The sequence below is a fragment of the Neomonachus schauinslandi genome, chromosome 5, assembly GCF_002201575.2.
Source record: "Neomonachus schauinslandi chromosome 5, ASM220157v2, whole genome shotgun sequence".
In the NCBI taxonomy this organism is placed as follows: Eukaryota; Metazoa; Chordata; class Mammalia; order Carnivora; family Phocidae; genus Neomonachus; species Neomonachus schauinslandi.
This window is the reverse complement of record NC_058407.1, coordinates 154,991,042-155,101,700: the sequence shown is the minus strand read 5'-3', so window position 1 is coordinate 155,101,700 and position 110,659 is coordinate 154,991,042. Positions and strand designations below refer to the sequence as shown.

General features: G+C 47.6%; 4 protein-coding genes across 6 annotated transcripts in view; 3 read left to right on the top strand and 1 right to left on the bottom strand.

Annotated features, from left to right (window-relative positions):
- Positions 1-6,684: 6,684 nt before the first annotated feature.
- UBFD1 (ubiquitin family domain containing 1) lies at positions 6,685-21,786 on the bottom strand. 3 transcript variants are annotated; one of them, XM_021686851.1, is made up of 7 exons: positions 21,645-21,786; positions 21,130-21,459; positions 20,012-20,220; positions 17,302-17,367; positions 17,038-17,143; positions 13,076-13,158; positions 6,685-10,611 (listed from the first exon to the last, which is right to left on the bottom strand). In XM_021686851.1, exons 1-7 carry the CDS (start codon positions 21,667-21,669, stop codon positions 10,501-10,503), a joined length of 930 nt encoding a protein of 309 aa, XP_021542526.1. In that variant the 5' UTR covers positions 21,670-21,786; the 3' UTR covers positions 6,685-10,500. The 3 variants fall into 3 exon arrangements, with proteins under 3 accessions (XP_021542526.1, XP_021542525.1, XP_021542527.1); XM_021686850.1 differs by having other exon boundaries at positions 7,801-8,220; XM_021686852.1 differs by lacking the exon at positions 6,685-10,611 and adding an exon at positions 15,695-15,745 and having other exon boundaries at positions 13,130-13,158.
- Positions 21,787-22,069: 283 nt separating this feature from the next.
- On the top strand, positions 22,070-42,276 carry EARS2 (glutamyl-tRNA synthetase 2, mitochondrial). Its single transcript, XM_021686849.2, has 9 exons — positions 22,070-22,208; positions 24,736-24,891; positions 28,572-28,761; positions 31,752-32,224; positions 33,805-33,913; positions 36,653-36,806; positions 36,919-37,049; positions 41,453-41,588; positions 42,050-42,276. Exons 1-9 carry the CDS (start codon positions 22,070-22,072, stop codon positions 42,131-42,133), a joined length of 1,572 nt encoding a protein of 523 aa, XP_021542524.1. The 3' UTR covers positions 42,134-42,276.
- Positions 42,277-51,746: 9,470 nt separating this feature from the next.
- GGA2 (golgi associated, gamma adaptin ear containing, ARF binding protein 2) lies at positions 51,747-82,308 on the top strand. Its single transcript, XM_044915088.1, has 17 exons — positions 51,747-51,876; positions 59,518-59,602; positions 60,398-60,473; positions 61,351-61,449; positions 63,637-63,760; positions 65,385-65,488; positions 66,837-66,917; positions 67,427-67,564; positions 70,881-70,962; positions 72,949-73,074; positions 73,819-73,941; positions 74,662-74,690; positions 75,067-75,200; positions 76,780-76,937; positions 79,310-79,479; positions 80,453-80,563; positions 81,065-82,308. Exons 1-17 carry the CDS (start codon positions 51,780-51,782, stop codon positions 81,173-81,175), a joined length of 1,848 nt encoding a protein of 615 aa, XP_044771023.1. The 5' UTR covers positions 51,747-51,779; the 3' UTR covers positions 81,176-82,308.
- Positions 82,309-93,023: 10,715 nt separating this feature from the next.
- COG7 (component of oligomeric golgi complex 7) overlaps positions 93,024-110,659 on the top strand; it is a 73,296-nt gene continuing 55,660 nt past the window's right edge. Inside the window, exons 1-4 of the mRNA XM_021686846.1 lie at positions 93,024-93,202; positions 97,852-98,000; positions 98,169-98,285; positions 100,329-100,497. Coding sequence (XP_021542521.1) covers positions 93,034-93,202; positions 97,852-98,000; positions 98,169-98,285; positions 100,329-100,497 — 604 coding nt within the window. The 5' untranslated portion in view covers positions 93,024-93,033. The remainder of the gene's footprint in view (positions 93,203-97,851; positions 98,001-98,168; positions 98,286-100,328; positions 100,498-110,659) is intronic.

Genomic DNA, 110,659 nt, shown 5'->3' with positions numbered 1-110,659 from the left:
CATTGGTATTTATGCATATAAAAAATGACTTGTCTAGCAGTGTATCTGAAATAAGTTCCTCTCCCATTGCCTTCAGTGTGAGGAATGAGTATTAGTGAAAAAAGGACTTTTTGCCTGAAAAATGTTTTTTATCTTAAGTTTAGCAGATGTATTAGCTGACACCAGCATATATGACTGATTTTTCCTCCCTGTCCTATGGATCTTTCCAAATTAATAGAATTTAATACTTTTGGAGGATAGAAAGCTCTCTTTGCTCCTGGAAGGTCACCTACATCGGTAAGTAGCAGCGCTGCTGCTTTTATTCTTAGCACCGTGTGAGGTCGTGTGTGAGGGCTGAAGCAGGCAGTTACCTGCTCCCGATGAGACTTCATTCGAGATAGTTGCTCTACTTTTACCGAAACTTCTGGTCTGTAGGAGGGAGGGAGTCCAGGGCTTATGGTACATAGGAAGTAGTGACACAGAAGCGCAGGGACTGTGAGGGGCCCTCAGCTGGCAGAGACTCTCGGGGCTGCGGGGGGAGGCGGTGGAAGGGCTTGACTGCTCCCGCCGGGCCTGGGGTCCGTCCTGGGGCCACCCAACGCTGCCAGTTCCTGCTGTGTCACTCCAGGCACAGGAGACAGACATGCCTCCTTTTCCAGCAACAGGAAGCACCTTATATAGATGTTTTAATACTTTACGAGTTCCTGGAAGATGCCAGATTGGCGCGTAAGGAGCACCCTTACTCTCGGACAGCAGCATCTAATCCGCAAATAGCCTGAGTGCCTCCTGGGCGCTGGAGAGCTGCGAGGGGACAAAACAGGCCTTGGCTCCTTACATGGGGATGGACCACAGTTTAATATCTGCGGTCAACTGGTCTTCTGGTTCTACAACCCCTTGGCAGCTGCACATTTTGCCAAAAAATGCCCCCGTGGTGGTTTCCGCTGAAGGTCCCACAGCTCTGGGGTGCTCGCGCTGAACTGACCACTTGGCTGCCGTCTTAACCACACACCTGCAGAGGGACCCGTTCACATCCTGCAGCTGTGGGAAGTCTCAAAGGAGCCAGAGTTAGGGAAAAAGTCACTGAGTACGCACAGATAATTGGCTGGTGATGCTACTTTAGGACCTGGATGTTAAGCAACTGCAAAGATCTTTCTACTCTAAGAACTTGCTGGAAAAATCTTTGACAGACTCGTGTGCCACCACAGGTAGGCCGTGAACTGGCCCAATGTAGCATTCCAAAGGGTGTGTGAATTACAACAGAATAAATGAGATTGTGTGCATTTTTTATTTTTTGGTATGATTTTATTTGAGAGCGAGCACAAGTGGGGGGAGAGGGAGAAGCAGACTCTGCACTGAGCGCAGGACCCAACACAGGGCTCGATCCCAGGACCCTGGGATCATGACCTGAGCCGAAGGCAGACGCTAAACTGACTGAGCCACCCAGGTGCTCCTGTGCGTTTGGTTTAATGGCCTCCTACAAATGCCTTTGAGGATCTGTGGTAGGCCGTTTCCTTGGTGCCACGGTGGCTATGAGGCCAGTCATGACCGGCTTCCTGTCCCGTCTCCAGTTTTGCCACATCACTCTTGGCTCTTCTGTGTCCCCTCAACAGCAAGCGCACTCATTCACTCTGTGAAACCATTCCACGCCCACCATGGACCGGGCACACCACCAGGCAGGGCCTGAGCACACGTCTCCGCTGAGAGCTCACCGTGTGTAAGGGAGACTTAAAATCCGGGTGATGCATCCTACTCAGCTTCAGCAGGAATGCAACAAGCACCGCTGCTCCCGATCTGATGGGCCGAGACGGACGTCACCTCCAGGTTTGGCTGGAATCATTTAACCTGAATCTGATCATGAGGAAATGAATCCAGAAGGTGGGACTTTAAAAACATCTGTGCCATGGGGAAAAAAGGACAGGGCAACTATTCTAAATTAAAAGGGACCAGAGATATGTCAACTTCATGGTATGTGAAAGGACTGGCGGAAAAGAATGTTTTGAGAACTGGACTGTATATAGGTGATAAAAGTTGGATTTCTCAGGTCTAATAACAGCATTATGGAGCAGACCTTATTCTCAGGATAGAGACACCCTGACATTTTGGAGTAAAGCATCAAGATGTCTCCAGCTAACTTAACTTTCAGATGGTTCAGCAAAAGAAAAAAGTGAAAACAGCACAATGTTAACAGCTGGCAGCCAGGTGACAGGCATGTGCGTGCATATGTCTCTTCAGTGAACTGTTCCGTTTGGTTTGAAAGCTGTCAGACTAAAAAGGGATAAGCTTCATGGTACATGTGACAAAGAGTATACTGATGGCATATAGGTGGGTAGCCAACCATATGAGATTTTACACAGTGACATGGAAAGATGAGTGTTTTAAATAAAAACATTATAAATAGCATGATCCCATTTCTATAAAACACACACCAAATGTTAGTAATGAATGCCATGATATGGTAGAAATACACTGGCTTAGTTTTGTTAATCAGTACTCTTAAATAACGGGGCACCTGGGTGGCTCAGTTGGTTAAGCAGCTGACCTTTGATTTTGGCTCAGGTCATGATCTCAGGGTCCTGGGGTCAAGCCCCAGGTGGGGTTCTATGCTCAGCAGGGAGTATGCTTGACATTCTCTCTCTTCTCCCTCTGCCCTTCCCCACTGAACTCTCTAAAATAAATCTTCAAAAAAAATTATACAGGGGCACCTGGGTGGCTCAGTCTTTAAGCGTCTGCCTTCGGCTCAGGTCATGATCCCGAAGTCCTGGGATCGAGCCCCACATCGGGCTCCCTGCTTGGCGGGAAGCCTGCTTCTCCCTCTCCTGCTCCCCCTTGCTTGTGCGCACACGGTCTTGGTGCGTGCTCTAATAAAATCTTAAAAAATTTTTTTAATTAAAAAAAATAAAAGTACGTGAAAACTGAGCAGAGGCGCTGATGTGTGGGAGAGCCACCAGCAGGCAGTGAGGCCTGAGCAGAGTTCCTAAGGTTCTGTAGGAGCTAGCCAGGCAGGCAGGAGAGCAGCGTACACCAAGACAGGAGGTGGGTCGTCAGTTCGCTCAGTCTGGGCACTGCTACAGCATGAACTCATGGGCAGAGTCGCCTGTGACTCCCTACTGTGGATGGGATCAGGTCACAAAGGAGGGCTTCAGTTTGATTAAAGAACATGTCAGCAGCAGGTGCTGACAGGATCTTCTGCAGGGGAGACAGTCAGATATACTTGGCCTCAGATGCTGGTAGCTATGCAAAGAGTGGGCTGAGGGCATGGAAAAGCCCATGAGAAAAACGTGGATTTTGGGGTTGGGATGACAAGGGATGGACTGGAAAGATATTCTGGGAATAAAAATGGCAGCACTTGGTCAGATGAAAAAGGCAGCGAGCCTAGGATCTCCCGTGTATGGCTTGGGTGCTGCCCGAGCTGCTGTCTGAAATAGGGAATGGAGGAGGATCAGATTGAAGGGCGAGAGAATTTCAGGGGGACTGTGCTGGATTTGTTTGCGGGATACCCAAGCAAGTGACGGATAACCAGCAAGAGCTCAAGAAAAACTCTGGACTGGAGCCACGGGGCTGGAGTCTGAATGTTTGCCAGGCGCTTCCCCGGGGCTGGTTCCCTCCAGCTGCGAAGTCCCCATTGAGTTAAGCTCTCAGCCTTAAGGACTTGAAGTGAGAATGACTGACCCTCAGTTCCTGGGATGGATCCTTACATGTATGAATTTTACCTCCTTCAAGGATGGATCAGAGCTGACAACTGAGAGGATTACCTACCACTTAAAATTTTTTTAGCAAGTACATGTATTACTGTTTTCATTTTTAACATGGTAGCCAATTAATAAACAAATGTGAGGGTTCAAAGTTTAAAAATAGGACTTACAAACACAAGTTAGTGCCCTTAACACACCTATAGCTAAACCAGGGAAAGAAGAAATCTACAAAAGAAAAAGCCGAGTTCTCTCCTTGGTTCTCAACCATAAGGTGCTATTAGCTACAGGCGAAACCGAAACCGGGTTCTGAATGGTGGCCTCTGGCAGGCACACAACCTGGCTCAGCCACGTGGCTTCTCTGTGCCCGTCTCCTTTAATAGGTAAAGCGCGGGTTACCAGGGATGTGGCAAAGGGCTGGCGACAACGCATGTGCATCATCTGACCCAGCGCCTGGCACACGGTTAAGACTCGATGAAGGAACTGATGTCACAGGACCTGAAGGCAGCATGTGCAAGTCCCTTACCAAGTAGCACTGGCTTGGCATGTGGCAAGAGGTCGAAAGCCTGCTAGGTGGTCTGCCAAAGCTGCTCTGTTTTCTAGTCTGGAGTGTCTGAAAGCCCCAGACTCAACAATGAATGGAGATCAATTAGGACATGCTTTAGATGCTAAGGTTACCATGTCTGTGTGTTTGCGGAGGGCAGGGGCAACAAGCCAATTAAGGGCTCTAGGTGGCAAAGCAGAGTTGGGAGTTAGCGGGTCAGGCGCCTGACAACCTGACTCGAGCGCCTGCACCGGGCTAGGTCTGAGACTCTGGATTTTCTGGTTACACGAGCCAAATCACTTTGCCTACGTCATGTGAATCAAGATTGTCACCAAAAACCAAGAGTTCGGAGTCCTGGAGCGCTGGAGTCTGTAAGTCCTAGACTTAGATGTGGGAGGGAAGCCAGAGTGATCAGCGGATGAGAGGATTCTGCCCCATGAGGTGCTAGTTCCCTGACTATGGTTCCTCTAGAACCACGGCTCGGACCAACCATGACAAACTCACGACATAAAAAAGAGCAAGACAGGACAGAAGGGAAGAAGAGATCTGGGGGTCACAGTGTAAATTAAGATGAAAGAAATATATGGGGGAAATTACTTTCAGGTGAGAGAGAAAAACCAAGATTAGCAACAGAAAAGCTAAAACGGTATTGAAAAAAACCACAAGATTGGGATAACGATTTAAAAACGGAAGCCTGGTGGGCTCAGTTGGTTAGGCACCCAACTCCTGATTTTGGCTCAGGTCATGATCTCAGGGTTCTAGGATCAAGCCCCATATTGGGCTCCCCACTCAGCAGGGAGTCTGCTTAAGAATCTTCCTCTCCCCCCAGCTCATCCTCCCTCTCTCTCGCAAATCAATCAATCAGTCTTTCAAAACATAAGGACTATGAGTTGGGAAACACTAGCTCTAGAAGATACTTTGGTGTGTCTATCAGGTATTACTGAATCGACAGGAGTTTTCCCGGGCAAGACAATGCTGTTGTGGTAAGGTCTGACAGTGTCATTCTGAGAGGAGTGCTCAATGCCACGACGTCTGCATGTCTGTCAAACGTTCCAGTAAAATAAAGTGCACGTGTGTCTGGGGAAGCAAGCAAGCATGCGTGGTTAGTATTTTAACAACTGGTGAAAGCCAGGTGAAAAGTAAGAGGTGGTCACTGTAGCATATTCAACTTTCTGTAGATTTGAAAATGTCCAAAGCAAAACAACAACAAAAAAAGGGAAAACAGCAAGGAATTAAAATTAGATAAGGGGGAGAGGGGTAAAACAGAAGCAAGAAACTTGAGAATTTCGGAGTTATAAAATGGGGTGAACAGTAGGAAAGGTTCTATCAGGAGAGTAAGACTAACAAGGCTTCAGATCAAAATTAGCCTTGATAAACTAGGGAAAGCCAGAGGGGCTAATCCTGGCTCAAAGGGGCCACGTAGTGTGGCAGAGAGCTCGTGGGTGGGAAGCATGTCATGCTCCCATAGCATGGATGGGCTGACCAGAGCCCCTCTTGAGCAAGAGTAGGAAGAAGTCCATTGCCTCTTGCCCTGTCTGATTCGTGGGGTGCCTACCACAGAAAGGGTTCTGTCAGTTACTACTGTTGACAGAATGTCACACACCTCCCCAGAAGGTACGGTAAGGTATTTAGGCTGGAGTTTATCTCATTCTCCATCTGAGGGGTTGATCATCCTGTTAGTTTGAAGGGGCCTGAGAGAACTCTTCAAAACTGGGATAAAATCCAGCAGCACCCTCTGTACAGACAGAAGATTCTCCAGGTGGCCATCAACCAACGTATAGCACATGGCACAGTCCACCCCTCTCTCCCACAGAGCAGATCCTTAAGGACCTGACAGCATTGCTTTGGGATTGAGATACTGGGAAGATGGGGGGAGGGGCAAGGAGACCAGAACCTTCAGGAACATTTACAAAGTGGGCAGAGAAGAAGAGAGGGCCCCGTGGGTGGTACTGGGTCAAAACCAGTTGTGACAAACTATAATGACTCTTCATGCCAAGGACTGTTTTTGTCCTGTTTTGGGAAATAGATCTCCCCCCTGCCCCCTGCCCTGGTCTTCGCAGCTTGCCGCAAGAGCTGTAGCTCCATCCCAGTGATTTATTAAACACGTCCTCAAAGGCTGAGTGGCCAGGTGAAGTCACGCACGGCACTAGTCAGAAGGCTTAAGGACAGGGAGGCAGCTTCCCTGACGCCTGGAGGCCGGAGCACGGAAGGAGGGCTGCCCTACCCCGAGTGTGTCCGACCAGTTGGTCATTCTGGCTAACAAAGGAAATAAACCCAAATCGCTGTATCGCCTGTTTTGCACAGGAACAATTTTGGGTACACTTAGAGCCAAATACATAAAACAGTACTATAGCAGACCACAGCAGCAATAAAAACAGGCCCGGGCCCAGTCCCAAATATCGGGCAATGCCCAGTACGGATCAGGCGCATGAAAAACTGGAAGGAAAAGGAGACGCAATTAATTATCAAACTTTAATTGATAGACTAATCTTACAGGATAAACAATAAGACAGCTAGTCAAGGTTACACTTTAAAAAAAAAAATCCAGCAGCGCAGATCTAATAGACTAAATACGTTCATCTCCTCCCAAACAGGCATTTGATTTAAAAACAGAAACCAGGACAGAGCGCACACCACAAGAAAACATGGTACTTACGTATATTGTCAAATAATTCTGCAGAACTCTTTTAAGAAAGAAAAGGAAAGAGGTTTCCAGAAATTGAGAGAGCAGTAGAACCACCCAGCCTGGCCGGTCGAGGTGCCAGATATTCTGCACTTCGGAGGGCTCCTGACCACCTGTAACTTCGGAGAGGCCGTGCGGCCCTATTAGCAAACAGGTGTCCCTCCTCCCTGGAGAGGACTTCCTCACAAAGCCTTCAGACAAAGGGACCATCCTTTTCCAAGACAACAGGCATGAAGAGAGCAACAAGGAGCAAGAGAAAGGTCTCCCTCATAAGAAGATGAGGTGGAAAGCAAGCCTGCCCTTGCACGGCCCTGGCACACGGAGTCTATCCATTCCCCTTCGCTGCCCCAGCAAAGAAAGGGTGGGCCAAGTGCAAGAGCCCAGGATGGCTCCTCCAGGCATATGGTTAAAGTAAGGAAAAAAGGAAAGCAAGTCCCTTTCAGCTGAAATATGGCAACTTTTCTGAGACGTGGCAAAGTGGCAGAGTTGGTCTCTTTGGCCCTTTTAAGACAGAGCAGCAACTAAGAAGCCTACTGAGGCCTCACTGGCCCCCACCGTGTCCAAGAGACATCCTTAGCTCAGTTCAATAGCATCTAAAAAGAGCGAACACTACTTGCAAAAGGCCCTGCTTCAGTGAAAATACTCCATACCGGAGAGTTCCGGCAGCTCGCGACTCGGCTTTTCAGAGGACTGGACTGACAGAACCAGAGCTGTGCGGGCCTGGGGCCTGGCCGGGGTGACCTGGTCATCGCTCTGCCAAGTGGTCTCTGGGAGGGAAGAAAGGCCTGCCGTCTATGAGCAAAGCCCCGCAGGATGACCGCCAGCACAAACCCTGGGGGAGGAAGCAGCCCCTTGGACAGCGTGGAGAAGCGCCCCGCAGGGAAGAGAGGACGAGCCTGGCTCCCCACGCGCTGAGCCCCTCCTGGGGACCAGCTCGTCCTGATGCATGTCCTCTGCCACGGTGAGGGAGGGCACGGCCCCAGCGAAGGGACCGCACGGAAACAATCCTGAGGACAAATTAACACTGTGATGCCACCGAGGGGGATGAGGACTTCAATTTGCTAACACAGATTTAGTCAGAACATTCTGGACCGTAAACAAGGTTAGGAAGAGACCGCTCACGGGACCGAGGGAAAAACCGTGAATACTGCTGTGACCCAGACATGGATCTAAGTCCAATATTTCTCCCAGTGGCTTCTGGTGCTGTCCACCTCTGCTCTCCCGAGGGCTCCCAGCAAGGTCTCCATGCAGACAGGGTCAGGAGCCAGAGCTCGAGATCGTTCTAGCAAATTTACTGAGCTCTGTAAAACAATACTCCAACGGCTCTGCACGAAAAGATGTCGTTGACATTATTATTTATATATAGTATCTTGAAGTAAGGAAAAAAAGCACCATTTTACGTAAAATAAAAAGGCTCACGCAGGCTTTGGTCCTGTCTAGAAATGACAGCAGCCTGAGTGAGAAGCGGTTTGGCCCTTGGGGAGCAGGCAGACAGGGGACACATACACTCTCACTGGAGGGGGCTGGGGGTGGGGTGGGGTGGCAAGACGGCACAGGCAGCCACGGAACAGGGCAAGCGAGGAGACCTGGTGGGAAGGGCCTCTGAGAGCAGCACTGTGAGGCCAGTCTGGGGACAGAGACACCTGCTTCGCGAGAACAAAGGTGGGCGTGTGGCACTGTCAGGACACGTCTCCAGGACTGCCCTTTTTGGCCAACAAAAAGGGCAGTGTTCAGACCGAGAGGACCCTCTGCTTGCTACAACATCGTTTCCTCCGCAGACCTGTCCGCTGCAGAGGAGGCTCTGACAAGTAGCACAGCAGCTCTTCTTCTCCAGAAACTGCAGGCCAACGGGGACAGAAAAGCCGCAGTGACTGCTCCTTCTTCAAGGGGTGACAAGCAGGCGGTTTCTTGGATGCTACACTTCACATAGGTACGTATGCCCCCACAAAAACAAGAGTAGAGTTCCCTGCCCAGATGCGTAACCGGGCAAGGGCTACACCGTGAAAAGCACGAGTCTGTCTACATGGGCTGGATTCCCGAACTACAGCTTGGAAGGGAAGGGCGTAGAGTATCATCGTTAACTGGCTCACAAGGAATAGTCATCTTAGGCGAACACATGCTAATTACATTTCACAGGATGAGGGGAAACAGCCTAGAATCCAGAGTGTGAAGTTTGGAAAATCTCTCGCCAAACCTTACTATGAGAGCCTGCAGCCAGGGAGAGGAGAATTGCAAAGACAGCCAGCAGAGAAACAGCAAAGAGCACAAAGGGTATCATTCACCAAGAGACTCGCCCTCGTGTCCGAGTCGATCGAGCCATAAGGAGACAACAGAAGCTCACGTGTACCAAGAACATAAGGGCTAAAACCAGAAGAGGGTGAGCTAATCACGAAAGCAATTTATCCCATTTTCGATGTTTAAGTACATTGGCCAACCCACTAGGTCAACAGATCTTTTATTGAGAAAGGCAGCATCTCTGAACCTGGGATGAAGGACACTTGAACATAATGCATGAGCAGAAGGACCAAATGGAGAAGCAGTAATTGAAATAATCGTTGGACTGCTTAAGAATTTCTCGGAATTTCAAAAGAAAGAAGGATCTGGGCCTGAGGCTATATGGCCATAGAAACGTTCTTCCATCCAGCTCCTCGTTGAAGAGGCCTTTGTCGGCCCGGGAGCAGTGGCTTTTGGGCAGCGCAGCCCAGACACACCCATGCCAGGCTAGGCCTCAGAGCCAAATCAGGGAGGGCACCACACAACCAGGACACCAGCAGGTGGAACTCCCCAGAGACCGCGGCCCAAGGGGCAAGCCGTTTGGACGGGAGTCACTGTGAGATACTCCGCTGCTCGACACCCAGCACAACAGGCGCGAGAGCTCCCTGCCCTAGACCCAACAGCTCTTCCTCTCCCACCGTGCGTTCTCGAGCAGCAACACAGTGGGAGGGAGGCCAGGAGAGGAAGCATCGATGAGGTACAAAACCGGGAACTGACATCTTTGGGTTTTTAAAACAAAAATTCAAATCTAAGAAGTGAGAACATACAAAAGGGAAAAAAATCAAATCTGAATCCATGGACAGAAAAATATGGCTTACTAACCCCCCCCATTTTGCATACAATTTTATATGAGAAAAAACAAAACCAAAACCCAATTCATCACAACGCAGTCCAAATGTTTGCAACCGAGGATTTATGAAAATATTTCAGTTGAAATCGCCTTAAAAAAAATAAAAATAAAAAAGGAAACCAGCAAGCTTTTGATCATTACTTTCTAAACAAAACTGGTAGATCTACTCTCAAACGCACTGAAGAGTATTCCACACAACGTGCTCGGAACTCAGATTTATTGATTTCCACCATACGGACTTTAAAAATGGTATGAAGCTGACTGCCAGAAAAGGGAACCGGTGATTTTAAGTTAAAATTAAGCTAATGGTGAAAGTACATCACCTCTGGCTTCAGTCACCACATCGCCTTAGAGTGGATATAGGTTTTTTGTTTGTTTTTGAACAAAGTCCCAGAACTCTGAAATCCAGGGATGCTGCAGGCCTCTCCCAGCAATGTCCTTCACTTTGGGTCAGTCTCCTGGGCCAGAGGTGAAAGTGCTTTCAAAAATACTGCCACTTCCCCAGCACAGTGTCTTTGATTGCATCCACATATTGAGTTGGGACCCAGTACACCCAGTAGTAAGAGGCTTCCGTGGGGCCCAACTGAAACGCCTGGAAGGGAAAAAGGAAAACCAAGCGGTACTTCAGAGGTCGGGAGACTGAGCAGGCAGCACGACAAACACGGGGAGGGCAGAAAAGTGAATTAATGAAGGGAAGGGGGAAACACTGTGCACAAAGGGAGCATTCTCCTGTCCCCCCTTCCCCCCAAAAGGGTGGTGGCAGAGTTAAGCATAGCCGACCCTAAAGCAGTGGCTCCCAAACTTGCGTGTGCATCAGAACCATCTGGAAGGCTTGTTAGAACAGACTGGTTGGGCTCCACCCCCTAGAGCGTCTGATTTGGGAGGTCTGGGGCCTGAGAATCTGTGTTTCTAACAAGATCCCAGGTGACGTGGTACTACTGATACAGAGACCAGTTTGAGAACCACTGCCCCAGAAACACTGTCACCCATGCACAAAGAAATCTGAATGTTCACAGCAGCACCGTCACAACTGGTTAACAACCTGGAAACAACCTACATATCCATCAGTAAGGGAACGCAAAATTAAAAGTGACGTGGCCTATTTGTATGAATGCGGGATTATTTTTCAAAGGTATGAACTGGATCTACAGTTAATACGGACAGATCACAATGTCGAACCAAAAACAGCAGGTTGCAGAACGATACATACCATGATACCATTTATGAAAACTGAAAAAACACAAAACAGTACTGTATCTTGTTCATGGATTTATACGAAAACAAAAGCAGAGAGCTGGGAAGGATCCACATGAGAAATCATGCTCATGGTAATGGGGGAGGGGAAGACAATGGGGACATATTCGCCGTTGGTAGGTTTTCTTTTATTAAAAAAAAAAAACGGTTTAAAGCAATTCACGAAATATTTACAACAATCATTTCTTGGTGATGGATATATGGGTTTGTTACAGTCTTCTCTGTTCTCTTCTGCATTTTTAAACACTTCCCTAAGAATGAAAAGCACAGCCATCCCTCTCCGATGTGAACTATGACACCATTAATCTAGCTATTGAAATGGCATCTGCAAAATGAGCAAAGTTACTTTCATTTAGACAGAGGTCAAGGTGCCACTTCATGGCCTTTAGTAAAGAGAAGGGACTATCAGCACTCCTCTCTGCCAGAAATGAACCGATAGAGAAACAAGCACTTGAACTGAATATTAAAGCATCAACCATCCAAACTGATTTCTTTAAGGATGTCTGAAATGGTCCCCTCAACTTGCTGGGAATCCCACTCACCAGGCTGCTTGAAAAGTGGGGCTGCGAATGCCACAGGCAACATGGGTAAGATGAATGTTTCAAAAGGGAGTGAAGGGGCCTGGCTGAAAACATCGAGAAGCCGACTTCGTAAACGGGAAAAATAACTGAGTAGGCAGAACAAATCCGTCTGCGATCCTTTTTAAGGATGAGGGGTGGGAGGGCCGCCAGAGGGCCTGCAAGCAGCCCCAGTGACATCGTCACTCCCAGGACACCCGGGACTGCAACCCTAACCGTGGCCTGGCTTCAGCGCCTCTGAGCGGACAGACACCAACAGGGCAAGAGAGGGGACCTGCCATCTGCCCAGAGAGAACTTCCGTAACACCAGACCCCCTTTTCCCTGGGACTTTCCAACACCTCCCTCTGCGGGGGACCTTTTACCCCCGATGCAGAGTTCAAGCCACCGGCTGCTCCTCATCCCTGGAACGGGGCTGACACAGCTACAGCGCTGTTGGCTGCACACTAAAAACCCTGCCTCCTCGGGAGGGAGAATGGCAGGCAGTCCTGCCCCCACCCCACTCCTGGCTCAGGTCAGGCCCCTGTCAGAGTAACTTCAGAGTTGAGGTAACTAAACTTCACTTCTAAAGTGGCCCCTCCTAACCGTGCTGGGAAAACTCGGGTTTGCCTGAGCAGTGCACGTTCTCTGTGCCCTGCATCACTGAATTCTTGGCTTTGTTCTGCACAAACTCGGGGAATGCCTCCAAACATTGTATCTCGGGAAAGAACAGCCTGCTCTCTTTAGAATAAACCTCCATGAGGAATGACGACCACAGACTCCGTCCTCACCACGGTGTCCTTAGCCACCTGATGGCTGCGCCTGAGAAGAGCACCACCACACCACAGAAGCGGACCGCCTGTATCCTCACAAATGCCAAGGCTGGTGGGAGATTTTGTTTTATACACAGGACAAAAGTTAAAATGAAAACCCACAAGCCAATCCTCCTCCTTGTATTTATTTTCCTGATCTAACGACAAAAATATTACAAATGAGAAGAAAGTAAAGATATAAAAAACATATCCCCTTTAAACTGATGGGGGGTGGGTGGGCGTTGCAAAAATAAATTTAGGAATAGGTCATGGATTGAGTTCTAAGGAGATGAAGAAAACGTGAGGGTCTTAAAACCACGTGTCTTCTGAATATTGAGTTTCTTCGTCCGTTAAGAAAGCTCAGTTAAAACTCTGTTCCCTGCTAGATGAGAAGCGGGAGTGCAGTGAGAGGCTAAACCACGCCGGGCTACTTACCATCATGTGGTAGTCTTCATGTCCTTCGATAGGTTCACTGACCACATTTTTAATGGAGCCCATGGGCAATTTCTCAGTCCGCTCTAGTTGAGAGGGATTACAGTGATTACTCAAAGGCCCCCCTGTCCACTCCTGTGACTCAGCAGTCCCTCATCAGGTTTGGTGGCTCTGGGATCTACTGTAATCCCAAGTCTCCCACGTGCTCTAAGGATGATGGGACAGGGTCGTCTGACCAGTGCACCCAGAGCTCTGCTTGGCAGTTGGGAACTTCTTGGGAGCAAATGGGGAACAGAACTTGCCATGGCATATATTAAAGGTCTCTGAGAGCAGAGAGAGCGCTTTCCTGGTGTTATTTTTTTTAAAGTTTGGCAATTTATAAACACCCAAGGATTCCCACTGCAGCCTTCTTGCCTGAGCCCAGCACTGGCTAAGGTCTTTGGCGCCGGGGGGAGTGGCAGTCAAGAGGACCAAGAGCAGAGGCAACAGCATGCCCCTGTGGCTAGCACAGGCAGGGAGTGCGTGGGGCTTTCAACTCATTTCTATTCCACCCTCCTCCTCACTTGCCCTCCCCCACACCTTCCCCTCTCCCGGCCCCCCAACCCTCCATATACACACACCTGAGGAAGTGCTCTTAAAACATTTACAACCTCTTGTGATCAGCCCTCAAAGTATCACTTATCACAGGGGGGTCAGAAGACATTTTGCAGCAAGTTCAAGGGTGGCAGGTAAGAAAGAGGCAGCAGTGAGGGATGGCAGGAGTGAGAGGAGCCTGCAGGAAGTGAGGCCAGTGCCGCAGGGCAGGGCATGAAGGCGGGAGGGGGCGCAGTGCCTGCGCAACAAGAACCCCCTCTCCCCAGGGAGCAGCAGACACAGCAGGGATGGGGAAGTTCTCAGCAAAGTTAAGCCAAGTCGGAAAAAAACCCAGGACAGCCTTTGCAGAAAGAAAATTCTGGAAAAGCAAAAATCTGCCAATGGATGAGTTGACCAAACAGACCCGGAATTTAGAGGCCTGGGCTCTAGTCTAGCTGCTGACTGGAGACATTTTACTTCCATTCCATGAGCCTTGGTGCCTGGAAAATGAGGGGTGGGCAGAATGGATGTGAAGGTGTCCATTCGGGTTGTGACTTTCAGTGGCTCTAAAACAGTAACCCACAGGCAGGACCCGACCGGCAGCTGTTTTTAAGATTGAAACTTTTTAAAACACCAGCCACCTTGAAATGTCCTGAGATTTCACACAAAAAGATACATTTCTGGCTTCTCTTGAAAACTCGATCCTGGGCCCACATTCCTGAGTGACAGCGATGAGCTTGATCAGGCTGGCTGCCCCTCCACACAGGGTGCATGCCCCCCCCCGGCCCCCCGGCTTGGCCCATCCACGTGTCCTGCCTGAAACTGGTTCTGCTCGCTGCCGGGCCTTACTCTCACTACCAGGGACAGAGCTGAAGCTGCAAGTAGGAGCCTTGAGTGTCACTCCGTGCAACACCCCACTTGCAAGAAAGAGTGGTCTTGCAAGTGGGATGGTCGTCCCGCAGTAGCTTCTCGCCAGCGGAAAGATGAAGCCGGTGGCTGGTGGCCAACTCCCAGAACAGGCTGTCCTGCTGGGAGGGGTGCTCAGGACACTCAGAGGACAAGACTCCTGGGCCAGCGAGAACACTGCATGACACACATCGCTACGGTGGTTTGCGTGAGAGCGAAAATCCCGGCCCTGTCACCCGTGAAGACAGCACTCTTGGCCGTGCTCTTTCATCGGGCTGGTGAGGAAGGAGACTTTCGATAGCTCTGAAACCCCAACCCGTCACAATTCTTTCAAGTGCTGCCTTCGTGCCAAAGCGGGAAAGCAGCAACTTCTCTGAGCTGAGAGAACACCTCCACCCCAGGTACGGGAGGTTCCACTTCGGGCCTGCAGTGAGGACGTGCTTCCTACACAGTCTCCTACCACGGAAACGTTCCCCGAGGAACCAACGAGCACTTACAGCCGGAGTCCTCACCGGCCTCCCCAGCCCACACCTAGCCTCGCGGCCCGCAGGTGACGTCCTGCATCCGCCTCAGCAGTGGCCTTCCAGTAGACTGCCCGGAAGAGAAAGCGGAAGTGGGGGAAGAGGCAGGAATTGGGCAAGTCAGCGCAACGACGGAGAACTAAGCAAAATCGCCCGCAAAATCGTGGCCGAGGAAGGGGCCAACAGAGGCAGGGCAGCTCACGTTGGATGAGCATGGACCGCGGGACCCAGGAAAGGGTCTGAAGGCCCGTGGGAAGACCGGGGAAGCCCTTACACGTTCTGCAACACTTGCTCTGACCATGCAGTTAGAGTCGAGGGTGAAAGGGAGGAGATACAACAAGTTACCATAGAATCGTGAGAACACTCCTGTGCTTTTGGCATTCAGGTCTTTGTTCACTTTACGGACCAGCACAGAGCGACAGACAAGAACGCCTGTGTCAGCATTCGGAATGAGAAAACGCCTCATGCCTGCCCCATCGCCCCGCTCACTACTTCCCGTAAGTCTGTGGTCCCGCTCAAAGCGGAGTCATACCGAATGGCCTGTCCCTGAAACCAGTCAACCTCATGTGCTGTGACCCCCTGTACTTCTCTTTAGCATTTACCTCGAACACTGAATACCTACAGTGCTGGCCAGAACGAGGTGAATTAGGCATGTTCGGTTCCCTCCGGGAATCTAACAGGGGGACAGACAAGTCAGAAAGTAATGAGTGCTCTGGGGATGTAAACGGAGCGCTCTATGAACAGAAGCGGCAGCAATTCATTTGGAGGGTGGGGGAGGCGTTGGGGAAGGCTTCGTTAGGAAAGGACATTAAAGTAGGGCCTCCGGAGATTTTATTAACAATGAGGAATGGGGAGAAAGCATTCCAGGTAAGGGCCCAGCAGGAGCAAAGACGTGGGGCTGTGCAGAGCACGGTGGAAATTGCAGGCTAGTGCAGCTGAAGCCCACAGCGTGTAACGGGGCAAGCGGGGCAGGAGTCTAGGTCCAAAATCGGTCAACACTGGACACTATGTTTAGGCATTTGAACTTGGTTCTTCCAGGCCAAAGGTAGCTGAGCATGGGAACCAGGGAGGAAGATGAGTAGGACACAACAGAACACAAACAGGGCAGGGAAATAGGTTAACTTGCTTTAACAAACCAAGTTTAAAGATGCTAAGAGTCTTAAATGGCACAACAGAGTGGCAAAAAAAAAAAAAGGGACACAGATAATTCTGGAGCGTAACTGACAAGACTTTGAACCACCTGAGGGAATAGAGGGGGAAGAGAGTCAGAGACAATTCCCAGCCAACAGCAAGCAGCAAGCCCGCCCCACCAGGCACAGGCAGGCGTAGGTGGGGGCAGGCAGAGCACATACAGGTAGGGAGGGAGGGGCGGGTCCACGGTACTAGGAAAATGCACCCAGTACAGGGACAAACTCTGACCTCCAGGGGCCAGGCAGGTAACATTACATGAACAAAGCTGGCTCCATATGAGGTACACGGACAGTGAGGACTGTGGCATGGCTCATCTGAACCTACTACTTGGCTCCAGCTGATCGCTGCCATGTGAGAATGCAGGTCCAGAATCCCTGCATCTTTTGATTTTTTTTTTTTTTTTTTTCAAGAGAAGCCCAAAAACCCCCACATCAGATCAAGTGAAATCTCTTTGATTTTAACAGAATGTGGGTAAATCCAAAAAACCCTGGTCTGGGGGCCACACCTGGCCCTCAGGCTACACATCTGGGACCTCTGGTTTTGGGTACAAGTGAAGAGCCACTGTTGATGGACTGGCCCTGACATAAGACTGAAAGGAATGAGGGGAAAAGGGTCCAGACAGAAGGTGAGCATCTAAAAGCAAAGACAAAAAGCCAGGGGCACGCAAAGCACAGTGAAGAGAGAGACCTCAGGAGAAGCAGAGTTGCACCCAAGCCCGAGTGCTGCTGGGTGCCCGAGGCAGCGAGCTGGGAAGGGCCGGGAGTGGGAGCCTACCTTTAGTGCCGATCCACAGCTGGTCTTGTTCCAGCTTGAAGGTGAGTCTCACTTTGCCTCCGGATTTGTTGTACATGCCGGATAAGGGTACCGTTGGCAGGCGCTCCTGGAGGCATGGGAGCGCAGTGAGAGACACGCATCAGAAACAAAGACACACAAGGAAGGACGAGGGACAGGATGTGAGGACGTGATCACAGGAACCTCAGGAAGTCAGAAGGTGGGCCTGGCGTGTTTTCGCAACGCTCACAAAGGAGTCTGGCTTACCTGGGCACCCTTAACAGATGGCATCACATCTTCGGGTTTTCCTTTATCCAACACTTTCCTGTGTTGCTGGAACATAAGTCAGAAGAGATAATAAATGAAACAGCTGACTGCATTTTAGTCATGTTACTACGTTTCTGAAAAAGAGGGAAAAAAGCCTTCACGTTTCGGGTCAAAAGCTTTCATTGTGTACAGATTACAGGTCCTCTGACATGAGAGAGCAGCGCTGTCCGGTGGTGAGGTCTCTGATGCTAGACATGTCCTACATCCATGCTGTCTCAGACAGTAGCCACGAAACCCTCAGGTCTAGGAAGCACGTGAAAGGTGGCTAACATAACCGAGGGACTAAATTCTCAACGTTACTGAATTTTACTACGCTTTGCGTGGCTGTTGTGTTCGACGTCAAAGTTCTAGAGCAACTAAGGCTTCCGGATGCTAATTCAAATAAACTATCCCCTCCTCTGATCCCCCCCCAAAAAAACACTGCCACTGAAAGGGATAAAATCGTGCTAAAGAGAACCGCAAAGGGTGTTCTCCTGGTAAGTACAAAATGACAGCCATCCCTGCCAACTTCAACTCCCAAAGAAACAGTGCTGATGATCAGCCTAACTGCCTACAAGGGGCATTTCTTCAACAAATGGAAACTCAGACTACTGTAGAAATCTTCCCCACTACCCCACCCTCAACCCCAGCTACACAAAAGGCCACGAGAGACATATTTCTGAGACAAATGCCGATTCCTCTACAGACTGATGCTAACAAGTCTCTGATCCTGCCCCTGCCCCCCAGGGTTTGAGGCAGCTTGTTAAGGGTTCTGATTAGGCTCATGGCTCCCTAAAACAGATCTTGAGCAGCCCAAATGCCTGAGCTTGTCTCCTCTCCACCGACGGCTTTATAGGTCACTGTCTGGTCACTATTTGGTAAAGCTGAAACTATGGCAAAGCAAGCGGGTGAAAGGGAACAACTCCACCAAATGGAAGCACCACGTGGTCATGAGCCACTTCCAACGCTCCCTGGCACAGCAGAGACCCTCTGGCAGGGATAAACTCAATACTGCCAGACTGCTAGCAAAGGGTCCTGATAAGGAGCAGCCCCAGATTCCTGAGCAAGCTGACAAAAAGCCAGGAGAACGGGTCCTTCTCATTAGGCCGTGTTAACTCCTCCTAACTAGCGTCAATGAAACAGAGCAGCAGATATTAACAGCTTAATTTGACTCATACCTCGCAAAGATCTTTTAGAAGAATTTTCCCTGTACTGTGGAAAACAGCTTTAAGGATGTTAAGCTACCATTAGTAACTCAAAACCTATGTTTAAGAAGCATATAAAGCTCCAAGGGTGTGACCGGGTGGGAACACGCACTCACTTCTGACATGCTCACATTTGACAATTTCATGTATGTGGCAGAGGAAACAAGTAAGTGGAAAAGAAGTCAATTGGTTACATTTTGACCCCATATTCAGGGGTGAAAGGGTCCAAATAAATACCTTTTAGATGTTAATATAGGTTTACAACTCCTCATCTAAAACCCTGTAAGTAGATGTTTTAGAGTTTTATAAAACCCAAGTCTTATGGACTTTATAAAAGCAATACGGTTTAAAAACATGTTACAAGTTATCCTCTGCAGGATCTGGGGCAGTACCTTGTCATTCGAACATATTAATGTTTTTGTAGCAAAACATGGATATTCACAGTAATTCTGGTCAAGTTTTGATGCCTGGTCAGGTTTTGGAAGCACACATAGAGGGTCATGGGCCTGTAATACAAAACTGTATCTTTCTCATACTATTAGCCATATGCCTTGGTGCCTAGAGTCACTAAAATCAATCTTGGTTCAAATTGGTCTACTCTAAAAACACAAAACTAAAAAAACAAGAAAAACAACACAACAAACAAAAACCCCCAAATTGATCTACGCTACTCGGGACACAGGTTAAGTTGAGAATATCTGTTTTCCTGGAAAGCTGCTAGTTGTGGCCAAGAGGCTCCATGACAATGAGTGGGCTCTCTGGGTGGTAAGGTTGCAAGTGATGGTTCTTCCAACCAGTTCCCTCTGTAGTGAAATAACTCTCACTTTTCCTAATTACGAAAAGGAATTTTAATCGCTACAATGAGCACAAGACAAGGCTGGATCTCTTCCATCCAAAATGAGCAACAGAATATAAAAAATCAGGTCTCCATTTCATGGACTAGAAGGAAAAAAAAACAAAAAACAAAGGCAGTGTAGTTATGTTCCTAGTCAGCTTCATTTGGCTTCCTGAAAAAGTCAGTTTTAGAGGAACCTCTGAAAGCTGCGGAGTTCTATGGCTATCCAGAAATGGTTTGACTTGGGGAAAGCCACAAACCAAAAAACAAATGTAAGCACTTGTACAAAATGGGGGGGGGGGGTTCATTCTGTTGGTGGCATTTTTCTCTGGCACTAAAGAGAAACGCACATCTGATTCCTTTCAATACTTGTCTGAAGCCTGCCTTTACAAAGGCCTTATCCTAAAGTAAAGAGACTTGAGACACACTGACCCGCCAGATGAGACAAAGTTGCAAATCTCAGGTAGTTGTCACCTCCACTCAACAGTCAGCCGCACCCAACTGCTGCCATAAATTTCCATCATGGGCCCTGTCCGAAAAGGAGCTTATTCTAGGGAGAATATAACCAGCCAAGGCTCCAGAGGACAAAGCCCCAAACTTCCCAGGACTACCAATCACATGACAAACTCACTTTCTGCCTGCAGAGTGGTTCCTTCTTGTTCTCTTCGGCCTTTGCATCCTGCTGGGCAGCATCTTTGGGTGTGTTTACGGCTAAAACATCATTTATCGTGGAGCCAACCACCATGATCTTGGCTCCGCTGGCCACTTTTATTTCTCTCAACGTCTTATCCTCAGGGACGAGTCCCTTATACATGACTTTCTGCATGGCAGGAGGGAGACCTTGGGAAAAGGAGACAGTGAAAGAAAGGGATGAAAAATGTACCTGGACAAGTGCCATTTGGCAAAAGACCTGGAAATGAATACTGCTCCAGCACCTTTGTGCGCTCAGGCAACTGACAACCTCTGAGCCTGTTTCCAAAATTTTATAATTGTGACAGCAGCATTTCCTTCTGCGTAGACTTCTTTTAAGGATTGAAACAGACATTTAGTGCAGCGTCTGGCATTAAGTAATCGTTCAATAATGTTAGCTGTCATTCATTCTGAGTCGTTCCTCAATCCTCTGATCACGCAAATACTGAAAATCCACAGGCCTCAGCGATACAGAAACCAATAAGGATAAAGTTCTTGTTTTTACCCTGTGCTCACAGGCTACATGGAGAAAGCTTAAAAAAGAAATCATTTCAGTTGGTGAATTACTGTTAACAAAACAAGACTAAAAATTAAATATGAGGATCTGTGAAGGGGCCAGCATGATAATCAACAGCAATGTTTCCTAAATTTCTCTTATGAGAATTACCCAAGATATTTGCTAAAAATTAATTCCTGGCCACATTCCAGAGCCACTGAATCAAACTCTCCAGGGAAAAGGGCTTAGGAGCTGTAAATTTAACATGCGCTTCAGATTTTCATGAGAGATGTGTGGAGCAGCACTGATTAGAAGCCTGGGCCTAAGAGTCAGACCTGGGCCTGAATCTCGGCTCAGCCACTTTCCAGCTCTATCATCTTGGGTCTCATTTTCCCCACCTGAATAATGGGTATACCAGTACTTACTCCGGAGAACTATTCCAAGCATTGAGGGAGCGGATGCAAAGAGTGGCCCGCGTGGTGCCTAACACAGTGCGAGCACTAGGAATCGGCAGGCGGGGTGGGTAAGGCTGCCTTGTCCCCTGACAGTACCACTGCGATTACCTGTAATCGAGTGAATCTTCTGTTTTAGTTCGGAGCCTGTGCTATCCAGGGGAAACTTCACGTCGTGCTTAGTCTTATTCCAGATGATCTTCAAGTCCACCAGCTCCCTGCCCGCGCCGCCGCCCGCGTCCTCGCCGTTGCTGACCGATGTCTGGGCCGCAGGGTCCCCAGGGGGCTGGGCCGGCGCCGGCTGCAGGCTACCTCGCGCCGCGCAAGAGTCCTCGGCCGCCGCCCCCGCCGCGGTTTCGGCCTCCACGCAGTTCAGGGGCCGCGCGGGGGCCTCGGTCGCCACCGTCTCGGCCTCCGTGTCCATGCCAGGTTCCTCCATGCCTGCAAGGGGGTTGGGGGGGGGTGGGCGCTCGCCGCAGGCTGGGCCTGGGACCGAACCCCGCTCGGGCGCCGCCGGACCTCCGCTCCCGAGCCTGGCTACTCCCCACCAGGCCGGGCCGCATCCCTCCCCGAAGCCCGCTTCACCTGGGCCCAACTCGGGCACTCGCCATCCCCGCCACACTCACCATCCGGGGCTCCGGCCGCCGCCATGATGATTGTGTACAACACCCACCACTCCCGCAGAGGCCGCTGGGAAAAAGCGAGCTAGCTGAGATTGGCCCCCGCAGTAGCCCCTAATCTCGCACAGCCTGGCCGGAAACAGGTGGACGTTTCTATGGAGACCCGCCTCCTCCGCTTTCCCGGCCCGGCCCCTGCCACGCTTTAGCTTTCGGGAGCCGAGGGGGGCGGGTCCGGGAAATCTCCCGCTCAAAGGGCTCTGCCCTCTAGAGGCCTAGTGGGGCCGCAGCCGCGCTGGGGGGCGTGGGCTTGCAAGCTAGGAGGCCTGCGCCTTTAAGGGGCGGGGTTGCGCTCTCTGTGGCTGAAGCGGACTGGCTGGGAGAGGCCCCGGAAGTGATGCACGAGGAAGCCCACGTGTGCGTTTCTATTCCACATGGCGGTGCTCCTGAAGAGGCTGCTGCAGTCGGTGAGGCCCCCAGCGGCCTTGGGCCGGCCCATGGGACCGCGCGAGGCCAGCCTGGGCACTGATCCCGGGGCTGCGGTGCGAGTGCGGTTCGCCCCCAGTCCCACAGGTAACCTTGGCGGACGTGACGCTGCAGGTCGCTGTCCACCGTCCCGTGCCCGCCCCCCGAATGTTCCCGAAAGAATCCCTTCCGGTGGAGTCAGACTGGGCGGGCAGCGCGACCCCATTTTACAGAGGCAGAAACAGGTCTACGAGCGGAAATTATTCACGTAGCCAGGAAGTTCTTTGCGTAACGTCTCTTTAGGTCTCTTATTCGTGTATTCAATAAATGTGTACCGAATACAAACTGTGTACTACGTACTGTTTAGGCATTGGATACGGTGGTCATCGGGAACGTATGGCTCCTGTTCTCAAGAAGCCTACGTTGTAGTGACCGCGACAAACAACGTGTAAAAATAACTACTTTTAGATAGTCACAGGTGCCACGAGAGAAACGAATTAGGGTAGGGAGCTGGGGGTTAGGTAGGAAGCTCAAGAAGGCCTCGTTGAGGACGTATCATTTGAGCTGAGAACCAAAACAAGAAGCTAACTACCCTTAAGCCTATAGGAGGAACCTTTGGGCAGAGGAAATTGCAGGTACAAAGGCCCTGTGGTTAGAAAGGGAGGCAGGGGCTCATTGTTTACCCTAGTGGAGATCTTGTCGGGGCCTCCCCACTCGTTCCCCCGGTTTTTTTCTCAGGGAGCCCACCTTCTGCCCTCTCCCCACCGAGCTTGTCTCTCTCATTCTGAACCTTAGGATCCACACGTAAGGCTTCCTTTGTGGCAGGATCCCAGCTGCACAGAGTGACAGGATCTTTCCTGGCAGGCAGTAGAATGCAGAGTGGGCTTCTCAAACCGTTGTGACAGGACTGGTTTTTAATTCCCAACTGATTGTGAATCAATATTTTTATAGAACCAAGATAAATGAGTTAGTAAAAAGAAAAATTTTAAAAGCATACAAAATGTGAGCCTATTGTTACTAGATTCACCAGATATAAAATTACTCTGTCACATTATTAAGTTTCTAAACATTTATTCTCAATTTCTGTACTTCGTTGTGAACTGGCAACAGTTTGCAGACCAGCACTGGTCTGCGCCTTGCTTTGCAGAGCACTCATAGTAGTTGGGTGCCAAGGCCTGAGATTGGCTGGGTCCAGATTGCTGGCTTTGCCACTTCTCAGCTGTGTGACATGGGCAAATTACATAACCTTTCTGAGCTTCTGAGTTTTACCCTCTGTCAGGTCGAGTGATGGTACCTGCCTCATGGGTTTGAACTAATGCAGCTGAGGCACTTAGCAAGGTCTGGTGTTCCTAGAGCTTAATAAACAGTATTCTCTATTATGATTATAGTTCTCATTTTCCTTGCTAATTTGCAGGAAAAGCCCATACAGAAAAGGCTGTTGACTACAGACAGATAAAAGAATTATCAAGCAACCGAGATCACTAATTACTAAAATTAATGGAAAGCTGTACTTTGATCAACATTTAGGTCTCACAACAACTGTGTAAGGGAGGTTTCCATTTTTTGTTTTTAATCTCTAACAGATGAAGCCTGAAGCTCAGACAAGTGAAGTAGAGTGCCCACGGGATAGCAACCAGTAAATGGATGCAGAATTTAAGTCCAGGTTTATTTGATTTAAGGGGTCTTGCTTTCAATTACTGGACCCCCGTCTTCCATCTTGGGGACCACTGATTTTGTGGTGGCCTTGCGATAACCAGCAGAAAGTCACACATAATCAGTGTTGAGCGGGAGTCTGCCTTTCGTGTCCTTTGCTGCCTCCTGTTTCTGTAGATGCAGAGAAGCTCATCGTGGAGACAGGGCCGTGGCCTGGACCGAAGAAGACAGGACAAGGGGAAATGGGAAAATGCTTAATTTTAAGCTTTCAGTCAGGAATGATAGAAAAGTAAAATCTTAGGAGTTTGAACTCAGGTGAAGAGAAATATAGTGGAATCAAGTATTACTTTTGGTGTTCAAAGCCAGAACTTCAGGTGAAAATTGGAGAATCTATGCAAAATATAATTGTATGGTATCTCCAGTTTGTAATTAATTTTTTTTTTTACCCAAGCACATCACTGAATTTGCTTCCATGGATAATCCTCTGCCTTCAGCTCAGGTCATGACCCCAGGGTCCTGGGATCGAGCCCCGTGTCGGGCTCCCTGCCCAGCGGGAGGCCTGCTTCTCCCTCTCCCACTCTCCCTGCTTGTGTTCCCTCTCTCGCTGTGTCTCTCTGTCAAATAAATAAAATCTTAAAAAAAAAAGAGAGAAAAAAACAAAACAAAAAAACTTGGCTTTGAGGCACATCTCAAAATAGAAGAGTGGGTGCAGCTGGGGAGAGTTGGAGTCTTTACAACATTACACGCTCTAAGACGTGGGTGGTCTTCTGCTTCCGGGATGAGGGGCTAAATGAGTGGACCACTCCCATCCTCTGTGGCCGTCTGTCTGGGTCCTGGCTAGAAAGATGGGACGGGGTAGCAGTTTTTTGAGCTTTGATACTCAGTGGGACATCCTATTACAAGCAGGGCTTGCTTGCCTCTTGGCTGAGGCGTGTCAGTTAATCTTCCCTGTCTTGTCTGAGCTGTTCTCTTTTTTCCCCAGGCTTCTTGCACCTGGGCGGCCTCCGCACTGCCTTGTACAACTATATCTTTGCCAAGAAGCACCAGGGGAGCTTCATCCTTAGGCTGGAGGACACAGATCAGACCCGCCTTGTGCCTGGGGCAGCGGAGAATATTGAAGACATGCTGGAGTGGGCAGGTGAGGCAGGCTGGGGAAGGACCCTTCTCCAAGAGGGAAGAGGGAGCAGGGGAAGGAGCCTGTAGGTCTCCTCACGGGGACCAAGATGGAGAACAAGGACTTCTTAGAGAGATGGGTACATTTGTGCTGCCTCGGGTGGCACGTGCCTCCCCAAAACATGCTGAAGCTCCCTGAGGAAAAGCTCCGAGGCTGTTTTGAGGTTCCTGTTCTCACCTCAGGATCTCAGGCCAAGCATAGGATGGAGCTGGAGAAGCGAGGCCTGTAGTGAGCAGGAGAAAGCTCCAGCCCCTTGTTCCCATGTGGGAGTGCTGGCCCAACTTGTTCAATCTTCTTACTTCCCAGAGGAGCCAGAAATCAGGTTTTTATTACTGTTTTTTTTTTTTTAATGAATACTTCCCATTGTTAAACTTGAGCCCAGATTTTTTTTTTTTTTTTAAAAACCACATTGTGTGAACCAAACAAAATATGTGCAGCCTCTAAAGTCAGTCTTGTGGGATGTTTAATCCAGAGGCCTCCTAAACTCCAGGAAGACAAGAAAGAGTGTATGCTCCCTGGGTCAACAGTTGCCTACCTGTCAGGGCAGGTATAACCAGTTAAGCTCGCCAAGGAAAAATATCAAAAATACCAAGACTTTTATGAGACGTGTATCTTAATCTCAGGTAAATTATTAACGAGACTTTGGGTTCCCAAAGGACAAAAACCAATTTCATTTGTACCTTCTGTCATAGAATGTTATAGCAGATGCTTAGTTAAGATTAGTTGAATAAGGGTCGCCTGGGTGGCTCAGTCGTTAAGCATCTGCCTTCAGCTCAGTTCATGATCCCAGGTTCCTGGGATTGAGCCCTACATCGGGCTCCCTGCTTGGCAGGAAGCCTGCTTCTCCCTCTCCCACTCCCCCTGCTTGTGTTCCCTCTCTCACTGTCTCTCTCTCTGTCAAATAAATAAAATCTTTAAAAAAAAAAAAAAAAAAAGATGAGTTGAATAAAGGAATTCATTCACAAAGATCACTTACTGTAATGATGTTCCTGTTCCAGCACTGAACAGAGACCCAGGGCCCAATAAGTAGGGGAGGACAGATGAACAGATTAATTCATCCTCACTGTGACGTTAAAGTGTTGATGAGTGCGGTGGAGACAAGGGTGACAAGTTAAGGAACTGGCAGGGAGGGATCCTCTCAGATAGGGTGGTCTTCTAGGGGGAGGTGACCCGAAAGCAGAGATTGCACAGTGAAGGGCCAGCCCTGTGGTTGCCCGGGCGAAGACTATTCAAAGCAGAGGGAAGAGCAGATGGGAAGGCCCTGCTGCAGGAAAGCGTAGGGTGTGTTAGAGGAACAGCGAAGAGGCCGGCGTGGCCCAAGCACAGTGAGCAAAGCAGAAGGACTGCAGATGTGAAGACAGGTTGGCCGGAGCTGAACCACATAGCGCCAGGCAGACCAGGATGAGAACTTGGATTTCAGGGAGCGCCTGCTACCTGTCAGGCACTGTACTAGGCACGAGTGGTACAGTGACAAACAAGTCCCACCCTCGGAGCTCCTGGTACAGCACGATTGCGTGAGTGTGGCCTGTGGCCCCTCAGCAGAGCTCCCCCACCACCAGCCTTGTGGTGAGGCAGAGCGGTGGCTGACTTCTGTAGCTTCCTGCTCCAGGAGTCATCCTGTGTTACTGTTGTTGTAACTGACATATAATTGACCGGATATGAAATTCACCATTTCAAAGTGTACAAGTGAGTGTTTTTTTAGTATATTCACTATGTTATACCAGCCGTCACCACCATCCAGTTTCAGAACATTTCCATCCTCCGAAAACAAAATCCTGTACCTATTAGCAGTCGCTCCCTATTCCTGCTTCCTCCCAGCCCGGCAATCACTAATCTACTTTCTGTCTGTGCGGTTTGCCGCTTGCGGACATCTCAGATAAATGGACTCGAACAACATGTACCTTTAGTGACTGGCTCTTACTTAGCGGAGGGGTTCTGTGTTGTAGCACATGTCAATCCTTCATTCCTCTTTGTGACCAAATAATATTCCTTGTATGGAAATACCACCTTCTGTTCATCACTGGATGGGCATTTGGATTATTTCCACTTTTTTGACTCTTTTTTTAAGATTTAGTTATTTTAGAGAGAGAGCGCATGGGGGATGGGCAGAGGGAGAGAGAGAATCTCAAGCAGACTCCCCACTGAGCACGGAGTCCGACTCTGGGCTCTCATCTCACGACCCTGAGATCACGACCTGAGCCGAAATCAAGAGTTGGACGCGTCACCGAGCTACCCGGGCGCCCCACTTTTTTAACTCCATTGAATGGAACTGCTGTATTTACATACTAGTCTTTATATGAGCATACATTTTCAGTTCCCCTAGTGGAATCACTCTTAAGCCCTGGGGCGATCCAAGTACCAAACATGTTAAGGTTAGGTCAGGAAGGGACTCCCAAATGTACTTAAGTCACTGTCTTTTCTGACAAATGAAGAAATAGAGGCCCAGCAGGAGAGGGAGCTGAATGATCATGATCACAGCCCAAACTGACTGACTGCTTAGCACTTAGGTAACAAGGCACTGAGCACTTCATGTGTGTTGGCTCGTGCTAACAACCTGGTGATGCCCAGGAGAGTTATTATTCGTAACGAGGAAATGGAGGCTCTGAAGGGTGACTTGCTCAAGGCCCCAGAGCAGGCCAGTGTGTTTGAACCCAGGCCTGTGTGCCTGCAGAATCTGTGTTAATGTTGGGTATGCAGGATTAATCATGTCCTCACTTTCCGAACTCACTGGAAAGCCATTTGAGGGCAGAAACACCACCGTCCGGCTCTCCTGTGTCCCTTCTATCTCTACGGGAAGTGTTTATTGGTTAAATCTCTCCTTTGTGACCTGAGGAAACTGGATCTTGGGTTGGGGCTGTGGCTTAAAACAGGTCCCATTTCATTTCACCGCACACAGTGTGGCAGCTCTGCAGGTGAGCCTCGGGCTGAGCGCTGTGTAAGTGCTGATGCGTCCCGTTTTTGCTGCCACTCCGCACGGTAGACCATCCGCTCTGCTTTGCGGGGAAGGCTGCTGAGGTTAAAAGCATGGATTCTGGGGCCTGCTCGTCTGGGTTCCCATGCAGTTGCACCCCTTGTCCTTGGCCAAGTGAGGGAACAGAGCCCGTCTGTGCCTCAGTGTCCCTACTGAAGGGCATCAGGATGGCATCTACGTGGCAGGGCGGTTCTGAGGCTTTAGTGGAGATCATAGAACATAAAAGCAGCCTGGCAGGTGCGTGGCCCTGCACTCTCACACATCTTCAGGGTCCCTTGTCCCAGCTTCTGAGGCGCAGGACCAGGGGTCCAGCCAGGGCCTGCCGGGCTGTGCCCTGACCCATGCCTCGTTCTCCTGAGCTAGCTGTTCCAGGCCTGGGCTGCTCTCCCGCCCCACGGGGAAGGGATGGGAGGAGAGGAAGTGCCGTCGGGAGCATGGACTGTGGAGGCAGCACACCTCTGTGACTCCTTATGCGGCAGGCCCCACGACCTTGAGCCCTTAGCCTCTTTTATCTCTCAATTTCTCATCTGTACAAGGGAAATCGAAACAGTAATGACCTTGAGGATTGTTGTGAGGATTAGGAGCTTTACTGTTTGCCTACAGCACAGAGAACAGTGCCCAGGAACCAGTGCTGCGAGCATCTTGGTGATCATGGTCTCTTGCTGTGTCGCAGGCATCCCGCCTGACGAGAGCCCCCGCCGGGGAGGTCCTGCCGGGCCCTACCAGCAATCCCAGCGGCTCGAGCTGTACGCCCAGGCCACGGAAACGCTGCTGGAGTCTGGCGCCGCTTACCCCTGCTTCTGCTCACCGCAGCGGCTGGAGCTCCTGAAGAAGGAGGCCCTGAGGAACCATCAGACGCCCCGGTGAGAGCCCCAGCCTCTCGAGGCTGCTTCCCCGAAGTTGCGTATGTCCCTGGGCTGTTGCTGCGGAACAGATCGTCCCCAGACTGTGGTCCCTGCGCGGCCTCTGTGGGTCGGGAGCCTGGGCACAGCCTAGCTGGCTCCCTCGGTTCAGGGTCTCTCGGAAAACTCCAGTCAAGGTTTTGGCCAGGTTTGCGGTTTTCTCAAGGCTTGGCTGGCGGAGGATCTTCTTCCATTTCTCTCATGAGGCTGTTGGCAGACCTTGGGCCGCACTGGCTGTTGTCCGGAGACTCGAGCTCCTTGCCATGCGGGCCTGGGCACAGGGCAGCTCCCCGCACAGCAGCTGGCTTTGCTGAGAGTGAGCCAGACCGAAAGCAAGAGAGAGCAAGCAAGACAGAAGCTCGGGTCTTTTCGTAACCGAATCCAGGAAGGGACATCTCACCACTTCTGCTGCATTCTGTTCATAAGAAAGAAGCCACTAGGTCCAGCCCATGCTCCAGGGAGGGGATGCCACAGGGGCAGAAACCCCGGAGGCGGGGATCACTGGGGCCATGTCAGAGCTGCCTGCCACATTGGCTCTCGGGCAGCCCTAACGTGTCATTTCAGTTATTGGTTGTTCTGAGGAAGTAAAATGTTTTCAGGTCCAGAGAGCTATATGTGCAAAGATCTTTCCTAACCCTGACTCTGGCCGCTCCGTTTCCCTCGCCATAGACAAATGCCGTTAGAGTCTTCTTAGGTCTCCTCCAGAGACACTGGGTGCAGACCCCGAGAAATGCGTATTGTTTCTCTTCTCTCCGATTTCAGCGGCAGCACACAATATGCGGACTGTGCAACTTAACTGTTCCCACTTACCATCTTGAGGAGACCCAGTCTGTACTGGCCCGTAGATTTTTGTTTGGCTTGTGCAGTATTCTGCCGTACAGGTGTACCAGCCCTTAACCAGTTTCTTACTATTGAAGCTTTCTGCCATTTCTAATCTGTAGTTAAAACAGAAGAGCTGGGGTGGATCATGGTGGCATACATCATTGTACACATGTGCAGGGCGTTTGTTGGAGACCCTCCTAGATGTGGGGATCCAGGGCCAGTTTGGAGCTTTGATAGACACTGCCCTGTGGCCCTTGACCACCTTACTTCCCATCAGCAGTGGCATCGGGACATCTGAGTTCCAGTTGTTTATTTATTTATTTTTAAAGAATTTTATTTTTTTGTTATTTTTTTTTGAGAGAAGGTGCATGTGTGTGAACACGGGGGAGCTGGGTGGAGGGGCAAAGGGAGAGAGAGAATCTCAAACAGGCTCCACACTGTGCACGGAGCCCAATGTGGGGCTCAATTTCATGACCCTGAGGTCACAACCTGAGCCGAAATCCAGAGACGCTTAACCAACTGATCCGCACAGGAGCCCCTATTTTTAAAGAATTTTAAAAACTTTTTTTAAGTTTATTTAAATAATCTGTACACCCAGTGTGGGGCTTGAACTCACAACCTTGAGATCAAGAGTCAGATGGTCTTCTGCCTGAGCCAGCCAGGCGCCACCCCCCTTCCTTTTTCTTTTTTTAAGGTAGGCTCCACACCGAATGTGGGGCTTGAACTCACAACCCTGAGATCAAGAGTTGCAAGGTCTACCGACTGAGCCAGCCAAGTGCCGCTCGGAGTTCCAATTTAAATGAACTGTTTGGGCAAGGGCTGGATGTTTCTATGAGGTCATGACATTCATTGCAGCATTGCTCTTTTATTATAAACAGTCCACTTGTCCGTTGGCAGAAGGTTCTTTTTTTAAAATTATGGTCAAGTTCTCTTGTGGAATCCACACAGCTGTTTACTAATTGAACACTTAACTCTGTGTTAAGGAGTATGTTTTCAAGCCTTACATTTGTGTATCAGGATGCTTTGGGGAGCAAGTAATGGAATGCCCTGTGGAAAAGGGACAAACCAGGGGACCAGGCTGGCTTAGTCAGTGGAGCACGCGACTCTTGATCTCAGGGTCATGAGTTTAAGCCCCATGTTGGGGGTAGAGTTTACTAAAAGAAATAAAGAATTAAAAAAAAAAAAAAGGGACAAGCCAAAGCTTCCCGTACTTTCATGTGCAGATGGCTCACCTGGGGATCTAGTTAACACGCAGATTCAGATCCACCAGGTCTGGGGTGCGGCCCGAGATGCCACATTTCGGACTGGCTCCCAGGTGGGGCTGCTGCTGGGGGTCCACAGAACATACTTGGAGTAGCCAGGGCATAACCCACACAGACATTTACCACTTACTCTGCAGACGTCTGGAGGTGAGGCAGCAGCTCTTTCTGCCCATGGGTCCCGTCCCCATGCTTTAGTAAAACCACCTTTTTGCCCCCCCAAAAAAAAAAGTCTGGAGGTGAGAGACTCAAGGATAAAACCAGCAGCTTCAAGACATCAGGGCTCTGTTTTGGATCCTCCCTGCCTCCCCTGCCCCACCCCCATCCGTTGCGAATGGCTGCAGTGGCTGAAGTGGCTCCAAGCGTTCTGACCTCATAGGACAGCAGCTGAAGAGCGCAGAAGGAGAAGGCAGGGAGTAAAAAAGGGGATTTTCCTCTTGTGGCTCTTTCACTCTCGAGTGGAGAGAAAATCTTTCCCAGGACCCTAACCCTCCCCTGCCTGCCCCCAAGCAGACTTTTCTTTGAGTCTCAGTGAGTAGAGTGGTCCTACCTGGACCAGTCGCTGGCATAGGGGAAAGAGATTGCATGATCGGCTACACCAGCCATGATTCAACGCCGGGGACTCGGCATTTTGCCACTTCCTCGCTAACGAAGAAGAAGAGGGACAGGCTGACAGGTAGGTGTGTCTGTCATGCTGTTATCTCACTTGGTTTTCCAATATATTCCTCTTCTTCTTGTCACTGTTGGAGACCGGAAAAAGAGCTAGAGAAGTACATGACTTACCTAGGTCATCCAACTATCAGAGACGAAGATAGAACTCACGTCTGTTTTTGGTGCCCCTAGCTACCGTGCTGCTCTGTTCTCCGATAGGTATGACAATCGGTGCCGGAACCTGAGCCAGGGGCAGGTGGCCCAGAAGCTAGCCCAAGGCCCCAAACCTGCGATCCGCTTCCGCCTGGAGGGGGAAGCGCCAGCCTTCCAGGACCTGGTGTATGGCTGGAATCGGCATGAGGTGGCGCATGTGGAGGGGGACCCGGTCATCCTGAAGAGCGATGGCTTCCCCACATACCACCTGGCCTGCGTGGTGGACGACCACCACATGGGCATCAGCCACGTGCTGCGTGGCTCCGAGTGGCTGGTCTCCACCTCCAAGCATCTGCTCCTCTACCAGGCTCTGGGCTGGCAGCCACCTCGCTTTGCCCACCTGCCCCTGCTCCTCAACAGGGATGGCAGCAAGTTGTCCAAGAGGCAAGGGGACATTTTCGTGGAGCATTTTGTGGCTGCTGACTTCCTGCCGGATGCCTTGCTTGATATCATCACCAACTGTGGCTCAGGGTTTGCAGGTACCCACCCACCTGGGAGGTCCCCATGGGACCATAGCAGTGAGGAGCTGGGGCTTTGGTTCAGGCCCACCTGGTCTTCAGCCCCAGCTATGCCACCTGCAGTCTTGCCAAAGTTTATTCTTGTGTTTATTGAGACAGAAATGGTGTTAAGTGCTGGGGCTACAACAGTGAACGAGATAGATGTAACCCCTGCCCTTAAGGACCTTATGGTCTTTGAGCCTCACCTGCTTCATCTATAAAATGGGGATAAGCATCTTCCTCATAGGGTTAGGATGCACTGAGCTCATGAGTATGAGGCATCCAGGAAAGTATCCGCCATGTAAAAAGCACGGAAATTACAGATCTTTTTTTTAAAGATTTTATTTATTTATTTGAGAGAGAGAGAGAGCACGAGCAGGGAGAAGGGGTAGAGGGAGAGGGAGAAGCAGACTCCCCACTGAGCAGGGAGCCCCATGCAGGACTCGATCCCAGGACCCTGAGATCATGACATGAGCCAAAGGCAGCTGCTCAACCGACTGAGCCACCCAGGAGCCCCGAAAATTACAGATTCTAGGATTATGACCATTATATTACTATCTCTGTGGCAAGTATGGGTTTCAGCAGTGTTACTAAGATTACTGTGACCCTAGTTTATTTCAGTTGAGCATTTACCCTTGGCCCAAGACTTAGAGCCCAAAGGTTAAAGAAGCACCAAATTAGGATGACCTCTTTGTGGAGGGGATTTCTGAAAATGTGGCAGCGATAGTCTGCTTACTGTTTATTCTCCTCTTATCTGGCTTACTCCTTGAAATATCCTTGAGAGAGAGATATTTATTATCCCTGCTGTTTTTTTTTTTTTGAAGATTTTATTTATTTTGACAGAGAGAGACAGCAAGAGAGGGAACACAAGTGGTGGGGGGGGGCGGTGGGGGTGGGAAAGGGAGAAGCAGGCTTCCCACAGAGCAGGGAGCCTGATGTGGGGCTCGATCCCAGGACCCTGGGATCATGACCTAAGCCAAAGGCAGACGCTTAACGACTGAGCCACCCAGGTGCCCCATCCCTGTTGTTTCTAAGAGGATTGAGAGGCTCGGAGAGGTTTGAGTGACTTACCAAAGTCACACAGCCTGTAAGGGACATGGCAGAGACTCCCTTGAGGCCCAGGCCTGACTATGATGCCCACTGATTGTATGGGGCGGAGCTGCTGCTCAGGAGGAGGGACTCCTAACATGGCGATTCTCAACGTTGCCTGCACTTGGGAATCACCCGGGAGGCTTGTAAAACATACTGATGCTCAGACCGCATCCCAACCCAGTGGAATCAGAATCTCTGGGTACAGCCAGGCCATGAGCATGCTGTTCCTGCAGCTCGCATCTTTGGGGGCAGTGAGGGTCGTTTAGCCTGATTGTTTTCAAACTTGTTTTTTCTGAGGGACAGAATCCTTTCTGTACATAAAAGCTCATTCGGATCCTTGATCTATAAAAGAGGTAGAAGTTGAATCCCTTTGGTCAGAATGCAATGGGGAACCCAGAACATGCTCACCCAGCCTCCCTTGTGATTGAAAGGAGAGGCAGGGGGCTGAGGCTGGGCGTGCCTACTTACAGAGAACCAGATGGGCAGGACCTTGCCAGAATTGATAACACAGTTTGACCTGACCCGGATCACCTGCCACTCAGCCCTGTTGGACCTGGAGAAGCTCCCAGAATTCAACAGGTGAGTGGGGATCCTTGGCGGGGGCGGGGGGGAATGCTGGTAGAAAAGGACTTTCTTGCTAATGATGGGTCTCCAGGGCAGAGGGTATAGTGGGCTTTGGAGTCACACGGACCTGATTTTGATTGTGGGCTCAGGTGTCTACCGTTCTGTGACCTGACACAGAGCATGTAAGTCACCTAATCTCCTGGATCCTCTGTTTCCTCTTCTCGAACATGGGACTGATAACAGTACCCACCTTGTGCAGTTGTCGTAAGAGTTCAGTTAAACGTTGTGTCAAAGTACTTTGCACAGCCCCTGGCACATAGAAAGTGTTCAGTAAATAGTAGGTGCTGTTTTTGTCATTACCATTGTCCCAGCCATCCCTGGCATGGATTCTGTTAACCATGGCCTGGAGAAGGGGCATCTTCATCTCAGAATCACCCCCCAGCTCCCGCAGCCAGCAGTGAATGAGCATTGTCTCATGGCACCTGTTGTACATTTCACGTAGTTCTTCACTCACACTTCTAAATCCAGTTACGGTTCAGGTCACTGTTGACATATCCATCTAAGGGTCTCAGTGGTAAAGCCAGTGGACAGATGTGTACTTAAGGGACAAGGGACTCATTGATGCCCTGTCCTGAGCACCGGTTTGGGGACACGCTCTCCTTAGTGCTTTACTTGCGTGAGCCCAGAGAGTTCACATTGACTGCAGGTGTTTTAAGGATGTTACTTCATTTATTTCTCCCATTAGACCTCTGAGGTCAGTTGCCTGACTCTGCTCTATTTTGCATACGCAGAAACCGAGACCTAGGGCAGTTCCATAACTAGCCCAAGTTCACACAGTAAATAGCAGGCATCTCTCGAATGGGGCATTCAAGAGCGAATGCAACTTGTACCCTACTTTACTGATTGTAGGGAAAGCAGCATCTCAGGGAAATGGGGACAGAATGGGGGAGATACCTGGTGACCCATTCTAGTCCCCCCGAAGCGTGAGGGCAGCCAGAGGAAGGTAGAGGTGGGCTTTGCTCAGCGTGAATCAGGGAGGAGGTGCAGTGTTGGAACTGACGCTCATGAAGTTAATGCAGCCAAAGCTGTCACGTTTAGATGTTTCTGGCATCAAGCCACTGCTGTGATTATTTCCGTGCTGGTAGTAAAGGTAGTAATAGTAGTTGTCAGAGCAATACTAGAGGTGTGGTGGGAGTAGTAACAGTAATGACCGTCGGTCTAGCACTTACCGCCTCCCAGGCCCTGGCCCTGACGCGTGTTATCTCAAGCTTGGCCACTAGGGTCTCTTGATTGCTTTCTTTCTACTGTCTCATCTCGCTGCTGAGGCGGTCTTAGGAACAGTTTCAGCATGTGGTATTAATTCCTTTTTAAGAAAATCATTATGGGGGCGCCTGGGTGGCTCGGTCGTTAAGCGTCTGCCTTTGGCTCATCATCGGGCTCTGCGGGAAGCCTGCTTCTCCCTCTCCCACTCCCCCCTGCTTGTGTTCCCTCTCTCGCTGTGTCTCTTTCTGTCAAATACAATCTTAAAAAAAAAAAGAACTATTAAAAAAACAATCATTATGTTTTTTAGATAGTTGTGCGCTCTAGATAGCTTCCCAGAGGGTCTCCTCCTTCCACCGCTGATGTGCGGGAGCCTCTGTTCTGACTCCCTGCCCATCTTCAGCTCTGTGCTTTACAGATGGTCCCTCATTTAATCTGCACAGTGCCCTGTGACAGAGCCCTCCCTCCCCCCGTCATCCCCACATGATTGTGAGCATCCTGAGGCTCTAAATGTTCCTGTAACTTGCAGCAGACATCTCACAGGGCTGGTCTGATCCGCAGGCCTGTCCGGTTCCAGAGCCCAGGACATAACTCACCCACCACTGCCGCCTGCCTTCCATGCCAAGGACAAGGGCCAAGCTCCTGCAGATTGGTCCTCAGCCCTGTACCTCTCCTTCTCGGGTCCCTCCGACATTGCTGGGGACACGGTGAGGGCAGCCTAAGGAGGGGACTGAGGACTGACAGGGCCTGCTTAGAGGCTTTGCTGCTTCCAAAGAGAGGGAACAAGGCAGTTAGAAGAATTCTGGAAAAGAGAACATTCGAACTGACAAGAAAACCTGAACTTTTTAACTGTGAGCCCTGGATTGAAGGAACTCTGTCCTCTGAACTGTCCCCTGGCTTCGAATCCTAGAAATCTGTATTCTTGACCTCTGCCTCTTTGTGCCAGAGCCCCATGCTTTAAGCTGTGCCAGGAGGCAGACACTTGCAGAGTCTGCCTTGTAAACTCGGGTGCCTGTAGAGACCAGGCCGGTGGCACAGGGGCAGGTGGCCGGCCGGGAGAGGCACTGGGGAGCAGAGGGCCTGGCAAACTGGAGCATGCTGTGCCTGTGAGCCAGGCAGCCTCCACTCTGCACTAGCCACTGAAGCTTGGGAAATTCGGGCCCTTTGCAGCCAGATCTTTGGATTTCCTGAGAGAGATGACAGAAATCTCTATTTTTATGTGATCTCTTCCTAGTTTAAAGTGTTAGCTCCTATTTTAGAAACACTGAAAACAGGATATCCTTCTGGGTTGCTTGGGGCTCTCAGGCTGCTGCAGACCTTGGCCAGATCCCTTTCCTGTATATATTCAGTTTCTAGGCTGTGGGAGGGGCAGCTCACATCATGTGTCATTCTTCCAACCCGCCTCCCCCCCCCCAGCCCTGCTCCCCTGGGGAGAGAGGGTTTGGGCGGGCTGGCGATGCCAGTGTCAGGACGGTCCCTCGGCTTCTCTTATAGGCTGCACCTCTGTCGGCTGGTGAGCAACGAGACCCAGAGGTGCCAGCTGGTGGGGAAGCTGCAAGCCCTGGTGGAGGAGACGTTCGGGAGCCAGCTGCAAGACAGGGAGGTCCTGGACCCGGCCTACGTGGAGAGGATCATCCTGCTGAGACAGGTGTGGTGTCGGGGAGCTCCGGGAGACTGAAGGAGTGGGTGGCACCCCCATTGTGTCCGAGTGTGTCCGAGCCCTGTCCACAGCACATCCAACGACTGCCTCTTCCCCCTAGGGTCACATTTGCCGTCTGCAGGATCTGGTCTCCCCGGCACACTCCTACCTGTGGACTCGGCCTGCTGTGGGCCTAGTGCAACTGGGCACCATTTCGGAGAAAGTGGACGTGATTGCCAAACGCGTGCTGGGGTGAGTTCCTACAGGCCAAGCTCAAGGCTCCGCACCTGACTTCCCTTTCCCTGGGCCCCCTTCCTCCAGGGCTGGCTGTGGGGCCCCCATACCACCCCATGGCTGGCAAGAGGGTTTGGACAAGATGATCGCTGACTGGCTCTGTTTGGCAGGGGAGCTTCCCCAGAAGAACCCAGACCCTCCCCGGAAGGGGCGGCGTGTTTGGGCTTTAGGGTTGGGTCTCCCTGTGTTCCCTCCCAGTACCACCACTTACCCGGTTATTCTCCTGCCCACACGGCATCACTGTGGCCAACTTACTGCACCTCTTTAAGCTCCCATTTCCTCGTCTCCAGGGTAGAGATGACACCATAGTTCTTACCTGTGAACAGGAACAGAAATACAACCAAAGCTGGCTTAAGCCCAGTCTCATGCAGGGGCCAAAAATATGTCACCAAGACCTACTTTTTCTCTCTGTCCCTTTGGTTTTCTGCTCTGTACTTCTTCGTACTGGCTCCTTTTTCTGCAAGGACTCTGCTTTGGGTGGGTGAAGGGTAGGACTTTCTACCAGACAACAGAAACGATAGTGCTTACCCCATATGGAAGTGGCCATCCAGGGCTGAAGAGCTTTTCCCAGGTCTCCAGGGTCCTGCTGTCCCTAGATTTTGCTCTTGTCCATGTGGTGCATGGTGGCTCACAGATCATCCACAGTTCAGCCAGAAGAGGAAGGAGGAAAAAGGGAAGGACAGGACGCTCCTTCCCCTTACGGACCTGACTTAAGAGTTACACATTCATTTCCACTCGTATCCTGCTGGCTAGAACGCCTGTCTTGGTGGCCACACCAAGCCACACACATGGAAAATATAGATTTTTTAACTTGGCAGCCATGAGGCTGGCTAAAAATTTTATCACTGCGTACGAAAGGGAGAAAGGATAGAAGGGACCACTGGCAGCCTCTCTCCTATCTGCACTCTGGCTGTAAGACCGCACCAACACTGCAAAGCCTCAGCTGTGTCTTGAGATGGACGCTGACAAGAGTCCGGGTAGCCTCGTTTTCCTGTCCCCGAACCAGTCATCAAAGCCTGGAGAGTGTGACGTGCCAATCAGCGTAGGTTAGCTCATCATCTCCTGGGCTCTAAATGGACCCCCAGTCAGGGCACATGGGCTGAGAATGGGAGCCAGGTGATTCCCCAAGGAGATTTGGGGTATCAGGAGAAAGGCAGATGGATGCTGGGCAGCAAAACCCACAGTGTCCTTTTTACTTACCTTCTCCCACCTTTATTGTGAAGGTTATTTTTTTTTTTTAAAGATTCTATTTATTTATTTGACAGAGACACAGCGAGAGAGTGAAGGTTAAAGTAGGTAATAAGTGTTTGCTTATGTACATGCCTGTAGCAGGCTATTATATATATTCTATACATTAGGTACATATACATATGTATACGTGAGGGGTGTGTGTGTTTGTGTGTACTTCACAGCAACTAATGAAGTCTAAGGTTAAAACGTTATTTCCATTTTATAGATGAGAAAATTGAAACACAGAGAGGCTAAGTAACTTGTCTAAAATAATAATAAGTTGAAGGAGCAGGGATTCAAACCCAGGCAGGCTGGGACTACAAGGCCATATGTTTCTCTGTGCAAAGTACTTGGACAGTGCCTGATACCTGGAAACCTCAATATATTTTAATACATATTTGGAAGTGATAAGAAAACAAGCACATGGCAAAAAATACAGTAATGTACAAATGGTACAAGAAGGTCTATAGCAAAAAGTGTGTTTTCCGTCCTACTCCAGCTCGCAACAGAAATGCACCACACTTAGCAGTTTCCTTTGCATAATGTGAGAGTATTCAACAATATGTTTTTATAACTCCGTTCTTAGAAGTTCTTAAATTTTAAATTTAGTATTTTGATTATGAACACGTTCAAATCTCTCAAACCTGGTTTTAAAGCCTAGAAAGTATAAGAAAGGTAGATAATTGGGAAGCCCATTTCTATCCTTGTCCCCCATCCACCCAGTTTCCGAACCCTCTGTACGTTACTACTATTCCTAATTATATCTAAATGATCCTTCTTTTTTACACAAAAATACGGTAACACTGTTCTGTTCTGTGTCTTTGGTTTGTTTCACTTAAGATACTGTGGATCTGCCCAGTGCTTAGAGAGCATTCTCATTCTTTTCTACAGCTACACCTATCCCATTATGAAACCACTTTACCATAATTTATTTAACTCATTTCCTATTGATAGACATTTGGACTGCTTCCAGATTTTACCGTTATAAACAATGCTGCAATGAATAGCTGTGTATAGACATCATTAAGCAGGTTTGCAAGTATATCTCCAGGATAAATTCCCAAGAGCCATTATTGTTAATACTCCCTTAATTTATGGCATTCTACCATAGGGGCCCTTAGTTCTGATTCACCGGGACCATTGCCTTAACTCCCATCCCTGCCATGGGGTTAGATTTCAGAGACAGTCTGGTGCTCCCACTCAAGGCAGGAAAACCAATACTCAAGCATTCCAGAGCTGCCAGATTTCTCGAAGTCCCTTCTGTGCCCACGCCAAGCTCTGGGCCAGCTCTAACGTTTCCTGAGCTGCCATTGTTGGCCACCTGGGGCCTGTCCCTCTTTCACCAGCTCCTTGGCAGCCTGCTTCCCCACAGTGACGTGGAGGAGAGTACCTATTTTTTCCCACGTTACATTTTATATCTTCCGGATTTTGTCTCCTGGAGTTTGGAAATAACAGTCATCATGTGGCCCAGTTAACAATGTAGTAAGAATGCTTACTTTTGCCTCCCACTGAAACTCAGTTGCTCAAATGTGGAGTTAAGGAGGGAATCTATCAGTGCGAAGCGGCAGTCTCTTCGCGTTACTTCTGAACGTGGTTCCCCGGGGCCAGTAGCCCCCGCACAAAGCCCAGCCTTGGAAGGGGGCTCTCTGGACCCCAATGTGCACAGGCGGTATCACAGGCATCATGGATCGTCCGCACCGGCAAAGCTCTCCAGCTCCAGCTCCTGGGCAGCATTTCCAGTTGGAGTCTCCATAGTAGCTGAAGGGAACTGGCAGGGTGCCATCAAATAGACCCACCCCACCCTGCGTCTGTCTTATGCTCCAACTCAGAGTTGTTGTTGTTATTCTTTTTTGGCAAATCCAGCTCTAAGTGATTGGGGAGTCTCTTGAAACTCAAGCGCACTTGTGAGAGAGGATCCCAGCTGGCCTGCCAGGAGAGCAGAGAGCAGTGACTGGCCTATTGGATTTTAGGTCTTGAGTGCTTCAACTTGTAGGCAAAGAATGGTTGTAGCAAGTAGGGGGCACCAGGCCGGCTCATGCAGAGACCTGTGCTCTGGTGGCCCCGGGCAGCGGGCACCATGACCCTCTTCCACTTTGGGAACTGCTTCACCCTGGCCTACTTCCCCTACTTCATCATGTCCAGGTGCAGCAGTCTGCCGAGTACAAGGCCTTCTGGAAATGCATGCAGGCTGGGGTCACCTACCTCTTCATGCCACTGTGCAAGATGCTGTTCCTGGCCGCTGGGAAGGCGGCATCTGTGACTTCACTGGGCAGTTCATAAAGGCCAGCATGGATGTGCAGACCTGATAGGCCTGGGATCTCATTGTGTCCCAGAGTGGAGGCAAGGGAGAGTGCAAGAGCATGGTTGCTGCCCTAAAAATTAAAAAAAAAAGAAAGGATGTTTGTAGCAAGTTGGTGGCAGTGGTGTTATAGGAGCTGGGGTCTCCTGAAATCTTTCTTCCTGCCCTTCTGTGCTATACACTCCCCCAAAGAGCCTTCCCTCCACTGCATTTCAGGTAATTTCCCAGAGGGCTTCCTGTGAGGTGCAGACATTCTTACTATCCCCACTTTACAGATGAGAAAACTGAGGCATAGAGATCACATAATACTGAGGTAGAAATTAGTAAAACCTCTTATTATGGAGTTTTCCTATATTGTGCTTGGATTATCTGTGTATGTGGTCTCTTGGTGATTTTTCTTCCTCAACTTGGATGGGGGTGGGGGTAATACATCTTCCTTCCCTCCCTTCTCCCCCAAGCAGGCTTGAAGAGTCACAGCTGACTCTTCATCTTCTGAAATTCTCCCTTTCACCTGCTTGCCACTGGCCCCCATAGATTGGCTCTTTCCTAGGCTTTTGTTCAGTTTTTTTTAAGTTTATTTATTTATTTAATTGTTACTATTATTAAGTAGGCTCCATGCCCAGTGTAGAGCCCAGTGCGGGGCTTGAACTCACAATCTCCAATCAAGACCTGAGCTGACAAGAGTCAGATGTTTAACTGACTGAGCACCTAGTCGCCCCTGTTTATTTTTTTTAGTAATCTCTGCACACAACGTGCGGCTCGAACTCACAACCCTGAGATCAAGAGTCGCATGCTGTTCCAACTGAGCCAGCCAGGCATTCCTCTTTTCTAGGCTTTTGGAAGGACCCGGTACGAGCTTAACTCAGGACATGCTGAATAGCGAACTGAGGAAGGTATCCGAAGGCCTGGAAGGGACCAAACACAGTACTGTGATGCGGCTCCTCCGAGTGGCCCTCAGCGGACAGCTGGTAGGTGGGCAGATGGGCTGGACGGTTCCCTGGAGCCCCTCATTCATCCATTCAGCTGGCATTCACTGGCCGGCACTAAACTCTGGCTCAGGGATACAAAGACAAATGAAGCGGGATCGTTCCCTTCAGTCACTTAGCAGATAGTATTTATGGAGTACCTACTGTGTGCAAGCACCGTGCTGGGTGCAGTGGGTACAGCAGTTAATGAAACACACCTACTCCCTACCTGTATGGAGCTGGTGGTTGAACGGGGGCAGTAAACATATCAGCACAGGAATACAGGCTCCTGGGAGCCAGCCTCAGCCGCAGAAAGTAAAGACAATAGAAGGCTAACTGCCCCTTGGGGGGCGGGTGGCAGTACTGGGGTTGGCCTGGGGCAGAGCGCCTGCAGACCAAGACTGGGCGTTTGCTCTTTCAGCAGCTTAAGGCAATGAGGCAGTGTTTTCTTTTTTCGTTCTTAGCAAGGACCCCCTGTAGCCGAGATGATGGTGTCCTTGGGAGCGAAGGAAGTGCGGGAACGAATACAGAAGGTGCTTTCCAGCTAGAGAGCAGATGTGCAGGACAGTGGAGGTGGCCCTAGGAACCTGGATGGGCCTGGAAACCACCTTCAGAGGGAAGCGGAGGGGCCTGGAGCCCATCAGGAAGCTCGTGGAAGGAACCCCGAGAGGAAACAGTCTGCAGGTGCACACCAAGGGAAGCGGAGGGGCCTGGAGCCCAACGGGAAGCTCGTGGAAGGAACCCCGAAAGGAAACAGTCTGCGGGTGCTCACAGTGCATTTATGGATTCTTCTCACCTCGTGTCTGGTTCGGACAGCTTGTTATACGGCACAGGTTAGGGGCTGGTTCACATTCAGCTTAGGCTGCCAGACAGGTGGCTTGAACAACAGAAAATTATTTTCTCACAGTTCTGGAGTCTGGGAGTCCAAGCTCAAGGTGTCAGCAGTTGCGCCTTCCCAGAGGCCTCTCTCCTTGGCTTGCCCATGGCCACCTTCTCTCTGTGTCCTCACGTGGTCTTTCTTCAGGGCATGTCTTGGCATCTCTCCGGGTGTTCACATCTCCTCTTAGAAGGACATGGGTCAGGTTGGAGTAAGGCCCACCCTAATGGCCCAATTATAACTTAATCACCCCTTTAGGGATCCTGTCTCCACATCCAGTCACGTTCTGAGGTCCTGGGGGTTAGGGCTTCAGCATGAGTGTTGAGGGGATGCAGGTCAGCCCCTGACAGCGCGGCAGCTGCCTGGACACATGGGTCTCGGTTCTCGGACCCCGTTGGGATGTGGAGCAGGGAAGGATGGCTGGTGCATGCAGGGCTGAACTGGACGGCAGACCCTCTGGGGCTTGTAAAAGGAGAAGTGACCGTCTGCCAAGGGTGAGCACTGCGTTTTATACTGCTCTTGGTCCTTGCCCTTGGGGCATCCTGTGTCTCCTTCTCTAAAGGTCATCTCTTTCTCTTTTCCAGTTCTCCAGGCCTGGTCCTTGGACTGGACCTTCGCCCTGCCTGTTTTACACCTTTTTCTTCATATCCACCTCTTCCTTCTGCCCATTTTTGTAAGTCGTTGTCTACAGGTTTCTGAAATAAGATGTTCTTTTTATTTATTATTTTTTTATTTAAGTAATTTCTGTGCCCAAAATGGGGCTCAAATTCACAACCCCAAGATCAAGTCTCATGCTCTTCCAACTGAGCCAGCAGGGTGCTCCTGAAATAGATGTTCTTACTGGGGTAAATAGGAATGGCTAAAGTGGAAGGAAGATGATGACTGTCTATAAAGACCGTACTGGAAAAAGAATAAATAAAATAAAAATTTTGGGGGGAGGCACCTGGGTGGCTCAGTCATTAAGCATCTATCTGCCTTCAGCTTAGGTCATGATCCCAGAGTCCTGGGATTGAGTCCCGCATCAGGCTCCCTCCTCAGTGGGAAGCTTGCTTCTCCGCTTGTGTTGCCTCTCTCCCTGCCTCTCTGTCAAATAAATAAATAAAATCTTTAAAAAAATAAAATAAAAATTTTTTTTGAAAGATCCTGCTGGGGCTTCTAGACTTTCCCCATGTGGCAGCCAGCCTCCAAATGAGAAACACTGTAGCCCATCGCCATTCAATTTCCACAACCCCATGAGAGAGGTATTCTTATTTGTGTTTTAAGTGGGGAAACTGAGGCTCAGAAGAGTTCATGAACTGTCCCAAGGTTACAGTATGAGGCAAAGCAAGGATTTAAACTCAGGCTTATGACAACCCACAGTCCAAGCTCAAGTCTTAGCTACGGAGTGACATCGGGGCCTCTGCTTCTACGGCACAAGCACGGTTATGAGAAACCGGCTCATGAATTGATAAGCTGCTGCCGCTTTCTCAGTTAGAGGGAGCTGTCTAAAAAGCGGCATGTGTCTTCACACTGGGGTTTTGCTCAGTACCGTGGGTGTGGGTGAAGGGACTCCACACATTGGAAATAACCTCAAGTCCATTCCCCCAGGCTTCTGAGAGCATGGTGAAGTGGTAAAGGCCATGGAGGTCAACTACTAGACTCAAAAGCCAGTTCTACCATCTACTCACCATGTGACTTCTGGACCTCAGTTTCCTCATCTATAAAATGGGGCTGGCAAGTGTTCCTGTCTCAAAGAGTCGTAAGGATTAAAATAGATGTTATATGGAAAGTTCTTAAAACAGTGATTGGCACTTAACCGGTGTTATCTATTACCATCATCATCACCACCGGTATTTCCATTCTTAGAAAGGGTGATCTTGATTGTAAACCATAGAAACATTCAGACTAACTTTAAAAAAAAAAAAATTATTTATTTGACAGAGAAGGAGCAGGGGGAGGGGCAGTGGGAGAGGGAGAAGCAGACACCCCGCTGAGCGGGAAGCCCAACACGGCTCAATCCCAGGACCCAGAGATCACGACCTGAGCCTAAGGCAGACCCTTAACTGACCGAGCCACCCAGGCCACGCCCCACCCCCCACTCAGACTAACTTGAACTGCAAAAGGAATTTATCAGAGAGGTAGGACTCTCACAGATCAAACAGGAGGACTTCCAGCTGGACCTTTCGAGAGCCTGGAATCTGTACCTGCCAACCCACTGGGACTCAAGAACCCTCACTTTTGTCCCTCTGAGACCACAGTCTCTAACATTCAGCTGGGTCTGCTCCCCTCGTCTTCCTTCTGCAGGCCGGCTTTTTCTTTCTCTCTGTACTTGGCCAATAACTGCCCCAGCCCTAAAGCAGAATCCTCTCTCTTATCGTACACTACCAGTTAGATAACTAGTATTCCATGTCCAGATTCCCAGGAGGAATCTGATGGCCTCACTTGGGTCAGCTGTCTACTCATGGTCCAGTCAACTGTGGCCAGTGGGACAGAGTCACACAATAGGACCGTGGCTGCAGGGGGGCCCACTGTACTGAGTAGGGAGAGTGGTTCCTTCCCTCAGCACATTCTCTGTCAGTGTCCTCAGAGAGGATCTTTTCTAGAAAATTATTGTTCTGTAACCACATTTGGAATTTCATTTCCATTGCCTTTATCCTACTTTGTTTCTATGTAATACTTATTACTACATGAAAGTATATAGCATACTTGTACGTGTTTACTGCCTCCCTTACTCTAAAGAATGTAAGATTAAGAAAGGCAGGCAGTTTGTCTCATTCTTGGTTATAACCATGGTGCCTGGCCTATTGCCTGACACATAGTAGGGAATCAAGTGAGGATCTTATGGAAAAAATAAGGGCCCCATCAGTCAGACCAGTGTGTTTAGAAGTGGCAGTCTTCAGCTGGTCTAACTGCCAAATTTAATAGTTTCCCAGCATCGCTTTGCAAGATTTGCAGTTGTGGTTAGCAAGCTGGTCTGTGGCCTGTGATTTGCTTTGAATCCAACTATCTATGAGACATAGCATTTTTTTTTTTTAAGATTTTATTTCTAAGTTATCTCTACACCCCATGTAGGGCCTGAACCCACAACCCCAAGATTAAGAGTCACATGCTCTACTGACTGAGCCAGCCAGGCGTCCCTCTATGAGACAGACTTTGGACAAAGACTCTGAAGTGAAGGGTGGGGACAAATGGAAGTCATCTATTCAGTTAATATATTTGTCATATGACAAAATTCTTACCTTCCCAGGGACCAAGAGTGATGAATACTTAGAAAGTGAGGACCCTCTGGGTAATAGGAGGGTCCAGAGAGGGCGGCTTTTAATCTGTTCAGGGGTACTAGAAGGCTTTACAGATGAAGTGACCTTTGAACAGTGTTCTAAAGGATGAGTAGGAGTTTCCCAGGTCTGTGGGGGTTGGAAGGGTATTCCAAGTAGAAGGAGGAGAGGAGAACTTCACAAAGGTGAGCATGTAAGAGTAGGAGTTGAGGGGGTGTAGAAGTGGCTGAGAAACCAAGCAGAGGGAAATTCCAAATGGCCCTTTTTTTTTTTTTAAGATTTTTTTTTTAATTTATCTGACAGAGAAAGAGCAGGAGCAGGGGGAGGGCAGAGGGAGAAGCAGGCTCCCCGCTGAGCAGGGACCACCCCCCGCCAAAGTGGGGCTCAATCCCAGGCCCCTGGGATCATGACCTGAGCCGAAGGCAGACACTTAACCGACTGAGCCACCCAGGTGCCCCCCCAAATGGCCCTTCTTTGCCAGGTTAAGGGTATCAGGGTGCCATCTGATGCAAATAACAACAACAAAAAAAAACCCAGATTCAAACCAGCTTAAAATAAGATTTAGTATTTCATGTAACAGGAAGTTCAGGGGGTAAGGCAGGCTCTAGGGTTGGTTAATTAAACATCCAGTGACGTCAGTAAGGACCCCGGGTCTTTCCATTTCCATCTCTGCTGTATTGGCCCCAGCCAATAGCCTTGGGTTGGTTTCCTGTGCTGACAGTTGGCTTGCCTAAAATGGTTGGGCCTCTCTGCACTTCCTCCTTCATGTGCTGTCAGAGGTAGTGGCTTTCTGCCGCTCTCCCCCAAATGCAAAGAAAGTTTTCTCCAAGCACCCTTCCCTGCTTTACTTCCCCATTCTTGAACTTCTGGGAAAGTGGGGGAGGCATCCTTATAGGTCAGTCAGACCCAGAGTGGGGGCAGGGCCCACTCTTCCCTGAGGTCCACGGCTGGGTTGGGGAACCCTGGGCACTTTAACAAATTGTGGGTTCCGTTAGTGAAGAGATGGGTTAAGTCGTCAGGAGGTGGAAGGTGAGGAGCCATTGAAAGGTTTTGGGAAGCGACAGGATTGGATTTGTGGATTACTTGAAAGCTCCTCCTGGCAGCTTTGCTGCAGAGAGATTGGAGCAGAACCAGACCAGAAGCAGGGAGCCCTGATAGGAGAGGACTGGAAAATGAGGCAAGAAGGAGGACTGTTGTCCGGATGAAGCCGCGCTTCCTCATCACAGCCTGACCCTGGTCTGTCTCCCCAGCTGCACTTCACCCTTTACGGCCCCTCACGTGCCCTCTTGTCTGGCCTCCAACCACATATGCCTTCCCGAGGTCCCCAGGCACGTCTCTTTCCTGCCTTCGTACTACTGTTCTCCCCACTCTTCTCTGGTTTTGCCTGGTTGCCTCCTTCCTAGCCTCCAGATCTCAGCTCCGCTATCACATCAGGGAAGCCTCTGACTTCTTCCTGGGAGGTCTTCCTGTTGTCTTTCATCATCAGCACCCTCTTCTTTTCCAAAGCACACAATTGGAATTGATTGCATAACTAATTGTGTATGTAAGGAGTTCTGCGGTTGTTTGCTGGTGTCAGATAGTAAAGTCCAGGAGAACGGGGGCGTCCTGTCTTCATTGTACCCCTGGTGCTGAGAACAGCTGTGCTTCACGCAGTGGCTGCTCAGAGACACTGTGGAGTCAAAGACCAGATCCACCTCTGATCGGATCAGATGGTCAGGGTGAGCAGTCAAGAGCACAGGGGCTGACTTCGCCGAAGTCGCTACGTTTAGCGAGAATGCTGCTATGCAGTGTTCCAGGAACTTCACATCACTGGTGGTAACTATTGTCATTAGTGAATCACCGGATATGAATGTGTTTTTTTAATTTGGAAGTCAGTACAAGTTTGTTTTGGCACTCATGCTCATTATCACGGCCTGGGGGATCTTCAACTTATCCGTCATAGCCCTGCCAAATGTTAGGGTCACGGCCTTTCCCTCTAGGCCAGAGCCCCCCTCAGCTCCACCCCCACCCACCACTCTCCCGATCCTGATCGCAGTAGGACAGCCCAGCCAAGGAGGGGAAGCTGTCATCACCTGGAGAACCCCTCTAAACCGAGTCCATTCAATCCTGTCTGTATTCATTCATTTGACAAATACCTCTTGTGCCAGGCCCTCTGAGGCCTGGGGATGTGGAGAGGAATAATAAAGGCTCATTAATTACAGACATTCAGGGGCGCCTGGGTGGCTCAGTCAGTTAAGCGTCTGCCTTCGGTTCGCGTCATGATCCCAGGGTCCTGAGATCGAGTCCCGCATCGGGCTCCCTGCTCAGCAGGAGTCTGCTTCTCCCTCTCCCCCTCCCACCTTCTCAAAAGAGAAGGTCCCCCACCTCAAAGAGATGAGAGTCTCACATGAGACTAACAATTACCGTAATACAGGTGTGGAGCTGATGGTGGAGAGGCAATGGAATTGCTACAGGGATATGGAATCCCTGGGTGGGGGTGGGGGGTGTGGGGGGTGTGGGGGGCGGAAAGCCAGTCGGGGAACACTTCCTTTAGAAGGAGTTGGGTTTTGCCTTTTGATTTCAATTTCAGATAAATAGTAATTGTCTTAGTATAAGTATGTCCCAGGCAATATTTGGAACATACTTGTGCTAAAAAATTGTGTGTCTGAAATTCAGATTTAACTGGGCTTCCTCTATTTTTATTGGCTAAATCTGGCAGCTCCACGCTGACAGTTTGACAGCAGAGGGAGGTCTTTCCAGGCTGAAGGAACAGGACATACAAAAGAAAGGACTTCAGGTACAATTAGTTCACATCTGGTGCTTAGAGCTAGATAGGGAGAGCCAGAGGATTCCAGTTCCACCAATAATTATTTTGCATCTATAAAGTGCCAGAAGTTCGATGGTATGTAAACCCAACCACTGCCCTGAACTCCCAATCCACTTCCCTACTGCCCACTTACCTTTTATCTTTCTGTTGCAGTCCCTAGGCCAGCGGCATCAGCATCGCCTGGAGACTAATGAGAAAGACAGATTCTTGGGCTTCGTCCCAGACCTACTGAATTAGAAACTGTGTGGGTTGGGCCCTGCATGATGTGTTTTAACAAGCCCTCCAGGTTATTCTAACAAAGGCCAGTTGGAAAACTGATCCACTAGTCAAAATGTTGAATGAGTGTGGTTGCCTAAAATCACGTAAGTAACGTAAGCCAGGTGTAAGATATATCTAAGAAGTGATGAATGGTCCTTGGCCAGTGGAGAGTTCCTGCCCCTCTATGGGGCGCAGTCTCCAGTCATCTCCAGACATTTGTTGCAGTGAGGAAACCCAGCTCTAGCGTCGCCAGGTGTTTAGAATTTTCAAGAGATGAACATGTGTTAAAGATTTTATTTGACTCATTAGTGAAGACGCTGAGGAGATGTTACAACCAGTTCAAAGGAGAATCCACAGGACAAATTTATAGATCAGGAATATTGAAATGAATGTGCAGGTGGAGACAAACTGGTTTTTCCACGTAGAGCAGGTTGTATTTTCCCAGGACAATTCATTTGCAAGCCTATAGACAAGAATAATTTTTAATTGCTTTCAGTTATCTACAGTTTACAGAGATGTAACATAATTCCCAAAGAACCAAAAAGAACACAGAAGGGTACGCTATAGACAGTTCTTTGAAAAACAAAATTTCCGCTATATGAATAATGTTATAGGTGGAAGCTGTCCCCTGATAATTCATATGCTGAAGCTCTAAGCCCCTATATGTGATGGTATTTGGAGGTGGGACTTTAGGAGTTAATTAGGTTTAGATGTGGTCACAAAGGTGGAGCCCTCAGGAAGAGATTAGTATCTTTATAAGAGGAAGAGACCACAATGCATACTCTCTCTCTCACCCTCTCCCTCCACCTTGGAAGCACACAGCAAGATGGCAGCCCTCTGCAAACCAGGAAGTGGGGTCTTACCAGGGACCCAATCTGCAGCACCTTATCTTGGACTTTCCAGCCTCCAGACCTGTGAGAAAACGTCTTGTTTAGGCCGCTGAGTCTGGGGTATTCTGTTACAGCAGCGCGGGTTTATCAAGACCAGTAACAACTGTAAAAGGTTTAGCATAGAAGCTGGCAAACAGCACTTCCGTCTCTTGTCGTTCAGAGCTTTCATGACAGTTTCCATGTGGAAGGGTGCTATGGGCAGCAATCTGTCAGAGATGTGTGTGGCTAGACTTATTTTGAAACTGAGATAGCACAACGGTGGTTACCTCACTTAGATTGTGTATTTACTTGGGATAGGGATGTCCCTGGGCCGCAAGGCTGCAAGAGCCCGTGGCTCTGAGAGTCCCAAACAGATCAGGTTTGGTTCCTCACTACTGACAAAACCCAAAGGCAGAGAGACAGTGGTGGTGAAGCAAGAAAAGGATTTATTTCAATGAGGCCAGCGGGGAACAGAGCAGACTAACATCTCAAAGACGTCTCCAGAGTGCTGAAAATACTTGCAGGTTTATGTAAGGAACGTGCAGGACAAAGGTGGGCAGTGAAGTCAGGTCATCAATGTCTTTGGGTCAATCACAGGGCGGGGTCTTGCTGGCTCAGGGCCGTCCTTACTGCTTGAGGGGGTAGTTTTGGTTCCCATCACAGGATACTTTTCCTGTGGGGCCTTTGCCACAGTTAAGAGATAAGCTGGAAAGAACTTAATCAATTAGAAAGTACAGACTGAGGTCAAGATGGAAGTGGTTGAAGTCCTCATTCAGAGACGGAACCTAAAGTCCTATAGCTACCTCTTACTGCTTCTAGGGTTCATCTGGCCATTCAACAAATACTTGGTGGCACTAGCATGCCAGGCACTATTCTAGGTACTGGGGATATAGAAGTGTACAGAGCAAAATTTTTGCTTTTATCAGTGGGGTGAAACAGGCAATGGAGTATAGACAGCGTGCTTTGAAGGAAAATTATGTGTCGTCTAGGTAGCATGGCTTTTTATTGTCTCTCGGACCTCTTACAAGTGGTTACTCCTAGATGACTGATAGAAATGCAAATTATTCTGCAGGTTGGGTGGACAGCCCTCACTACTGATGGAAAAGCTAGTTTTGTGTCCATTTGTCCATGTGTTCCAACACTCCTTTATTCTGTATACATTTGCCTTTTTCTTTTTTTAAGATTTTAAATGATCTCTATACCCAATATGGGGCTTGAACTTCCAACACCAAGATCAAGGGTCTCCTGCTCTACTGACTGAGTCACCCAGGTGCCCCCAACCTTTTTTCTCTTTTTTTTTCCTAAAGATTTTATTTATTTGACAGAGACATAGCGAGAGAGGGAACACAAGCAGGGGGAGTGGGAGAGGGAGAAGCAGGCTTCCTGCCAGACGAGGGAGCTCGATCCCAGAACCCTGGGATCATGACCTGAGCGGAAGGCAGAGACTTAACGAATGAGCCACCCAGGCGCCCCCCTTTTTTTCTCTTTTGAATGAATTACAACACCACATCCGCTCAGTTCCCCTCATTTAATTAAAGTTAAAATATTTAACATGTATTTGTTTCAATATGTATGAGAATCATGACTTTTTTGGGGAAAAATTATCCTTTAACAAAATAGGCAGTATTTAGTAGATCGATGGTGTAATGTGTAAAGGAGAAAATAAGGCAGTATGATAGAAAGCCTGTGTGTCATTTCAGAGAAGGTGGTGTGGGGGAAGACCCTCCTGGATAAAAATACTCCCCCCCCCCAAAAAAAAAACCCCTATTCCTAGTTTATCTGAAATTCAAATTTAACTGGGCATCCTGCATTTCATCCGACAAGCCTACTCCAGAAGGACAAGAGCACGCAGGCCTCGCGAAGTTGGCTTGATAGGCCTTGACCCCGTCGTGGTCTAGAACTACACTGGGCAAACCCAGACTCCGCGGAGGGGAGGCATCTCTGCGAGGCAGCGCCCCCGGCCCCGGGCTCGCCCGGAGGCGGGGCTTGAGTGGTGGGCGGGGCCGCACCAGACCCCGCCTTGTCACGTGCCAACCCTCGCCTGCCGCGTCGGCAGCCCCGGAGCGCGCCGGACGGCGGCGGCGGCTAGAGGCCAGGGGTACCCGCAACTTGAGCAGCGGAGTCCGGCCCATGGCGGCGGCGGCGACAGTGGCAGCAGGGGCCGCGGCGGGGTCCGAGACGGCCGAGGGGCCCCCGGGGCCGGCGGCGGCGCTGGAGCTGTGGCTCAGTGAGTAGCGGGGCCGCCCCTCGGCGGGGGCCCAGCAACACACGTGAGGCCTGGCTTCCCGCCTCCCCAGGCCTTTCTTCTGACGCGGCGGCGGCGGGCAGGTGGCCGGGGGCTGGGTTGGGCGGGGCGTGGGTGCGGGGATCGCCCCGGGTTCCCCCGAGGAGCCTCAGGAGTCGGCCGGGCGGTGGAACCCGAGTCTGGGTACTCTGCTCCCCGCCACTGCCCACCTCTGTCGTCGCAGCACGCAAACACGATTCACCTAATGGCTAGCGTTTGTGGAGCTTTTCTTTTGTGTCAAGCAGTGTGCTAGAAGCATTTCAGCCATTGTTAATTCTCATTACGACCCCAAGAGGCAGCTTCTGTTATTAATCCCGTTTTGGAGAAGAGGACCTTTACACTGAAGGAGACTCGTGCAAGGCAGGCAGCCTCTTGCGGTCTCTCTCGAGCTGGTACAGATCTCTATCAGGCTGCTGTTGTTAATGTCAAAACAAGCCCTTTATACCTTTTGTGTACGTTTACTCTGGCCGGACTCCCCCTCACCGCAGTCCTGGCCGGTACAGGTAACCGATGAGGAATTGAAATTCAGGGAGGCTACAGACTATGCGTCTTGTATTGGGCTCTGCTAGGTGCTGGAAATCCTGAGGTGCGTAACACAGGGTCTTTGATTACAAAGACCTTGTTTAGTGGGTCCAAGTCCACAGTCAGGGCACCTTGCTATAATTACGGCAAATTGGGGTGCGGGCCGCTTTTGCTTTAACATGTGATGAGTTGATCGGTTTACCTGGGGATTGTCACAGCAGACATAGCATTTGAGTGGACAGTGGAGGTGACAACATCTCAGGCACTCCGGCACAGGAAACCATATGCAAAAAACTGGGGACGGGAGGGTGTGGGGCGTTTTGGGAACCAGTAGTGGGTACTGCTGGAGTGGAAAGCCTAAAGAACAAAGAGCCTGGAAAAGAGGCTGGGGGGGGGGGCTAATCAGGGCTTGGATGCTGCAGATCTTCGAGGGGTTTGGATACTGCAGGAAGGAATTTATATTTTATCCTGTGGCGGGGTGGGGGTGGAGTTTTCAGTGGGAGCGTCTGATCAAGTACACCTATTAAAAGCCTCATCTGCAGCCATGTGGAGCCAAATTGGCTAGGGAGGCGAGGCTAGGCAGGGAGAGTAAATAAAAAGCTGTTTTGGTAGTGCTTAGGGGCTGACAGTAGAAATAATTAGCAGGCACAATCAGCGGCCTTGATGCATTCAAATGGAGACTAGGAGGAACCTAGGATGGATCCCGGATTTCGGGCTCTGGGAACTGGTTAGTTAGAAATGCCTCACCTGGGCGCCTGGGTGGCTCAGTTGGTTAAGCGACTGCCTTCGGCTCAGGTCATGATCCCAGGGTCCTGGGATCGAGTCCCACATCAGGTTCCCGGCTTGGCGGGGAGCCTGCTTCTCCCTCTGACCCTCTCCTCTCTCATGCTGTTTCTCTCTCGCTCGGTCTCCAATAAATAAATAAATAAAATCTTTAAAAAAAAAAAAAATGCCTCACCTGTGAGGAAGACTCAGTTTAAGAAGGAAAAGATGGTTCCGTTGTGGAGTTTGAGGTACAGGTGGCATAGCCAAAAAGAGACCCTGTCCAGGCAGGTGATCAGCTGCAGAAAGGGTGGGAGCTGGAGGTCAGTGTGGGAATCTTCAGTTCACTGGCAGAGAGCTTGTCCAGGCAGGCGGTGGATATTAAGAAGAGCAGAGGTTTGCAGATAGAGCATGGAGAACCTCAGCGTTTAGGAAGCAGGTGGGAAAAGCAGCCTGACAGGGAAGGTGGCGCTGACACGGGCAGGAGAAAGCTGGGGGGGGGTGGGGAGCCACCCATCTCAAAGGAGGGGCGTAGTTGGTGGGCAGAAAGATGGAGTAGGGTGAGGCAGGAGAAGGGGGAACTTTGAATTTGGCAACTAAAAGGTTACTGATGAGTTATCTTTGAGTTAAGTGGTGGGGACTGAAGGTGGTTGATTAGGTAGTGGAGAATAGGCCTAGAGTGGAGTTGCCAAAAAGGGTCAGGTGGACTGGGTGAGAGGACGCTGTCAGCTGACACGGTGCAGGAGATAACAGGGAACCCGACTGCCCAAGGTGGGGGTTCTTCAGACCCTCTGTTTTAGGCGGATATGGTCCCAAAGGTGCTAGATCTTGCAGTTTTTCAGTTAGAGCTAGAACCTATAGTTTATGTGAAATCTCTTGAGTTTTGAAGAGTTGGCAACAGCTACTCTGCAATATGAAGTTTATCTGGTGTAGGGAGCGTGTAGCCCCTGGTCACCAGCCCTTTTTTCTTTTTTTTTTTTAAATGGTATTTGTGAAAGGAAGGAGGGAGCGTAGCCAGAGGGAATTTAGGTGTAAAGAAGATCTCAAAAGGAGAGGGGCACCTGTAAGCCCCTCTTTATGCTACTGTTCCTTTGGGGAACTATCCTTAAATCCCAAGTCCAATGCTGGAGCCATGGGTGAGGGCCTTGAAGATGCTGAAGGAGGTCAGAGCCAGAGCAGAAAGGGGTGACTTGGCTTCACAGAGAGGAAGGGCACCTTTTGTTTTTCTGAATGTTTGGGGAAGGAGATAAAGATGATTGCACATGCAAATAAGGTCCCGTGTGACCACCACCATTCCCTGCTGAGTGTCAGGGGCAGAGATGGAACAGGGGCCTTCAGGGAGGAGGTGGGGAAGTTTGGAAACAGCTGGTAAGGGAAACAAAAGGGTGCCCACCTGGATGCTTGAGAACAGGGTCTCTCAACCTTGACACTGTTGACATTGGGTCTGATAATTCTGTGTTGTGGGGGTCTGTCCTGTGCATTATAGGATGTTTAGTAGAGTTCCTGGCCTCAACCCACTAGATGCCAATAGCACACACCAAAATGCCACATAAAACCAAAAGCATCTCCAGATATTGCCAAATGTCCCCTCAGAGGAAAAGGGCAGGATCACCTTCCCACTTCATACTTGAGATCTTCTGAGTTTGGACTTCAGAGTGTTGATTGGACATCAGAAGTGTTTCTTGTAGTCTTCAGGGTTGTGTGATTCTCCACCCCTAGTAGGATCAGAGGAGGCGAGCTATGGTTTAAACTGGATTTGCTGGGATGTGGGGCACAGTGGAGTTGGTACAATGGAAGGCCAAGGAGGTAGAGGGGTTGATGGTGTGGCAAGGACAGGGGTGTAGCTGAAGAAATGCACTGAGTCTGGGCTGGATGGAGAAGGAAGTCCTTGTAGGTGGGGTCTGAGGACTGCCAGGCTCAGGTCACTAACAGACCTTGCGTCAGTCCAGCAGGGCAGCTGTGTCTTGAAGATAGAGATAGTAGATAGTAGTATTCTGACCTTAGAGTTGTTAATACATGTGTAGCACTTAGAACAGTGCCTGGCATGTAGTGTTAGATATTATCATTAGTGTTTTTAGTTGTGAGTGGCAAAAAACTCATATTGGCTTAGCAGGAGGGAAAAAAAGGAAAAACTTTGGAACTGGGGAGGAGTAGTTCCTCAAAGGAACATCAGGAAGCTGAAGTGATGAACCACTGAATTCTCCTGAAACCAATATTATGCTATATGTTAACTAACTAGAATTTAATGAAAATTAGGTGCGGGGGAGGAAGGTGTTACCAGAAATTCATGCTTTAAAAAATGTAAATAGCAGCTTCTGTGCATTCTGCAGCCCCTGACCCCCAAACTTAATTGATTTTGGTGGTGGTTCCCCAGGATTGCATAGAGAGCTGCCTCGTTCTTATTAGTGAGAGCCTACGTCCCAATAATTGATGTACCCAGTTCCCTGTTAGTGGACCTTTGAGGTTGTTGCCAGTCCTATGCTGTTAAAAGCTGTGCTGGGTCCCTTTGGTGTCTGGGACTGTAGCCATAGTGGTGCTGCCAGGGGCGCTGGGCCATCTTACATGCTTGGAGTGGGGTGCTCGGCAAAGCCGTGTTCCTTTCACCTGGACCTACTCCCAGGTGATATGTCCGGTCTTCTTCCAGCCCCACTTTTGTGCCTCTCTTGGGGATCGGGGGTGGTCAAATTGCAATCTATTTATACTCTCCCAGCTTCTTGAGGGCTGAGCTCATTCTTTATCTTGGAGCCTAGCACAGGACATTCCCATGGTGGGTCTTGGGTTTCCGTCGTGGGCTTAACTGAAGGACTCCTGGACTGTAGACTTCCTGAAGGATTGAACTCTAAGTGTTCCTTGAGGTCACTGCTTCCCCAAAGGCTCAGGGTTCCCCTGACCCGCATAGGCTGCTCCTGGCGCCGGAGTCAGGACTCTCGTGGTTCGTTGGCAGCTGTGTGAGATGATTTGGCTTCGGATTTAGTCACTCTTAGAGGAGCCATGTCACTCACTGCTGGAGGTCTCAGCTGTTTTCTTAATACCTCTCACCCTGTAGCGGGCTTGAAATGCATAGGAACACTGCTTTTATTAGGTAGATACATGGCACTAGTGTTCTTTGTCCTGCCCAAGTGCCAGCTAAAGAAACCACTTTAATGCCTGGGGTAGCCCCTGGTAGGGCTGTGGCAGTCTTGAGAAGTAGAGAAGGGGTTCTTTGAGTCTTTCCCTGGCTGTGCCCTGCTGGCCACCAGCCACTCCTTGGGGCACATGGGTGTCCTGCACCCTAGGGGTGCTACGGCCTGATCAGACCCAGTGGGTGGACCTGGGGGGGCCGGGGGGCCGTTTTCTCTGGAGCCGCAGGAAGCCTCTGAAACAGCCTTGCCGGCTGGCATTATATTATGGAAGACCCAGTTATTTCCGAACCGGGCTAGCCCTCCCCTGGAGTCAAAAACTGGTCCAGCCAACTGGCCAGGCTCTGCAGAGCAAAAGGTGAATCATTCATTCATTCAGTAGATAGTTGTGCCAATGACATTCTGGAGGATGTGAAGGTGAACGAGACCGGTCTTCCTGCTTTAGGAGTTGATAACTTAGTGGCAAGAAAGTTGAAACTAGTTCCCAAAGAGGCCTTGTCTCTGTCAAGGAACTGAGAGAAATGTTTGGGCCCTGGCTCGGGGCAGACCTGGGACTGCAGTTTTGTTGCCGTTTTCCAGCTTTGGTGGCTGGGCAGGTTTCTTTGCCTCTAAAATCATGAGAGAATAGTGGCGCTCTCCCTTCTTAACACTGGACGGGAGGGAGGCTTGGGAAACACTCAGCCTGGTGGCTGGTCATGGTAACTTCTTTACAAAAAAAAAAAAGGGCAGCTAATACTACTGTTGCTATTTGGGGGCTGGGATAAACTTTGAGGGAATCCTCATGATACAAATAAACTTACCCTTTATAGATCTTGCTGCTTTGCCTTGGTTAAGGGTTTGGAACATGACTCAACCTCATAGATGTGTCTTACTCCTTTCTTTGGAAAAGCTGGTGATTGTCTTACTCTTTTCACTTGGTGGCCGGGGAGGGGGTGAGGAGGAGGAAGGCTGGATTCTGCCGATCTCGGCTCTAGGTCCAGTCATGGGTCGAGTTTCTGAGTGCCCAGAGACATCAACCTTGACCTGGTAGTGAACTAAAACTTCAGGAAGCTAAAATCAGGCAGAATTATTTAAGATGAGTCAGATCTCTTTAATCAGAATCTCTGAGAATCACTGCTTTAAATAATTTATTTCATGAGTAATTATTTTGTGCCTTTGAGGAAGGTAATGTACTAAGCACTGCAGGGAATATATGGCTTTTGCCTTCGAGTTTTATTCCCTTTAGGTGCAATAAGTCACGTACGCATGTTTTTAAAGTAAAAGGCAGAGACTGTGCATTATAATGAACAATAAGATTTAGCTGTCCTTTATTGGTTACTTTAATATTTGCTGCTGTACCAGGCACTTTAGATACTACCTTATAAATCTCAGGAGTGTCCTTTGAGGAAGGTGCTGTTTTCCTTCATAGTGGAGGGAACTGAGGCCCTGAGAGCCCAAGAACAAGTAGCTAGTCAGAATTGGAGCTAGACATCTCCATCGTAAGAGGGGCAGGTAGAATGAGGGTCTTCTGAGAAGGAAGAGAGGCTTCTGTTTGGTGGGAGTGGGAGAGAGATCAAGGAAGTCTTTATGAAGAAGTGGCGTTTGAATTGGGGCTCAAAGGATGGATAGGATTTTTGAGATCCAGCATAGGAAGGGGCTTTGAGGGGGAACAGGTGAGGGAATGTGGGCAGTGACAGTCTGATTCCTTTGTTCTCCCTTGTCTTCTTTTTTCACTTAGAATGGAGTTGGCTTTTTGAATCTCACAGTTGAGCTGGGGAGACACATGACTTCCACATGACAGAAGTGTGACTGCGGTCAGGAAAAGTTAAACTCTGCTTGACCTTGGACTCTTCAGTAACCCGAAGGGAGGAGAATCACAGGGGCTGGAGCAGTGGGAGGAGGTTTTGGGGGAAGGTGGAAATTCAGATGGGCCTTGAAGAATGGGTAGGATTTTGAGAGGACCGAAGTAAATGTTCAGGCATAAGGAGTAATACCAGAAACAGGACCCTAGAATCAGCCTGTTACAGAGCCTGAAAGAGCTTCTCTGTCAAGAGACTTCAGCAGGGTCTTTCACTGGAGAGGTAGGTAGCCCCCCAGAAGTTGGACAGCAAGGAGTCGAGGGGTGGGGGTTAGGAAAGCATAGGACAGAGGCCTCCCAGCAGCTCCTGTGTGAGAGATCAAGGCCTGGTTTAGTCTGGGGCAGGACATGTGGGATGGACACCCTTCTTAGGAATTCTAGGCAGCAGCAGTGGGAGGAGAGAAGCTGTCGTTCAGCACCAGGAAGGTCGAAGATCACCCCTCCCCTCAGCGGACCCTGGTCTTCTGTTAGGCCTTCTGATAATCCCCCTTCTGTAGGTAGCTCAGGCTGTGCCGCCATCCTTTCAGTGCTTAGTGCCCTCAGATTTCGTCGAGGGATTGTAGCATGATTGGATCTGGGGTCCCGGGAATGTGCAAGTGTACAGAAGGGAACAGCATTTTGAGGAGTGAACGCAAGGAGGTCCTTTTGTTAGAGCGCACAAGCCACTGATACACGGAGAAGCTTCTTACATAGGACGGTCAGAGAGGATTTCAGTAAGCTAAGGGTTAGACTTAGGGTTTATTGTTTTTGAGGAGATGGTGAGATGACCAAGTGGAGCCACCCAGAGCCTTGTGGTATGTTCTAATCTTACCATCACATAGCTAAGAAAGTTACAAGTAGCCTCCCGCGGGGCGCCTGGGTGGTTCAGGCGGTTGATTGCCTTAAGCTCAGGTCGTGATCGCAGGGTCCTGGGATCGAGCCCCACATCAGGCTCCTTGTTCAGCGGGGAGTCTGCTTCTCCCTCTGCCCCGCCCCTCAAAAAAGAAGACGAAGGTGGGGGGGTAGCCTCCCGGATGCTGACCCTCGCTCATCCTCATTGCAGGGCCAGAGTGGGGAAGTCCTGACGGGGCATGAAGGAGGCGTACGCAGGCCATCCGCTGCGCTGGAAGGGGAGTCTCTTGCAGGACAAAAGCTTGCTTGTTCATTCAGTGAGCCAGTCTTCACTGAGGCCATATCATGTGCCAGACGCTGTGCCTGATGGTGGCCAACAGCATAGCCACGGTCCTGTCCCTTTCAGCTGTCTGATCCCCTAGAGGTGTGCTAGCACTGTCCTTGGCTGCCACTTCATTTGTGGAGGGGCGGGTGTATATTTCTCTTCATTCTTTATTTTTATTTCCTTGACAGATAAAGCCACAGATCCAAGCGTGTCAGAACAGGATTGGTCCGCTATCCAGAATTTCTGTGACCAGGTGAACACCGATCCCAATGGGTAAGGTGACCTTCACACACATACCTCAGACAAAGTGCATGCTTCGGTCTCTTGGGTCTGTTTTACCTAAGAGAAAGAAAGTGAGGCTTTCTTTCCTTTTTTACCCTCCATGATCTGAGAACATTATTTTTCTGGAAATAGCAAATGGGAAAAAAATTGCAGTGTTCTAAGTAACTAATGCTAAGGAGACCCCTGAATGTTAGGGATAGAATGTAGCTAGGTTACGTAGGAATGTGAAAGAGATCAGTATATTCTCCGTAATTTTAAATGTCCTCTTTCTTAAGAAAATGCAGGAAGAGGGTGAAATTTTGTTGGTTTCTGGTTTTGTTTTTGTTTTTAAATTTGGTTTCTGTTTCCAAAGCATCTGGATAGGAACTGAAGAATCGTGTCAGCCATACACATGTTTAATCTACATGATGCTGCATAGTCAGCATCTTGAAATGAGGGAAAAGTTTGATCACACTTTCTACTCCAGTGCTTACTGAGCATTTGTCATCCGATAGGGTCTATTGCTCATGACCTGGTTACACACAGGTCTGGCCTTGAGTGCTCAGCTTGGGAGTTCTAGGGGTGGGTTGGCTGCAGGGAGGAGGATGTCAGGTGCTGTCGCCGCACCAAGGGTGGGTGGGGGTTGGCCTCCTTCAGAGGCAGGTGTGTGGGCTGTGTGCCCGTCACTCCACCTCTGCTTTGGGACCCGTGCTTCTGGAAGAGAGGCGACTTGACGGAGTGTACTCAGCCATACCAGTTGGTTTCTTCCTCTCCACCCACAGCCCAGGTCTCTCTGTTTTCCCTTAGCCCAACCCACGCGCCCTGGCTACTGGCCCACAAGATCCAGTCTCCACAAGAGAAAGAAGCTCTTTACGCCTTAACGGTGAGTTTGGCTTGCCCCTGCGCTTATGCTTTCTTGCCGTGCAGCTAGAGAGCGCTGGACCCCAGGCCCATTTCACATGGTGGAGAGCGTCCCATAGCGAATTCTCTGCTTGGGTTGCCCCATCCTAGGTCTGTTTCGAGAGAGCAGCGTTGAGCCTGCTTTGGGGGAAGGAAAAGAAGGCTTTCTTTCCCTTAATCTTCCCCAGACCAGGGCTGGCGAGTTCAGGTGCCTCATGTAGCAGGGCCTGACTGGTCCCATAAACGAGCGAGCTGATGGGTGAGGATGGAAACCCTGGAGAGCGCGAGGCCGGTGTACAGAGGGCAGCTGTGGCACAGGACTGGCTGGCTCCTCCAGGCGTGCGGTTGGGACCTAGTGTTGCTGGAACTTTGTTTTCCAGGAGTCAGAGACCCAGAGTTTTATATCCATTCTCTGAGTTTATTGATGTTTGTGACTAATTTGAAATGTTAAACAATAGCACGAACCAAAGAAGATGTGTGTGGGCCTGTCTTGCCGTTTGAGTGTCAGCAGGTAGCCTGTGGCTTAACAGTCCTTGTGTGCTACAGATCAGGTCTCTGCCTCTGAGGAGGACGGGATTCTCTAGCCAGTGTGTCCTGCGCACATGGTCTCCTTAAAAGGTGGGGTGGCCTCAGGGTACACTCCACTAAGCTTTCTCCTGGGCATAAACCTGGCAGTTACGGCAAGATCAGGCAGGTAGCAATTTTTTCTTAATCTGAAAATGTCACCCTTCCTCAGACTATAGTGTCTTTGTCGTCTTGAGGAAATACTAGCCATAGTTCCAGCAGATGCTCATCAGCTATGAGATGAGCCCTGAAGCCAATGCTTTTCCTTTTCTCATGGGGCTCCTGTGTCCGTGCAGGTGCTGGAGATGTGCGTGAACCACTGTGGGGAGAAGTTCCACAATGAGGTGGCCAAATTCCGCTTCCTGAATGAGCTGATCAAAGTGTTGTCCCCGAAGGTGAGCAGCCTGGGCGTGGCTGTACTGCACTTGCTCGCTGTACTGTCCCTGCCCCAGCCTTCAAACCCCGTGCCCCTTCTTGGTCCAGAAGTAGGCCCACTCACAACAGAGCGTGTTGGCCGGTCCTGCTTCACAACAGAGCTGAGAGGGGATGTCCTGCACGCGAAAGCTTTCCTCTTTGCTGGATCGTAACCTTCTCAGGAGCTTCCCAGGTGTGATCGGAAATGGAACTTAGATAGGACGCTTGTCCTGGGTGGGTGGTAGCAAGGCAAGTAGATCTCCAGCCCTGCCACATCTTCAGAGTTTACATAAAGGCCTTAAGGGAGTTTAGTGAGTGGTACTGTGTTGGTGTTCTCCACACCACATCACTGTCTCATGGCTCTGTCCACATTCCCAGGACAGCAGAGGAGGTGAGAAACCTTAGTTTGCCCAAGTCCAGCACACAGGTCAGCTGGCGGTCACATCTTTCTCGATGGCCTTCCCCAACACTCTCCAAGGTCTGGGATGCTGGTCATGTTCATCAGCTGAGCCCTGTCTTTGGTTGTCAGCATTTTCACATTCTCCCTTTAAAGATGGCCTTGGGTGGGGGCGCCTGGGTGGCTCAGTTGGTTAAGCAACTGCCTTCGGCTCAGGTCATGATCCTGGAGTCCCGGGATCGAGTCCCGCATCGGGCTCCCTGCTCGGCGGAGAGTCTGCTTCTCCCTCTGATCCTCCCCCTCTCATGCTCTCTGTCTCCCATTCTCTCTCTCAGATAAATAAATCAGTAATCTTTAAAAAAAAAAAAAAAAAAAAAAAAAAAGGGCCTGGGGATGGTTGGCCTAGAGGGGTGAGGAACTCAAGCTCGAGGACAGGTTTTTTGGTGGCGATGGCAAGAGATACCAAATGTGGCTTTATGTCCCTTCTTGCTTGCCCTCTGCACCTTTTCTCCTGGCCCTTGTCTTAGCAACACCGTTCTTGGGTACCTAACTGGATGGAGCCCTTCTTTGCTCCTTCTCAGCAATTCTCTGATATCATCTGTGGGTAGTACAGTTTAATTCATTTCAGTTCTGCCACTAATTGCCCGGAGTTATTATAGACCCTACACATGAAGGGCTCAGTCCTACCTAGACCTGCCTACGTCCGATACCAGCCAGGGGTCTTAGATGTCCCCAGGCTACTTCCTGCTCTCTGACCAACTACAAATTCAGGGGTTCCCGTGACTCCCTCCACCAGGTTTCGTAATTCACTAGAAAGACTCACAAAAGATAGGAAAGCACGATATTCACTATTATCCTTTTGTTATAAAGGATGTAAGTGGAAGAGATCCATAGACCAAGGTCTTGGGGGTGGGTGGGGACCAGAGCTTCCACACCACCCTCCCAGGACATCCATGTGTTCTAACTCTCCAAGGCTCCTTGTTTGCGAGTTTTTATCGGAAGTTATGTAGGCATTTTGATTAAATCATTAGCTAGGATTGAACTCCGTCTCCAGCCCCCGGCCCTCCTGGGAGTTGGGCTGAAAGTTCCAACCCTGTCATCACATGGTGGATTTTTCTGAAGTGGTCAGTCTCTCCCTTGAAACTAAGCACCCACCATGAATGGTGAACATAAACTCACGTGTGGTCCAAGGGGGCTCATGGTGAATAACAAAAGCTATTTTTTTAAAGATTTTATTTATTCCTTTGACGGAGAGAGAGAGAGCACAAGCAGGCGGAGTAGCAAGCAGAGGGAGAGGGAGAAGCAGGCTCCCCCGTGAGCAAGGAGCCCGACGTGGGGCTCGATCCCAGGACCCTGGGATCATGACCTGAGCCGAAGGCAGTCGCTTAACCAGCTGAGCCACCCAGGCGCCCCAACAAAAGCTATTCTTACAACTCAGGAAATTCCAAGGGTTTTTGAAACTGTGCCAGGAACTAGAGACAAAGACCAAATAAATTTTCATAATCTTGCCTCATTCAAAAAAGGAGTGTCCCCTGTGGCTCTAACCTAGCCCAATATATGGTGGGCTTCACTTGAGCAGTTGTGGAGGTTGACTCCTGGAAACCAAGAAGGCACCCTGGGGCCGGGGGCCAGCGGTTTGGCCTTAAGTGCCGCCCGTCTCCACCAGCCTTGGGCAGCTCGTTTCCCTGGACCTCAGTGGCCATCTCGTCCGTGGTAGCATGTGCTGGCTAAGTCCTTTCCAGCTTTGTAATTCTTCCCTTTTTATTTTTAGTACCTAGGGTCCTGGACCACAGAAAAAGTTAAAGGAAGAGTCATCGAAATACTCTTTAGTTGGACTGTCTGGTTTCCAGAGGATATCAAGATCCGAGACGCTTACCAGATGCTGAAGAAACAAGGTCGGGCTCCATGGCTTACATTGCATTTCCTCTTCGCAGTCGTCGTTTTTTTGCGTGCTTTGTGGTTTTTTCAGTGAAAGCTGGACATCTTGTGTAGGACAGTAGAGTCTGAGACAAGTGAATTTTTTAAAGATTTTATTTATTTATTTTTTAAAAGATTTATTTGACAGAGATAGAGAGCACAAGTAGGCAGAGCGGCAGGCAGAGGGAGAGGGAGAAGCAGGCTCCCAGTCTAGCACGGAGCCCGATGTGTGGGGCTCGATGCCAGGACCCTGGGATCATGACCTGAGCTGAAGGCAGACGCTTAACCGACTGAGCTACCCAGGTGCCCCTGAGACAAATAATTTCTGATCACTGGAAATGGGCAGACCTTTCCTTCTTGTAGCAGGAGTTGAGCTGGGCTTGGGACTGCTGTTGCTATAGTTATCCTCATTCACTGTACCAGATTTTAAATTCTTCCGGTGTCGGGTTGTACTGAGTGTGGGAGCTGATTTGCTAGAGTGTTTCTCAGTATCCACTCCATTTCAGCATTAGGTTTTCCTTTTTCCCTCTGCACCTCGGAGAGGGTCTTATTCTGGATACTTTTCTGATAGTCGACTGTTAAAACTTGTTACCCAATGCCAGTTAGCCTGGTGGAGGCAGGGGTCGTTGTTCTGTGTTCTAAGCCTCGGTTTTAGGTGGGCATTGTGTCCCCCGGTCTTGGTAGCACCTGTTTGTGATCCTGCCCCTCCCCAGGGGCATAAGGCTTTCTTTTCTGTTCTGAAGCTGTAGTTGGTTTCTGCCGCTGCTCTGAGGACTGCAGGGTTTGATGTCTTTCCCAGCAGTTGAAGGTGTTTGTTCTGGAGGGAGAGAGAAGGATGGAAGTGCGACAGCAGGCCTTTCCCGTGTCTTTCCATGAGTGCCTGGTGAGGCCCTGTGAAGAGCCTGTTCCTCTTGCAGTGTGGGCCTCGGAGGTTCTGTGTTCTCTAGCTAGCTCACACCGGCCTGTAAACAATTTAGAAACAAGTTTATCTGAATTATCCGCCTTGGTGTTGCCTTCCGTTTTTCCTCGGAGGCCCTGCCTTTCCTTAGATTTCTTGCCCTGTGATCTCCACTCTCTGATGGATTCAGGAAAAGTGGTGGATTTGTAGGTTGTCCAGTGTCGTGTTGTCGGGGTTGGAGTCATGCAGTTCATGCCTTTCTGCGTCCTGTGTGGAAGCTGGGAGTCCGTAGAACTCTGTAGAAGAAGGAACCTGGATTCAGGATGGACTATTTTTCCCCGCCACATGTACTCACTGTTGTTGGGAGGGTCGTGGATCCTACAGGAACTTCTGGGCCCTGGGAGGTTACGTACCTGTATGTAACGATCAGTGTTTTTATAGCACGAGGCCCATGGCCCACAAGCCCTAGGATCTGGTGCTGATCTTGGTTGGTTCTGATGTCCCTGTCTTTGTGCTGGTTCCTTGGAGTCTCCTGAGGGAGGTTGCAGAGCCTTGGTCGTACCCTCGGTCTATCCCTTTAAGGTCATTGATAGTGTTTTCCCAGTGGGACATCAGGAACTGGGAGTTTCTGGACTTGATGCTGCATCCTACTAAAGTCAGTGGCTACCCTTAGCCGTATCTTAACTTCACGAATTGTGTTTTAGGAATCGTAAAGCAAGACCCTAAACTACCAATGGATAAAATTTTGCCTCCACCTTCTCCCTGGCCCAAGAGCTCTATCTTCGATGCTGATGAAGAAAAGTCCAAGGTAAAGAGCCCCTTCCTGACCTTGGTGGCCAACCTAGAATCTGATCTGACCCCTTCTTTTAGGGACTCTCCTGAAATATCCCCTGGGGTGTTCTCTGATCCCTGAAGCAAAGTTGGGGGGAATGTGGGGAGGTGGGTTATTGAGTTCTCTCTGGAGCAGGCTCTTAGAGTTAAGTAGCATAAGGTCTGGATGTTTTCTTCATGGATGAGCCAAATAGTGAATGCCATGTTCTTTGTACCCTCCACCTTACTGTACAAGCGTTCCTGAGGGAAAGAAGGTACAAAAAGATAACCCCAGTGGGTGAGGTGGATGCTCAGTCATATCCAGTGTATGTGTGGTATTAGGGGAAGATGGTGGAAAGAATTGGTTGTATTTTGGCTGAAATTTTTTTTTTTTTTTTTTTTTAGTGCCAGTAAGCCTGATCCTACCTGTATTCTTTCTGCTACTGTCTCCCATAATTGTTGCTCCTCAGACATCAGGAAGGAGAGGGACAAAGACCTAGGGATAACTGTAGAGTGCCTCTGAATGGGGAGAGGGCCCTTGAGCACTGGTGGTGGCTGTGCTTTTGGACATTACTGTTCTTGGTCACTCACAGGGTCTAGGAAATGAGTACCAGGGAAGCTGCAGGTGGTGTAGGAGTCTGGCTTGGGGACCCTCTGCCTCTAACTGCACCCCTCAGCTGCACCCTTCCCTTGGGCCTAGAGGTTCAGTGGCCGTGGTGTCAGAACGAGCCGGACTATGCTGGATTCTGGGCTGCCTTTCTCTCTGGCTCCTCTCCTGGTGCCTTACAGTGGGTGGGAAGAGGAGGAAGGGCATGGCCTTTGGAGAAAGAGTCCTGTGTCACCGGGGGCAAGCTACTGAGACGCTCTGGGCTTCAGTATAGCCATCTCTACTGCCATCAGTGAAGACTGAGTGACTCCCATGGGCACGGCGTTCTGCTAGATCACCGAGGTGTGTCACATCGGAGGGTGTCTGGCCCAGGACAGCCTCAGCAGTGACATTTTGGGCCAGATGATTTTGTTGGGGGCTGTCCTGTTGACTGTAGGGAGTTTATAGTGTTGTGGCCTCTATCTGCTAGATGCCGGTAGCACCTCAGTTGTGACAATCAGAAAGGTCTCCAGGCTTTGCCAGATGTCTCCTGGGGGCTATCTCCTCCACCTTCCTACCCCGTTGAAAACCAGTGGTCTGTGGGGAGAGTCCTAATACCTCCATGGCCTCACTGTGAGACTTGGTAGGAGAACGCATGGAAAGTGAGGAGCTGTTATCCGTATTCTCCTGCTGCTGCTGTGGGCCATTTGACACGGGGTGGGGGGGAGGAAGCCACCTGCTCTTCTTGTTCACTCTGCAGCTTCTGACGAGGCTTCTGAAGAGCAACCACCCGGAGGATCTTCAGGCTGCAAACAGGCTGATCAAGAACTTGGTCAAGGAGGTGGGCATTTTTCCACTGGGCTCTGCAGAACCAGCGTTTGACACACACGTGTATGTGCTGGAGGGCGTCGGTGCACAGTTGGCCGGGGAAAGGGATGGCCTCTGGGCCCAGAATGGGGACACAGCTGCGGGCTCCCTGAAGGGCAGCAGGATGGTGACCGGAAGAGGAAATCATGCTGTGTACTTCCCAAGTACTTTTATGCAAGAGCCCAAAGCATTTCATAGACCCTAGTTTCTGTCCCAGTGATAGAGTCCAGTTTGGGAATCTGGTTTTCAGAGGGATTAAAGCTGGTGGTATGAAGCAGTAGATCACCTGGTCCCTGGGCTACATTGCCTTTTGCAGGAATTCTGGGCTCAGAGTGTTTTCTTCGCCACTGAGCGAACACTCCTGCCCACTCAGTGTTCTAGTGACTTTCCTGAGCTCGCCAGTGCAGTGCCTCCTTCCCATCCCTCGCTCAGGCATTATCTAGGGCTTCTGCTCCCTCACCTCCATCCTCTCTCTTCTAAAAGGAACAAGAGAAATCTGAGAAGGTGTCCAAGAGAGTCAGTGCCGTGGAGGAGGTACGGAGCCATGTGAAGGTGCTGCAGGAAATGCTGAGCATGTACCGCAGGCCAGGGCAGGCCCCACCAGACCAGGAGGCTTTGCAGGTACTGGTTTAAAAAAATAAATTCAAGTGGAATTGAGTGTAATTGACACATTAGAAATTGCACATATTTTAAGCATATTTGATGTGTTTTGACATGTGTGTGTCCAGGAAGCCATCATCATAATCAAGATAGTAAACATGTCCTTCACCCTCCAGAATTTCCTCATGCTCCTAGGTTATCCCTCCCCTCCTTTCCTGTCTCCCCATCCCCCAAGCAACCACTGCCTTGCTGTCTGTTCTGATTAGTTTATACTTCCTAGACTTTTTTGTATGCAGGGAGCAATACAGTTTTCTTTCCTTCTTTCTCTGTTTTTCTTTCTGGCTTCTTCCTCTTGGCATAATTGAGATCCATTCATGGCATGTGTATCAATAGCTTTTTATTGAGTGAATTCTGTTGTGTGTATTACAACATGTATATCCATCTTTTGATAGATATTGGGTTGTTTCCAGCTTTGGGTGATTATGAATTAAGCTGCTATAAACAATTGTGTATAGTTATATATAGGATTTTGTGTGAACATACATTTTCCTTGGGTATACACCTGGGTGTGGGATTGCTGGGTCACATGCTAAGTGTATAGTTAACTTTGAAAAATAGTTGGCCAGTTTCTTAAAGTGGTTGTGTCATTTTATGTATCTAACAACATTACACGAGAATTCTAATTCCCCCCGCACAGCTACACATCTCGGGGTCTTTTTTTTTTTTTAACACCTTTAGTGAGAATTTACATATCCTAAAAGCAGCCATCAACCCTAACTGGAAGAATTTAATCAGCCCTAAAAGAAGTCCTGTGCCCATTAGCAGGCACTCTCTGCCAACACCTATTCCACCGGCTCCTGGCAACCACTCATCCATGTTCTGCATCTGCAGATTTGCCTCTTTGGACATTTTGTGTAAATTGAATCCTATAACATGTGGTCTTGAGTCTGGCTGCTCTCACTTAATGTTTGGAAGATTTCTCCATCTTGTAGTGTGTATCAAAACTTTATTCCTTTTTCTGGCTGAGTAACCTTCCATTGTATGGCTGCCTCACGTTTTGTCCGTTCATCAGTTGGGCATTTGGGTTTCCACTTTGGCTATTAGGAATGCCATATACAAGTTTTCTTGTGTGTGAAACATAAGCTTTTGATTTTCTTGAGTATAGATACCTAGAACTGGAATTGCTGGATCACCTGGTGGCTTCATTTAACTTTCTGAGCACTGCCAAGCTGTTTGCCAAATCATTGTGGCATTTTACAATCCCACCAGCGATATAGGAGGGTTCCAGTTTTCCATATCCTGCCAACACTTGTTACTGGCTGTCTTTTTGATACTAGCTATCCTAGTGGGTATAAAGTGGTATCTCACTGTGGTTTTGAAATGTGTTTCCCTGGTGACTTAAGCTGAGCTTTCTTTCCTGTGTCTCTTGGCCGCTTGTGTGTCTTCTTATCTGAAGAAACGTCCGTTCAGATCCTTTGCCCAGTTTTTAATTGGGTTGTCTCTCATTTTTGAGTTGTTAAGGGTTCTTTATGTATCCTGGATACCAGTCCTTTGTCAGACTTTCTCCTTTGATTTTGGAGTTTGATTTATCGGTTTTCTTCTGTCCCCGGTGCCTTCGCTGTCCCAGCTGTGTCACTGCCGCCCAGTGCAGACAGGTGGTGGTGGGGCTGGAGTGCTGTCAGAGCCAGCCGCTCGGACGCTTGTCCTTGAAGCTCTGCTCTTCTCCCTCCTTCTGCCGGCTACATTTGTCTTCTCTGTCTGCATGCCGGCTTTTTATGCTTCTTGGCACAGGAAAGACGGCCTTCACGTAGCTCCTTAGTTTCCCTGTCCTTCCATTTCACGGGGTTAGCAGAAACAAACTAGTAGCTTTCCTCAGTCCAAATTCCCGAGAGAAAAATAGATTTGTCCAGCAAGGCTCCTGTATCTACCCCAGGTCAATCAGCTATAGCTAGGATTGGGTAGAGTTACAGAGAAGATCATGTCGGCCTTCTGGGGCCAGAGGGGACAGTACTCAGAAGGATTAGTGGGCTTGGGCCAGGCAGATGCTCCAGAGCCAGTTCCCTGAGGTGAGTTTGTGCCAAAGCCCCTCAGCAAGGTTGGCATGCTGGGCTTCTAAATAGCACAACTTTCCCCCACCCAAGATGATAACCAGCTAGGAGACAGGAGAGACATAGCAGGAAACAAAATTTCATCTTTATAATGGGTAGAGCCTACTTTGGAAAAAGTGGCACATAAATATTGGCAAGTGGCTTCCTAATACTGAAGCCGAATCAGGCAGGTTTACCTACCACGTAAGATAATGTTGCTACACCACCGTTCTCCCCACAAGGGGCTTCCTTCTCTAAAACGTAGAGCTGGTTGGAGCAGAGCCGAGTGTGGGCTTCCATATAGGCAGGGAGCTCTCAAGAGCAAAGTGGCAGGAAGGGGCTCCTTTCTGCTTCCTCTCCCAGACTCCCCTAAGCAGATAGGTCATTTCGCCAGCCCTGGGGAAGGGGGCAGGGAGCGCTACCATCAGGGAAGACTGGAGTGTTAATTGGGCTCCCTCTCAAGGAAGGAAGCCTAACATGGACAGAAGTTATGTCCTCAGCACCTAGTATGTGGAGGGTGAAGTTGTCCAGAGCCACTCTCCAGGGATGAGGAGAGAGAGATTTCCCAGATGTTATTGGTGCGGACTGAGGTTTAGTCCTGGGAGAACATGCAGTGGGAATCAGGGAGTGTTGTTGGAAAAATCTGATGGCTGTCTTCCAACAGTTGGATGGGGAGTTTGGATTAGTTTTAAAGCAGGGTAGTCGCTTCAGGTTTCCATGTGGGGTTACCCCATTATTAAAGCTCTTACAGGGGCGCCTGGGTGGCTCAATCAGTTAAGCATCTGCCTTTGGCTCAGATGATGATCTCGGGGTCCTGGGATTGAGTCCTGCATCGGACTCCCTGCTCAGCGGTGAGTCTGCTTCTCCTTCTGCCACTGCGCCCCCCCCCCCCTCCACCCCCCCCCCCCCCCCCCCAGCTCATGCTTATGCTCTCTCACGCGCTGTCAGAAATTTTAAAGAATCTTAAAAAAATAAAGCTCTTCTAGAGAGCAAGGAAAGGAGCTTGGAGAAGAGGTAATGCAGTACATGCTCAGAAGGTGGATTCTTAGGCCATCTGTTACCTTTTTAACTATTTTAAAAATTGCGGTAACTATAGCCCAAACTGTTTCTGACACTGTGACGGCCATGTCACTTCAACCTGCAGCCATACATATGGGACAGACTCAGGAGACTCCAGAAGCAGCAGACCGCCACTGTGTGCTTATTGGAGGCACCTGGGGCCCTGCTGCGAACCAGCTCTGTTTTCTCAGGTGGTGTATGAGCGCTGCGAGAAGCTGCGGCCCACCCTGTTCCGGCTGGCGAGTGATACCACGGACGACGACGATGCACTCGGTAAGGCCGTTCTTCTCTTGGCACAGCCGGGACACCGGAGGGCAGAACACACGTGCCCCTTCCTGCTGGGACACAGTGGTGCCAGAGACCAGACAGCATGGCTTTTGTGGCGATTGGGCTTTGGAAGGGCGTGGCCTTAGAACTGATTTCCGGGACGATCTAGGCTTGAGCAAGCGATCATCAGCTGGTCTGAAAGCCTAGAGAGGGGTGGAAATGTGCCGTGAAGGTTAGGCGCTAGGGAGATGCTGGAAGGAAGACTAACTTCCTCCACAGAAGTCTGAGGAACTGCTGCATCTCGAAGGTTTCACCAACCTAAGTGCCATCGGGGGCTGGGTCGCCAACCTGAGGCAGGCTGAGGAGGAAGGGCAGGAATAATGGTAGGGACAGCAGAGAATTTTAATATCTGTGCACAGAGATTAAAATATCTTACACTTTTTGTTATGGACAATTTCAGGACATGTGCACGGAAATAGTGGGATAAATCCTATGTCCGTTCACCTGTTGGTAACAGCTACCAGCTCATGGCCCATCTTTTTCCCTCTTGTTGCATGTGTGCTGCTCTCGCTCCCCCATCGCTTATTCTCTTTGAAGCAAATTGCAAACATTCCAAGGTAATCAAATAGTCAGTCAGTGTTCAGATTTCCCCGGGCACTTCTCTCTCTAAACATCTCTTGCTAACCCTCCCACCTCAGCGCACCCCCCTTTTTTTTTAAGTTCTGAATCAGACTCAGAAAAGGCATACTTTGCAATTGGTATTTTGTAAGTCTTTTTTAATGGATAGCCCCTTGGTTCTTTTTCTCCTTCTTATTAGATGAAAAACATGTCCTTTGACCTACAGAGTTTCTCTAGGCCTCAGTGTTCTGATGGCGTGCCCCATGATATTTAATGTTTTTCTATATCTGATACTTCTTATAAATTCCTGATATTTCTTATAAATTGGATCAGGGGCTTGATCAGATTCAGGATCAGTTGGAGCAGGGATGTGGGGAGCAAGAACACTTCATGGGTGGTGTTCAAGAAGCCTTTGGTTTCTGATTATCTCTTCGTGATTATGGTCTGAACCCATCATTTTCTCTGATTGCAATCAGCTCAAAAACAATCAAATTAAAATTTTTAAGCAACTCATCCATGCTAACTAAAACATTTTGCCAGGTGAATTCAACCCCATGTTGCAGCTTATGTGTTAAGAAAATTGGCAGGGGCCAATTCACAAATGCTTGTGAAGTTTTTGGAATCCAGTGCAGATTTTATACTTATATACGACATTTCAATTTGGATGGCAAGATTTCATGAGGAATACTTGATCTATATTTAGATTTTATGAAATTTACAGGTGAAAACATACATTCATGTACCAGTTTGTTCCCTACATACTTAAAAAGCTTTCCAATAAGTGAATAAAGTACCAAAAAACCTTTTTTTTCTTTTTTTTTTTTTTTTTTTAGATTTTATTTATTTGAGAGAGCACAAGCAGAGGGAGAAGCAGGCAGAGGGAGAGAGAGAAGCAGGTCCCCACTGAGCAGGGAGCCTGATGGGGGGCTCGATCCCAGGACTCTAGGATCATGACCTGAGTTGAAGGCAGCTGCTTAACCAACTGAGCTACCCAGGCGCCTCCCCCTGCCCTGAAAAACTCTTAATATTCACATCCACATTGACAAAACTGTTTTTATTTTAAGTTAATTAATATTAAAGTTTTAGTTCCTTAGTTGAAGGGGCCATGTTTCAAGTGTTGGCCATTGTGTTGGAAGGTACTGGGAATGGTGGTGAAGAAATTTGGTTCCTCCTGCATCTTGAGAGCTAGAAGTGCTGGGGATTAGGGCCTGAATAACTAGGTCTGCTAGGGGCCTGATTACATGATCTGGGGGCAGGAGGCATGGGTATACTGAACCTGGTAGTGCTGCGTGACCCCTGCTTTCTGGAATGGCTTAAAAAACACTGAGATTGTTGGTAGCTGAACCAGGGGGTTCTCATTTTTCCCTCCTTCAGCGGAGATTCTCCAGGCAAATGACCTCCTCACCCAGGGAGTTCTGCTGTACAAACAGGTTATGGAGGGCCGAGTCATCTTTGGGAACACAGTGACCAGCTCAGTGGGAGACCTACCTGTCTCCAGAGGTATGTGCAAAGAAGCCTCTCCTTATGTTCTGCCTGGGCATCCTGCAAATCCCGGAGAAGAAATGGATCCTCAGAATATTCTGGGTTGTGGTGTGGAAATGAGAGGCCTTGCCCTTTTTTCCCTTCCCTTTGGGGGATGGTTTTATGTAGCCAGCCTCTGCCACGTGTGCCATCACGAACTGACTGGCAGGCTGGACCCTAGCTCTGGCTATCCACGGGAGCAGATGGCTATATTGCGCCCAGGTTTTGATTCCTCTTCTCATGAATGCTTACTTTGAGGAGCTAGAAACCAAAAAAGTGATCTGTTTTGGTGGTGCCTAGCAGGCTAGCTGCGTCAGAATCATCTGGCACACTGGCTGAACTGCAGATTCTTAGGTCCTCAGCTCGGACCTTCTGAATCAAGACTGCTTAGAGCTTGGCCTGGGGGTTTGTGTTTTTATCAAGCGCTCCAGTGATTGTGACGAGTTGTTGTCAAAAGGCCTGTGAGCAGGAGGCGTCCGCCCTGTTGCTGGCCAGGTTGAATGGACCCCTAGCAGAGGACAGTGATTGCTGGGGTAGGAAGGCAGTCCCCTGGTTGCCTCCTATTCCAGATACCAGCTCAGGCTATACATCAAGCCATTCAGCGGGGGTGCATTGAAGGGGCGAGGTGATGTCTTCTGATTGAGAGGAGGCCTGTGGGAAGCTAATGGGCATTAAGTGGAGACTTTGCTCGCATCCTCACCTATGTTCCTGACTGTTCTCTAGTCTTTCAGAAACCAGCAGGTTGCATGAAGAGCTGTCCTCTGATTGACTTGGAGGTGGACAATGAATCTGAGCAGGCCGGGACTGTGGCACCGTCTTTGCTTCACCAGGACCTGGCAGCCTTAGGTGAGGGTGGGTGTTTGGGGGAGCAGGCGCAGAATGGCCCTGACTCCCAGGAAGAGCAAGTAAGCTGGTTCCGCTTGGGGAGAATATGCCTGTTTTCAGAGGGAGCTGGGTATACAGTAGTCCCCCACCTCGTCCGCAATTTCAGTGACTCGCGATCCAGAAGCAGATGATCCTCCTTCTGACATATGGTCAGAAGGTCAGTAGTAGCCTAGGGCTACGTCCCATGCCTACGTCATTCACCTCACTTCATCTCATCACGTAGGCATTTTATCATCTCCCATCACAAGAAGACGAAGGGTGAGTACAGTATAATATATTTTGAGAGCGAGAGACCACATTCACATAATTCTTACTACAGTATATTGTTGTTATTATCCGTTACTGTGTCTAACTTACAAAGTAAACGTAATTGTAGTTATGTATGTGTGTGGGGGGGGAAAACATAGTATATGGAGGGATTGCTACATCCGCCCTTTCAGGCATCCACCAGGGATCTTAGAACATATTCCCTAATGGATAAGGGGGCACTACTATCCTGGAAAGTTCGGAGAGGTCCTCTTTGCGTTTAGTCTCAGATTTGTCATGGATGAGTTGAATGATTTTGGGTAATTTGCTTTGCCTAGGCTTTCTAAATGTTCTAGAAGGGGTGAACATGATAACAATCTCCATCTCCTGTCAGGTAGAGTTACTGGTGCACATCTTTCTGTTTCTTCCTTACAGGCCTCAGTGATGCTCCGGTTACCCACAAGGTAAAGAAGCTCTTCCTAAGGGGTGGAAGGGAGGTCCCTCAAACCTATGTTCACAAGGGCAGCACTGCCTGGGCGTGGGGGAAGGGGCTACAGCATAGCCTGGTGGCGACTGTGGACTTGGAGGTCCAAAGCCTCTTGCTTACTTATGTTGTCTGGCTTGAACCCCCAGAGAGACACATTTTTCCCTCTCCTTGTGTCCCTACTCTCTTCAGTGGTATCCAGGCTCCCGCTTACTGAAGGTCGTATCAGGAGTCCTGTGCTCTCTTGCCCTTTTCCTCCTCCTGCCCCAGGAAATGCAGTAGCCTGTGTCCTGGTGTCACCATGGCTCCTGATCATTCATACCCTGGCCTTATTTTAGCCATTCCTGGTTTGACAGGTTGCCGGTCAGAATTGCTGTGAGGAAAAGAGGAACCCCCCCGCCAGCATGCAGCCAGGTGGTGGTGTTCAGAGCCCTTCTGCAGAAAGGAACTTGCTGGATCTCCTCTCCCCACAGCCGTGTCCAGGGCCTCTGTGAGTCTTGTGGGCAAGGAAAGTAGAAGAGGGGCTCCTGTGCATGCTTCCTGCTCCTTGCGTGGGGGCCAGGCCGAGGAGCCGTGTTGGTGTGCGGGAACATGGGGCACACTTGGAGACAGCCAGAGACCTCTCTCCCTGGAGGGGCTGCTTCCTTTCTACCAAGGGTTCCATATGTACCTCCCCTCTTCTCCTTTGACTCCCTATCCCAAGTCAGACGAAAAGACATGCTTTGGTTAGGACCTCTGCAAAGGGATTGGTTTAAGGAGTAGCAGCAGTAGATGATGATGATGATGTGGTGTTCATAGGCTTTTTTTTTTTTTTTTCTCCTGATTACAAGGAAGTTAAGCAAAATTTGATCACTAGAGAAATAGATAATATAGAAAGGCCCAATTACACTCCTTAAAGATAATGCCCAATGTTCCTTCCTTGCTTTTCTCTCTGTATGTAGTAATGCATTATGTTGTTTATTTTTTACACACATGGGCCATAATTACAGACTGTTGTCCAGTGTGGTTTTTTTCATATAGCATCTTTGATGAGGTTAGATAAATTTGTCTCATTCTGATAGTTGTAATAATCCATATGCATATAATACTCATATATTTAGTCATTGTCCTCTTGTGGGTATTTACGTAGCTTTCAGTTCAGAGGCATTCGGAGCGTTTTTATAGTATGGATTCCTAAAAGTGGAAGTGCTCTAAGGCGTGAGTCTAAACGTGTATGTAGATCCTGCTGCTTTGCCTCTGGGAAGGTTGGCGTGGTCTGCCTTCCCGTAGACACCCTGAGTGTATCCGTGTCTGTGGTAGAGACACAAGGTCCTGGTGGACATGAAGATGTGCTGGGACGTCATTCTTGTTTGCACCCAGAGGGAGTCTTTCCATTTACTCCTAACCACTCAGCACAGCGAGGGGCTGGTAATCTTCCTGATTTGGGTGGGTTACTCTGCACTATAGTTTTCAGTTGGTACTGAAAATGTTTTTGGAGTGCCTGGGTGGCTCAGCCGGTTAAGCATCTGACTCTTGATCTCAGCTCAGGTCTTCACCTCAGGGTTGTGAGCTCAAGCCCCGAGTTGGGCTCTTTGCTGGGTGTGGAGCCTACTTAAAAAATGTTTTCAGTTTACATTCCAAATGGACAAAATCATGAATGAAGTGGTCCGTGTAATTGGTGTTATCTTCCTAACTCCTGTTACTCTGGTGACCACGTACAAGGAAACGTAACCTGACTGAGCAACTCGTTGTCAGAGGCTGTCTGACAACTACAACCCTGATTACCTTAATAATAGCTTCTGGTTTATTGGGTCCTTATGTGTGCACAGTCCTCAATGCTTTTCGTACATTTTCTCATTTAATTCTAATGACAACCCCATGAGGTAGATGTTAGATGATTTCCATCTTATGGTTGAGAAAACTGAGGCGCAGGTGAAATTACCCATCTAAAGTCCTATTCCTCTAAAATACATGCACACATATGTATTTTTCTCCCCCTTCTGTATCTCATTCTTCAGAAAGCCTAATCAGATTTCCTGGAATTGTCTATAATTTTTGCTAGTCTTGATACTTTTTTCATTTCTTTGCAGAAATTATGTTCCACAGAAGAGCATCCCTAAGGAAGTGCCCCCCGGCACTAAGTCCTCTCCAGGTTGGTCCTGGGAAGCTGGGCCATTGGCTTCTTCCCCATCCTCCCAGAATACACCTCTGGCTCAAGTATTTGTCCCTTTGGAGTCTGTTAAGCCCAGTAAGTACAGTTTTACCTCCCCCGCCACCCCCCTGCTCTTAAATACCCAACTTTTATCTGCTCTGGATTGGTAGGGGGTGGCTCTTAAATTGGGGAAGCTGAGTGGTAGAGATTTTGCCTGGAGGCAGAGGGTAAGGAGGTGGCTTCACAGTCTTTTACCTACTATTTTTCATAAAGTTTCTGTCTTGGGGTTGACACTAAAAGTGAAGGATATTGGCAGGCAGACTTTAATTAGGGGGCTTGAGTCTGTTTTGGACATGATGCTCACTCATTTGGAATTCAAGAAGGAAATGTCCAGTGTGGCAGAAATAACTCTGAAGAGGTGAGATTAGATGGAAAGGAAGAACTTGGCTGGTGGCCCTCTTTGGTTGGTGGTCCTCATTAGAGGAGGAGAGCAGAGGTTCCCTCCTTACGAAGGAAGGAAGGAAGGTGACCGTGTACGGTTGGCACACTGGCATGTGAGCAGGAGACACCCAGGGTGCTTAGATACAGTATATTTAGAATGTTTTACAGCCTGCTTTGTTATTAAAAGCTATAGCATTTTTTTCATGCTGTGAATTGTTCTTCAAAACTTTTACTTTTTAAATGTCTCTATACATCATATAATCATGGTACATCATTCATTTATTCAATTCCTTTATTTTTTTTACTTTTTTTTAAAGATTTTATTTATTTATTTGACAGAGACACAGCGAGAGAGGGAACACAAGCAGGGGGAGTGGGAGAGGGAGAAGCAGGCTCCCCGCAGAGCAGGGAGCCCGATGCGGGGCTCGATCCCAGGACCCCGGGATCACGACCCGAGCCGGAGGCAGTCGCTTAACCGACTGAGCCACCCAGGCGCCCTTTTTTTTACTTTTTTAATTAAAAATTTGGGGGGGGAGGGGGCGTGCACTTGAGTGGGGAGGGGCACAGGGAGAAGGAAAGAGACTCTTAAGCAAGTTCCACACTAAGCGTAGAGGCCAATGCCAGGCTCGATCTCACGACCCCAAGATTATAACCTGAGTTGAAATCAAGTCACTTAACTGACTGAGCCACCCAGGTGCCTTCATTTAATTCCTTTCTGAAGGATAATTTGTTTCTAGTTGTTTGCTGTTAAAAACTGCTACGGTGAACATCTCTGGACACTTGTGTTTTTAAACTTTCCTGATTATTTCATCAGGATATATTCTTAGAAATGCCGGGTGTAGACATTTAAAATTTTGATCTGCATGACCAGGATCCCTTCAGAAAGGTTGCCTCTTTCCCCATAAACTCACCACCGTCCCTCAAGAGGACTTTTAATCTAATCATACTTTTAAATCTTTGACAGTCTCATTGTTAAGTGATGTTTCGCATGAGCTAAGGATCATCATTAAACATTTTTTCCCAGATTAGATAGTTGTCTGCCACTTATCGAATCAGCCACTGATTTTGACATAGATGTTCTAACACGTTGAATTCTCCTACTAGATCTATTCTGCATGCTTTGTTTCCTACCTCTCCGCTTGGTTATGTACTTACGAGTATTTCTTGACAAAAATAGCCTTTCCTCCCTCTTCTTAAGTGGATAGTCTCATACCGCCCCCCCCTTTGCCTTAGAATCATTTCTTAACTGAATTAAAATAATCCTTTTAGGATTTCCATTGGAAGGTCAGTAAACCTATTGACTTGAAGAGATCTGTGTCTTTATGGTTCTGTAAAATTAAATGCAAGAGGTGTGTGTGCATGTAGTCATATAAAAGAGACCAGAAGGAAATAGGCCCAAATGTTAGCAATGCTTATTTCTGGGTAGGATTAATGGTGTCTTTTATTTCATTATGATATCCTGTATTTTCTATAGTGTTCATAGTATTTTAGTCCTAATCCTATCTCCCTCAAAAAAAGTACCTTTTAAAAAAAAAAAAAAAACAACTGCTAATATGCTGGGGCGCCTGGGTGGCTTAGTTGGTTGAGCATCTGCCTTCATCTCAGGTCATGATCCCAGAATCCTGGGATTGAGCCCTGCATCGGGCTCCATGCTCAGCAGGGAGCCTGCTTCTCCCTCTCCCTCTGCTGCACTCCGCCACTCCCCCCCCCCCCGGCTCATGCTCTCTCTCTCTTGCTCGCTTGCTCTATCTCAAATAAAGTCTTTTAAAAAAACAAACTGGTAATGTGCTTCGGATGGTTGGATGGTGGGGAGCAGTCAGTTTGAGGGGCCCTCGGGAGTCCAGCTAGGAGTAGTGAGGGCTGGATTATGGTGGCACCGGAAGGTTGGGTCTGAGGAGGTCAGTCCAGGAGCCGTGCTGATGGTAGAGGCAGCAGCGGCGGATGATAACACGCACATCTCTTTCAGGCATGGCTGTTGGTGGCCTTGTGGTCATGTTAACCCTTTTGGTTGGGTCCTTCTCTACCAGGCAGCCTGCCGCCTCTTATTGTGTATGACCGGAATGGATTCCGAATTCTGCTCCACTTTTCTCAGACGGGGGCCCCTGGCCATCCGGAGGTGCAGGTGTTGCTGTTGACCATGATGAGCACTGCCACCCAGCCTGTCTGGGACATCATGTTTCAAGTGGCTGTGCCCAAGGTGAGTCGTCTGCTGGCCCGCTCCTTTGAATTTTTCAGTAAAGCTAGCATTTTTGAGCGCCAGGCCCTTTACTAGGACATGATCTTTTAGTTAGGTACAAGAGACACATTCTTCAAAGGAATTTAAGATCAAATGGGAGTTTTATTGGCTTATTTAATGGGGATTTCTGAATATCTGACTTCAGATGTGGCTGGATCTAGATAAGTTCTTAAAATGATTCCTTAAGAATCTCTTTCCACCTCTTGACTGCTTTCTTCTTTGGAGCCTATTCTCCAACAGACTCCACACAGCATGTAAATGGCTACCAGCAGGTCCAGAGTTAATAACCCATACCCTCCTGAACCCTTTTTATCTCGGAAGGAAACTTCCACCTGGCATGAGGCATGTATATTGATTACCCTCGAAAGGGCTAGGATTGGCCCTGTTGGCATTACTTGGATATCTGGGACCAGTACCTTGTGTTCAGGGATAATGAGGTACTCTGGCCAATGTAGGTATTATGTCCATTCCTCTTCAAGGGAAGTAGGGCCCCCACTGATTAACAGCCATACCAGCATCACAATGAACAGGGAAAGGATGTCCTGGAAGGAAAGATTCAAGGTGGGCAAAAGTAAACATACACATTCTCTCATCCTCATGGTAGTCTTGTGGGACGTGTTATCGTTAATCTCTATTTTATAAACTTCTAGTCCAGGGCTCAGAAAGGTTAAGTATTTTGCCCAAGATCCCAGAGCTAGTAAGAAGCAGAATTAGAACTCAGCCCAAGGTATGCCCTAGCTCTTCATGCTGCCTCTCAGAAGCCAACCATTGACCACACAACTTCTGTTTATGGAAGGGAAGGACTTTTGGACCCTTTAATTATTTGGTGGGTGGAGGTCAAGTTTTCCTGCTTACCTGAACTCCCTCTTTGAAGCTGTACTTTATTAGGAACAAGTTAGATACTGGATTTATCTCCGCCCCCCCCCCCCCATAGTCCATGAGAGTGAAGCTGCAGCCGGCATCCAGCTCCAAGCTCCCTGCGTTCAGTCCGTTGACACCTCCAGCTGTGATCTCTCAGATGCTGTTGCTTGACAATCCACACAAAGTATGTTCTGGTAACTTTAATAGCAGGGGGATGGGGGGCCCCTGGACTGTAGGGAGTTTGAAAGAGCTTTATTTGGGTCTTGCTCTACAGTCTCTGGTTGGGAGTGGTGGTGAGATTTTCCTTGCTGAGTCTTTTCTTCAGGGCTCATTGGAAGAAGATCTCTGACTGGGTTGCCATAGCTGGGAACTGAGAATGTGACACGAACTCCCCCTCGTACCATGAGTCTTCTGAAAGGGTGTGCCTGTCCTCCTTAGCCAGTCTCTGAGTTGTGGTCCACCTCAGGACTGCAAAGCTGTGGGAGTTCTCCCAGGACATATGGCTTGAGTTTGTCATCCCAGAGGGTCCTGGCCAGGTGTTCCTGTCATAGTTATTTCAAGGCCTTACTGGCATGGAATTAACATGATATGCTGTTCCTTGGTGATTGCTGGGTGGGTAAAAGCTCGTACACTGGGCTGGTCTGTGTGTCTCCCCACTAATTTAATGTCTTCTGTCTTTGCCCAGGAGCCCATCCGGTTACGGTATAAGCTGACATTCAACCAGGGTGGACAGCCTTTCAGCGAAGTAGGAGAAGTGAAAGACTTTCCAGATCTGGCGGTCTTGGGTGCAGCCTAACTTTTCACAAGACAGACCCTGCCATTCGAGCTTAGGCCAGTGTGAATTTTGCTGTCTAGATAGGACTAATCATGGTGATTTAGTGTGGAGTGCCAAGAGTTCTATCCTGATGTCAGGCTCTGGATCCCAACCTCTGACTCATTCTGCAGATACTATTTGTGTGTGTGTGTGTGTGTGTGTGTTGGGGGGGGTTGGGGGGGGTTGTGGGGGAAGGTAGAGCAGGGCTTGGGATGTGGACAGTGTGGGAAATGCTAAAGCATTTCTGACAACCATCTGCTACAATCATCTGTTTCTGCATGTTGGTGGACACGGATGTCCCCACCTCAGGTTGGAGGTTTTATAAGCCAAAGTTGTGTTGTTATGTTTTTTCCATGTATTGTTATCTATTCATTCATCCACTCTGTGCCTTGTCAGCCTTTGAAAGTCTTGGCTGCTCCCAGGCTGCTGTTCTCAGGGACCTTAAAAGGGACCTGGTTGGTCTTGGGGCAGAGAGTATCTTCTGGGGCACTCTCTTCCAAGAAAGACCTTGTCTCCATTTCCATTAGAGAATGCTGCTTGCATGTGTTTGAGAAGATCTTCTAAATGGAATGCTTGTTGCACTGTTTGCCAGGCGAGGGGCTGCCATTAGACCAGAGGACCACACTGGGTGGGCCAATCATGTCCTTCACCACCGTGCCTTAGAATCACCCAGAGAGGACCTTCCAGGGCAGAGGGGAAAGCAGATCCCAGGCCTCATGCAGGCCTCAGGTTCTGTGGGTGGGGCAGCCTGTCTGGGCCCTTCCTCAGGACCCTCCTCTCTATTCTCATCCTCCTCCTCCACGAGCGTCTACTCTCCGAGCTCTTCAGTGGTGACGCCATGCCAGTCATTGTCAGTCATAACTAACAGGCTCACCCTTGCCTGTCAACTTCACTGTCCAACATGAAGAACTGTGACACAAATAGGTATGAAAAGAGCTTAGCAGTGATTTCAGTGGTGACTGAATATAGAAAGTCCTTGAATAAATACCCGTGTAGCAAATACGCTTTGTGGAGTCTTGAGTAAGTAGGAGATGCAGAGCCTGTTGCATTTAGAGGCGCTAAGCCTCCAGGGCCCTGTTGCCTGTTGAGGAAATAGGAAGACTTCTTGCTGTGGAACCTGAAGAGCGGCTTCAGTGAAGGGATAGGCCCTGCGGGTCCGAACAAAGCTGGAAGAGAGAGGTGGATTTTTGTTACATGTATGGTGTGAAGGGAAAATGCCGGTTCATCACCTGTTCTTAGCACCTGCCGTGTGCTAGGTGTCTTCTGCTGTCCTGCTTTGCTGGTGAGTGGGGCACGTGAACTGAGCCTTGCTGATAGGGCCTGATGAAGGACTTTGAAATCCGAGCCGCTCACCTGTTGGGGCAAGACTACCTCAGGAACCGCAAGACTCTGTTTGGGGCTCTTTATCACAAAATCTGGTACTTTCCAGGTTAATCTTTGAACTTCTGCGTATAGTTAGAACCCCACCAACACTAATTGGTGGGGATGGGAGCTGTAAAAGATGATCTAGCTATGCTAATTTTTAAGCAAATGTGAAAACTCGTAAAACCGATAAGGGATGGGTGACTTCTTCATTTGGCGTAATTCCCATATGATTCATTTTAATCTAAAATTTCTTGCATGTTCAAATATTCTATATAGCTTTTATGGGTCTAGCTAATCTCATAAAGTCTTTAAGAGGAACCTGTCGTAATGATGATGCCTGCCTATGCAGAGCTTCTGTCAGGGTGGGTGAATGAGACGAGATTTTTACCCCCTGGTTCAGTGGTGAACTTGTGTGTGTCTCAACCTTTTGTCTTCTGGGAGCCAGACTCCCAGCGGTGCTTTGGTGGAGTTGCACCAGGGTAGGGTGTCTGTGGGGGGGGAGGCGTTCCTGAAAGTGGCCCTGGTGTGTGTCATCAGCGCCTTCTGATGATCCGGCTCCGTGGCTACTGAAGGCCTGACCCATATCCTTCCGTTCCCTCCACAGCAGTTGTGGAGCAGCTCCCAGGAGCCCTGCACGGTTGCAGGCACTGCAGATACCACAGTGGAAAGTTCCTGCCCTCGTGGCTCTTCTCTTCTAGTGGTGTGCTGGGTGGGGACCTGGCACTGATGGTCGGGATTCATCCCCTATCCTGATTTCCTCTTCCAAGCCCCTGCTCACCCCTGTCTCTTGACTTACTTCTGTGACTCTGTGTTTCTCCTGCTCTCTTAAATGTGGCGTTGCCCAGGGTTTAGTCCTTAGGACTCTTCTAAGCACATCTGGGCAGCTAACCACTAGGTGGGTCCTAGACCTCTAGCTCAAGCTTCTACCTCCCTGCTGACATCCATATTCATCAGTGGCTATTTGTAGGTTTCACTATTGTCTTGGGCTCCAAAAACTTAGAATGGAACCCAGCCTCCTCCTCCTCCCCTCTTCCCCTTATATTTTCTTTTATTTGAAAACACCTGTATGAACTTTCATGGATCCTTGATTCCTGTTCCTTCTAGAGCCACTCAGTTGTTTTTGTCTCATCTAGTCTATTTCTGAATATGACATCTTGCCCTCTCCTGCATTCACATGGTCACTGCCCTGGTTTGGCTTTTCGGGGGGGGGAGACGGGGTGGTGCAGTTATCTGCCTCTCAGTTCCCTTAACTATTATACTTGCCACCACCAGAATTATCTAACAGATCTGGCCACTTGACCTCTTGCTGAGAAATCCTGAATGGCTTCCTAATGTCCTAAAAGTTGATGCAATCAAGTTGAATGCTTAAGTATTCATTGCCCTTTTCTAACTTCCTGTGCTTCCTACCGTTCTGCCACCTGCCAGGAACGAGCACTTTGCCACAGCCACAAGAAAGTCCTTTCTTTCATGTTTTGATAATGCCATGTGTTTTCATGACATTAGGAGGTAACTCCTCTCCCCTTATCTCTTCAATGAATTTAAGACTAGGCTAGAACCCTGCTTTATCTGTGAGCCACTGTGAGCATAAATGGGCTATGGAGATGGGAAATGTTGAAAACAGAGTAAATGACTTAATGACCAAAAGAACACGGACCAAATAAAGCAAAAGAACACGAACATTACATATTAAAAATGGTGTAGGGGCACCTGGGTGGCTCAGCATCATCTTGTTCTCAGCTCAGGTCTTTATCTCAGGGTTGTGAGTTCAAAACGACTGTAAATTGAGAGACCAAGCATTCAGGGTAGAAAGCAAAGGTGATATTCTAAAATACAAGTAGTGCTTGATTACTACAGTGTTTACAAATCAAATTCTTCATATCCAATGTAGAAGATGCTGTCCCAGCCCCAAAATATAAAATTCTATCAACTAGGTGTTTTGTTTTGTTTTTTCTTTTGAAGAAAACAGTAGGAGAGTGTCCTGGAATGGTAGCCCTGGTTTGGGGGGAGGAGTTTTTCATTTTTGTTTTTATTTTTAAATAAAGATACGGCCTGGCATTTACCATCTGGGAAGAGGTGAAGCCAGGTAGGACAGAGGAAATGTCCTCAGGTGAGATGAGCCAAGCCTTTCATTATATAGTTGAGGCCCTTAAGGTCCAGAGTTCTCATGACATTTAATGTCAGCTGGAATGAAAAAATCCAGGCCTTTTTTCCCCTTGCCCAGCGCATTCCCAATTACACCACGTTCATTCTGAAAAAGCTTGCATCTTAAACAGTAAACATTCTCTTCCTTCTGTCTTTATTCTTGAATACCTCATCCCACTACTAGAGGTAACACTTTGATTTTAAAAGTTAAAATTGTAAAAACATACTGCACTGTTACAGGCCCCAGATACGTAGGATTTTAACATTTGCAGTCTTCTGAATCCCCAGTTTGAAATAATTAAGTCAGCCCTTAGTTGTAATTCAGCTCTTTAGCTTCACTACTGCCTATAAGAAGCCATGTGACCTTGGGTAAGTAATTTATCTTCTTTAGATTCCTCCTCTGTGAAGTGGATAACAGAATTTTTTTGAGAATTAAAAGTTAATATATGTAAAGTGACTACAATACTGCATGGCACTTAATTAGCTGAGACTTACTTCATTTACTATTTGATGTTAGCTGGTCCACCTGGTTTCCTTCCAGCACATGAACAGAGGTGACTTGCCCATAACTATAAAGTTTATCTCCTAAAATAAAAAAACTATTTAAAATTTTGGTGAGTCTCTAATATTGAGACACAGTAAACGTAAAGATAGAAAGGTAACAAAAAGTATTAATACTAATTAGAAACTATACTCCTAAATCTAGTCACCAAAACAATTCTAGCCATTTTGAAACACATCCCTAAGCCTAGTCAAAAGATGACGTCTGTAACAGAACACTTAGAAACTAAGAATGAACATGTTTCCTATGAGCCATTCAGTTAATTTTGTAACAGAGCTGTGCATTCTAAAATTTATAACCCTGACATCAAAATCTGAAGCAGATAACTTGGTCTGCTCTTGTTTCTGAGTGCACATGTAAAATATTAGCTTTAAAGCTAGTGGCACATTGAGAATACACTGTACAAAGCATTTTCTGGAAATGCAGTTAACCACATCAGTAGCTCAACTGGACTATTTGGTCATCTCAGTAGATGTAGAAAAAGACATTCTAGATTATTCATTGTTTATTTCTAATAAAAATAAATGGCCAGGGGTGCCTGGTGGCTTAGTAAAGTGTGTGCCTTTGGCTCAGGTCATGATCCCAGGGTCCTGGGGTTGAGTTCCGTGTCAGTCTCTGTGCTCAGCGGGGAGTCTGTTTCTCCTTCTCCCTCTGCCTCCACTCATGCTGTCTCTAATATTAAAAAAAAAAAAAAAAAAGACCAGCAGCATGTTTAATAAGGAAATATTAGAGTAGCCTAAACACAAAGGTTTATTTTCTTGTTAAAAAGGCCAGATGTAGTCCAGAACCATTGCTGATAAAAGCATCACAAAGTCATCGGGGATCCAGGCTTCAGCCATCCCTAAATCACCACCCAAGGATAATCTCCTCAGCATGTTACATGGTGATGGCTTGAGATGCTGACATTCTAAGCCACAGGAAGGAATAAAGGAAAACTGACATTCTTAAGGTTTCCCGTAAGTTTCATGTGATACTTGTATTCACATCTTATTGGCTGTTTAGTGACATTGCCCCACTTTGGGCAAGGAAGGCTGAGAAATTGTCATATTTGCATACAGAGCCACACTGCATGAAATTGGGTTTTGGCCAAGGAAGAAGGGAAGACTGGATTTGTAGTAGATTAGCTATCTACCATAAGATACTATGGCAGTCTATTGGGGAAAACTGCCCTTGAACTATTGTTAAATGGAAAAAAAAAAAAAAAACATGCTTTTATATTTGTCATGACCCTGGTTTTAAAACCAAGCAATCTAGGTATATGTGTGCATATATAATAACTGGTAATTTTGGGTTCTAGAATTGCAAATGAATTTTAAAAATACTTATTTTAGAAAGAGCATATGGTGGGTGAGGGGTAGAGGGGGAGAGGCTTAAGCAGACTCCACGCTGAGTGTTGAGCCTGATGTAGGGCTCAGTCTCACAACCTGAGATTGTGACCTGAGCCAAACCAAGAGTTGGACACTGACTGCGCTGCCCAGGCGCCCTGCGAATGGGTTTTCTTTAAATTTTATCTGCATTTTCTAAAGTTTCTAGGCTGAAAAAACATTTTTATGCTTAAATGTTTTTTCCAAATTAAAAGGTGGAAAGTCTTCCACGTGATTAATCTTCTAGCAGACAGTGTTACTAGTTCTCATCTGTCTTTGGAGATATTCTGGGCATATTCAAATGAACTGGAGTTTTTTGTTTGTTTTTAATGTAATGATGTAACTTGGAGATAATGCCATGCCACTGCTTAACAGGAAAAAGAATAGCCTCTGCTCTCCCCTCTCCTGACAGCAGTTGGGATCAATCAGTTTTATGTTAAAAGTCCTGTGTATTAAAGCTGGCACATGAATTTCCTGGTAGTTTCTGTGTGTTTCTAGTCTCTCCCTCCTGCTGGTTCCATTTCCATGGGCCCAGACATGCTTGCCTCTTCTCTAGCAACCCACTCCCTCCTGCCTTATTTCTGTCAGCCCAGCATTGTAGAGGGAAACAGGTATGGGCTTTGGAGTCAGGTTCGGTTTTTAATTTTGTTTTGTTTTGTTTTTGCCACCTGTAGTATCTTGGGCAGGACACTCAACACGTCTGGGCCTCAGTTTTTATATTCTTGAATTGTAAAAATGTTAAAAATCTACTTCATAGATTCAGATGCAGGTTTAATGAGGTCAACAAAATACCAGACACAATAGGGACTCTCTAAATGTAGGTGCTATTTCTCCTCAAATCACCTCATCCGAGATTTATTTATACTGTAACTGCGGTGACTTCCATTTTGTCACGTGGTCCATTTCATAACCTTTCCTGTTCTCATGGAAACCAGTAAAATTTTGCTAAGGGTACTAACCTAATGTTTGCCAAGGCTACAAAAAAAGTTGATGCTTTTTATAGAATCTGACCATCCCCTCCATACGGATCTGTCAAGATTAGTATCAGCTGCAGGAAATGGGTAAGCCCAAAGAAACATTGGTTAAACAAAAGATATTTATGTCTTTGTATTGGCCTCTTGGGATGACTGCAACAATGTACCGTAAGTTGGGTGACCTAAAACAACAGAAACAACAGTTGTGGAGAAGTCTGAAATTAGGCCACGTTCACTCTGAAACCTGTCAGGTAATTTTGGTGATTTGCAATGATCTTTGGCATTCTTTGGCTTGCAGCTGCGGAACTCCTCTCTCTACCTTTGTGGTCATGTGGTCTCCCTGTGTGTCTTCACATGACTAATTTACATTGATCATATTGGATTAAGGGCCAATCCTACTTCAGTATAACATCTTAACTAGTTACATCTTCAGTGATGCTATTGATAAGGTCACATTCTGAGGGACTAGGGATTAGGATTTCATGCGTAACTCGTGGAAACACAAGTCAACCATAATTCTCTCAAATTCAGTAACCTTGGAGGTAGTGAGATTAGGGTTTGTATGCAGTCCATATGATGTCACGCACTTAGACGTTCAGTCTTGTTGCTCTGCCATGAGTGAATTCCATTACTAAGAACACTTTATGGTTCAGGGTAGGAGACCAACAAAAGACAAATTACCAAACTCAGGAGACACATCACTACTGATTCTACAGAAATTGGAAAGGATTATAAAGGAATATTACGAACAATTTTATGCCAACTTAGGTGAAATGGACAAGTTTCTAGTAAGGCCCGAATTACCAACTGATTTAAGAACTAGAACATTTGGGGCACCTGGGTGGCTCAGTTGGTTAAGCGACTGCCTTCGGCTCAGGTCATGATCCTGGAGTCCCTGGATCGAGTCCCGCATCGGGCTCCCTGCTCGGCAGGGAGTCTGTTTCGTCCTCTGACCCTATCCCCTCTCATGTGTTCTCTCTCTCCCATTCTCTCTCTCTCAAATAAATAAATAAAATCTTTAAAAAAAAAAAAAAAAAAAAAAAAAAAAAGAACTAGAACATTTGAATAGGTCTATAACGAGTTGAATTAATAGTCTTCTCACGAAGAAACGTCCAGGGCCAGATGGCTTCACATTAAATTCTGCCAAATATTTAAAGAAGAGGCTTTCCCAATTCTCAAACTCCGAAGCTAGAGAAGGAAGGATCACTTCCTAAATGATTCTAAAACCAGTATTACACTTAAACCAAAATTAGAGAAAGATCACAAAAACAATATTACGAGTTTTCCCCCACGAACATTGACACGAAAGTCCTCAACAAAATGGTGTCAAAGCAAATCTGGTAACATTCTACATCCTGACCAAGTAGAATTTATCTTAGGAATGCAAGATCAGTTTACCATCCAAATGTTAATTACTATAGAACATCACATGAGTAGAATAAAAGGTAAAAACAACACAATTATCCCAATAGGTACCAAAAAAGTATATGTATAAAATCAGCATTTTAACAAACTAGGAATAGAAGGGAACTTGGTCATCTTGAAAAAGGGATTGGACTGAAAAAGATGCTGAAGATTTGGAGCAAGGCAAAGATGTCTGCTCTTGCCATTTCTATTCAATATTGTACTGAAGATTCTAAGCAGTGCAGTTAGTAGAGGGAAGAAAAAGGTAAATCTGTATTCACAGATATTATGAACCTGTACATAGACAAATTCCAGGGAATACGTACATGCACACATAAATAGAACCGATAAATGTTAAAAGGTACAAGATAAATATACAAAAATCAGTTGTATTCCAATAACAAGAACATGTGAAATGAAATTAATTACATTCACAATAGCATTAAAATGAATGCAATACTTTGGGATAAATTTAACAAAAGTGCAAGATATTTACAATGTACAACAAAAGGTATTGCTGAGAGAAATTAAAGATGATCTAAATTAGAGGTTCTCAACCAGGGGTGATTGTTCCCACCGAGAGATACTTGGCAATGTGTGGAGACATTCTTAGTTGTCACAACCTGGGGGAAGGGATGCTTTTGGGATCTAGTAGTAGAGGCCAGAGATGCAGCCAAACATTGTACAATGCATAGGACAGCCTGAACAATAAATTATCTGGCCGCACCAGGGTTGAATAACACCAAGGTTGAAACATCCTGATCTAAATAAAAGGAGAGGCATTTCACATGCATGGATTGGAAGACTGTATTGTCAAGATGCCAATTCTCAAAATGATCTGTAAGTTCAATAAAAACCTTATTCCAGTAGCATTTTTGTGTAGAAATTGATAAGCAGGTCATAGATGGATATGGATATGCAAAGGGTCTGGAGTAGCAAAACAATATTTTTATTTAAGATTTTATTTGAGGGGCGCCTGGGTGGCTTAGTTGGTTAAGCGACTGCCTTCATCTCAGGTCATGGTCCCAGGGTCCTGGGATCGAACCCCGCATCGGGCTCCCTGCTGGGCAGGGCGCCTGCTTCTCCCTCTTCCTCTGCCACTCCCACCACCTGTGCTCTCCTGCTCCCTGTCAAATAAATAAAATCTTTAAGAAAAAAAGATTTGAGAGAGTGCATGTGAGAGAGGAGGGAGAGGGAGAGAGGGGCAGAGGGAGAGGGAGAAGCATATTCCCCAAGGAGCAGGGAGCCTGACACGAGACTGGATCCCAGGACCCTGGGATCATGACCTGAGCTGAAGGCAGATGCTTAACCGACTGAGCCACCCAGGTTCCCTGCAAAACAATTTTTTAAAATAACAAAGTGGGAGAACTAACACTATCAGACTTCCAAACTTACTATAAACTATAGAAATCAAGACAATTTGGTATTGGTACAATAGGAATATAGATAATGAAACAAGAGTCTAGAAATCCTTACATCTGTGTCACTTGGTTTTTGACAAAAGATCTTAAGGCAATCAGTGGAGAAAGGAAAGTCTAAATCATCCTGGGATAACTGTATATGTGTATGTAAAAAATTAGACGGGCGCCTGGCTGGCTCAGAGCATGTGACGCTTGATCATGGGGTTGTAACTTTGAGCCCCACGTTGGGTATAGATGTTACTTAAAAATTAAATCTTTAAAGAATAGACTTAGGCCTTTACCTCACACCATACACAAAAAATGAACTCAAACTGGATCATGGACGTAAATGTAAGAGCTAATACTTTAAAACTTCTAGAAGAAAATTTAGAAATTCTTCATGATTTTGGGTTAGGCAAAGATTTCTTAGATACAAGACCAAAAGTAGGATCCATAAAAAAGAAGTGATAATGGAATTTATCAAAATTAAAAACTTGCACCTCAAAAGACATTAAGAAAATGAAAAGACAAGATACAGATTGGGAGAAAATAGTTGTGACCCATATTAATAAGGGAAATCAGAATATGTAAAGAATTTAACAGCTCATTAATATGAAGAATTTAACAGCTCAATAATATGAAGACAACCCCATTTGAAAATGGGTGAAAGATTTGAACACGTTTCATCAAAGAAGATGTAAGAATAGCTAATAACATGAAAAGATGTTCAAAATCATTGGTTAGGGAAATGCAGACTAAAGCAACAGTGACTATTATATACCAGATGTTGGTGAGGGTATAGAGAAACTGGAGCCCTCACATATTATTGATGGTAATGTAAAATGGTGTAGGCTAGTCTGGGTAAGTCTGACAGTTTTCTTAAAAAGTTGAACATAAATTTATCTTGTAACTTAGCAATTCCACTCCTAGGAATATATCCAAACGTAATGAAAACTTGTCTACACAGGGTGCCTGGGTGGCTCAGTTGGTTAAGCGACTGCCTTCGGCTCAGGTCATGATCCTGGAGTCCCGGGATCGAGTCCCGCATCGGGCTCCCTGCTCAGCGGGGAGTCTGCTTCTCCCTCTGACCCTCTCCCCTCTCATGCTCTCTCTCACTCTCTCAAATAAATAAATAAAATCTTTAAAAAAAAAAAAAACTTGTCTACACAAAGGCATGTGGCAAACATTCATAGCAGCATTATTCATAATGACTTTAAACTAGAAGCAGCATAAATGTCCATCAGTTGGTGAATGGCTAAATATGTCATATCCACACAATGGGATACTATTCAGCAACATAAAGGAGCAAACTGATAACATGGTGCAACACAAATGGACCTCAAAAACATGCTCAGCGAAAGAAGCCAGATGGAACACTGCACAGTATATGATTCTATGTATCTGAAATGTCCAGAAAAGGTAAATTGAGAGACAGCGGACTAGTGGTTTCCTAGGGCCTGGTGTGGAAGACCAGATTAAGTGCAAATGAGGGGGAAGGAACTTTTTTGGCTGATGGAAATGTTCTTGTGGAGAGAGACCAACTCTAAATTTACTAAAAATCATTGAATTGTAACTTACAATGGATGAATTTTATATCCTGTAAGTTATTAGTAAAGCTATTTTAAAAATGTTCATCAGGGAGGGCAGGGGCATATTGTAGAGGCACTTAAGGCTTCCAACGCTCCTACCAAGGATAGTATACTAGCTTTCCTGATTTGTGGATTTAGGTTCTTAGATACATAGAGTCTTCAGAACTACCGTATGCATTGAGTCAGAGTATGCCCGGGGTGAGAAGGGTAAATGGCAAAATTATTCACAATTATATACAAAGGATTTTTTCTCTTTAATTTTTGGTTCCCATGACACTATGACAAAGGAGGCCCTCCTTTTTCCGAGGCGTCACATGAGGCTAGAGAAAACAGGTTGCAACCGGTGAGTTTGAGTTCCAGCGTGGTGTGTTTCTTGGGAAAGGACAGGAGGCCAATGTGGCTATAGGGAGGGCTGAGGCCAGATCGCGGAGATTCATCTGATCTCTGTAGGAAGGCAGTAAAGCGTGGTAAAGAGTTCAGGCTCCAGTGGCCCGTTTGCCCTAGTTCAAATCCCCGCAGTCCCACTTTCTGGCGACATGACTGAGTTGCTCAACTGCCTCTAATCTTCATCTTTACCTTGGGGAGAATAACGGCAGTCGTAGTACTGTCAAGTCTAAGTGCGCCAGTGCACGTAAGGGCTTTAGAGTAAGCACATACTTAAGGGCTCAACACACACTTAAGTTAGCAAAAGAAGCGGAATGCTCGCACCCGCTCGCCGCTCGCCGCTCGCCGCCCGCCGCCGGGGGCCTTTCTCCAGGGCCCAGCTCTCCAGGGCGCCCGGAACGCCGGCAATCACTATGGTAACGGCCACCTACTTCCGGAAGAAGTACGGCGCGCGGCGAGGGCCATTCCGAGCCCTCTGCTCCCGCGAGTTGACGGGCCGCAGAGGGGCGAGTTTAGTGGGTGCTGTGGGTTCTGCCTGCCGCCCCCCGCCCCAGGCCAGCCACGGTGCCCTCGCAGGGCCGCCCGACTCGGCAGCCTCGTTGCCGCCAGAGCCAGCTCTTCAGGCCTGGACGCCGAGGCTGAGAGGCGGTGCGGCCATGGACTTCTCCAAGTTCCTGGCGGAAGACTTCGACGTGAAGGAGTGGATCAACGCGGCCTTCAGGACCGGTTCGAAGGAGGCGGCGGCCGGGAAGGCGGACGGCCACGCGGCCACGCTGGTGATGAAGCTGCAGCTGTTCATCCAGGAGGTGAACCACGCCGTGGAGGGTAAGACTGAGCTGCCGGGACGTGCGTGGGGCGGCGGCGGTCCGCGGCCCCCGCGGTGGGAAGGCGAGCCCAGACCGACCTTCGTCCAGACCTTTCGGGGGCAGCCGGGGGCCGGTCTCAGCTCGCTGCCGCCTGCCTAACGCTTGCCGAGGCTGGGGCTTGCTCTTCCGCCCCCGGCGGTGCCATCAAGTTTCCTTTAAGGCCCAAGAGTGAATTCCAAGAATATTAACTAATCGTTACCTGGTTCTTACATTTGGCAAAAGCGTATCAGAGGCGTGTGGGAATGACACAAATCTGGGAAACGTTGTTTTAGCGGACCTTCATGTCCTTGAAGATGGGCTGGCCTGAATGGAGACTTGAACCATCTTTCAAGGATAGTTAATTAAAAAAAGTAATACACACCAGCAACCTTTTCATTAACTCCTACTCGGTTTTTAGTCACGGTATGTTCATTGTATGTTCATTAGGTGCATACTGCACGGCCAGCCTCTCTGCTAGGCTCCGTGGGAGAGACGGTTCCTACAGGGAAGCTTAAGACCCAGTAAACAGAACTTTATTTTATAGATGGGTCCAGTGTTTAAGGAAAGGCTGATGTTGGGGGGAGGGGAGCTTTATTTCACTGCAGGTTCTTTATTGTACTTTGCATCTAATACTCATTGAACATCTGCTGCACCTGTGCCCAGAAATGGGCCATGTGCAAGAAGTTTACTTTTCAGGAGCTGCTGCCTTGTGGGGAAGATACTAAACAGTTAAATTACAATGAAGGGTGGCTTTCCTACAAGTAGGACCAGGAGTTATGAGAGCTGGAAAAAGTGTGCAGTTACCTCTAGTCTGGGAGAATCATAAAGGGTTTTCCCTGTGTTAGGCCTTGAAGGAAGACTTCATAGGGCAAAGAGGGGGGAGGACATTAATAATAATATGATAGCAATATTTGAGTCCTTGATAATGTGTCAACCATTCTTTTAAATGCCCTGTATGTATTAACTAAGTGGTTCTCAAACCAGGGGTGGTAATGTCACCTCCTTCTACCCTTACCATCCCCTGACTATCTGGAAGTTGTTGGGAGTGTTTTTAGTCCTTGCAATGGGGAGGAATGTCACAATGATGGACAGTTAGTGGAAATACCCAGCGATGCTTAGTGTCCTGCATGCCTGGGATATCCTACACAATGAAGAATTGTCCTGGCCAAAATGTTAATGTTGCCCCTTCTCAGCCTAATTATCCAATTTAAACCTGGCTATAATCCTTAGAGGTAGACACAGTTATGATGACCAATTTATAGTTGTAGAGACTGTGGCTGAGTGAAGTAACCCATCATCATATTTCTAGTTTGGATTTGAACCCATGCATTGGTCCCAGAGCTCAGGCTCTTATCCATTATACCTTGCTACCTCTCTGGTATGAAAGGGAGGAGAGAACAGCGCATACAGAGGCATGTGGGTATAAAAAGGCCTAGCCAGTCCACAGAAGAGTGAGAAGTTCAAACAGAGCTCCATCAGTAACATCAACAAACATTAGTCATTAGTATTATTATTACAGGATCACACTTTCCCGGGGGGAGGGGGAGACTTCTGGAGCTAAGACAGAAAAGTAGATTAGAATCAAACTGTGAAAGGCCTTTTTGCCCATCATTTTATTTTATTTTATTCTTTACGCACACGTGCGCACCCAGGGACGGGGAGGCGCAGAGGGAGAGAGAATCTTAAGCAGGCCCAATCCCACACCCTGATATCATGACCTGAGCCGAAATCAAGAGTGGGACACTTAACCGACTGAACCGCCCAGGTGTCCCCTTTTTCATTATCCTAAGGAGTTGGGCATTCGGCCCCTAGGCAGTGGGAAGCCTTCAGAGGTTTTTGTTTTTTGTTTTTCAAAGATTTTATTTATTTATTTATTTATTTATTTTTATTTTTATTTTTTTTTAAAGATTTTATTTATTTATTTGACAGAGAAACAGCGAGAGAGGGAACACAAGCAGGCGGAGTGGGAGAGGGAGAAGCAGGCTTCCCGCAGAGCAGGGAGCCCGATGCGGGGCTCGATCCCAGGACCCTGGGATCATGACCTGAGCCGAAGGCAGACGCTTAACGACTGAGCCACCCAGGCGCCCCTTATTTATTTATTTGACAGAGAGAGAGAGACACAGCGAGAGAGGGAACACAAGTAGGGGGAGTGGGAGAGGGAGAAGCAGGCTTCCCACTGAGCCGGGAGCCCGATGTGGGGCTTGATCCCAGGACCCTGGGATCATGACCTGAGCCGAAGGCAGACGCTTACCCGACTGAGCCACCCAGGCGCCCCGCCTTCAGAGGTTTAAAGCTTTCTTTTTATGGAAGGCGAGACAAGGCTCAAATCTGCAGTGAAGAGAGGTTATTGCAGAGGCTCTAGGAGGGGATGTTGAGGGCTCCAAATTGGGAGATTGATTTGTTCAGTCATTCAGTCAACAAGTATTTATTAGGCACAAACTGTTTTCCAGGTTCCAGAGATACAGTGTTGAACAAGACCCAGTCCTAGGTTGGGTCAGTTAACAGGCCAAGTTGGAGACAGGGGGAGAAAAACCCCCAAACAGGGACCAGATCATGCAAGGATTTTAATGTCTCATTAAAGAGTTTGGATTTGATTTAAAATGAGTGTAAAGGAAAGGTACCAAAGGATTTTTAAGCAGGGGAGGGACAGGGATTGATTCGGAAGGCAACTGTTCAGAAGAGTGGACTGTCAAAATAGTGGCTTCAGCTGGGGTTGTGGCAGTGGGCATGGTGAGAAATGGGTAGATTTAAGATATTTTTAGGAGGAAGAATGGGAAGAACTTGCTGATGGATTGGAAGGAGGGACAAGAGGAGGAGAACATCAAGAATGACTGTGGGTGGAGGTCCCAAACATACAGTAACATTGAGAGAATTGTAGTGAACATCCATATGCCCACTACCTAGATTCTACAATTAACAATTTACTATTCCTGCTTTATCACAAATCTATCCATTTACCTGTCCCTCTCTCCATTCATCCATCTTATTTTTTGATGTATGATGTATTTCAAAATGAGTTGCAGAGGTCAGTATACTTTACCCCTGTACATTTCAGTGGGTACCCTAAACATAATAGAATTCAGTACTTGTTTACAGCTCTCTTTTTTTTTTTTTACTAAATAAAATTTACATAAGGTGAAATGCACAAATCTTATCTGATGAGTGGAATGAGTTTTGACAAATGTATACAGCTGGGATAATTCAAATCTCTGTCAAGAAGGAGAATGTTACAATCACCCAAGAAAGTGCCCCCATTCCCCTTCACAGTGAAATCTGGCCCTTACCCTCCCAGAGGCAACCACTGCAAGTGATAGCTTTAAAATGGAAAAAAGAGTGGACTAAATTTGGTGCAGGGGAGGGTTGTGGAGAAGGAAAAAGAGGTACACAGGGAACGGCAAGGGCCGAAGAGTGACTTCGAGGTTTAGCAGGCGGAAGGCTGGGGCCATAACAATGTTGTTAAAAGTCAGCATTGTTCTCTATACAGAAGAAATCTCTATACAGAAGAAATCCTTGTTCTATCTTTGTTTTCTTAGTCTTAGAACTTTACCTGGGGTCAGTGCTGGAAACACATTGTTATTTTATGGCTCAGCTGGACGAACAGGTTCTTGAAATATTTCTTCAAGATGTTAAGATTCCATTCATCGCACTGGTAGAGCAGAAGACGCTGGACTTACTGGGTTGATTTCCCGATGAATTGCCCTTTAAAGGGTCAGAGGGGTATGCTAGTAACTCTCCCAATTCCACATAACACATCATAGTGTGCAAAGATGTGCAAATTGTATTCTATGTTTGGGACGTCTGTTAAAACGGTGGCTCAGTCGTTAAGCGTCTGCCTTCAGCTCCGGTCATGATCCTGGGGTCCTGGGATCGAGCCCCTCATCGGGCTCCCTGCTCCGCGGGAAGCCTGCTTCTCCCTCTCCCACTCCCCCTGCTTGTGTTCCCTCTCTCGCTGTGTCTCTCTCTGTCAAATAAATAAAATCTTAAAAAAAAAAACCATGCAGCTTTCTTAATGTCACCTGATCTCCTACCAGACTTGTTAAATAAGAAACTCTGGCAGGTGCTGGGGGACCTGCATTTAACTGTGCCCCAGTTGACGCTGGTCGTCTGTGGACTCTATTTTGAAACGACCATGGAATGCAGACATTGGGGCCAGACACACGTAAGGCTTGGTTTCAGCTCTATGAAATCTTAGGGAAGTTACTCAACCTCTCTGAGCCTCAGTTTCCTTATTTGTAAGAGGTGACTGCTAATGACTCCTGTGGACATTACGTGATAGAATGGGATGTAGCTGGCATTTACCCAGTGTCAGATTCTTTCATTTTCTCTCCTCACAAAGGGAGTTTCAATTTAACTCAGTGGTGGAAAAGCATTGATGTTGGGTCAGGTTGATGGTTCGTTCCCTCCTTGTCAAATCCCATGGCCCACACCGATCAGACTGGGGAAGACATGATCCTGGCAGAGCCCACCTCCCAGCCCACCTCTTCTTCACTCCCCATCATCCACAGGCTCAGAAAACTGTGTGGTTGGGGGTGCTTTGGGGAAAATTCCCTTCCTGTCTTCTGAGCTCTTCATCTTGTTCACTGGTGACTGGTCTGATTTTCACCTTTTGTTCTTTGGTTCTTGCTACAGAAACAAGTCACCAGGCTCTTCAGAACATGCCCAAAGTGCTCCGCGATGTTGAAGCCCTGAAACAGGAGGCGTCTTTTCTGAAAGAACAAATGATTCTTGTCAAGGAGGACATTAAAAAATTTGAACAGGATACGTCTCAATCGATGCAGGTATTCATGCCCCTGTCCCTAATGCTGATTCTTGTTTTTGGAAGACATTCACAGAACCTCCCTCAAAACAGGAGCATGCCATGATGCTTATGTTTCAAGTCACCAGTGGAGGGTAGAGATAAAGGAACTGCCACTTCCTTAGTCTTTGACCTCTCGTCTCTCTTTTAGGTATTGGTAGAAATCGACCAGGTCAAGTCCAGAATGCAGCTTGCGGCGGAGTCCCTTCAGGAAGCAGACAAGTGGAGCACACTGAGTGCTGATATCGAGGAGACCTTCAAGACTCAAGTAGGTCTTGAGTTTAAGGGATGTCCGCAGTCTGGGTAGGCAGGCACTTGAGGTTTGGAGAAACAAATGAGAAAGTCGTTTCCTCGAACCCACAAGGGATAGGAAGAAGCCCCGCGTGGAAACACACACAGGCGAAGGGTGAGAAAACCTGCAGTTGCTCAGGGTCTTTCCACCTTCTGGAGTTGGTATCTTGACTGATGGCCTTCTTGTCATAGTTCAGGAGAAACCTCAGTGAAAAAGGCAGAGAAAATGGTTGAAATGAGATTGTGAAACATGGGCAGGGGCCCTTCCACATCCTGGGACCCTCCGTGGCTGCCAACTGTGGGACATAGCAATGCTTTTGATACCTGGTTATCAGGGTGAGGTCAGGTGATGTCTCATGAAAAACTCTTTTTCGGTTAAGCAAAATGAATTCTTTTATTGTCTCTTTTGCTAGTTTTCTTTTTTTTTTTTTAAAGATTTTATTTATTTATTTGACAGAGACACCGCGAGAGACGGAACAAAGCAGGGGGAGTGCGAGAGGGAGAAGCAGGCTTCCCACAGAGCAGGGAGCCCCATGCGGGGCTTGATCCCAGGACTCTGGGATCATGACCTGAGCTGAAGGCAGACGCTTAATGACTGAGCCACCCAGGCGCCCCGCTTTTTTTTTTTTTTAAAGATTTATTTGAGGGCGCCTGGGTGGTTCAGATGGTTAAGCGTCTGCCTTCGGCTTAGGTCATGATCCCAGGGTCCTGGGATCGAGTCCCGCATTGGCCTCCCTGCTCGGAGGGGGGCCTGCTTCTTCCTCTCCCTCTGCTGCTCCCCCTGCTTGTGCTCTTTCGCTCTCTGTCAAATAAATAAAATCTTTAAAAAAAAAAGATTTTATTTATTTGAGAGAGAGATAGTAAGAGAGAGCATGAGCTGGAAGAGGGAGAAGCAGGCTCCCCGCTGAGCAGGGAGCCCCATGCGGGGCTCGATCCCAGGACCCTGGGATCATGACCTGAGCTGAAGGCAGACACTTAACAACTGAGCCACCCAGGCACCCCCCCCCTTTTTGCTAATTTTTAAAACTCTCACAAGTTTTTTAAAAAGCGCTCAGTGCATGAGGGGAAAAAAATTAGTAAACAGGAATAAACAGTGAAAAATGAGGGTTCACAGATGTGAGTTGCTAATCTTCCTGGATTCCTGGCACATGCGTGATTGCAGTCAGTACACTACTAATATTAACTAGCTAAGAGTTGGAAAGCTTTTGCCGCTCCCAACTATCCTGATATTCAGAACCAGCTGCCCAGAAGACCACATGCATTTGGCTGGACTCCCTCCTAGGCACTGCAAACTGAATTCATTATTTCTGTCTAGAACCACTCCCCATTTGCTCTTCCCTTTGGCCTCCCTGTCTTGGTTCGTGGCGGCACTTCCCCAGCAAGGGTCTAGGCTAGAAACCTCAGCAGTCCTTAACCGCGCCCTCTTCCCCATCTCTCCCATATCTCTCTGCAGTTGTCCGTTCTTTGGATCCCTCTGCCACCACTCTGTTCACGCTTCCCATCGTCTTTCTCCTAAACCACTGCAGCAGCCACCCACCCCTGCTGGCTCCTGGCCTCTCACAGGCAAACTCAGTTGCTCCCTCCCCTGGGCCCCGGTAGCACCTGAGCCATACTCCTTAAATTGTATCCTGATCTTGCTGTCCCAATATGTTGGGAACTCAGGGGCTGCAGTGTGATCTTCTTTGTGTCTCAAACATCTAATACAGTGTCTGACACGTTGTAGACACCTGTTGAGTGCTGAAATGAAAACAATTACTACATTCTTAATTCTTTTAAAAAACAGCATTTCTTTTTTTTTTTTTTTTTTAAGATTTTATTTATTTGTCAGAGAGAGTACAAGCGGGGGAAAGAGAGAAGCAGGCTCTGCACCGAGCAGAGAGCCTGATGCAGGGCTCAATCCCAGGACCCTGAGATCATGACCTGAACCGAAGGCAGACACTTAACCGACTGAGCCACCCAGGTGCCCCTGAACGACCTGGGATCTTTTAAAATAAATATCCTCTATTCTGGTCTTTTATAGGACATAGCTGTGATTTCTGCTAAGCTGACAGGTATGCAGAACAGCTTAATGATGCTTGTTGATACACCAGACTACTCGGAAAAATGTGTGCACTTGGAGGCACTGAAGAACAGGCTGGAGGCCCTGGCCTCCCCGCAGATTGTAGCTGCGTTCACCTCCCAGTCTGTAGGTAAGTGCGGGCCCCTTCTCATCTCTGCACACCTCCTCACAAAGGTAAGGTTTTCCAAGTCTTCAGCCTTTTGAGTGTCTTACTGTGGATTAAATTATGTAGTTTGGAAGTTAATTTGTAACTTTTTTGGGGTTGCCTTTTTTCAATAGTTTATATGAATATTTTCAAGCATACAGAAATGTTGAGATAAGCACACGACAGACACACCGTCTAGATCCTAGTTAAGTGTTTTCCCACATTTGCTTTGTCACACATCTACCCATCCATTCATCCATCTGTCCATCCAGGTTCTGTTTGGGATGGATTGCAAAGTAACTTATAGATATCGGCATACTTCACTCTTAAATGCTTCAGCATTCATTTCAATAACTAGAGTTCACTATTGCTTTATGATTCTCTTTTTTTGAGGTGAAATTTACTTTTAGAGAAACGCACATATCTTAAGTGTACCGTTTGTCGAGTTTTGACCCTTGTCAAATATGATTTTTATTTCCTGTGGCCTACTAATGTGGAAAATCATATTGATAGCATTCCTAATATCCTTTTATTCTTACAACTCAAGAACAAGCCTCACATGTTTATGGGATGTCTATGTGGGTGCACACACGTGTGTATGCATGTTAATGTCCTACTGGATATTTGCTAATATTTTATTTAGAATTTTTTCATAGAGATCTTATTAGCAAATATCTTTTTTTTTTAAAGATTTTATTTATTTATTAGAGAAAGCAAGAAAGAGAGAGCACAAGCAGGGGGAGTGGCAGGCAGAGGGAGAAGCAGGCTCCCAGAGGAGCAAGGAACCAGATGCAGGACTCGATCCCAGGACCCTGGGATCATGACCTGAGCTAAAGGCAGACGCTTAACTGACTGAGCCACCCAGGCACCCCACTCTGTTAGGTTTTAAGGAACATTTTTATCAAATATTGCCATGGCCCCATTAAATGCTTTCTGTCTGCAGTTCAACTTGGGTATGAATATTACAACTTCTGCCTTCTTTTTTGTTTGTACTTACTTCAGCATGGCTTTACCCATTTTTTCTTTTTAACCTTCAAACTTTTTTTTTTTTAAGGTTTTATTTATTTATTTGACAGAGAGAGACACAATGAGAGAGGGAACACAAGCAGGGGGAGTGGGAGAGGGAGAAGCAGGCTTCCTGCTGAGCAGGGAGCCCGATGCGGGGTTTGATCCCAGGACCCTGAGATCATGACCTGAGCCCAAGGCAGACACTTAATGACTGAGCCACCCAGGTGTCCCAACCTTCAAACTTTCTGAGATTTTTATTTTAGACTTGGCTATTGGAGATAGCACTTTGTTGAATTTTGATTTTTGATCTAATCCTGTACTTTTTAATAAGTGACTTTATCCCATTTAGGTTTTATTTAACAGAAATTGTCAGTTTTGTATATCTCTGTATTTTCTGCTTTATGTTTCTGTTTTCTTTGTGTTTTTTTTTTCCTCACAGATGATTGAAAGATATATAACTTGATTTTAGTTTTTCTAGTGATTTATTGATTTCACATTATACTAAACTTCTTTCTCAATTTATCAGCCTCCTGAAAGAAACACCATCTGCCTCCCCCAGTTAGTGTGCTTTAACTCCTCTTCCTGCTTTCCACCGTCCCTCTTCCCTGGCCAGTCTATAAGATTGCATAGTCTAGAATTTTAATCATGGTATATTGTCAAATTATTATTAATTTTCAAATTATTAATTTTTTATCATGTGGCTTTTCTCTCTAAACTTTTAAATATTAGAAAGTTTTCATATTTGATATTTTATCTTTTCATAACTGTTTTCTAACCAGTAATTGGCTATTTATGCTCAATTTCTTGTTTAAATGGATTCAGTACTCACTTTTAGACCTTTCAGCGCACGTCTTCCCCGTTTGTTAATTCTTTGAGGCTTCTCTTCATGACCAGGATTCTGTTTTTAAGTAGATTTTTTTCACCTCAGGAAGGTCATAGGGATTATATGCATATCCTTAGTGTTTATGTAGTAAAGAATGTCTTTTTGTTGCTTTTACATATAGAAGAAAATGGCTGCTTTTGGAATTTTTGGATCACACTGTTTTTCCTATGGAATTCTAGAAACCTTGATTCCTTGTCTTCTGCCAACTGTATTTTGCTATAAACATGAGACTGGCCTGATTCTTTCTTTCTTTCTTTCTTTTTTTTTTTTTGATAGTTTGTTTCTTTTCCTTGTAATAGTTAAAGCAGGGGTTAGCAAGCATTTTCTGTAAAGGGCCAGGTAGTAAATATTTTGGGCTCTCTGGGACGTGTGCTCTCTGTCACCAATACTTAACTGCAGTTGTAGTGTGAAAGCCTGTGTGTAAATGAGTGGGCTTCTCTGTGTTCCAATAAAGCTTTATGACAAAACCAGGTGGTGATGTCGCCTGCTGGCTCATAGTTTGCTGACTTCTGGCTTATACAATTCTTCCTTTTGCCTTATAGTTTAGTTACTTCACTAGATTATTTTTCAGTTTGGGAAAAATATATTTCTAGAACATAGTGTGAGCTTTTTTTATTTGCTGATTCATGTCTTTCTCTGTGTCTAGAAAATTTCTTTCTTAAAAAATATTTTTTCTGTTCCATTTGTTTTCCATTTTTGAGAACATCAACTGTCTGTCCATCAGCTCTCCGTTTCCCCCTCCTTTATGTCGTGTTGCCTCTGGTCTATTTTAGCTCTTTATCAACTCTCCCCATAGTCTTTTTTATTTTTCAAAAGATTGTTTTTCATTTCACCAATAGCATTCTCTTTCTTTCTTTTTTAAGATTTTATTTATTTGAGAGAGAGATAGCAAGAGAGAGCACGGGTAGGGTGGAGGGGCACAGGGAGAGGGAGAAGCAGGCTCCCCGCTGAGCAGGGAGCCCAATGCAGGACTTGATCCCAGGACCCTGGGATCATGACCCGAGCCGAAGGCAGACGCTTAACCGACTGAGCCACCCAGGTGTCCCAAGTCCTTTGACCATTTTAAAATCGGGTAATTTATTTTTTATTGTTGAGTTGTAGGAGTTTGTTATATACTCCGGATATTAATCCCTGATCAGATATATGATTTGTATACTCCGATTCTGTGGGTTGTCTTTTCATTCTATTTATAGTGTCCTTTGATGCACAAATCTTAAATTTTGATGTAGTCCAATATATCTGTTTTTAATTTTGTTGCCTGTGTTTTTGGTCTCATAAGTAAGAAACTATTGCCAAATCCAATGTCATGAAATTTTTCCCATTTTCTTCTAAGAGTTGATAGTTTTAGCTCTTTTTTTTTTTTTTAAAGATTTTATTTATTTATTTGACAGAGAGACAGAGAGAGAGGGAACACAAGCAGGGGGAGCGGCAGGCAGAGGGAGTGTGAGAGGGAGAAGCAGGCTCCCCACCGAGCAGGGAGCCCGATGCGGGGCTCGATCCCAGCACCTTGGGATCATGACCTGAGCCGAAGGCAGCTGCTTAACCAACTGAGCCACCCAGGCGCCCGATAGTTTTAGCTCTTACATGTTGCTCTTTGATCCATTCAAAGTTAATTTTTGTATATGGTGTAAGGTAAGGGTCCAACTTCTTCCTTTTGCATGTGGATATCCAGTTTTCTGAACATCATTTGTTGTCCTTTCCCCATTGAATGGCCTTGACACCCTTGTTGAGAGTCGTTTGACTGTATATGTGAGGGTTTATTTCTGGGCTCTCTGTTCTCTTCCATTGGTCATGTCTATCCTTATGCCAGTCCCACACTGTTACCCCACCTGCCCCACACACATTGTTTTGATTATTGTAGCTTTGTAGTAAGTTTTGAAGTCATGAAGTGTGAGACTGCCAACGTCACCCTTCTCTTTCAAGATTGTTTTATTTGGGGTCCCTTGAAATTCCATATGAATTCTAGGATGGGTTTTTCTGTTTCTCCAGAAGACACCATTGGGATTTCGATAGGGATTGCATTGAATCTGTAGATGGCTTTGGGTGGTATTACCATCTTAACAGTATTAAGTCTTTCAGTCCATCAACACGGGATGTTTTTTCATTTATTTGTGTCTTCTTTAATTTCTTTCAGCAGTGTTTTGTCATTTTCAGAGTACAAATCTTTCAGCTCCTTGTTACATTTTTTCCTAAGTATTTTGTTTATTTTGATGTTACTGTAAATGAATTTTTTTATTTCCTCTCCAGATCATTCATTGTCAATATATAGAAAAACAACTGATTTTTTTTTAAAGATTTTATTTATTCATTTGAGAGAGACAGACAGAGAAAGCACAAGCAGGGGAAGAGGCAGAGGGAGAGGAAGAAGCAGGCTTCCCACTGAGCAGGGAGCCTGATGTGGGGCTCGATCCCAGGACCCAGAGATCATGACCTGAGCCAAAGGCAGACGCCCAACCATCTGAGCCACCCAGGTGCCCCAACACAACTGATTTTTGTGTGTTGATTTTGTATCCTGCAACTTTGCCAAATTCACTTATTAGTTCTAACAGGTTTTTTTGTGGAATCTTTAGGGTTTTCTGATGATAAGATCATATCATCTGCAAACAAAGATAATTTTACTTCTTCCTTTTCTCTTTGAATGCTTTTAATTTCTCTTTCATGCCTCATTGCTCCGGCTAAGACTTCTAGCACTAAGGTGAATAGAGGTGGCAAAAGCAGGATTCTTGTCTTGTTCCTGATCTCAGAGGAAGAGTTTGAAATAGTCTTTCACCACTGAGTATTATGTTAACTGGGGGCTTTTCATATATGAAAATTTGTTTATTATGTTGACATAGTTTGCGTCTATTCCTAGTTTGTTGAGTTATATCATGAAAAGTGTTGAATTGTATCAAATTCTTTTCTTCACCATTTGAGATGATCATGTGGATTTTTTCCATCATTCTGTTAATATGGTATATTACATTGATTGATTTTCATACATTGAACCATGCTTGCATCTCAGGAATAAATTCCACTTGGCTATAGAGTGTTATCCTTTAATGTGCTGCTGATTTTGGTTTGCTAGTATTTCATCAAGGATTTTTGCATCACTATTCATCAGGGATGTGGCACCTGGGTGGCTCAGTTGGTTAAGTGTCTGACTCTTGATTTCTGCTCAGGTCATGATCTCAGGGTCATGAGATCGAGCCCTGTGTTGGGTTCTGCTTTGGGTGTGGAGTCTGCTTGAGCAGTCCACCTCTGCTTGAGTGCACGCGTGCTCTCTCTCTCTCAAAAAAAAAAAAATCATCAGGGATATTGGTCTATAGGTTTCTTTTCTTGTATTGTCTTTGTCTGGCTTTGGATCGGGGTAATGCTGGCCTCATAGAATGAGTTAGAAAGTGTTTCCTCCTCTTCAGTTTTTTGGAAGAGTTTGAGAAGTATTGGTATTAATTTTTCTTTAAATGTCTAGTATATTCACCAGTGAAGCCGTTTGGTGTGCTTTTCTTTGTTGAAGGGTTTTTGATTACTGATTCAATCTCCTTACTAGTTTTAGATCCGTTTAGAATTCTTTCTTCTTCATGATTCAGTCTTGATAGTGTGTATCTAAGAATTTGTTCATTTCATCTAGACTATCCAATTTTTTGGTGTATAATTGTCCATAGTACTTTTTATTTATTTTATTATTTATTTTATTTTTTATTTATTTACTTAAAAAAAAGATTTTATTTATTTGAGAGAGAGCGCGAGCACAAGCTCTGGGAGGAGGAGAGGGAGAGGGAGAAGCAGACGCCCTGCTGAGTGCAGAGACCGACATGGGGCTCGTTCCCAGGACCTGGAGATAACCTGAGCCAAAGTCGGATTCTTAACCGACTGAGCCACCCAGGTGCCCTTATTTTTTTAAAGTAAGCTCCATGCCCAACACAGGACTTGAACTCACAACCCTGAGATCAAGACCTGAGATCAGGAGTTGGACACTCCACTGACTGAGCCATCCAGGTGCCCCCATAGTGCTTTCTTATAATCCTTTTTATTTGTGTAAGATCAGTGGTAGTGTCCTTTCTTTCATTTCTGACTTTATGTATTTGAAATGTCTTCTCTCTTTTTCATAGTGAATCTAATTAGAAGTTTGTCAATTTTGTTCATCTTTTCAAAGAACCACCTCTTGGTTTTGTTGATTTTATTTTGTTTTGCTCTATTATATTGATCTTTGCTCCGATCTTTATTTCTTCCCTTCTTGCTACCTTTAGGTTTAGTTTGTTCTTTTTTTTTTTCCCCTAGTTGTTTAGGTTGTTGGCTTGAGATCTTTCTTCTTTTTTAACATAAGTATTTATAGCTATAAATTAGCTCTTAGTGAAATTTGTGGCATCCCATATGTTTTGGTATGTTGCGTTTTTATTTTCATTTGTCTCAAGATAATTCCTAATTTTCCTTATGATATCTTCTTTGACCCATTGGTTGTTTAAGACTGTTGTTTAATTTCCACATATTTGTGAATTTTCCCATTGTTTTTTCTTCCTTTGATTTCTAGCTTCATTTCATTATGATTAGAAAGGATATATGATTTCTGTCTTAGTTACACTTGTTTTCTGGCCTCACATATGATCTGTCCTGGAGAATGTTTCATGGGCACTGGAGAAAAATATGTATTCTGCTGTTGTTGGGTGGAGTGTTCTGTGTGTGTGTGTGTGTCTGTGTGTTAGGTCTACTTGGTTTATGGTGGTGTTAAAGTCCTTGACTTCCTTATTATCCTGTCTCTGCTTGTTCTTGAAGTGCTCTTATGATGTACCTTCTGCACATTCTGTTCCTTTTCTTTTTTCCCCTCCCTGTGATACTTTTGCATTGGTCCTATTGTGGGTTTTTTTGTTTGTTTGTTTTTGTTTCTGCTTAGTCATATTTATACGTGGCTCCTTTTCTCTGGGCTTGCTCTTTACTGGAAAATAACGTGCGATCTCTTTGGAAGCCCCTCCTTGTTTACCTGGGCTTTGTTGAGAGCTTTCCTCTTGTCCTTGAATTAAAGGCTGCATCCTGTGTTGTGCTCTCCAGTTGCCTAAAGAGAATGGATTCAGTACTCATCTCCAGCCTTTTCATTCCAGAACTTACCCATTTGTCAGTCATCTGTTTGGAGTGTTCTCCTCATCAGCAGGATCCTAGGACTGGAGTTGGGTTGTGGAAAGTCACCATCCGGCAGCTTTGTCCCATTTTCTCATGAATTTGTTGCAGCTACAGACCCACAGAGCTCCGCGGATGTGGTTGGGGTGCACCTCTGGTTAGGTGGGGTTGGAGAAGAAGTAAGAATGCAGGTGGGGAGATGGTGGCTCCATGAATTTGAATATTTTTCCTTTCATTCTGAAGGGGTTTGCTACTGGAATCAGGTTTTGAATGATGCCCTCTGGGTCAGGATTATGGGCCTTGGTACTGAGGGCAAGCTATATTTGACTGCCTTTGTTCACAGATTTAAATCAGGCTTGATTCCAGACCCACTCTTTCTAGGCAGGATGGATTCAGAAGGGGGAAATGGCTCTTTTTAGCCGCTGCTGGGCTGAAGCGGAAATAAGCCTTCTCCCCTTGCCTGGACTAGACCCCCGCTTTGCTCCCTCTCTCCACCTTGTCCTGCCATGCTCAGCCGCTCCCTGATGGCATTCTGAGTGCTCCTGGCATCCCCACTCACCTTGGGCCAAAGTGACTGAATATCTGATTACTTTCTCGAAGTTCTGTAGTATAGATATTTCCCTGGCTTCAGCACAGACGAAATGGTGTTGTGTTTTTCTCCTGGCGGTGAATTTTGGTGAGCATCAGGAAGGTTCCCCACCCAACCCAAAGTCATGTGCTCTTTCATCAGACATCTTTACTGGAAGGCCAAGGTGCTTTTTTATCTAACAGTTTTTATTTTTATTTTTTTAAAGATTATTTATTTATTTATTTGACAGAGAGAGAGAGCACGCATGAGCACAAACAGGGGGAGCAGCAGAGGGAGAGGGAGAAGCAAGCTCGCCACTGAGTAGAGAGCCCAATGCGGGGCGTGATCCCAGGACTCTGGGATCATGACCTGAGCCGAAGGCAGCTGCTTAACCGACTGAGCCACCCAGGCGTCCCTGAAGCAACTTTTTGTAGCACAGTTTTACATATAGCAGGAAGATTCATTGATCTAAGGGATCATGGGGAAATAATAAGCATTTTAGGGGCAAATAGCCATCTTCCAACTCATGGATTCCTGTCCATCAAAGTGAGATCTGCCAACAGATTTCCAAAGCCTAGCTGGGTTATCATCACAATAGTTGCTCTCACAGATTTTCCTTCTCAGCAGGTATAAAGGGTTGGGTACCTGTTTGTGCCGTTTAAAATTTTTTTTCTTCTTTTTTAATTTCTTTCTGAGACGGTGGCATCTGAGTTTTGGCCAGAAGGGGGCAGACGAGTGCCAGGGTGGTGCAGCTGAAGACCTGTCCCAAGGCTGCCGCCCTGGCTTCTCAGCATTGAGCCTGGAAGCAAGGGCTCCCATTCAGTCCTTTCCTCTGCCCTTAGGAAAATATGTAAGAAACTACTTGATATTAATACCAGAATTTGGCTCTTAGAGTCCATTGCTATGTGTGGAATGCTGATGTTTACCAAATTATTTACTTATTCCTTAAGCCACCAAATATGTGAACATTTAAGGGGGTGAGTCTGTTTGCTTTTGTACAATTCCTATCTGGTGTAATTCAAAGTAGGTATTTCAAAAGGATAACTCCCTTTTATTTTTTTAAATTTAATTTAATTAATTTATTTATTTGACAGAGACAGCGAGAGAGGGAACACAAGAACGGGGAGTAGGAGAGGGAGAAGCAGGCTTCCTGCGGAGCAGGGAGCCCGACAGGATAACTCCCTTTTAAATATTATTTTAAAATACTGGTTATGGGAGGAACAGCAGGGAATGAAAGGATGAATAAGATAAGGTTGCTGTCCTTCAGGGACCTTACAGCCTGGTTGAGGGTGAGGCCGGGAGAGAACAAGTACACAATTTTATTACAAGATGGAATGTGAAAGTTGCCTTAGCCATCCCCAGAATGAAGGGAAAAGATGACAGAAAATCGAGGAAGCTTTTCTGAAAGAGCTAATATATGTGCAGAACTTTGAAAGAGAGATGTAATTTTAAAAAATTTTTTAATTGTTTCTTTTTAGATTTTATTTATTTGAGAGAGAGAGCACAAGCAGGGGGAGTAGTAGAGGGGGAGGGAGAAGCAGGCTCCCAGTCGAGCAGGGAGCCCAATGCAGGGCTCGATCCCAAGACCCTGAGACCATGATTTGAGCCAAAGGCAGACGCTTAATGACTGAGCCACCCAGGTGCCCCTAATTGTTTCTGATTATAAAAGTAATACAGGTTATTGAGAATTGGAAAGATATACACAAATATAAAAAAGAAGGTGATTTACCAGTGAACTCAGCACCCAGAGATGACTGTTAGTATTTTCTTCTAGTTTTTTCCCGTGAGTGTGTACCTGTATCTTTTAGGTCAAGACTATCCATTGAATATATACAATTTTGTACCTTGTTTTTCCTCCCGTGAGCACCATGGCATGAGCATTTTCCTATGGGTGTATTTTGATAGTTGGGAAGGAATGTTTCCGGCGGAATGAACAACATAGGAAATAGGAAAACTCAGGGGCAGTTGTGGGAATAACAGTTAAACCCATTTCAATGGAGTGAACGTTGGGAAATGGTCAGAGATGAAGTTGGACAGGAGAGCTGAGGACAGAGCATAGTTTGCCTTGAACAGACTGAGGAGTTTCCATCCGGGGAAGAATTTCATGGCTATAAGCAGTTTATTAGTAAGTCTCCTGGGGGCTGTTGGCCGAGTGGAAGGAGTGTGGACTTGGGAGATGGACAGGCCAGTTTTGAAATCTTTGGGCTGCTGCCTCTTAGCAGTGAGACCTCAGTTTCCTTCTTGGTAAAGGGAGTACGGAACACGCACCCTACGATTCCTACACTCCTTCTGGGGGAAGCACTCCCCCAGAATAATGGAACGTTACTCCTTTCACTTGAACCCCCATTCAGAATTTCATGGCTCTCACAGAAACCCAAAGGGAATAAGTCCTAAGAGACCAGTCAGGAAATCTTGAAGGTTCTATTTGAATTGCAGGAGCAGCTGTGTTTCTAAACAGCCCTCTAGCTCAGCAGATGGAGCTACACTACAAATTGGAAGTCCAGACCTACAAATGACTTCACTGGTTTCATTTTTATGTTTCTTGAATTCAGTTAAGATTTGTTCCCCTCACCAACAGTGTTGAAAAAGTTGAACAGTAC

Coding starts and splice junctions, on each gene's coding strand:
- UBFD1 (XM_021686850.1), bottom strand. CDS start 21,669: ATGGCGGCGGCCGGAGCCCCGGATG. Junction 17,368..20,011: donor AACCACTCTGCAGGCAGAAA/GTGAGTTTGTCA, acceptor CTTATGTTCCAG/CAACACAGGAAAGTGTTGGA. Junction 8,221..13,075: donor ATGAAGACTACCACATGATG/GTAAGTAGCCCG, acceptor CTTTTCGTGCAG/AGCCGTTGGAGTATTGTTTT.
- EARS2 (XM_021686849.2), top strand. CDS start 22,070: ATGGCGGTGCTCCTGAAGAGGCTGCTGCAGTCGGTGAGGCCCCCAGCG. Junction 32,225..33,804: donor CTGTGGCTCAGGGTTTGCAG/GTACCCACCCAC, acceptor GCCTACTTACAG/AGAACCAGATGGGCAGGACC. Junction 36,807..36,918: donor GGATCATCCTGCTGAGACAG/GTGTGGTGTCGG, acceptor TCTTCCCCCTAG/GGTCACATTTGCCGTCTGCA.
- GGA2 (XM_044915088.1), top strand. CDS start 51,780: ATGGCGGCGGCGGCGACAGTGGCAGCAGGGGCCGCGGCGGGGTCCGAG. Junction 63,761..65,384: donor CCAGATGCTGAAGAAACAAG/GTCGGGCTCCAT, acceptor ATTGTGTTTTAG/GAATCGTAAAGCAAGACCCT. Junction 74,691..75,066: donor ATGCTCCGGTTACCCACAAG/GTAAAGAAGCTC, acceptor CTGGTTTGACAG/GTTGCCGGTCAGAATTGCTG.